This window comes from Onychostruthus taczanowskii, unplaced genomic scaffold (genome assembly GCF_017590055.1).
Source record: "Onychostruthus taczanowskii isolate IOZ18803 unplaced genomic scaffold, ASM1759005v1 scaffold80, whole genome shotgun sequence".
NCBI classification, from domain to species: domain Eukaryota; kingdom Metazoa; phylum Chordata; class Aves; order Passeriformes; family Passeridae; genus Onychostruthus; species Onychostruthus taczanowskii.
This window is the reverse complement of record NW_024505893.1, coordinates 2,938,965-3,081,200: the sequence shown is the minus strand read 5'-3', so window position 1 is coordinate 3,081,200 and position 142,236 is coordinate 2,938,965. Positions and strand designations below refer to the sequence as shown.

General features: G+C 43.1%; 3 protein-coding genes across 16 annotated transcripts; all 3 read left to right on the top strand.

Annotated features, from left to right (window-relative positions):
* Positions 1-35,791: 35,791 nt before the first annotated feature.
* FOXN2 (forkhead box N2) lies at positions 35,792-66,100 on the top strand. Of its 7 annotated transcripts, none has more exons than XM_041424126.1 (6): positions 35,792-35,914; positions 47,369-47,919; positions 54,518-54,642; positions 58,173-58,237; positions 61,239-61,307; positions 62,326-66,100. In XM_041424126.1, the coding sequence occupies exons 2-6, from the start codon at positions 47,383-47,385 to the stop codon at positions 62,850-62,852; spliced, it is 1,323 nt and encodes a 440-aa protein (XP_041280060.1). In that variant the 5' UTR covers positions 35,792-35,914; positions 47,369-47,382; the 3' UTR covers positions 62,853-66,100. The 7 variants fall into 7 exon arrangements, with proteins under 7 accessions (XP_041280060.1, XP_041280062.1, XP_041280067.1 ...); XM_041424128.1 differs by having other exon boundaries at positions 35,889-36,017; XM_041424133.1 differs by lacking the exon at positions 35,792-35,914 and adding an exon at positions 36,717-36,855 and having other exon boundaries at positions 58,176-58,237.
* Positions 66,101-76,212: 10,112 nt separating this feature from the next.
* On the top strand, positions 76,213-108,003 carry PPP1R21 (protein phosphatase 1 regulatory subunit 21). Of its 3 annotated transcripts, none has more exons than XM_041424089.1 (22): positions 76,213-76,364; positions 78,941-79,009; positions 79,401-79,547; positions 81,758-81,859; positions 82,540-82,704; positions 82,805-82,863; positions 85,232-85,326; positions 87,623-87,675; positions 89,660-89,809; positions 92,838-92,939; positions 93,016-93,104; positions 93,985-94,121; positions 94,760-94,852; positions 96,184-96,311; positions 96,678-96,830; positions 97,593-97,685; positions 98,806-99,039; positions 100,399-100,434; positions 101,629-101,745; positions 102,649-102,747; positions 104,745-104,873; positions 106,708-108,003. In XM_041424089.1, the coding sequence occupies exons 1-22, from the start codon at positions 76,308-76,310 to the stop codon at positions 106,735-106,737; spliced, it is 2,337 nt and encodes a 778-aa protein (XP_041280023.1). In that variant the 5' UTR covers positions 76,213-76,307; the 3' UTR covers positions 106,738-108,003. The 3 variants fall into 3 exon arrangements, with proteins under 3 accessions (XP_041280023.1, XP_041280024.1, XP_041280022.1); XM_041424088.1 differs by having other exon boundaries at positions 76,251-78,267; XM_041424090.1 differs by lacking the exon at positions 100,399-100,434.
* Positions 108,004-114,022: 6,019 nt separating this feature from the next.
* STON1 (stonin 1) lies at positions 114,023-138,226 on the top strand. 6 transcript variants are annotated; one of them, XM_041424120.1, is made up of 4 exons: positions 114,023-114,082; positions 124,769-126,747; positions 133,394-133,596; positions 133,974-138,226. In XM_041424120.1, exons 2-4 carry the CDS (start codon positions 124,818-124,820, stop codon positions 134,046-134,048), a joined length of 2,208 nt encoding a protein of 735 aa, XP_041280054.1. In that variant the 5' UTR covers positions 114,023-114,082; positions 124,769-124,817; the 3' UTR covers positions 134,049-138,226. The 6 variants fall into 6 exon arrangements, 4 of the variants coding, with proteins under 4 accessions (XP_041280054.1, XP_041280053.1, XP_041280056.1 ...); XR_005954068.1 differs by lacking the exons at positions 114,023-114,082; positions 133,394-133,596; positions 133,974-138,226 and adding exons at positions 114,094-114,243; positions 130,281-130,589; positions 130,751-131,839; XM_041424119.1 differs by lacking the exon at positions 114,023-114,082 and adding an exon at positions 114,094-114,243.
* The last annotated feature ends 4,010 nt before the right edge of the window (positions 138,227-142,236 follow it).

Here is a 142,236-nt window from a genome sequence, read left to right as displayed (position 1 = left end):
GCAGGGATTTGATTTGGTTTACTGTATTAAGGTCTCATTCCATGCTCTTGCCTGTAGTCAGGATGGACATGAAGGAGTCACCACCTCCCTGCAGTAGCCCAGGACCTGGAGTAAACTGGGACACAATGCCCACACACTGAAACACCAGGGGGAGATTTTATTGGGATGCTGTTAACATTTCTCTGGCATCAAAAAAGCATTCCCTGATCTCACCAACACGAGGGACATGCCCTGTGGCTCTGAACAGCCAGAAATGCCAAAGGGGGAGAAACATTTCAGACTGTCCTCTTACACACACGGAAGGAAAGCAGATCACAAGCCAGTTTTCAAAACAACCTTCCTTTTCAGAGTTAGCTGTGCTCACCTCCTGTGAGAGGAGAAGGCAGCTGGAATGCAGTCTGGCCGTGGGAAAGGGCAGCCTTGAAGGGAGCATCTTGAAGAGAGAAAAAGTGTCCAGGAAGGACTGGACCAGGTCGTGCAAGCAGCTGGATACCTGAGAACTCACTCATGACTGCTGAGAGCTGTCGCTGGTGAGGGACAGGGAGCCTCACGGGGGCTCTGCTGGCTGGAAGAGTTTCCAGTAATTCCAGAGCCTTTGTGCAGGGTGCTGCTTACAAACTGCTTCCCACTGGATAAACACGTGGGAGGCAAAATCTGCCACCAATGGCACCAAGAGGTGTGTGAGCCAAGGGCTCAGTTAGTTAGCAGTGCTCAATTGAATGCTTGCCTTTGTAGCTTGACAGCATTTTTTGAGTTCAAAATTATATTGTTTACTCTTTTTTCTCGAGTTTCTAAATAATAACTGTTTTCTTGTGTGTTATGGTACTGCCTGGTTGCCTGTTGCCCTACATATTATGCAAAGAAATACCTAGGGTAATATAAACCCAGACATATTAAAAATGTATTAATGAGTGCTGGATGGAGAAACGGGGAATAAGTCTTTGAATTTTTCAGATTTTTATTGTCATTACTCAGAATAAAACAATGTTTAAACCCTGCAAATTTTTTTGAAAGGGATTTAGTTTTTCCTTGTGTTTTTCCTGACACCTCTTAGACATGTTTTGATTTTCATTAATTATTTGATAGCAGATTCCTAAGGTAGTGCAGAAAATCAAGAAAACAAAAGAGTAATATTGGTAATTGCTTTTCAAAGGGCTCTGTTAACATTCCAACTGTTCCGTTTATGCAGCAGGGTAGTAAATAAAATGAATGAATGAAGAACTGGCTTTATTTAAAAGCATTAACTGCTGATGCAAAAGGTGCATAGAATTTAGTCTTAGCTGGGAAGGCAATAAACATCCTTTATTGTTAATTTTTAACTTTATATTTCCTCATAATAAGTCTGTAAAAATGCAAAATCCTCATTTTTTTCATGTCCTAAATACAGTGGATTGCATTGAAGAAAATACAAAGGTTTTCTCTTTTGTCAGTAATATTGTCTAATTCTCCCTCTTCCCCCAGGTAATAATTAAAAATAGAGCATGGAACAGGGAAGGTCTTGTTCATAGTCTCAGACTGGTATGAACTGGGAGCTAATCCATGGCTGTGTGACAATGTGAGAAAATGGTTGGGAGATCAGAGTAAAGGCTTCTGTTTCTAGGAAGACTCATTGAAAAGCATATAGCTCTTTTCCTGGAGAGATGCTCCAGAGCCTTTCACATGCTTATTTTAATCATTTTTGAAAAATACACTGAATAGGAAAAAAAAAAAAAGTTGAAAAAAAGGAGATGTTTCTAATTCTAGTAATTCCAAGCGGTGTCTCAAGGTTGAGCACAAAACAAACCATACATAAATAGTAGAAAACAGTCTGCATCTTGTTGCCATGACAATGCCCTACTTATAGCACATTAAGCTGATTCATGTCTTTTCTCACCTCACTGTTAATAAATTATGGTGGCTGATGAGAATTAAGCCAGCTGGAAGAGCCAGTGAATGTAAGCAGCAAATTAATTTGCCACTTAAACGTGGTGTCCTTCAGGGGAATTGCCCTCTACATAGCAAATAATATCTTACTGTATATGTAAAGCAGTAGGAATAAGTTGAAACAGCTGATCTTTGTTTTCTTTGTAAGATTGATGGATCACAGCTCATTGCTGTACCAGCAAGAGCTGCTGCAGCCCCACTCCTGCTGCAGGCATCAACTTCATGTGGTGGCAGACGAGGCTCCTGCACTCCATCAGTGAAGATTACAGGAATAAATCTTTAAACCTTGATTCCCCAAGTCTGAGTCATGTTTTCTCCTGGAAAGTGTGGGACATTTGGCCAGCAGCTGCTGAAGGATGTCACCTGCAGTGCAGCACCTTTATGCTAAACCGGTGCAGGGTGCCTGCACGTGCAGGGTTACAATGGGGACAGTCATTTCCCAGCTGATGTGCCAGTGGGGTTTATATGCAGGTCACAGTGCAAGAATGCAGCTGAGAGCAGGCATTCATCAACTGTGAGCAGAATTTAGGCTTCTTGATTAATGTGTATTCACACTGAAAAAGATTTTCTTCTTCTTCTTTAGGGAAAGGTTCAACAATGGTAATGGTAGAACGGAATAAACTCTGTATAGCTCATAATGGCAGCCTTTAACAGAAACCAGCCACACTTCATTCAAACCTTTGTCTCTACACTCACTTCAAGTCAATAAACTCTAACAGCTGGAGCTAGAGATCTGTGTTGGAGGACTTTCCAAGTAACAAGTATAAATCCCCTTGAAAAATAGCAAATGCTTGCTCTTGGGGCCTAAAATCTGTGAAACGCTAACTGAATTCTAATAAATATTCTGCTAATAAATATTCTGTGATCTTCAAGCATTTGCTCAAGTGCAGGAGCACTTCCCTATATTTTTCCTTCACTGACTTTCTTCTTGAATGGTTTCACTTCTCTCTCAGCTGTAAATCAAATGCAAATTATCTTTGGCATTGTGCTTCAGTTGGAGTTAACCAAAGAAACCTGATCAGAATCACCTGAGGAAGCCAAATTAAACAGTTGTTCTGTATAGCTTGGCTAAGCCAAGCCCTCCTCCTTTTGATTCTTAATTTCATCTGCTCCTTTCAATGAAAAATCCACTGGAGGCTGGCACCTGCTCAGTTATCAAAAATGCCACTATGGTGTATTCCACTTTTGCTGCTCCTTGTCAGCCCCTCCTGGTTCTTCAGCCTCCCTCAGCAAGGCTCAGCCAAGAGCATGCCAAGCTCTCCTACTCCTGCTCCTCCCCCACTGCACTAATCCAGACCGGGAGATCGCAAAGACCCCAACCCCAGATCTTCTCAGCAAAATGATCTTTGGAACCGCCTTGTTTCTTTCCCCCTCAGTGCTCAGAAGCAGGATCTCCCATATGTCCATTTCTCCCCATGCGTCCCCACACACGACTAAAGGCGAACGATTTGTTTTCCGCACATTTCCAAACATAACTCCCCGAGAGGCTTTTGGAGAAGATCCGCTGCGTTGTGCTGGGCACCCGAAGAGGCGATTCCGCCCCGAAGAAGCCGAGCTCTCCTCTCGGTCTGCAAGCCGCGCTTTGCTGGGGCAGCGGCGCTGCCGGCACATCTGGAGGGCGCAGCACAGCTGGATGCATCCCGCGGGCAGCGACAGCACCGGCCTCGCCCTGTCCCCTCACTCCTTCCTGCCCGTCCTCTCACAGCCGAAATGGTGACACGGATTTTGCAATTCAAAAGCGGCTCGGTGCACCTCATCCGATGGCTTTCGGGGCACGCGTTGGGAATTGGTGCTTTATGTTGCCTGCCGCCCTAAACTCTCATCTTCTCCCATTCCTGTAGTGCTCCTCAGCTCCATAGCAGTGTTAAGGTTTCTTTCTTTTTATTTCCACGCCAGAGATTTGGATCTTGGTGAAGAAGATGGACTGTTCTAAAATGCCTTTTTTTTTTTTTTTTTTTTTGTCTTTATAAGACAGGGTGTGAGCACACTGAGGGATTTTCTGAATGGATTCAGAAGTATCAGCAGCTTTAAAGCCACGAAACCAAAATTCCTAGACTTCTTGCAATTTCAAGGCACAACACAAAATTTTATTTTAAATGACATGAATTTATTACCAATTCATTTAGATCCCTACTCTGAATTATGGAAAAATTAGTACATGTTAGCTAAAGTGGAAAAAATAGCTAATATGGAAAAATTAGCTGCAGGAATTGTGCATTGAAACCCGCTTAAGACTTTCTGAAAATTGCAGGAACTGATGTGAAGCTGACATCCAGCCTCTCATACAATGAGCATTTGGGAAACAATGAGTTAATCTGTACCTTACTTTGACTCTTCCCTCTTCTGTTTTACCTTGTAAGAAAAGTATTAATGATCCAAAGTGGCATCACACAGGAAACCAAACCCCAAATCTCAGGGAAGACAAATGAACACCACCACCTCTCCTGAGCTGCCATCACCCACCCTGCCCTGCCAGAGCATCAGCTGCTGCACAGTGGCTGAAAACCTCTCCCCTCCAGTGCAGCTGAGCAGATTTATATCATTCACCCTTTTTTGTAACTTGCTTTGTGTGGGGACCTCTGCATTTCAGGGGCTGGAGCTACAGAAAGGTGACAAGCCATTCCCATGTTTCCTTTTGATTGTTTTCCCTACTTGAAAAAGTGAGATAGAGGAGATTTGGTTACTTCTAAAGCACGTTCTGGGCAGCCACGGAGAAAGAGGATGTGCTTAGAGGATGTGCTTTTAGAGGATGTCCATGCAGCTTCTGCTGGAGCCTTGTCATGGCTGGGTGCAAAAAGCAATGGCAGAGAGGGCTCTGTAATGAGAACAGTTGTGTTTCCTTCTGCACGTACTGAAAATATCAAAATCTCAAATCAACCCATGCATATGAAGGGTCACAGCCTCCAAAATCTGCCATTACCTTCCTGCCCTCACCAAGAATGTTTTTGATTTGAATTAAGATATGTTCCACTTAATGCATCTTGGATGCCTGGGAAGTTTTTCCTATTTTTCCTGCTTGTACCTCTGAAAGAGGGAGGCATGGGGTGGAGAGCCTTTATAGATCAGCTTGCAATCTCCATCTGTTTCAGTAAACAGTAGATAGAAATCATGAAAGGCAAAGCAAAAAATCAATGCATTCCTTTGCATGGCACTTAGCACAAGGATGTCTGACTTATAGAGCCTCATTCTAAAAACCATTTATAGATGAAAGATTTTTTTTTTCTTCTCCCTGGGTTATTCTAGTTCATCTTCCTCATAATGATTCTCTCCTTCAGTTTCCATTGTGAAGCACATGATGTGATTCTTGGGGCTGCCCTGTGCAGGGCCAGGAGCTGGACTGTGATTCTGTGATTTTATGTATTGTTATTTTAAATTTAAGTGAAACAATTTTGTACTGTAAGATCACAGAAACAGACTCACAGCTGCCATATTTCCTCCATCACAGCTATGTACACTGAGAGCTTGGGGTCTGACTTCTTGTGTGGTTTTCTTAGAGCATATTACATTACAAAAAAAATCCATCAAGTGTAAGTCTAAGCACAGCAGTAAATTGTTCATTAGGGGGTTTGGAGATAGGTAGCCTTCAACAACCTATGCTATTAATACAACTTAGAATCAGCTTTGAGTACTTGTGTTGTCAATAAAATGCAGAAGAAAAACCAGTTTCCAATCAATTTTTCATATGCAGAAACACCTGAGCTCAAAACTATGAAACTGTGTGATTTATACATATATATATAATATTATAATTTATAATTATATATATAATTATATAATATGTATATTATATATAAACTGTGTGATTTTATATATAAATGCCAGTGGTTTTATCTGAAAGTGCCAATATTACATGCTAATATCAGGCTATAAATGATACTCTTACTTGCTAACTTTGAAAGTATTAATGCTCCTGGTGACTTTTTGTTTTCTGAGATACAGAATTGAGGGGGTTCAGTAGCTGCTTTCAGACATGAGCACTCTGGTTGAAGTTGATTAGTTCAGCACTTAGAACAACTGGTCTCAACATTGCCCTAATTTTGTGTGCACCTTGTGTTAGAGGAAGATGTTGCAGATCAGCAACTGATAATGCAGGCACCATATCAACGTGTCTGATCTTGCTTCCCCAGAAAATAAGTGGACATTTTTTTCTTCAGTGGTTAGAAGCAGCCCAAATCTCCTGCCTTCCCACACTTCAGTGTCTTGTTCTGTGTGGTGGGGGGAGAGGGTGAGAGAACTCTTACCAGCGTGATTTTTATGCTGTCTTTAGAGTGTGTGAGCCTTTGGTTTCTCTTATTTACAGTCACATCTTGTGTCTGTGGCAATTACAGCCATGACTTATTCTGTAGGAAGCATGCTGGGGAAGTGTGTAATTTCACACACTGTAAGTATGGGGAGAACCATTACCAGATGATGATCAGCTCCTCGAGGGTCATGAGCCACCACAGGGTTTAACAATTTTGGATCCATGTTACTTTGCAATGCTTTTGCCTGGAGACTGTATGAAAGCCTTTTTTCATCTTTAAAGATTTTTTACTTTGAAGATAGTTGCATTAAGATACTGAATGTCAAAAGCTGTGCACGGTGAGCTGTGGCTTCACTTATTCACTTTTTTTATTTTTTTTATTTTTTTTTTTTTGAGGGGGTGGTGTCTTTCCCCCTGCAGAACAGGGGAGACTCAACACGAGGCAGAACCCGGGGAGAAATGCATAGCCAGAACAACTGTAACTAATACCAAGCTTAGCATTTGGCCTCTGCTGAACAGCCCCTCTCTGTCTCAGGCTTCCTAAGCCAGACCTTGCCTGTTGCTGAGCCAGCAGCAGGATTTGGACCCCTTGGACCCAAAGGAGGGTGTGAAGAGGAGTGGTACAGGGGGTGACAGCAGCAGGTGACAGCCCCATGTCCCAGCAGCTTCTTGCCTCTGCTCATTTCTGCTCCTCTGGCCAGCTCCCAAATGGGTCAGCCCCAGCACCGGGGTGGATTTCAATAGCACTGTTACCTAGAAACTGGGGCTGTCTCTTCCTTCCACTGCTCACTGACTGAAGGCTCAAGGGTGAAAGTTTTGCATGTGTTAAAAAACTCAAAAAGAAAAAAAAAAGAAAAAAAAAGAAAGAGAGAGAGAGGAAGGGGTCCAGCTTGCTTAGCATTTCTAGACCTCTGACAGTGCTGTCAACTGGTCTGCAACCTGCAAGGGGCCCCAAAATCTCCACTCGAGCAAACGTGGGCTCTGCAAGGCACTGATAGCTAGTGTTTGAGTCAGCACTTCCCAGTGTGTCCTGCTTGTCCTCGCTTCCAATGAAACACATACTGAAATATGAGACCTAAATGTCTCCTTTCCTGATCTGAAGCAGTGGCAGAATACTGTCATTGACTTGCTTCTGTGACAAAATCTGCACGGTGGCTGACAGCCACGACACCAAATGCTATTTGCCTTTCTGTTGTTGCCAGCAGTGTTAACTCTTAATGAGCAGAAAATAGAAAAAAGTGTGTGTTCTCTTCCAGTACACACATCCCTCTGCCTCACTGCTGCGGGGTGAGCCGTGGTACCTATTGCTATGAGCAATCCTGGCTGTGCTTCAGCTGTTTTTCAGCAGCAAAACCTTCAATAGGATGTTTTCTTTCAGACTTAAGGTGTTTGCTGCACTTCTTTCATCTTGAAGGTAGATTAGGAGCGGGAGTGCCCGTGGTTACTTTAAGCAGTGCCATTTATGGGTCAGGTCTGGGGTAGCTTTGGTCGCAGTCTGTCCTTTGGCAGAAATCTGATTTTGTAAAGTGGGATAGGGTCACACAAATATTTTTAAATGGCTTTTTACTAAATCCTGTGGTCGAAGGGGTGTGTGTGTGTGTGTGTGTAAGAACTTTATTTCTAATAACCATGTCAGTTTTTCTGTGGTTTCTGAGCAGCTTGGTATGCTTGGCGCAGTTTAACATGGCTTAAGTCTGTCTACAGCTGGCCTGTTGTCCAGGTTTTCCTTACACTAGAAAATATAAGGAAATTCTTTTCCTCTTTGTGGCAGTGCATGCCCTTAATTATCCAGAAATCATCTGAGAAATCTGAACTCAGAGAAACACAGTTCGATATCTGTGTGCTTGAAACAACGAGCTTCTGCAGAGACGCTTAGCATTTATGGAAAATCCATTATGGTCAATACATATTCTTCTAATTATATCATCAGGAGCCTGTGCAAAGTGAAAGTTCCCCATCTGGCTCACTCAGAGATGCTTTCTCTATTTTCTGGTATTTTTTTTTAACCTTGCTGCTATTTAATTTTCTGTTGATTTTCTCCCCACTGGACTCCTGTTTCCCTCTGCTGTTCTGTTCCATGTCAGCTTGCTTCCCATCTTTTATTCCTTCCACAGTTACGGGAGGCTCTGTCCTGCAGGTCTTACACTGGGTTCTGCCATGTGCTGACACCAATGTCTCTGCTCCAGGAGCTCTCCCTCTCCTGACCCATTCCTGTGCTCATGCCCTCAGCTGGCCTGCCTTAAAAAATTGCATATTGTTTTCCTGGGTTCATTTTTCCTAATTTTTTTTCCTCTTTGTTGTTGTTGTTGTTGTTGACTCAGTGGTGATAGAGTAATGAACAAAGTTAAAGGATGCAGCTCCAGAAGATGTTTCTTGATGTCTTAATTCTTGTGGGTTTTAAACTGTTTTTTCCCCCCATGCTTTGGATTTTATACCTGACAACAGAACTGAAACAACTGAAGTGTTATAAATTTTGCTAAGCCCTCACAGCATTTTGAGAGTAGCTCAGGAATCATGAGACTGTTTTTAAGAGATTAGAGCTCTTTTTATTTTGTCTGGGTTTTTACAAGTCCTTTGGCTATATTTGGGTCACATTTTCAAGCTTTGTTCTGCAAGCATGCACCACAACACGTGAAGGCTAAAACTTAATATTTTATAATAAAATTGGAATTTAAGGGGGCATCACTTGAAACAACCAAATAGTGCAAGACACATAATTTGAGAGTTGCCAGTTCTTCTGATCCTCTCCCAAAATGTGTTTATACAGTGACCCCCTCACTACATTGGAGGTTTCTGCGTTTCTATTTATTCAAGCCACTGGGTTTTTATTTGTTTTCATCCATTGCTTTTGAACACAGCACATGTGTGCAACCTGGAACTGTAAATTTCGTGATGGATTGGGAATAAATATTTCCATACTTAGCAAGAACTGTTTCTTGCTTTGACACTTCACCTCCCTTCCCTGGGGCTATAGGATCTTTCCCAAATCCTCTCTGTGTACAGCTGATCCAAGTAGTATGTAATCCTTTTGATGCAGTTTGGTTCACTCTGAATCAGCAGAGCATTTTTTGTGCTCTTAACCTCCACACTGCAGCCACACCTGTAGGGGGGCTGCTAATCTAATTTGGATTCACAGTGGTGCCAACAAACAGTCACTTACGGAGTTAATGTCAGCTGCTCCACTAATTACTGCAGGAAAGTGATCCCATCATCCCGGATGAAAATGTCTAACTCCAGCCTACAAAGCACTTTCAGTGCACTAATTCTGTTAATGCTCCATTACTGCTTCATTGGAGCTGTGTAGTCCATCTCCCAAAGTGAGGTAGTAAATCCCCAACCAATTCCAGAGCTGGGAAAATGGACAGACTAAAACATCATTGACGACATTATTGGGCATTGTGTTGTGTTGGGCTTGCTCTGTTTCTTGAAGTTTATCTAGGCAGATCACCTGCTAAACTCTTAACTTTAGTAGTTTTCATCCTCAGCTTCATCTTGAAGGGAGCTGGATGCCAAACAACACCCTGTGGACTTGTATCTGATCTCTCTGTTCCTTAGATACTGAAATAGAAAATGAGAATATAAAGCTGCACAATTGCAATACCTTAAAGGTTATTGGGGTCTCAGAAAACCTGACAGTGGCACATTTATATATATATATATAAACCAGGTTTACATATATACATATACACCAACCCCCTTAAACACAGAAGTCAAGAATGCCTTGAAACATCTGGGAAGGTATCCTTGGGCTTGAGATCTTGCTTCTCTTGGCATGAAAAGCTCCACAGCAGCCTCAGTCCATGAGAAGTAACCTGGGCACTGTACAACAGCAAATATTGTTGGAATAACAGAGACAGGATTCTGTGCTGCCCTTCATCCAAAATCCCCACTAAAGACATAGCTATGTACAAAGGGTCTTCTCTTCCTAAGTTTGGCAGGCTTTAATTTTCTTTTCTTTTAAGTTAGTGGGGATCCTCACACTGGCATCTTTAGAGATTCCTTAGATTTCTTCCAATCATCCTCACTGTAATTTCTCCTGAAGCCCACATGTATGTCTCCTTTGAGATGTAAAAATTGCTTTGGAATTCGTTGTCAGCCAAGTGCTTTTGAAGAGCAGAAGAAAATGTGTTGTGCTGGGAGCTGCTGGCTGGCTTGGTTTTGAAAGAAGCTCTCAATGAGGTGTGTTCACTGTGACAGATCAACAAATATGCCCAGATGCCTGAGCTGCCTCTAGGCATCCCTTGTTCACTTCTCAGCTGAACTGCAAAGACTCTTGAAAACTTTCTTGGAAGTTGTAAGTGGAAGGAAAGTGAAAGCTGCTGAGCTCCTTGTGGCTCCTGGGATAGGAAGGGCTGGGTGATGGTGGCTCCTGCAGGCACTGCTTGTCTGATACTCCCTGCATGCCCCATGCCTGGGATCTCTGTTGGCCAAAATTCCCTTGCACTGTCTTGTGGAGTTCATGCCTCAAAAATAACTGCAAGCTGCCTGCTTTTGTACTTTTGTTCCTCTTGTTTTAAATGTATGAGCTGCAGAAAAGTGTTATAAATTGTGATATCATGACTTAACTGTACTGCACGTCCCGCAGTGAGCAGAACCTAATGCTCAGAGCTCACTAATTCTGTCTATAGAAAGAAATGTTTCTTCAGCCCCTTTCAAGCTTTAAAAAAAACAACCTTATGGTTCTAAATAGAAGTCTAATATAAAAAATTGCTGTCTGAGAGGAACTTTTTTGTCAATGCTTAGGAGCCAATGAAGTGAATGGTTATAGATGAGGTTGGAATGTAGCCTTAATGACAGGATGTGCTGACACTGTACATTATCCTGCTGTGAAGTGGGTTTATTTGTACACAGTTGAAGCCCCTCATGTGAGAAGGCGAGGGAGTGTCAGGGTAAATCCTGTGATTTGCTCTGAAGGTGTGACTACATCTGGTTTGGCAATGCCTGATAATCAGTAACACAAGGTGCTCACTGTCTCCCGGGACTCGGGCTGCCATTAACGCACACTTGGAAAACTGCATCCCTGTTTCCCATGGGGAAGGACCACCCTGACAAGTACATGTGCACCAGCCCAGCAGGTGACACACCTTCGAGGAGCCAAGGCTGACACGGAGAGCATGGCACGAAGCTGTGCCCCCTCCTGCTGGACAAGGGCTTGTGCCTTTATTCCCCAGCGCATCCCAGGGCTCCTTGGCTGTGCTCTGCTGGCCGGGCTGCCAGCTCTGCCTTGGGCACGTGGCTGATTTCCATGAGGAGGGGCTGATTTCCATGAGGAAGGACTGATTTCCATGAGGAGGGGCCGGGCTGTCGTGGCCCCTGTGTGGCCACCCTGTAACCAGGCACAGCGCGGCTGTAGCGGAGCACTTGAGAGCCGCATTCGTCTTCCCACTGACGCCGGGTCTGACCTTTCCTGAGGAAAACTGCTGGTGTCACTTGGAGCAGATGGTGAGCAGGAGCTTGGTGAAACATCTGTGGTGTCATTTTTAAAGAGTCCTGTCAGGCTGTTTGAGGGCTGGGGCTGTGGAACCAGCATATGGCTGCTTCTCCTCATTCCAGAGGTGAGCTGCCGCCAAGGGCCGCGTGCAGCTGATATGGGATGGAAAATGTGACTGTGCCTCCATACAAAAAATTGCCAGCGTTCCTCTGTGATGTCCTGAGCTAGGTGAAATATAGACTCTCATCTTCCACAGCGTTGGACCTGGCCAAATTATCCAGCAAAAAATGTTGAAAGCACAGTGGTCATGAGGGGTCTGCTGGACACACTCAGGCAAGAGGCTGCAAGTGTGGATTACTTACTGGCTGCAGATGGAATTCTGACAAACCCACGCTTGCCAGCACTGCAGCCATTCTCAAAAAATCTTTACAATCCATTCTTTAAAATCCATTGCATTGTATTTGACTTGATATTTAGCAAATTCAGCCTGACTGAAGAATCAGTGTTGGTTCTTGTGTTTCACCTCCCAGAGGTAGGAGGTGAAGATGTCTAAAGAGAAAGTGGGCACCACTCTGTGATGGGCTAGGGAATTTGGGAAGCACAGCTGGTGTGGTATGAGCCATTGCTGTGAAAACTGCTGTCTCAAACCACTGTGTCACCCATACCTGTCCAAGGACATTTCTGTGCACATCTGAGGTGGGTCCTGGCTGTATCAAGGCTCACAAAAGTTAAGTGGTGGCAAGGGCTGACTTTGGCAGGTAATGGGACCTTTCTCTACTCCAAAGGGAAGGGGATGGGAGAGATCATGGAAACAGATTGCCCAGAGGAGCAGATGATGCCCTGTCTCTGGAAGTGTTCAAGGCCAGGTTGGATGGAACTCTGAGAAATCTGGGCTAGTGAAAGGAGTTCCTGCCCATCACAGGGGGTTGAAATGAAATGTTCTTTAAGGTTCCTTCCAATCCAAACCATTCCATGAAACTTGGAGCAACAGGAGTGACTGAGGGGAATGTTTAGAAGGGTTATGGGGAAAGGCTGAAAGCAATGGGAAGTTCTCATCAGTGCAGAGTGTCTCATGTTGCTGGGATAACTGGGCCAGGTGAGAGAAAACAATCTCTGTGCTCAACATCCCTAGACACTGTGAATTACCAGGGCCAACATGGACTTAGATTTAGGGTGTTTGTGCTTCTGCTAGTGCTTTCTGAGCCTGCACTGATTTCCCAGTTGTGATCTGGTTTGTGTGCTGTTTGCATCTGGCATACAGCTCCTGATGTGTCAAGCCTCTTTCAGGCAGTTCAGAGGCTTTGGGTTATCACTTCTACCAATAATCCTACATCCTCCAATAAATATTTCCTGGTATAATAATATAAAGTTTATAAATAATCCTGACAGATTCCTGGAAATCTTGGCTTCCAAAACAAGAGTGCCTCTTCATTTTGTGTGTGGTGGACCTGGCATGCTGAGGGTACAGGAGATGGGCAATGCCTCATAGATATAGGAGGTTTCTGTGCACATGCAGTGGGTGCTGCTTTTTTGTGTGCAGATTTTAAGAGTTGTGCCATAGGTGTGTGCCTGAAAGAGACCCCATTTCAGCTTCAGAGAATAGTTTGGGAAGGAACTATCTCTATCTGAGGGAAGTGGTGACAGAAGGGCTTGTCACCAGCAAGTGTCCTGACAGGGACAGTGTTGGCAAGGGCAGGTATTCCTCCCAGCAAACCATGTGAACCATGTGAGAGGCTGAGGAGGAGCCAACAAAAAGCATGAGGTAGTTGCTATTCCTGTTAGCTGGTTTATTTCTCAGTGCAACCATCCCATGTTTACCCAGGATATCTACATAGCACCTCTGTGTGTTTCATTGTAGCAACGAAAAAATGACACAGGGATGTGCCCCTTTTTCCCTTCCCCTGGGCATAAAGGGAAATCAAAGCTGGAAAACAGGTCCCTAAGAGGTATTCCTTCCCTTCAGTGGCTCCCTGGGACTAGCCCAGGTCGAATATACATATGGCTGTAAAAATATGAATGAAAAGAAGTGAAACATGGTGACAGCAACTCAAACCCTGGATTGTCTCTGTGAAGAGGAGGATAAAGGATGACTGGCTGGTTTGGGTGCAGTAGCAGCTGTCTGCAGCAGCGGGAATGGGACTGCAATGGAGTTAGTTCACTGAGTGAATCACACATCCCCAGAGCCCTGGGTGGATCCCCACAATGGACAGCGTGGGCATCCAGGACACTTTGTTCTCTCTGGAATCTCTGAGCATCGCTCTCATAGCAAAAGCTCCTTTCTCACACATTGGTGGTGCTTCTGCTGCCTTCCTCAGTGGGGACTGGTTTGGGTCCCCCAAAAGACAGCAACACATGTCAAGGACTTTGCCTGTGCCCGAGCTCACACATCGCCAAGGCTGCACCCAAACTGCCGTGTTCCCTTTGCAGTGTCTGTCTGCCCCACATCTGCTTCTCTCTTCTTTGTCTGGCACCTCTTGGCTCCTCCACACTCGGGATATCTGCCCCTTAAAACATGGAGCCCTAAAAACCTGCTGGAACAGTTGAAATACAGTACTGGAACGCCATGCTCAGCAGACTCCCTGCTTTTGCCTGTTTCGTTCTTCATCACTGGTTCTGCCGTGTGCCTTTAGGAGAGAGCTGTTTGTGTCTCCAGCATTAACTGTGGCTGTTAAACACCATCCTTACACTACTTACATGACAAATTCTTGTCCTTAAGATGAGTTGGCCGTAGCAGGGTCTGCCAGAGCACAAACCCAGCAGCAGCAGGCACTGCTGGGAGCTGCTGCTGCTGCTCCAGGTGACGCAGGTACTGGACTCCACGGGCGGCACTTGGAAGCGATCACTTTTGTTATCAAATATGAGGCATCCAGGTGGACTGTTAGGTTTCATCTGATCACAAGGCAGGCTTTTATTAATCCCTTATCAATGTAGTGCTTTTGATTGAAATCTGTCTCTCTCTTTCAGTCTCCTCCCCCCTTTTCCTTGCAGGACATAAAAGACAATGGAAGGGATAGGGCCAAACTGCTCTTCTGCAGACAAGAAGCCAATTGTCTGAAAACAACACTTCATTCAAGACCACGGGAGACTGAGGACAGTGGCAGGAGCATGAATATACAAAAGTGCCTACTGTTAAGGCCACAGCTTTAAGTGTTTAAATTCAAATCACATTTCCATTTGAGGTTTGAATTTATGGCAAGAACATACACACAAGGGTTTCAGTGTTCTAAATAAAACTCATCTGACTTCTCAGGGTATTCCTCATGGCAACACATCAGAGCTGAGCGCAAGGGAGACTCGTTTTCCTTGCTCTATGAAGGAAAAATATTGAAGTAGGTTATTTTGGTTTGGTTTGGGTTTGTGTGCTCTGTGTTAGTAAATAACACAGCCTGTCATATCTAGGCTCTGGTTTTCTGATTGTGAGGTTAGTCCTTTGCTTGAAACTCTGTTGTTCTTGGACCTTTGCCTTGAGCTGGAGGGTTTATATGTGTGGAGGAAGAGGAGGAACCAAGCTAAAAATAAAGTGGAACAAAACTCTGCTTATTGCCATGGAGTAGATAATGTTTTCCTAGATGTCTCAGCAGCCCTGTCCTTGCAGGCAGTGTGGACTGGCACAGCCTGCTTTCATCACATGCGAGGTGTGATTATCTGTGTCCCATATCACCTTCCTCATATTTTGCTCTGTGCTCTATCTAATATTTTGCTCATGCTGGTCACAGCAACAGCAAGAGAAACAGGCTCCACTTTCCATTACACATTGAGCAAGGAGCATTTGCAATGCAGATGTAAGAGGCAGGTCAAGTTCCTTTGCTCCTTTGTGCCCCTCAGTGTGACCCTGTGGTGTCTGCTCCTGCCACAGCCCTGAAATGATGGCAGATGCTGAGAGCTGCAGGGACTGCAGCACAAAAATACCTGTGTGTTCACAGAACCTGGACCAAAAGCACTCTCTGTCTCTCTTTGTGGAGAAGCACTGAAGGCAGGGAAGGAGGGACTTCTGCACAGCATTCTCTGGGACAGGACTTGGTACACACAGGAGCTGAGCAGGTGTTAGATTGCTTATGGGAGCAACGAGAACATCCCCAGTTACATCAGATCAGCTGCAAACTAGATGTGAGACAACTGCCCTTAGTCAGGATTTAGAAGAAAGCTTCTGTCGGACTGGACTTCCCTCCTTGCCCATTTTCATGCTTTGAAAACATGACCCTAAACCCTCACCTGTGAAACCCTGTTGGTGCTGGGTGTTTGGTTAAAAGCATGGGACTGACTCAGTGCACAAGTGGCCCTGTTCAGTATAGATGCCAGAGAGGCAGGTAAAATATTCAGATGTTCAAATATTTTCCATTAAATCTCCCAGCTGAGGTTATCTTTGACCAGTATATCAACATCCATCGCCACACAGATAAACAGTGACCAAGGAAAGATCACGGGGGCCACATCCTCTGCCTGCCCAGCCATGCTCCTCTTGCACTGATAAAACATTCCTGCAGCCTTACAAGTTCAAAGAAAAAGGGCTTCTATCAGCAATGTGGTGTTAGTCAGATTGTTGTGAATAGTTTATGCACAGTATCACAAGGTGTTCAGTTTCCGAAATGTTGGTACAAGCAGAATATGATTTAGAGTTTGGGTTTAGTGTCTCAGTACTGAGGCACAGTGCATTTTTAGATGTTTTAGAAACCAAACCATAATGATATTTCTCTTTGTGAGTAGCACAGAGCACTGGTGATGCCTCTGGCGTCCTTTCCCAGCATGTACTGCCTGTGCTCCCTGGGCCAGTGGCTATCTCCAAGGATCAATCCAGGTCATCCTCACAGAAAATTCCCAGGTCTGGAATTCAAGTTTGGTTATATTATTAGCACACCCTGTTTCTTCTTTTAGGGCAGCTAATTGAGAAGCTGCAGCAGACTTGTCTCTTCCTGAATTCCCAAAACCGTGGAGGTCCCTTTTCCTTCGCAGCAGTAATTGAGAACATGTAGTCAGATTGCCTCTGGGAGTGGTGAGTTATTAAAAATCAGGCACTTGAGTACTGATTTTGTGAGCTGGAATGATGGTAAAGGGCAGACAGGCAAATCGCTTGTGCAGAAACCTCAGGCAGGCCATGACCTCTTGCCAAATGCAGCTGTGTGGTGCTTCAAGTGTCTTATTTTAAAGTGCTCTTCATGCCTAGGAAAGGGCTTTGTGCACCCAAAGGAGTGGATAATTTTCTTCCTGTTTGGGCAGTTACTTTAGTAAAAGATATAATCTCTTCTTACAAACTTTGTGTCATTTAGTGGGTAACAGTAATTTTAGTGTCATGCGGGTAGTGAAGTGCAGGAATTGTCTATCTGCATCCCAGTCCTGTGTCTGTGCCTTACCTCTCTAGGAAATGGGTTGCGAAAAAGAGACCCTGAAGCACCCTCTACCATCAATTTTTTTCACAATTAAGGCATTCTCTTTTTCTCTTCCTAGTACATTTAGTGCCTCACAGATTACTAACCTTTAAATCACTTCCCTCCCCTTGGCTACTGTGCATTTCATCCATGCTAGTTGCCAGGTGGAGTTCCCATGTCAGCTCCATCCCTGCCACCACTGGAAATTCAGGTTGTGTAGACAGTGTCATCACAGAATTATGGAATGTCCTGAGCTGGAAGTGACCCACAAGAACCATTGAGTCCAACTCTGGCCCTGCCCAGAACATCCCCGCAGAGTCACTCCATGTGCCTGAGAGCATTTTCCAAATGCTTCTTGAGCTCTGTCAGGCTTGGTGCTGTGACCACTGCCCTGGGGAATCTGTTCCAGTGCCCAGCCACCCTCTGGGGGAAGAAACTTTTCCTGATATCCAAGCTAAACCTCCCCTGCACAGCTTCAGGACATTCCCCTCAGGTCCTGGTCACCAGAGAGAAGAGATCAGTGCCTGCCCCTCTGCTTCCCCTCATGAGGAAGTTGTGTTGTTTGCACATGTCATGGGACAACTCTCCAAAGACTCCTTTGGATGCAGGACAAGGATGAGGCTTGTGCCCCAGCCCTGCTCCCCACGGCAGTGAGGTTGAAGTGACTCACTCTTCCAACCCACCACTACAACAGAGCTGGGTTTTGGTTAGTCCTTACCTTGTCATTTGAGTGTTTTGGGAAAAAAAAAAAAAGAAAACAGCATCAAGGCAGCCTGGCAGTGCCATCTGTGCTGAACCCTTGCCACCCCTCACCGGCTGGGATCTGCAGCCAGCATCTGCTGGGGAAGCTTGTGAGCTCCAGCTTCAGTATTAAGGGGAGCAAATTACTACTGGAAGGAAAAAATCCTATACCAAAGCAACCTCAAAAGCAAAACAGGAAGCAGGGTGTCACCTGGAAGCACATCCTGAGCCTGAGTGGGCTGGACATGAACCATCCAAGGTGAATGGGTGGAAGCTGGCAACGCTGCCTTTTTTGTGCCAGCTGAAGGTCTTGCCTTGTCTCCTGAAAATGCAAATACAGACCTCTCCAGCTCAAATTCTCCAAGATGTGACTCTTGAAAAATAAAGGCAGTAGGGTTTGTTCCTTCTGTGAAGTAGCTCAATGTCTTTATGGAACCTCTGGAGGTACAGCATGGGTGAAGTTGGCTCTTTTGTTTAAAGTCTTCACCTTGCCATTAAGATTGTTCTGAATCTTAGTGCTAAATTAAGTGTTGTTCTGCTCTTATTTTGATTCAGTCTAGTGCCTGCCCTGTTTATTAAAAAAGAAAAAAGAAAAAAAAAAAAAGAAAAAAAGAAATGTGTTATAATTCTCCTTGCTCACCATTCTCACATTAAATCAAATTCAGCTCTTTCCTCTGGTTTATTACTGAGCACCACTGCAGGAGGTGGTTAAGGGTTTTTTAACTGGCTGCTACAGAAGTATCACTTTAATTGCACAAAATGCGTGGTGGATATTGAGAACACTTTCAACCAGTTGTTTGCCTTGTTTGATTTGTGTGGCACCACTAATGTAATACCATCTTTACAAATTAGTTTAATTATGCCTTCCTCTGTGTTATGGAAACAGAACGGAGAGCTTTTTTCAAAATTTAACAACCACACATTCTCATGTCCCATAATTTGCAATATTCAAACCAATTATCACATCAGTAAAAACATGAAAAACAGTTTCACTGTTACAGTCATTATTGAGAATACATGGCTGTAGTTGTTGAAAATGTGCTATCTACATCTACATACAACTTAGTGAGTGCCAAAAGACTTTACTTAAAAGAATCTTGTATTTTTCAAGCAACCACAGTGTTACAAATAACCACAGTGGTGATAAACAAGTGCACTTGCTTGTGTGGTCGTGGCTCAAATTGTGCTTTCAAGATGAATGTCTAATATTATCAGATTGATACAGATTTTAAATCTCTATTGTTGTAAGTGTGAATAAGGTTTGCTTTAGCAGCTGGGAAAACATATTTAAAGCTGGGAATAAATGAATATGAATAAGAGGATGTGTGGGGAGCTGTTTAATACTGCTGGGAGCAGAAAGACCAGGTTTTTTTCAGTTAATACAAACAGAATATTTGCATCCACATCTTAAGATGTGCACCCAGGAGTGACTGAAGGCTGCTGTATAGATATTTTTGTCTGTAGGATTTTGTCAGCAAAGACTGCAGTAGAGACAGCACTTGTAATGACAAAACTTACCTTCTTCCTAGAGGGAGAAAAATCCCCCAATCAATGTGATTAATACAGTAAAAAGACTCTACTGCTGCTGTTGGTTCTGCATGTGCTGGTGACTTATTCTGCCACTGTTTCTTTGTCAGTAGGAGAGCATTTTTCTTGTCCTTGTGGTTCCACATTTGGTTTCAAAGTGACCATGGATGGAAGCCTTCACCTGAGCAGCCTGGAGGTGTCTGTGTGGAGTGCATGTATGGTCACATAACTGGGAGGAAAACATCCCTTCCTTGAGTCTGCAATATTATTTCAAATGCAATAAGGCATTAAGTCTTGATTTAGTTATAAAACTTAATGAAACACTGCTACAGAGGTGTTTCAGGAGCCCTGCTGGCTTCCCTTGATCTTCATAAAGTTGCTGAACAACATTCTGCTGTGTTTTGGTTTAATTCTCATGGGAAAAGTTTACCCTTTTGTTTCTTTGTAGCTCACTACATGCTGAACAGCCAGCACAACATTGTGCAAGACATAGGAAAAGGGAAAAGAGGGCAGGGAAAACTCAGAAGAAAACCAACAGAGGATGTACCCACCAAGGTAACCAGAAAGCAGCTCTAAGTAGCAAAACTGTGGGGCTTGCATCAGCCTGATGTTGCATGGATAAATAAAATGAAGCTGATTTACACTGATGACTTAATTGCATTTCTGCGCAGTCCAAGTGCAAAATTCCCATTTGCCATCGAGTTCAGCATCTTGGATGTGTGACATCCCCTGAAGAGAGACTCAGGGGTGAGGCACAGCAAGGTCAGCTCTGTGAGCTGCCAGCCTGCTGCTTCCTCCCACTCCCAGTGCTGCTGCTGAGGCTGTGGTGGCTCAGGGAGCTGAACGCTGACCCAACACATGTCGATAGTGTCCATGCTACGCCTGGCTTGTCACTCGCAAGGGACTCTGCCCTGCCCGTCCCTGCACCAAAACTGTCACTGAGAGCGACATTCCAAGGCTCTTTTTCAAACCCCTTCATCCATGGGAGGAGTAGGCAAAGGAAGCCGGGAGACAGATGTGCAGCTGATGCAAACACAAATCCTCCTAATGAGCTCAGTGGAGCTGAACCAGTTCCTTCAGCAGAAGAAATTTCCCTCTTTTCCCAGGTGGGAAATGGTGGCCTGCAGCCTGGCCCACCCACGGCCAGCCTGAGCACTGTCATTTACTCCCGGGAACACGGCTGCCGCATTTTCAGGAAGGGACAGTGAAGGCCCAAGGGAGGAGCTGAGGGCACAGAGCTGGAGCACCAGAGACAGTGCTGTGGTTCACCACCTTGGTGGCTGCTGGGTTTCTTCTCAGGTGGCTCAGTTTGGCAGTGTGAGGCTCTGAGCTGGTGTCCTCCTGTACGGCAAGGATGCATTTTATCAGCCAGCAAAAGTCTAGATGTGTGTAATCCTTTGCAGCTCATCCACCCTCTCCTTAAAAGACACTTTACTTTTTTGTAATAGGGGTAATAAATAAATAAATGTGTATTTTTACTTAATCAGCAACCACAAAGCTCTAGGGACTTTCTGAGAATCTGAAAATCTGATTGCAAAAACAAGCAAAAAAGACATCTCCAGCAGTTAAAACTCAGGATTGTGCTTTGAACATTCACCACATTTTTAAAACAAAGTTATCAGCTGTGATTGCACCCAGTTTGAGATCATTGCCATAATTAATTTTAATTAAAGTACACTGAACCTAAACCTTGTGAAGGTTTCTTTTGTGTCCTTGTGTGGTGCCGATATTCACGTATGATAGGACATCACTCACATGCAATTTTGCAGTTCGATGTTGACTCACACAGCACCTGCCAGCTTAGCCATGCTTTGAAAATTCAAAATATGCTCCTGCAAGCAGGTTGTAGTGAATGCCAATACAATGATTACATAAACAGAGGAATCTACTGTCATGTGCAAATGCAATTTTGTAAATACCACATCGCACGTGTCCTCGCACGTGCTGATAGGTTTTTATGGCATACAGGGGATTGATTTTGCTGTGCCCTCATCAATCTATTCCATGTGATGATCTCAGTTTGAGGTGATGATGCACCGTGGACAGGGATTTGATCCATGCTTCCAAAATCTCTGCAACTCTGGCTGTTTGACTGACAAATTAATCTCCTGCTCCCCTAAACTGGAGCCAGACCCAGCTGCTGTGTCCTTCACTTTTGGGAAGCTGTGAAAAACAACGAGTGCAGCTACAACTGACTTGAGGGTGCGAAACATTTGGTATGAATATAAAAGTATTCCTGGCAGAGCAGGAGAGGCCATCTTAATACCTAATTGGCTTTATTCTCACTATACATTCCTTTGGCAACTGCCTGCAAGGTTGAAGCAAGTGATATTATTCCCTTCAGACATCATATAAAGAGATTCTGATACAGAAATCAGAAAACCAGCAAGTATAGAAAGGTGTGATAGTATTTATTTGCTTACAAGAATATAATTTGGATTTAGTAGAAAATTAAAGAGAAGTATTTCTTTCCTATATTTTAAACAAATGTATGGAGAAAATAAAATTATTTACCATACGAATCTCCGTATAAGCAGGTCCCCGTGTTTAGGTAAGTCTGGAAAGAGTATTAACTGAAAAAATGTTGGTTGAAAAATGCTTGCCTTCCTGAAATTTACTGCCACCTTGAATTAGTATTCCTCATGTTAAGTGCTTGTCAAGTACATGGCCAGTAAATAACGGGGGTGGTGTAAACAGAGCTATGTGATCAGGAAGTTTAAAAAGGTTTGCTAATGCCTTTTGGGGGGTCTTCCTGTTTCCCAGATGAAGAGTTTTCCTGCCCAGAACACTCTCAGATATCTGTATGAGCCCGTGTTGGCTCAGCCAACAGTTCACCTCTGTTCTACAGATTTTAGCCACAGGAATTGTTTCCAGTTCCGCTTCCCTATTGCCTCCCGTTCTCAAAGGGGAGCGGGCGCGAGCAGGAGTACCCAGTGCCGCTATTGTCGTTGCTAAACCAAATGAGAATAAAGTTGAAAAAGCTCTTGAATGGCCTCCTGGAAGCCAGTGTTTAACTCCTGGTGTTGGGATGAAAAACACAGGTTTTTCTCTACCCTGGGAAGCGTCCAACACTAGTCTGCATCAGAACTGCTGAACAGACTGGACTTTGAGATTGAGCCAGGAGATTAATTCCTACTTTCCTGTCACAGCCTCCTTCCTCTTGAAGGTGGAAAACAAGCCAAAAACCCCTAGAGCAGTGTGTCTGGCCTTTGCTGTTGGCTGCCAGGGCCCTGAGTGCACCCGTTGCCTGGCTCCTGGGATCCCCACGCACCCCATTCTCACCCCTGGCTACTCCTCATGTGCCTGCTGGATGCCCCATCTGGTCTTGGACCCAGTCACCTCACCCAGCACCAAGCTGCTACCTGCCATGGCCACCTGCCTTCACCTCTTGGGCAATCCGTCCATCTATCCTAGCTCCCCGTTGTTAAAGGGCAAAAATTTGTTCTGGACCAAAACACTTTATTGTCAGTAAGCTTGAGGGGCTGGCCACACTTTGTCACACAGAGCTGGTCTTTACGAAGAGAGATGTTGGAATTTCCTGCAGGGAACGGGGCGACCTCTCCTTGACTGCTACTGAATTACAGGGAGGCAAACAAGTAAGCCAGGGTCAGGACAAAAGGAGGTGGTGCTCCATGGAAAGAGTGGTGGAGCTTAGGACCTCAGGAAGTCTTTTCCAAAGGGTGGTGTTTGGATGGTGTTTCATGAGTTCAAAGGGAAGATGGCAAAGTGCCAGGAGGAGAGGCCCTTTGATTACTGAATGACAAAGTGCAGCAGGCTTGACAAAACTGGGAGCTCCTGAGCTGAACATAAGGAGAGGTTGGGAGAATATTAGGGACAGAAGGATTTGTCCTGCTGCTCCTGCCCTCCCCTCACCATCCACCTGGGCACAGAATGATGGGCCAGAAGGGTCCTTGTCTGGAGTGACTGTGGCCAGCTTGTCACCTCATCAGTGGCCTTCAGGAACAAAACACAGCCTCTGAATGATGGTTCACAGAAATCACCTCTTGCTGAGGTCCTGCCTCTGCATAATTAATGATCCAGTCTTCAGAACAGGAGGGTTTGGGGCAACACTGCTGCCTTCCTGTGTGGATCCTTGGCAACATGAAGTGCTTTTTTTGGTGATCAGTTTGGATGGATTGCCCTACTGGTGTCTCAAACATAGTCTGTGTGGATCCTTGGCAACATGAAGTGCTTTTTTTTGGTGATCAATTTGGATGGATTGCCCTATTGGTGTCTCAAACATAGGAACAGTGAATAACACCAAGTTTTAACATTATTTCACTGACACTTTTTCTTAAGCATTAAGTAATTTCATCATTTTAATTAAGCAGATGTGATCTTCCAAAGTTAACAGAGCAAAATTGCTTATTGCTGGCGGATTTAGTTATAGATCTGTGACCAAAGTTCTACATGAAAGCCTAGCTCTACATTAATTTTAATAGTACTTGTGCAATGTATCTCTAGATTAGAAGTTATACAATATAAACTTGGTTTGTCTAACTTAATCTTTCATGAGTTCCTGCAATAATCAAATGGACCCTCAAGTAAGGAGTAGCAGTTTCTATGCTTCATTCTGACCCACTGAAGCTCCAAAATCCAGCTGCAGTAAAGAGGAAAAAAACAACAGCATGGTTTCATACCACCTCAGACATGCCAATGGAATAATTAATTTGGTCTTCTTGATGATCTTCCATGTTTCCAAGTCAAAACTGATTTGAGCAAGATAGCAGTTCAGAGAGAATTAAATGCAGTTTTTGTTCGTTGTGATAATTAAAAAAACCTTATTTTTCTTTCTCAGTCCCCTGAGTTTGTCTGATGTTTTTCTCTCAGACAAAGGGGTCAGTACCAGAACGGATGTCAAACAATGTAACACGAAACGTTAACGACGATTTGCATTTTATTTTGTTTCTCATCAGGTTCCCATCTCCCCACTGACTCTCTCAGGATGAGTGTGTGCTTTCCACGTGGGTTGGAGGCTTTCCTCCACCCCCAGGTTTTGGCCAAGGCACCTGCAATTTCTGGAGGCCTTGGGCTCTCTCAAGAAAGGCAAACAATGAAATTTTGTTAACGCAAGATCCTTTGTGTGGATTAAACAGAAATAGATGGATTCTCAGCTATGGCAGAGGCTATCCCCACGCAGATGCCAGAATGTATGAGTCCACTGGACAGCTGTAATCGGGTCCAGGCAGCAATCCCTGCCAGCTGTTGCACAGATGTGCACGTCAGAAGCATTTATATTTCGGGAAGGCTAACAGGCACCAAGTCCTCCTCTCTTTGCCCACAGCACAACCCCTCCAGTGGAATGTAGTACCAAGGTCTGTTAATAAATAGCTAAATAACTCTCCAAATCATTTGAATCTAAAGATTTCTGGTGATAAAGGGTAATGGTCTATGGAAGTGAATAGCTGGTGCATGCCTCGGAGCCAGGTTTTGATCTAAGTTACCCTGTCCAAGTTAGGCTGCTGTAAATCAGGAGTGGCTTTCAGAAGAGAGATACAACAGAGAAATGAGGCAGGAAAAAATGCTCTGAAGAGGCAGAGCTTGCAGGTTTGCCAGCAGGATTGCCAGGAAGTGCAGGTGCTCTGCAGAGTGGGGTCGCAGTGGCAGCTGCTTCTCTGCAGATGAGTTACAGTGGGTTTCACAGCAACTGCTCCAGTCCCAGGGGAGAAACTCCACTAAATGGTTCTCCAGTAACCATCCTGGGACAACAAACTTAGGCTGATCGGGAGAAAAGGTGCTGGAGCCTGAACTCTGGTCTCTTCTGCCTCCTTGGAAGGGGCAGGGAAAGCCCCTGGTTGCATTGTCAGAGGCAGTCCCTATCAAACAGGGGAAATAGATGTGCAGAAGGTGCTTTTGACTTTGTGCACCCAACTGGAGAGGTTCTCACAGACTCCAGAAAGGAAAGAAATTGCTCTGAGGCAGATTCTGTCATCCTAAACCAAGCAAGATGCCCAGGAAAATCCCAGGAAATTTACTCAAATGAGGATTACTGTGCTTGAGCCCAGCCATTTGTCACTACTCTTCTTCACCTTGTTGAAACTCTAGATATTCCAACTTGAACATAGTCCATTCTTTTGCTGAACTCCTATGCACACCTATAACAAAGTGAATTTATATTGAATATTCAGTATAATCTTACAGTTCAAGTATATAAATACAGTTAAATTATGTACATACAAAATACACATCTATTCAGACATATAAAGAAAATACATATACACACACACTCACATATACAATAATCTCAGCTTCAAAAGACAAAGAAAATTTAGAGGTAGAATACAACCTGTAACTCATAGTGTTTCTGAAAGCCTTTTATGAGGGTAACCCTGAATAAGTTAAACAGTCCAGTTCAGGAACACCAGCTTGGATATTTTCAGGGGCACATGGAGAAAATTCCTTGCAATGATTACAGAGCTGTAAACTGCTGCTGAGTGGTAACCAATGCTACAATGCAAATGTGGAAATTGCTTGTTAAGTGTAAAGTGTAATAAGTGTTTTGATTACAGTGGTTTAAGGGAAATCTGATACATGGCAGCAGCGAGATTGAAGGAATATTAATTCCAACTTGGATCATCTCAAGCCTCGGGACTGGCAGAAGACAGAGAAAACTTTTCTCTACTGGACAGCTTTAAGTTATAGACAGTTCTGAATTATCTGTGCTTTTACAGATGAAAGAAAGAGCAGGACATCAAGGCTGTTATAGCCTGTCAAAGTCAGAGTGCAGAACCACTCCACCGGCATCCACAGGTACAGAACACACACCTCCAGCTCCCCAAAACTCAGCAGGCAGCTTCATTGGCCAAAACCTAATCTTGCACTGGAAAAAGAAAAGGAAACCCTGGTGATAAAACCACAACTTTTTCCCAAGGATGTAGGAGCAATATTTTGTCATGAAGCTATTTTTTCCTGAAGACATTGGAAATAAGATGTGGAGAAATTCCTTCTGGTGAGGGGCTCCATAGCTCAGAGACCGAGCTCACTGGGACGTGGTGTTGGGTCTTCCTCCCCAGCACCAACTCGACAAAATGGCTCTTAAAACTGGCTCGGCTTACAGATTATGCCCTGGAGGACAGTATATGTGTCTTCCCACCCTGTTCCCTCTCTCATCTTGGATTTGGGCTTGGGAGCCCCTCATGTGGCTAAGTTATCAGATGCATTTACATCTGAGCTCTAATTTTTTTATTTGCCTCTGATCTCTGATTCAATCCTCTTCTTTTTTCCCCTGATGGATTCATATGAGGGCAAAACACTTCATTTTTGAAAAGTACAACTGAAAAGTAACAGAATGTGGGGAATATACACTGCTAATTCCTGACATTTTAATGAACTCTGTGGTCTCATTTTGGCACTGAGCACGTCTGGTCAAAGCAGCCCCCTTAGGGCAATGACAGGCTCATAAATGAATCTCAGACAGCATTTTTTGGATTTTCTCCATTGCATATTCAACACAGACTTGTGCTTGGTGAATAAAACAAAGGGTTTAAGGACTATCTTTAACTGGACACCAAAATTTTGTTTGTCCCAAAAGAGAGCCAACAACAATAATCCAGCAAAGGAGAAGGAGGATGACTATCCTTTGGTTCCTGACTAAAACCAGGCTCAGATGGGGATCAGGACATTTTCTAGACATACACATGCAGACACATGATTTTGCACAGAATTGCTTTTTGTCCTTCCAGCGTTCAGCCTATTTTATCTGCTCTTTATCAGTTTGTAAATTCCCATTCACAAACAGAAACATCCCTGGGGAGCTTCCATCGTCCGCTTGCAGCTGGATGCCATGGTGATATGAGAGGTGCCGTGCTGCACGTTCCTGTGCTGAGAGGGACCTGCCAGCCCTGCTTGGGCTGTGGCAGCTGCCAAAGCCACCCAGCTGAAGGGCTGGAGATGCCACTTGAGCATCTCAAGGGCCGTTCCCCAGCAGGATGTGTCAGCTTGTGTAGAGGTCTACACCCCCAGTCATTATTGGCACGGCTACCTCAGATACCTGGCAGATCCATGATCCACAGGCTTAACGTTGGCAAGGCAGCTGTCGGCACTTTGATAGTGAAGTGGATTAAAATCTTGATAATCCGTGAGTGATGGGTATTGTGAAGGTGCCTGAAAGGACTGGCTTGCAGAGAAAAGGCTTCCTACACTCAGCCAGGACCATTAGTGGCATACGGTTTGCTGGCTGCAGTAAATACATGAATATGTCAACCAAACAAAATGCTGCATGATCATTATGCTGCCCTTAATCAACTGGAAGGCACCTTCCAGAATGCCACAGAGAAATGCACCAGCTGCTGTTGAATAGGCTTTCTTCCCTCCAAATATGACCATAACCAACAGGACATCTGAGTCCAGATTGTTTTCCAACACCTCATCCATCTCCTGCTCTGACTCATGAGATTACACCCAGCATCAGTGCACTGAAGAGGGCAAATCTGATTCCACAGTCAGTAGTTTCAACACAGTTGATCCTTCTGCCCAGCACATCCTGCCCAGGCAATGAGAGAATGAAATAGTATTTTTTGTCTCCAGAATAAATAAGCTATTTCAATCACCCTTCTCTCCCGTGCCTTTTATACTCTGAGTGATGGCAATGTCACAGGTCAATATCTTTATCTACTTGGTATGCCTTCATTCCATTTCTCCAAGTCAGCCCCGCAGAAACAGCCAGCAGGAGCCATACCAGCCCCCAGCATGTGGGGATAAAGGTTTCAGTGCTCATCCTCTGAAAAAAGAATGTTTAACAAAAGTGTGGTTTTGACTGTCAGAGACCGTGCAGCAGCCAGACTCAAGGTCCTTGACCATTATCTTTCTAACATTTCCAGACAGGGAGCCTGTCTGAAATCATTGATTGGAACAGGCTGTGACTTTTCATTTCATGATGGAATATCATCCCTGTGAGAGTGAATTTCTTAGCTTGCTTGAAAAATTCATTGGGAATTGGTTTGTACCAAAGCAGCCATTGCTATTTGCCTCACACAAGGACCACATTTCTTGAGTTTCTCTTTTATGGAGAAATTATCAAGCAACTTCAGGAATGGGGAGAGATTCAGACAAAGGGTAAATTCCCTGCTGAACCAGGCTGCAAACCCACAATTTTCAATGTACCTGGAGTCTGTTACCATGTTGACCATAGACAGGACGGACCAGAACTCCACACTACTCTTCTTAGGAACTCATATCATATCCTAAAGTCACTGAAACTGGTAGCTTGCACTGCCTGAGTCAACACTTTGATACCAGTGATGGCATAACACTACAGCAATCTCTTGACATAAAAGCTTTGGCTGTGGATTAAGCCCAGCTGGATGTTAAGCCACTCTCACACAGCTGCTCTCTCAACCCCCTTCTCTCCCCACTCCCCACCCTGCTGGAATGGGAAGGAGAATCAAAGTAAATCCCATAGGTTAGAGAGCTAGAGAACAGTTTAATAGAGAGATAGGAACAGTTTAATAGTGGAATATAAAGTAAAATTCAGTAATTATGGCAAATAATAATGATAATTAAAAGGGAAAAAACAAGTCATGCGCAACACAGTTGCTCCCCACCTGCTGACAGCTGCCAGACCCTCCTCTTCCTGAACCGAGATCATCCCCTCTTCCAGGTAACTCCCCTCAGTTTATATACTGGGAATAATGTTCCATGGTGTGGAATATCCCTTTGGTCAGTTCAGGTCACCTGTCCCAGCTATGCTCCCTCTTTTGGGTACCTCCTCATTGACAGAATGTGAGACAAGGAAAAAGTCCTTGCCTTAGAAAGAAGATGATTTAGCAAAACCCAAAATATCAGTGTGCTATCAAAACCATTCTTATTCCAAATCCAAAACACAGCACTGCAACAGCTACTGAGAATAAATTAAATCTGTCCTAGCTGAAACCATTGCACAAAGGGGCCAGGAAGACACAAGGAGCTGGGGCTGATCATTGCCTTGCTTTGTCCCGTGCCAGGTGCTCCTCGGTTTGTAAGTGCCATGTGCAAAGGGGACATTCAGAGAGCATGTCCCAGACCTGTCCTCCCAGCCCTGGAAAACTTGTGCATTCCTCTTGCTGAACATGAGGATGGCATCACCTGTAACATGAGCCCAAAAGCATCAGACAGCACAGTTCTGTGCTGTTCCTAATTCTGCCAAAACACATCCTGATGGCAGGATGAAAGCAAATCTCTCTGGGGATTATTTCAGAGATGCTGAACCCCAGCCCACCACTGTAGAATGATGAGATGCTGCTCCCCTCCCAGGCTCCCCCTGCATGAACTCATCTGTATTAGAGGAGATTATAATAACCAGCTGCCTCAGTTGGTGTTTTGAAGCTAAGCGCTTGTAAATGCTTGAAGATATTTGTATTAAAGATAGGCTAAGCAAAAGCTGGTATGAGAAGTAAAGCTTATAATGTGCAGAAAAATTGGGGATAGCTTTCAGGTTTTTCATTGGGCTTTAAATCATACCTTTTCTTTTGAATAATAATGTAAAACCATAAAACTTTGTCACTGAGTAGCACCATAATGAGTATTTTGCATTGAAATCAAAATAGTTTCTTTTAAAAGTAATCAAACTCTCTTCAAGCTACCAAGTCCTTAGTCAGATATGTAACTTCAAATAAGAATTTGAACTACTGCCATTTGTCTTAAAATTTAAAGCATCAGCATAATAATGAACCACAAGTAAATTCATTTCAAGTACTGCCAAAACAAGTTGAAAGCCAATTGTTAAACAAGCAACTACTCTCCTAATCACAACAAAAAGAGAGTGCCATAACACAAGGTGAAAATAAGCAGAAAGCAAACAGAACACACCATTGATTGAGTCCTTCATTATCTAGGATAGCTTTTAATGGAGGAACCTGCCTGTGTGTCACTGCTCTTATCTCTCCAAAGGCAGTATGCACACACTGTAAAAATCAGTCTCTTCATTTTCTGCTTGAAAAGATCATTGTGAAAAAAAAGGTGTCAGGGACTGTAGGTCATGCTGATTTATTGGCAATTAAACCTGCAGGATTTCTGCACTCTTTTCAAAACAAAGTATCTCTGGGTAATTCAGCCTGGCACATTACATAGTGGGCTAGATACTAAAAGGCATGAATCTTTTTGTTTGTGCACAACAAAAACAATTGACTTGGTCTTATTTAGGAAATTGCTACTATTTTCTGTCAGGTATTTGTGTTACCCATAAAGAGAGGGAGGTAAGTTACCTCTCAACAATGCATGATTCTTTCCAATAATGAAGATGTTGATTTTATTCCTCATATTTTGTTGAGGATAACAAGTCTACAGACAAACTTCTCCTGCTTAAGAGTAAATAGATGACAGTGCTAAATATATGACTTCTTGCTAAGGTAGACCACATTTGCTTTGCTCCATGATTGATTTGTCCATTCTTCAATAAATTCTTCTGCACAAGCTTTCAAACGAGACTGCATCTTGTCTGGTCTCCTTGTGGGTATTTTCCAGCTGCATTATTTAGAAGATTAAAACAAACAAACAAACAAAAACCAACCAAACAAACAAAAAAGCCATTCTCAAGTTACTCCGCTAAACTGGAAAACAAATTCACTATTCTGTTTTTGCAAAACCATCTCATGCAGGTTTAGGCTTACATCATTTGCTGAGCTAGCATAAGCTATACTACACAAACAAGTGCAATTAGGATTGATATTCCCAAAGTGTTTCCCAGAGTAGAAATATTCTCAGATTCTTTCTGATAAAGGTAACTTCTTAGCTCTGCCAACATTTTTGGAGATTTGATATTCAGAAGTCCTCATATTTTGATGGTAATTCAATACACTTAGTTCTTGTACATATGACATACTGCAACCAACACAGCATATTTTTCCAAACAGTGGTTGTATGGTTAAGAAATCATCTAAATATTAGTTTTTACAGGTAACATTACCCCTACAACTTCCTTTATAGTTTATCTGCTTGTCTGAGGTCTGGATTTACACTGCTGAGACGTTCATAGAATGGTGGGTCTTGGCAGATGTTAACAGACCCTCAGTCCTAGGAGGAGCTTCTTAGGGGAAAATGAAAAAGCTGAGGGCATATCCAGTCCCTAAAATGAGTGACTGTGGACCTGTGTGTATACAGGTACAACAAGAACAAGAACTTCAGCACTGACTCCCATTCAGGACATAGAGTTGAGAGAGAGCAAACGTAGCAGGCAGCAGAGTGGTGGAAGAAGAAATGCTGTGAACCACAAACTGCACAACGTCGCTTGTGGCTTTGCCTAGGGCCAGGGAAGAGATCAAATGCTAAACTAGGCTAGTGGTAGGAGACAGCAAAGCAGGAGACATTGCCAAATAGAAACCACAAGCAGAAAGTTACGGTGTGGGAGCTGAATAGGCAGGCACGCCAACCTGGAGTCACAGGAAGTCCCTTTGAAGTGATTTCTTTAGAAACAGGGCAATGCAAATCAGAGATGCCACTTGCAACAAGAATTCCTAGAAGACACAGGTGTCCAGCCAGTGCTGGGCCAGCATTTCTCTCACAGCATCCCTGGGCAGAAAGAAAAGTTAGCCAGAGCTGTGAACAGCAGCCTGGTTTGCTCCCATGGAAGAGACAATGCTGCTCCCAGATGGACTAACCTGTTAACTCTAAAGCCAGTTTTTTACAGGGTGAGACACCAGGTGTAGGTCACCAGGATCAAAGAGCTTGTGGATTCATGAGGAGAAGTGCTGAGACACTATGAAGCCTGGCTGACTGTTTGCAGGTGTGGCAGAAATCCCAGCACAGTAACAGGGGCTCACTGGCTCTTGGAGCACATGTCCATGGCATTGCACTTCCAGCACCCACCCCTCTGCTTTGCAGCAGTTCCATTCTTGCCCTTCCCTGCTCTCCACACTCTTGGGTGCAGCCTGGGAGCACTGAACATGCACTGAGCTTTAGATGACAGCTCAGGCGAGGAGGTGTTTTCATAGTGCTGGGTGGCACAAGTCAGCTAATGCATCCCTTGGAGGATCCCTGCTGTGCCCTCTCCTCTCAGGAGAAGGAAATTGCAGCTGCCAGGAGGCAGGTGTTATCTTCCCAGTGGGTTGTCATGACCATGACAGGTTTGGATGACTGTGCTCCATGAAGGCTCAGAGAACCTTCTCCCAGGATGCCCTTCTCCATCCATCTTGCATTGAAATAAGAGTGGAAATCTGAGGATATTAACCCTGACATGGGAGAGGTGGAAGGCCCAATTTTCTGCCCACAGCAGAAAACAACCCAAGCAACAAAAACACTTCATGTTTTTCTAAGTTTTTTCCTGCATTCAACCACCTGTGGTGATGGCAAATCACCCAGAACCATGGCTGTGCCCTGAAGGGGAGAGGACAGCCAGCCTCTGGTAGGAACCAAGCGGGAGGCAGGAAGGAGGGCTGCAGTGATGACAGCTGCCTTGGCAAAGCAGCCACGGCTGTCCTTCAGTGGGCAGGACATTCAAGGACAGCCTGGAGCTGGGCCAGGAGGCACCAGCAGCCTCTGTGAGTCTGTCTTGGCTCAAATCAGGAGGTGGCAAAGGCAGGGTGGAGGGCACCTCCTCAGCACCCACCTCGGCCTCTGCAGCCCATCTTCCCCACACCTCCTCCTTCGGGGGTGCTGCAGGAGGTGCTGCAGGAGATGCTGGGGAACTGTGCAGAGACCCACACAGAGCACCATGACTCATGTCTGTCCCACCTATTTTAAAGGCCTGTGCTGGAATATAGCACCATGTCCTTGTCATATTTATTGGATGAGTTCTGCTTTGCGTGGTCGCTGTTTTGCTGTGGGTTTCCCTCTGTAGCTCTGAGTGGAAAACGAAGATGGCGCAAGAGGGAGACCAAGGTGGCGTGTGGGCTCAGACTGCCAGCAGCCACAGGCCTCCATCCTGGGACAGGGGATGTTGCAGGAAAAAATGAGTTCATGTCTTCAGGCTGAAATGTGGGAGCAAGCAGCTTTCGGCTTCTTGGAGGCGATATAATGCACGGCAGGACGACACCGATGGCCTTGGCTCTATCCAATGCCCTCCATCCCCTGCTCCCTCCTGCTCTCACTAATCACATGCAGAATTCAGCAGGGAAAATGGATCGTGGTGAGGAAGGGATCAAATGTGGTGCAGACACTGAGCAGAGACACACACAGTTCCCTTGATCATCTGGCTGCTGCCTGGGCATTAACTGAGGCATCCTGATGATGACTGAGGTTGCCAGTCAGGAAATTAGTACAGGCAGGGACAAACATCAGGAGAGGTGTGAGTGTAGCCCTGATGACCCAAAAATTCTCTGCACCCCACTAGGCCAGGCCAGCTACAGTTCCTCTAACCCTGCACAGACAAGCAGCACTGCAACTGTACATGCATGGCTGGGAGGCTGAGCTCTGCCTGCTGAGCCTTACGGGGATGAGTAGGACATGAGGCAGAGAGTTTAAGCTTCTCTAAGAGGCTGGACTTTCTTTTGTTCCCTGTCCCAGATGTACTTCTGCAGCCACCAGTGAGTCCTCAGGCTGCCGAAGAATGAAGGTGACTGTGGTTGGACCTGGAGATGAGGGGGAGATGCAGAAGGTGCTCCAGAAAATCTCAAATCTTAGTTACTGTCTTCATTGATGAAAAATTGGTAGATTTGGAAAAACGTAGCACAGCTTTAAAGCCAAAAATACCTAGCATGGGTATGTTGAGGAATAGAGAGGACTGAGGAAGATAAAGGTGACAATGTTTTTCAGGAGGTGTAGAAACATTTTATTTGAAGTGTTGTGCTTCAAGTTGGTTCAAATAAAATGCTGGTTAAAAGGCCAAGTTTTATTTCTGTTTCTTTGAGGGAGTATAGACTTCAGGGCACTTAAAGATTTTATCTTTTTAATTCTTGTTTGGTTTTGTGGTGTTTTTCCCACTAAACTCTAAGGGGGGAGAGAGCGTGTGCTCCTACTGAACTCAGATTGCACTTTTAAGGGGTAAGTGGAAAGAACCTGTGAGCAGACCTGCTTTAAAGGCCAGGGTGTAAATGCAATCAAAGGTTGAGAACAGACACCACCTTTGGTGGCCCATACTCGACCTTCCACATAACAAACTGAAGCTGGAGGGATCCTGGATTCAAACATCTCTCTTTCAGGTTGCCGCCTAGCAGGGCAAAAGTCAGAGCAACACACCCTGATCCCAACGGGCAAACAGCGCTGCGCCGGGCCCTGCTCCTCCCTCTGCCAAGGCAGCTGAGGTGTGGAGGCACACAGGCCACGCTGATGTGCACTTTCAGAAGGACAGGAATTCAGGCAAAAGAGCCTCTTACGGGCAATGCGTTGCTGGTACCAGCAGTGCTAGGTCTATTTTTAATGATTTGGGAATGGAGGATGCTTTCAGCAATACATAATTAATACAAGTGGGCTTCTGTTGTCTGCCGAGAGGGTAGGAAGGCCCTGGCTAACTTCTGAGGCTGTGAAAGGAAAAAGAAAAGGTTGAATGAATCATAATGCAATCAATCAGTGGAAATTAGGTAGGAGCTAAATGAAAGTTGCTGAGAATAATTTATTCTGATCAGAACTCTGTGGCTGGGCTCTGTTTCTGAAGATGGCCATGCTTTGTGGTGCAGTGGAAGGAGTCCCCCATCACTCTGCCCTTGGGAGAATATTCTGCTTGCTACGACCCTGAGCCTGATATATCCTTACTCTTAGAAAACCCAAGAGGTTGTTGTCTGAAACCGTTTCAAATTAAAAAATGAAACAACCCAACCAGTGGTTCCTCCTAAGGTGGAGTGGAGGAATTTCCTTGAAGCACATTCCCATCTTTCCTTGGAAATAAAATTACCACAAGTCATCATGAGGCAAGCTTCAGCCATATCCTTCAGCAGGTGCGGAAACCTTGGGAAAGTGATTAAACTTTTTTTTTTTTTTTTTCTTTGCAGTGGACGATCAGCTCTGAAACAAGACATGCGGCTTCCCGGGGTCCTTCCCCTTTATGGTGTTGTAAAACTGCAAGTGCGTGCAGGGCTGTCCAAGCCCAGGGAGCAAACAGCAGAGCTCTTACCCTGGAAAGCTGAAAGCACAAGTGGACGGCAATGAGCTACAAGGCAGGGCTTCATTTTTGTCAAGAGGATTAAAAAAAAACCAAACCAAAACAAAACAAAAAAAAAAAAAAAAAAACCCAAAACAAACAAACAAACAAAAAAAAAAAAAAAAAAACCCAAAACAAACAAACAAACAAAAAAAAAAAAAAAAAAACCCAAAACAAACAAACAAACAAAAAAAAAAAAAAAAAAACCCAAAACAAACAAACAAACAAAAAAAAACAAACAAAAAAAAAGTATCTATATGTTTAAGTAAAGAAGGTGAGGAAAGGGAACTAAAAGAGTGGCTTATGCACTTCTATTTTAAAATTTTTAAAATTTAGAAAGTACGATATTTCTGGGGGGAAATGGGAACTTTTCCGAGGCGGCGCGGACGCTCGGGGCGGGACGCGGGGCCCGGCAGCCGCTCCCAGCCCGCATGGCCCCGGCGGGCGCGGGGCGGCGGCGGCGCTCCCCGGGGCGGCGGCGGCGCTGCCAGAGGCGGTGCCGGCGGCGGGGGAGGGCAGGAGCGAGGGAAGGCGGCCGGGAAGGAGGCGGTGGCGGCGGCGGGGGGGCCGTGCTTGCTCGCGGTTGCCATGGGGAGCGGGAGGGCGGTGCCGCCGCCGCTGCGCAGGGAGCAGCTGCTCCCTGACACATCCCCCCGCTGCCATATTGTGTCCGCCGCCGGCCGCGCGGCTTCATGACCGCGGTGAGTGCCGCCCGCGCCCGCCGCCCCCGCGCCCCCACGCCTGCCTGCGCTGCCCCCGCGCCTTTCTTGGGTTTAGCTCTCGGCTTTTCCCTGGGTTTGGGGGGTGAGTTTTTTTTGTTTCCGACGCTCCGCGAGGGTTTCGTGGGGGAAGGGGGGAAAGCGCGGGGAGTGTGGCGGCGGGTCCCGCCGGTGCCGGGGGAGGGGGGGGCGGTGTGACCGGTGTCCCCTCATTCCCCGCGTGGGGACAAGGCGCGGAGGCGGCGCTTCCTCCCCGGCCGCTCTCGGTGGCGGTGCGTGGGAGCGGGGGGGTCCCCGCGCACCCCCGCCCCGCGGGGCCGTGCACCCGCAGCTCCTCCTCCCGGCGCGGCTCCGCGGAGCTTCCGCCCGCGGGGTGTACGCGGGTGAGCCGCCCTCCCTTCACCCGCTCCCCCGGCAGGGCAAGCCCGCGCTCCTTGCGCGCTTCCAGCCGCGCTGATGGAAAACGCGGCCGGCCCGGCGCCGGCACCTGGGAGCGCGGCCCCGACGCGCCCCTCGCCTCCGGGTCACCCCCGTCAGACTCAGGCGCTTCATTTGGTGAAATAAAGGCGCTTTCGGCCTCGTTCGCAGCGCCCCGTTGTCCCCGGAGCGGCGGGAAGCCCCCAGGGATGTGCAGAGCTTCTGTGGCTTGCCGAGGTGGGGGCAGTGTGGGAGAGGCTCTCCGGGGTTCCCGCGTTTTGGGGTAAAATCCAGGAAACTGCTGGCGGAGTGCTCGAGGTTAGGCTGGGATCTGCACGTGGCCCTTCGGAGTTTTCCATCTTTTTCGGGATTTTTTGGTGAAGTTGGGCTATGAGTTGGTGGCGGCAGCAGAGCAGCATCCCACTGCCTTCCTGCCTTACTCCTGCTTGGACACACCGGCGTGCTTGGTGCTCAGGTTCTGTGGGAGCGGAAGCTGGCTTTTGTTGGTAAGGGTTTGGATTATGACAAGGCCCAAACAAAGAGTAAAAGGAACAAAGAAATAAAATAAACCTTGAAGAAGACCCGATAAACTCATGTTCCCGCCGTGGTGCCTGCCTGTGGATGGATGCTGTGTTCTAAATGTGGAGTTAAACATGCTGAATTATAGTAGACTTAAATGCTGAGGAAACAATTTGATTAGCTTTGTGCCTAATCTACCAAATCAAGATAACTTTATATATAATTTACCGTGTATATGTGTGTATATATGCACACAGACACTCTCCAAATCTTGTTATTCCTGGGCTTACATTTAGACAAATTTAGTAATAGGTGGGTTGTAATATATTGACATGTGAATCATTTAACTTCAGTTGTTTTTCTTGGATTGGGGTCTTTTTTCCCCTCCTTAAAGTCTGGTGTGATGCTACATCTATGCAAGAAAAATTCAGCTGGCATTATCTTATGTCAGGAAACTTGAAGTAGTTTGAAGGTTGCTTTTTTTTTATCCTTGGCAGGTGCCTGCTCACATTTCCCAAGCTCTACAGAAGGTAGTTGGACACGAGTCTGAACTGAAAGCTGTATAGCAGCAATTAGTGCAGCACAGGGCTCGGGCTGATGGACTTAGCCGGGTGCCAGGGTGTGTTATCTCTGAGCTCAAGCCACACCGCTGCAGCAGATCAGCTTCTGCTGGGGGCTCACTTGTGTCCAGCTGTGCCATTTAACTTTTGTAGAAGTAGAGAGGAGGTGGTGATTCTCACTTTGTGTGTTTGAGTTGCCTGAAATACGTATAGGAGCTTTTCTGTGCTTTTTAGTGTGTTTTGTTTGTTATCAGATGTGCCCATAAACGGAGCAGTGCTGCCGTGCACGGTGTCCACACTTGCAGACTGTGGTGGAGATGCTGCGTTGGCTGCCCTGCAGTCCTGAAGGGAGCTGGAGGCAGTGGCCCTGTATCAATCCAGGCGTGTGGCCCTGAGCACTCTCAGGGACCTTGCTGGAATAAAACGTGGTTGATGGCTTTGTTGGGAGTGTCTAGACCAGAGGATGAAGTTGTGACCTGCTTTGGGTACTGCTGCTGGGGCTGTGCTGAAGGACCTCCTCAGGGATTTTTTAGCCCAGAAGTAAGATACTTTTTGTCTAAAAGGGACACCAGTTAAGGAGTGTGCTGCCTCAACAGCTCCAGCCCCCACAGAATTTCTGCTTGAGGAGCCTTTCAGTGTCCTCTAGAGAGCTTGGGATTGAAGGCACCAGCATTGCCAGCAACTCCCTGTGTCAGGACATGCCAGTCCAGTAAGTCATGGAGCAGATAGAAGTGTGTGCAGTGGTCCTGCTGAACGAGAAGTACTGCCTGGCAAGTGAGTGGAGTGCCTTGGAAACAAGACAGAGGCTTAGGGACATGGAGGCTGATTTTTGCCATCTTTATTAACCACAGCCTCTGTTCCACTCAGTGCAATAGACTTGAGAACCTGACATGTTGAGCAAAAGCAAACTCCTGGTGAATGAGATAGTTTGGCATGCGAAGATGCTGTACATGGGCATGGTTCAAACTGGTGAGAAAGCCATGTGGTCTTGTGCAGAGTTGTTGGTTCCCATAACTGCAGCAGAAGTTTTCATGTTGGTTTCACTGTGGTTTTAATTCCACCTTCCTGCTCTGCCATCTCTCCTTGCCTACTCATTGTTGGGGTTAAAAGGAGCTGGTATTTACAAGAGGAAGTACCCCAGGCTCTCAGAAGACTTCTTCCATGTGCAGGTTTGTGATACCTTATCAGAAAGAGCTGTACAGAGGGATTATAGCCAGTGAGGTGGCAGAAAGGATGGGCGTTGGGAGGAGTGATAGTGTGCCCACAGCCACCGATGCCATGCATCTCTTGATGCTGTTCCCTGCTTTGGGACAGTCTTGCTGCACTGCTGTGGTGCAAAACAAGCTGTGTGAAACACAGCTTTCCTTGCCTGGATGGATGGAAATGGATGGAAAGCAGCCTCTAGTCCCATAAGTAAATGGCTGTCAGCAGTCTTGATGAATGCTCACGACCTTTTAGCAACTTCTGGGTTATTCCCTTTGGCTCCTTGAGCATTTACCATTCCTCCCTTCCTGGTAAACGAGTGCATTTTGTGTTAGCTTATCTGCAGGATGTCACTGCACTGGTGGTAACTTTTCCTGAGGGAAGTGGATGGAGGCAGCGGGTGCCTCATCCCGGTGTGCGTGTGTTGCCGCTCCACCACTGAAATGGTGTTGGGCAACTTCCTGCAGCTCGGGGTGACTCACGGCGGAGCCCGCTCTGCTCTCGACAAGTGCTCGCTTGCAAACCCTGTTCACATGGGGAGCCTCCCTGTGGCTGCATCTGGGGTGTCTCCAGATCCAGTGGCTGCCAGAGAGGACACAAGAGACCCCTGGGATGCTGCTTCACTTTTTTCCTGGCTCGATCTTTATGTGTGATAGGTGTGTGTTTGTTCCCTGTCACGTTGCACCTGATGATTTGGTGATCCTGTGGGGTGATGGTGAGCTCTCCATCTCATCCTCACCATGCTGGGTAAAGGCACCAGTTCCATGAGCTCTGCATCTCATCCTCTCCATGCTGGGTAAAAGCACCAGTTCCATGAGCTCTCCATCTCATCCTCACCATGCTGGGTAAAGGCACCAGTTCCATGAGCTCCCCATCTCATCCTCATCATGCTGGGTAAAGGCGCACAGTGATGTTCCGTGGTGCTTGCAAAATACAATTTAGGTCAGCAAGAAGAGACAGCTCACAGTGCTTGGGTAATAAATTACATGGAATGGAAGAAGCCTGATGCCAGCCAGCATCTTTATGAGCCCTGGTACTCTGCCTGCTCCCTGTAAAACATTATGGCTATGGGAGCACGAGGGTTGGGTCACTCCAGGCTGCGAGGAGGCTGTTGAGTGCTCAGTGCTGGCCTGTATGGTCAGCAGCTGGGAAACATGGCAGCTGTGTTTGGGGCAGGAATACCCATTTTATTGAGTGGTTGCACCGGGACCATTTTAAGAGAAGCCTGTAATTTGCGCAAATGGGAATACTTGTACTGCAAGTCAGTGATGTGGATTTTGACTGGTTTTTTTCTGAGTGCATTCAAAATGTTTTCCTGTTATGTTCAGACTAGACTTAGTGCTCCCTACTTTTTCTTCAAGGATTGGAGAATGTTAGGGACTCCATGAAATTGTCTGCTGCAGGCATCATCACCCACCCCTACTCTTCTGCACACTCAGTCTTTGTGTCTTCTCTCAGGTTATTTTCAGTGCATTCCTACCTTGCAGTTTGTCACTACTTTTAGTTTCCCAGTTTAAGTGTGGTCCTGTGCTTTCTTTCTTTCAGCAGTGTCACTGGGTTTTGTTGTGCTTAGATTTGGGGCAAGTACGTGGCTGCCTAAAAGCTGAGTACTGGATATGAAGAGAGCTCAGCATCTGGAGAAGTTTCATGAAGTAGAGCTGAAGGAGTGGGAGCTGGGAAGATGCCTGGAAAAGTTTCATGAAGTAGAGCTGAAGGAGTGGGAGCTGGGAAGCTTCCTGCTAAGCTTCCCACTCATCCCTCTTCCTCTGGTGTGTGAGGATCATCCCCAGACCAGTTATCAGCCAGTTTGGTTTGGTTTAGGGATGTCGAGTAGTCAAAAGTAGGAGGGTTTTTTGTTTGCTTTCTTTTTTGTTTAAACAGAAAGCCAAATTCCACACTGGTGGAATAAAATTAAAAGCAAGTTGGCCAGGGAGGTCAGCACAGTGAAGAGCATTGCTTTGCCTTCCCTGGGCTCTGGAGGAAATCTTGCAATTTAGGAGCAGGAGCTGGGAAGCAGCAAGTGGGGACAGCTTTGCAGTCACCGAGTTGGGTTGGTGATGTGGTTTTGTGATACAGCTCCAGTGGTGCTTTCCAGTTAAATCTTGCAGAACGGTCACTAGGGGTGAAGCTTCAAGTTGTTGTTTTCCACTGGAAATCAGGAGTTTTGGTACTTTAAAGGCAGAAAAGCTGTATGGAAAAGATAGCTTGATATTTTCTAGCATTGGTAAATTGGTACTGACACCAGCTGAAATGTAGCTACGTTCACTTGTGTTTCAAGAGGATGGTAGGGAAACACACTGAAAGGTTACCCTGGAAAGTGAATTAGCATCAGAATTATTTTACAAGTCATTTGCTCAAATGGCTCACTTGTGAACATATCCAACACATAAGTGGTTTACATTTTTTTTTTTGCATTTTGGTCCACTTAGCAAGCTCAGTATTGAATTTGAGGAAAATGACCCATAAGCATCTCTTGAAAAGCTATTGGCTGTAAAGCATTTTACTTGAAAGCACTTATTTCCCTCCCCTCCCCTTTTTGTGTCTCATCAAAGGTTTTTCTTAATAGTTAAATTTCACTGCTTGTTTGGGTTTCTTTTTTTTTTTTAATATTATTTGCATCTCCCAATTTCTCTGTTAGACTGTTATTATGTGCATGTTTTAAATCTGAGGCACGGGGAACCAGGTCCAACAGTGACTGCAGCCTTTGGAAAAGATTCACATTTGCAAAGTCTCTGAAGGCAGCAGTGGAATAAATGTCCCAGAGGCTCTGGGTCGTGTACAGGGTCTGGACTGGGGTCAGGGCATGTCTGAATTCACATATCATTTTTCCTTCAGATATTTGTTTCAAACACAAACCACTTATGTGTGTATTTAATAAAAAAAAAAATGCAAACTTCTGTGTAAAAAAGTTAGATGAACTCTTCCTCTTGCTCCCTGCCCTTTCCTGGGCTATGATAAGGGTTTGTTTAATCTCTTCCCTATTGCAGGATTTCTTAACTTTTCTTAATATTGGACCTTTGAATTGTTTTTTTTTACTTTTTTCTCCCACCCTGCCTTTAATTATATCACAGGGTGTGGGAGAACATTGACATGAGAGGCTTGGAAGTATTTCTGCGAATCCCTGGAAAACCTCTCTTCCCCTTTGAGCTCGCCAATGCCAAGGTTCAAATGAAGCCCCTGCTTATGGCTTGTCCAATCCTTTGGTTTTGGTTTCAGGCTGGATTTGAGAAGGTGATAAGTGCCTTTTTAATGTTCTTGAAACCCATTATTTTTCTTTTTTCTCTGGTTTGCAAGCCAGGAGGAGCAGGAAGGACCCTGCCTGCTGTAGGTGCTGCCCCTGGGAGCATCTCTGCGTGTCCTTTGTCACCCAGCAGTTCATCTCTTCCAAAGACACTGGGTCCCAGCTTGCTGAAATCTGTGCCTGAGAGGTGGTTTTATCCTCAGAAGACTGTAATGCCTTTAGTTGTCTTGGATACGTGACATCATATAGTGTTATAATCAAATCTGGGCCTTTCTCAGGGCTGGGGGAGGATCTCAGCTGACCTCCAGCAGGGGTGGGAGGTGTGCAGGGCATGGGCAGCCTGAGCCAAGGGAGATGAGTTGGGGGGAAAGGTTGAATTAGTAGGGGGCAAAATGGTTTGGTGTCATCCTTTTAATGCTCCTGGTCAGGCAGATGGGTGCTTTTTATTGATGGGTTTGCATTAGTCGTGCCAGGGGTGGTTTTTTTTTGTTTATTTTTGTTGGGTTTTTTGTTGCTCTTCCCTCCAGCATGCAAAGACTTGTAGCTGGTCCTGTGCTATGTGCCCAGTGACTTGGAAGTTTATCCTCAGCTTGGATAGGTGAGCAGTGCCAGTCATTTATTTGTCTAGTACTTGGGCTGTTTTGACAACACATATTGATGTATTTGAGTCAGGACAAGCCCTTACGCTTCTTGTAGAGGCAAGGGAATATGAAGAAATCAATAAGGAGTTTGCTGTTGGTGTAGTTGTTTGCATGCAAAAGCAGGTATCTATTGTCTTAAATACTCTCACAGAGCCTTTTTGTGTCAGGACAGAAGTGTAAAGCACAACTGCCTGGCTCTGTAACTAAGGGTGCACACCCTGAGCTTGGTGTGCAAAGAGTGGGTGAAGAGCTGCTGTTATTAAGTGTGATACGGCTGAAAATATTTTTTCCTGGATTAAAATTATGTTCAACTCCTGAGACTTAGGCAGTGCATGGTAAGTTTTTATTTTTATTTTTAAACGTGGAGGGAAATCACTGCGCTGTTGGCAGGCTCCAGGTCTTCCCACTATTAGCAGAGGTGACCTAGTTGCTTGGCTGGTCCTGCAGAAGTAAAAAGATGCATTTAGTTGTGGAGAAGGTTGTCCTAACCTGGGGCACTGGTGCTGTGCAGGTGCCAAAAGGGCACCTTTCATCTGATGCCACTGTAAAGAAGGATCAAGCAGCAAGAGCAGCTCTGTTCTCATGCTAACTTGGTGTGGACAAGGCTGTGGCACCTTCTGACAAAAAGGCTGAATTCTTTCTTGCCGGTTCAGTGAGTCCAAGCGTGGTGGCCACTGAAGTGATACCTGTACACTTACACCTGCAATGCTGCTGAGTTTGGAGGAAGTCACCTTTGGTGGGATGGTGGCATCTGCCACAGCTTTGTCCTTTTGGCCTGGATTCTGCTGGAGCTGAGACTTCTTCCAAGAAGGGCTGCTACAAAGTAAACGTGCTTCCCTGCTTTCCTGAGGATGTGCTCAAGTGGACTTCCAGTTTCGTGAAATGGTTGGCCTCTTAATAAAACAACTTTGTCTTCATTGAGTGCTCACACACCAAAGCATTTGCTCCTGTGGCAGAATGTAGCAGTGCTGAAGGTCTTCCATCAAAATTCAGTCATGGCTGGGGTTCTTCGTGGGAGCATGGAAACCTGGTTTAACCCAGATGTGCTCTGCTAGGATGAGGACCTTTCAGTGCTCATAACCTTTTCCAAACAGCTCTCCAGTGAGTTTGAGAGAAGGCTGCAAAAAGTATTACCTTGTCTTGAGGTGTGGACTGTGCTCAGATCTGTTTGTGCTTCTCTGGACTGCTGCCTTGGTACACCTGTAGCCGTGATCAGCCCCTTCAGACCTGGGCTCTGCTGCTTGGATCGTGAGCGCTCTGGAAGAGCAGGTCTTCACTGGGCTGTGGCTGCTGGACTGGCATGGATTAGCAGGGAGGTCTGCTCCTGGCTTTTATGTGATGTCAAAAATCTGACTGCTGGAAGAAGGTTGTGTCTCTCACCTCTTTTCTGATGCATCCTAACTTTTATTTGAGCAGCCTCAGTTCACTTGGCAGCCTTTTAATCTTCTTACCCTGGAATCATAGTCCTCTGTCTGTAATTACCATGAGAGATGATGTGCACCTCCGTTGTGATACTTTGAGGGGTAAAGGCTTTGTTTGGCCTTTCTTTTGAAGGTACCAACAGGAGATAGATCCTTGAGTTCCTTAGGACTTGGATGCATGAGGCTCTGCTTCCAGCTGGAAGTGTTAGTACCAGTGAACAGCAGCGGGTTGTGTCACTCTGTACTCAGTGGCACATGGGCAGAGCACAAACTCTTCCATGTTTTTCAGAGGTGTGCTTAAATCATATTAATTTTGCATTTGCCTAGCTTAAGGTTGCCTTCTTGGCTCTGCTTACAGGGTTGGGGCTGTCCCCATGGGAATTATCAAAACATCTGCAATGGAGAGCTGCTGCTGTGCTCTTTCCTTCTCACACTTTGCTCTCCTTGCTCTTCCTGTGGTTTTTGTGCTGGGTCATCCCTGAGCACAAAACCCCACCAGCTTACAGCAGAGATGGTTTTGATTCCATGACCTTTACATAGAACATTAAACCCCAAATATTGGAAGTGGTAATCTTGAAAATGGCATCTTGGAAGCTGTGTTCTCACAGTTGTGTCTGCTTATAGGCAATCAGAACACACATGGAGAAAAAAAATTGTGGATTTTGGATGTCATTAAGGGTCTGTGTGAATGAAGAGGGGTTCTGGAGAGCATACAAGCTGACCACTTGTGTGCCTTCAGATATGCTCCAGTGGTGTTGCTCCTGTGATTTTATTTTTTCTTATTTATTAGTTGATAATAGTCTAATATGGCCTTGATACCTTTCTAGAAAAAATAAATTAATTTCTGATATGTTCATGTAGAAGGTGTGTGAGGTGGTGAACTAGGATAAGAAGGTAATGAGGTGTGGATTTCATAACGCATCTACTAAGAGAAACATGACATGAACGTATATTATTTACTGTTAGTACGTTACCTGCAAACAATTTGTATTTTCATGTAGGGCATTAGATATGCTAATGGTTCTCTTCTATAATATAGTAGCATGAAAACAAATAGTGCATTGACACCACAAAGTCTATCTCACTACAAGTTCCAGCTTAATAAGTTGTTCTATTTTTTCCCTTATATTTTTGAGAAGATTGAGTGTGCCCAGGCCATTTTTGTGTTGAAAACAGACTTTATTGCACCCTTTCCCCTAAGAAAAGAATACAGTGACCTCAGACTTGCATGTGTGTGTCAGCATGTGCATGTTCTTGATCTGCCTTGCTGACGAATGATTTGTAAAGGGAGATTTCGTGCAACATGAACCAGGAGCTAAAATTACCAAAACACGGCTGTGAGGTGTAAGCTCCTGTGTAGCTGCCTAAAGAGCTGCTCAACAAGGGGGCAAAGTTAATCATTAGAAAGGGAACAGAGCAGCTCATGTTGCAGCAGAGTTGGGGTTTGTCTCACTGTGTGAATTTTATCACTGGCTCTTTGTTTGGTTATTTTTTTTTCTTAATTTAAGAAAGGATTGAAGAAGTGACATGAGCATATGTATATATGGCTGTGTTTAAAGCCAGCCATCGCTGACTGCCAGTATGAATCTGCTCTGGTGCCTTGGGGGAGAAGTAAATCATAGGGAGAGCAAAGCTATTTTTGACCAGCTATTTGAGCAGCTCACTTTGCTTTAATTTTTTTTTCTTTTTTTTAATACTGACTGAGCTGGTAGCTAATCATACCCATCTCTGCACTTAATAGAAATAAGAAACAGAAGGTAAAAAATTTATGGATGTTTTCCAGCACTGCCACTGGTGAGCATAAATTCAGGTGCTATTGTCAACACAGCTTTGCAATAGCTGGTGCAAGAGCGTGTGAGCAGATGAAGAGAGGAACAAAAATTGCTGGTGGGAAACACGGTGTGTTTCCTGGGGGAGGCACAAATTCTGCACCTCATGACTGCCTGGCACCAGGCAGGGGCTGGCAGGGCTGGGGAGCATAACATGGATTATCCTGTTGCCTTTGTGTGTCACCACGTCATTCCTCCATTGCACCTATCGCTCCCCTTCTCCAAAATGAGGAGGGTGGGCAGTGTTTTTCCAGGGACACGTGAGGCTGCCAGGCTCTAGAGCTGGCTGGCTCTGGGGGTGGCACAGCCAGGCAGTGGACCCTGGGTAGGAGGAGATGCAGGAGCAAGGAGACAAGTGTTTACTGCAAACTGGTGTAAGAAAACATGCAGTAACTGTGTAGAGCTGTCTGGTGAGATGTGATATGGAAACTGTCCTCATCTTGAGCTCTAGCACTGGGAGCTGGAGCATGAAACGAGAGTGATAGTGCTTACAGGGACAGGGAATTGGAATGGGGTTTGGGTTTTTCTTTGGTTGTTTTGTTGGATCTTTTTACAGTTAATACGAACCTCAGCTTTGCTCTGTGCTATTTACAGCTGTGAGCTGCATCCATGGTTGCAGTGTCTTATGTCTGTAGGGTGCATGTGTGTGTACAAGTACACCCCCTACAACTGTACAGTGCTCACATCAGCAGGAAGAAAACAGCTGTTCCCATAACACAGTTTGCTAGAAGACCCCTTTTGAAATTCTACAAGCAGGGTGGTGTCTGTTGGTGTACTGCCTCTGAAGCATGGGTAGCCTGTTAGACCTTGCAATGGCAGTGTTTTATAGATAATAATGTTATGATTAGCGTTTTAGTGTTTTGTTGTTTTGGGATTTTTTTGTCTAAGTGGTGAGCCATTGCTCCTGCTGGTCTGAGCTGCCACCCCAGTGGCTGGTCCTTTCCTGTTGAGAATTGGTCCCAGCACCCTCTGCTCTGCAGGGAAGCCCAGGTTAGGGCAACAAGCTCTTGCAGGAAGGGAAAAAGATCTTGTGGACCCAGGCAGCTCTGTGGGACACACTTGATGAACAGATGGGCTGGCCAGATCTTCTGGTAGAAACAGGCAGCAGCACTTGGGAATGACTGTGACTTGTAGGGGGTTATAAAGATTTCATTTGCACTGAGTGCACAAATAGACTTTATGCTGATTTAAGTTTTGCAATTCCTTTTTCACTCTTTGGACAGCAAAGGCAAACACTTCTAAACAGGGTCAGTTTACAATATAATGAGTAACTTAAGAGTTAATGTGAGATCTGAATGGATTAGATCCTACCTGTTAAGGTTTTTTCCAGGTTTCAGGTGTTCACATGAAAATAGCTATTATTTCTGTGTCTGAATTGGTGTTTCTAGATGGATACAGCAGTTTTGAAGTGCTACCCATAAGCTCTGCTTATAAACCAAGGGGAGTTTATGCTCATGAGTTTACTGGGAGGCTCCTGTTGGACCCTGGCTTCAGTGTTCATGCTCAGCACAGGGATGGTGCAGCCCCGTGCTTGGGTTTGGTGGGCTCCTGCTGAACGTGGCTGTGGTAGTTTGCAATGATTTCTGACCATCTCCTTTGTTGCAGACCAGTCAAGCTAAATGGGTCCAGTCACTGGAATGACTCCGGATAAGAAAGCTGAAACGCCGGGAGCAGAAAAAGCCGCGGGACTACGGCAGTGCCATGGGATGGGCAGCCTGCCCGACACGGGCGACGCCGGCAAGCCAAAGGCCACCGTGGTGGACAGAGATTCAGCAGATGATGAGCTCACAAATTTGAACTGGCTGCACGAAAGTACTAACCTGCTAACAAACTTCAGCCTCGGCAGTGAGGGCCTTCCAATTGTTAGCCCCTTGTACGACATCGAGGGTGACAGCGTGCCATCCTTCTCACCATCCTGCTACCAGAACCCTGAGAAAAAATCCTCCACTTCCAAACCCCCTTACTCTTTCAGCCTTCTCATTTACATGGCGATTGAGCAGTCCCCCAACAAGAGCTTGCCAGTCAAAGAAATCTACAGCTGGATCCTGGAGCGCTTCCCCTACTTCGCCACAGCCCCCACCGGCTGGAAGAACTCGGTCAGACACAACCTCTCCTTGAACAAGTGTTTCCGAAAGGTGGAGAAAAGCCATGGCAAGGTGAGACCTGGCAGGAGGGAGGTGGAGCAAGTTGGAAATTCAGGGAGAAATGGAGACAGTTCTGTTGTTCTTAAGCATGTTTTGTTTGGGTTGTTTTCACCCCACCGTGTCCTCTTAACACTTTATTTGCAGATGGAGGTGGTTTCGAAATGCTGCTTCTGTGAAATCACAGGATGACAAAAGTCACTGGGTTTTGTTATTTATTGTTCACCTAGGTACACCCAGCTGTAGTGCATCCTTTTAAAATCTGGCACACATGGCATTGCAAAGGACTCTTGTTTCCATTTACTTACAGTTTTGTTAGCCTGCAATAACCAGCCTGAAATTGCAGATAACTGTCCTAGGATTTCTTCATGATGAAGCCTCTTAAATTAGTGCTTTCTCTATTTTCCAGTGCTGAAATTCTGGGGTATCTTCCGCCTCCCCTGCTTTTCAAGCATGGCCATGGCTCCAGTTTGCACTGGCAAGCGGAGGAGATTATGGGATGCCAACCAGCTTCCCTGCTTGGCTGGCAGGAATGTTGCCCCTCTGGGTGCAGATCTCTGACACCCCTGCAAGATGCCCTTGCTTGTGGGCATGCTGGATGTACATGGTTGAGCGTTCCTCAGTCCAACAGCTTTCTCAAATATTAAATTGACTCTTCCACTTGTGATCTTCTGTTACACTTAGCACAGCTCTAGTTTTCCAGTAACCATATTAATTCCTGCATTTAATGGACTGTAATGCTTTAACATCTGTCATAAGATAAGATGTGCGTCTCTGCGTGGTGCAGACTCACTTCTTAAAGTCAAGGATACTCTTTTCTGTACAAGTTCTTTCTTCTGATTGATATGATTTTACTAGTGACTTTCTTCCTCCCTCTCTCATTCCCCATCTTGTTCCTCAAAGAGCTGGCTGTGACTTAAATAAACTAACAAACCACATACTGAAAGTCAACAAACAAGTCCTGTGCTTGGAGGTCAGACTCGGTGGTAGCAGGCTTGTTATCAGAAATGCCTGCAATGCTTGGAGTGCTTGACAGCTTCTCACTGTAGAGAGGGGTCCTGTAGCTGAGTGGGCATTGGGGAGGACTGCCTTGTGCTGACAGGGCTGAACACCACTGCTTCTCAAAATTCCTGCTTTTGCATTAAATTGTTAGGGTGTTGTTTTCACAAGCAGCAGCTTTGCCCTGAAAAAAAAAGTGACTTTTTATTGCAGTGTGGCAAGTCCATTAGCTACCCCATTGCTGAATCCTGCTGAGTGTTAGGATGGGCTCTTAACATGGCTCTAGGTGCTGTAATGGGGTAACTGAGATGCTCAAGCTGTCCCTATGTGGAGGACTGGATCTGAGCAGGGACCACACACTGCTTTAGGTGCCAGAAGTGTTGTTAAAGGCCTGTCCAAGGAGGGTGGCATGAGTTTCAGAAAAATTAGGGCAGGAAAGGGAAATTTAAACTGGTATGAGTTCCTTCTGTCTGTGGATCTGCTCTTAAATGCTCTGATGTTTTCCAGCCTCCTGGGTTAGGAGATACCAGTCAAACTTGTTGTCTTGGCATTTGTGTGGCAGGAGCTTGACACTGCCTGGTCCCCTGCTTGCCATGGGTAAAATCCCCTTATCTCCATGAGTATTGCTGGGCTCAGAGGATGGCTTGCTGCTCGATGTGACATTTCTAGCAGGAAGAGCAAAATGCAGAATATCTCCCACTGCTACCAGCAAGGTGATGCTGATGTGCCCTGTCAGTGGTTTCCCAGAGCTCCAGAAACTGCACAGCTCTGTAATTCTAAAGAACAGAAACTGTGCTTACCAAAAAACACTACCCCAAAAAAGCCCCTCCTGGAACTTTGCTGAAGCTTCCTCATTTCCAGCAAACAGCAGTTCAGTTTTAACCCTCTGCCCCCTTAGAAAAGGACCAGATGAGGGTACTGCTCCAAATTCTTCCTGCAAAATAAGCCTGTGGCACACAGCAGCATGCCTGGACCCCATGGGAGTTGATCTGGCAGGTGATGGAAATATGCAGACCCCTTTGGATGAGCTCCTCAGGTGTCACTTCTTGGAGCAAGCAGCAGCTGCTCACAAGCTCATTTTGCTGATCCTGTTGCATGTAACCATGTGCTAGCCATGCCTCTGGGTGCTTCCCTGAAAGGGCAAGATAATTTTGTATTTTTTTCCTTTTTTTTCTTTGTTGATGGTATTTCCTACTTCAAAGGGAGCACGCAATCAGCTTTCTTCTATGCCAAGTGCCTGTGGAAGCAGAAAGGTCCATGGCATCTTGTATCAGAGGAGCCTGGTTTATTTGCTAACATCAGGGTATGAAGAGTTTTACAGCCTTTCAAATTAATCTGAACTCTTGTGTTGGAAGAGTCTAAGATGTCTGACAGTAGGGGATGGATGGTCTGTGCCCCTGCATCCCAGGGCAGGCTCTACTCTCTGACACCTCCCTGGCTATTGCTGCTGGCTGTCAGCTGTGAAATCATCTCTTCGAGGTCAGGCAGCGAAAGAAGGAAGTGTCCATCCTCATCTTTGCCATAACACTGATACTTTGTTTTGGATTGGAAGTGCATGTTGAAGGAAAACTGATTTTTCCCCACTTACCCCCCTGAGCTGGCACTGCAGGGCAGTTTCAGGACTCTTGCACGGGAGTCATTTTGGCTGGTGCTGACCTGGGAGAGTTGCTGCAGGAGCATGCTTAGTGTGCCCTGGTGGCTCTGGGCATTGTCCACAAGGCTCTGCTGGAGCAGATCTGAGCAGAACATCTAAGGCACAAAGAGGTGACCCCTCAGCACCAACTCCCTTATTTGCAGAGCTCTTTCCACCAGACTGTGCCCCATCATGTTGCAGCTGTAGCTCTGGACCACTGGAAAAAATTACATGCCGTGGTTTTCTTTTAGTGAGTGGTGCTGAAGGGAAGGTAAGTGCCTTGAGATGCCTCATGAGCCAGCATTGCAATCAAGAGGAGGAACTTCTCATGCTATGGGATCAGGATGTATGGACATCATCACCCTGCTAAAATACCATTGCCTGCTCTGTGTGCACATAGCACACTGCTGCTGTATCTGAGTGGTGTGTCAAGGTTTACCCCAGGTGACAGACCCCTGAACTGAAATACCTTTTCTTTTAGAGCTGCAGTTGAGAACATGTGTGCAGTCAGCCAGGCAGGTGAGATTCCCAGTGGGTCTCTGGTAATGGTGGTGATGAACATCAAGGGAGTGATGCTGGAGCATCATCCCAGGGACACCTGCTTGCTTTCCAGTGTTCCTGCTGTGGCCCTGGTGCCCCTGAAGATGTGGAGGTGTGATTGTGAGTCAGTGATCCTCAGAAGATACAGATAAAGCTCTTTGCATCTTAAGCACTGTCATGCTGCCTTGGGCTTGGGGAGAGAGACGCCTACGCTGTGACGTTGCTTTTTTTGAGGGAGCAGCATCTGATTTACAGCACAGGAGAACCTCAAGTGAAAAGGGGTTTGGGGCTGAAAGCCATGGAGAGTCTCCCTGCTCTTTGCTTAGACTTGTTTTTATGATTATGGCATTGGGAGTTATTAATTAATTGATGCTGAGGAGAAAAGGTGTGAGGAGGCAGGATCAGCATCCACATCAAACATCAATTTGGCAGGCTCCTGCTTGCATGGATGTGGCCATGCCACTGTTTTCTCTAGAGGCTGGGGCTTACAGGGCTTGAATATCTTCAACAGCCGTCCCTTTCTTGGTAAATGTCTGGTTTAGGTGTTTGTGGTAGAGTTGTTTTTTTTTTTGGTTTTTTTTTTTTTTTTTTTTTTTGTCAAGAGATGGTGATAAAAAACCTGTAGCTTTTCAAGTATTTGGGCAAAGAGCAGGGCAGGTGCCATCCATAAGCCTGGGGAGATCGAGAGATGCCTCTTCTGTGGTAAACCTTTTGATGGATGTATTTTACACCTCCTTGCACACAGACAGTATTTTCCAGTGGTTCACCTTGCTCAGGTGGATGAAGACTGTCCATCCCTGATGGAGCCAGGACTGCTCCCAGGTGTGAAGCTGATGGACAGCTCTCTGCAGCACGGGGACATGTCCCTGCGGGGAGCCACCAGCACCAGCTGAGCTGCTCTGCTTTGGTTGCTCCTCAGACTGGGGGGAACTGTGATGGGGAGGTGGTAAAGGATCATGGAAGGCATTTCATTTCCAGCCCACATTTCTGTAATCCAGCCCTGAAATGCTGGGGGCTGGAAACTTACTGTCTTTACAAAATAGCTCCTATGCTTCAAAGTGCAGGAATTCTTTTCCTTCCTTTATTTTTGCCTAGATGAAATCCTGCAAGTCAAATTAGAAACATTAGAAAGATGCAGAAAAGGTGATAGACCAAAAACTAATCTCAGAACTCTATGATTGCCCCTGTTTTGAGTTGCACAGTAAGAAGAGCCTGGTGGCCTCTTTTCACTGACTCTAGAGGGTTTCTTCTCTAGATCTTTAGTACAAGTTGCACCTACATTTCATTCCAGCACTTGCCTCACCTTTGAAGTGAAATACTAACCTCCAAAGGCAGTTTAGCATTTTAGAGTGTCCTGAATTAGTCCTTGCTAGGAGAAATGGCACAGTCTGTTCTGGCTTGTTTTAAAGCTGGATTTTGGTTCTGTGGCATTTCCAGCTCCAGCTGTGGCAGGCTGTCCCCTGACACGTGACACTTTATTTCAGACCTGGGCTGGACTTCTGCCCCTGTCTTTGCTGAGCAGAGGGTGCAAGCAAAGCACAGGAGCAGCTCCATCATCTCTGCAGCTCAGTGTCTACTTTTAGCATCTCCAAAGGTGGGTGGAAGTGTGGTTTCACATTACACATGACCCAAAGAAGTCACCCTGTTTACTGCCTGTTGCATTGGATCTGTCAGTATCTGCATGGCTTCAGGGTGTGCCCGGGCTCAGCTTGCTGCTGCAATACCCACCCAAAATCCTTGTGTTATGTTGTCAGGGCAGCAAACTGGAGGAGTATCTCACTAGGAAGATCAGAGAGGGAAAATAACCCCCAGAAGCTGAACTGAATGAGACATGAAGCAAAAGTGCTCACCTAAAGTAGCAGATAAGGTAGCAGATAAACAGTGTAGAGAAGTGGTTTGCTGCTCAGGGGACTTCCTGCTGCTCCCTGGGGGCAACAGCCTCCAAACTGTGAAAAGGTTTGGGGGGAAAAAAAGCCAGTTGGGCATGGTTGGGTACTGGGGAAAAGGGGTCTGGGAGAAGTAAAGGATCAGGGTGTAAGTCTGTCAGAGATTATGGATAGAGCCAGCTGGGAGGATGCCTCCTGTTAGTATCTAGGTGGTTAAATCTTCCTGCCAGCCACCATAGCTGTTTATTAATTAAAAGTTAGCTTATTGATAAGTATCTTATAGGCTGTGCTCAGTTTTAGCATGCAAAGGTAAGTTATAAGGAAGATTCAGGTTTAAAAAATAACTTGGAGAGATGAAGCAGCTCAGAGATCTGCGTTAAAGGCTTTAGCTGCAATTGCAGCTGCATCTCTTTCATCTGGAGCTCTCCCTGGCTTGATTTTTCTCTCTTGATAGCAAGGTATTTCCTCTTCTCAGAAAACCCCTGTGACTTAAATAGAACCATAGACTTACATGCTTTGTACATCCTTTTTAGTCTGGGGTAAATCATGGAGCATCCATCCATAATTTAGAATTATTGCCCTCCACGGTTCTGGCAGGAGGAGGCCAGCTGGCCACTGTGGGCTCACGGGAGCTTCTCCATGAAGTTTGGGTTTCTGTTCTGATTTTCAGTCCCCAAAAATCCTTTAGAAGGATCTTACTGTTAAGGTGTACAGTTGCACCATCCTTCAGCCATGTACATTTCCATTTCTGTAGCATCTGTTTTCCCCAAAAAATCTGGTGCTGATACGTGCAGAGCTTTTAGCCTATCTGCCAGGTCAGTGATCATAGAATGTCTGTTACAGAATAGAACTATTTAATTAAGTTGCAAGAAGTAGCAGGCTCAAAAAAAAAAAAAAAAGGGTTCTTTATTTAGTAAATTTGTGAAGAAGGCTTTGAGACAAGCAAGAGATGCTTTGTCTTCCTTAAGTGTCAATATACTAAATGTAATATCAAGAATGACTAGCACAGGGGTGATTACATTCATTAGGTTTACAGATTCTGAGAAAGTGGGAATAATCCATTTTGTAGCTAGACATTGAGCAAGATCCTTTTCCAGGGTGGTGTAAAGTTTAATGAGTATGTGTCTATATGTAAACCAAGGGGAAGGTGCTTTGGTTTCTTACCTAGAAACCTGCTAATGAAAAGATTGCTGATCAGTTTACTGATGTCTGGACAGGTCCCTAAACTCACAGCTGTGTTTATTGAGTGTTAAAATAAAGTTTACAGCATTTAGGGGACAAATGGGTATGGGGCTTTAGAGAAGGGGTTTTGGAGATGCTATCATGACCTGCAAGATGGGTGCTTCCATAGTGTATAATGAGGGTCTTGGGGCCATTTTCTCAATTTTGGGACCATCCAGGATGGAACTGCCTGTGGATGTTGTGTGTCAGCTGTGCAGCGGTGTGTGCCTACATGCAGTCATTGCACTGTGCTGCAGCTTGGGGATATTCAGTCAGAAAGGACTGTAGCAGCCTGGTCCTGGATTTTCTAATTCGCTATGTTTCTTCATTGCAGGTGAATGGAAAAGGGTCCTTGTGGTGCGTTGACCCAAAATATAAACCTAATCTTGTCCAAGCACTGAAAAAACAGCCTTTTTCCTCAGCACTTGCATTTTATACTCCGCCAGCATCGCCACCCAGGTAGGTGGAGTTCTCATCCAAGCAGGACACGTTGCTCCAGGTGGCAGAGGGTGTTGAAGTGCTGTATCTGCTGCCACCCGAGAGCAGAATTTGAGTGGGGCTTAGGTGGGACCAGCTGGGTGAGGTGGGGAGATGCAGTGAGCCCAGGCTTCCCAGACAGCACATCTGGGTGTGTTCAAGTCTCTTATTAACTGTGGGAGAGTTTAAATGAAGAAGGTCAGGGGTGTGCTGGCTGCTTTCTGCAGAGCCCAGTTTCTGCAAGAGGGCAGGCAGTCCTGGGAAATGGAGCAAAATCCTCTTTCAAACGCAGTCCATCAGGACTCCTGCTGTGGAGGAGGTGGGTGTCTTCTCCTGTAAGTCACTTGTCTGGATATAAAATGTATCTATGCTGTGCTGTTGTCTAAAACAGTCGACTTTTCCAGAAGTGCTGAGATGCTGCCCTGAGAGGGTTGTTTTTCTCTGAGGCTGTTTAAAAGCATTTTGCAGCAGGGACGGAAAAGACAGCCTTTGCCATAAGCTTAGTGGGAGGTGGGGCATGCAAGAATTCTGAAACCAGGACTTCTTACCAACACAGTTTAAGATAAGGCACTAGATTTTGGAGAATTTGAAGTCAAACTCGTGTAGAGTTTGACTCAGAGTTCCTGAGCAGAGGAAGAGGAGCAGCAGCTGGGTCAGCCTGTGGAGGCAGGGGGGCGGAACGCAGCGCAGCACGTTGGGTGAGCTCGGTTCTGAGGAAGGCATGTGGCTGGTTTGTCAAGTCCAGGAAAGAATTTGGGTGAGATAAGAGGTCATTAAGGTGTTTGTACATTGCCCTATGCCTTAACATTACTGCAAGGAGCTCCCTTAACAAGCAGGAGGAGCTGGGATTCCTGGAGCAGGATGTAAGACTGACACTGAGCAGACATTTCTCAGGGTCCAACAGGACACTGACCCTGGGAGCTGGCACCCCTGTGCAAGCCTTAGAGGCTCAGGATTTTTGTGTGGCATGGGCTTGTCCAGTGGGGTTTGTAACCCACAGCATATAACCAATTGTGCCTGGTGTCTCTCCAACCCAGGGCCATCCTGGGCTGGAACAAGCCAGGTGGAAGTATCCTGTTTTCCAGCTTTCTCTTGGAATTAGGAGCACTACTAAAATAACCCTGAAACATTTAAGTATTAAGAAATAGTCAGATTAGGAACTATGAGATGACTGCTGGTGTTGCTTGGGGTTTGTGGGAATAAAGATTGTTGAAATGTCTGTAATTGGGCTCTAGAGGATAATGCTTTTACAGGCTGTAATGTCTCTGTGTAAGGGTATGGACCCCTGGTTCAAGTGAAGGTTTGGTCCTCGAAAGCTTTAATGCTCTGTGTTAGTACAGCCAGACTTTGAAATGTAGAGAATAATACAGATGGGAAGTTGTTTGTCCTGCCAGAGGTGCAGAGGATTGACAGACTCAGCCTAGGGCTGGGTGTTTAGAGCCTTGACCAGTTAAGCTTTTAAAATCTCCAGGGTCTCAAAGATCAGTGCAGCTTAAGTTGTGTTAAGTGTGGTTTACTTAGCTTGGATAAATGCAACATACCAAACTTAGGTGTGAGGAAGGAGACATTTCATCAGCATGCTTAAGTACTTGGAAGAGCAGGACTTTAATTTGAAGTGTTGTTTTTGGTAACTTTTTTTTTCCCCTTTACTGAAGGACTAGTCACACTTGCCAACAATTACAAGGAAATCCTGGATCTAATGAAGCCACATGGCAAAATTCCCACTGACTTCAACACGGGAAGGGTTTTGCAGTGCTTGTATTTATGAGTACAAGAAAATAAGAAGCAACATATTAAGATACCAAACTGCTCCCTAATGAAAGCTGGTTTATTTTCCTTCAATAATAAAAAACATTTATGTGACTTTTCATCACACCCAGAAAAACAGATTTTTTCCCCTTCCATGCTTAGACTTGATTTAAATTTTGGCCTAATTTTGGGGAAGGGCCCCCAAGGATCTGCTTTGTTGTAGAGAGGGAGGAAGCCCAGAGGTTCAGCTGGAGAGAGGCTGAAATACTGTCCAAATTTATCTTCAGAGTGATCCTCAAATTCAGCTGTGGCAGTCTCTGAATTTTCCAGTGGGAAGATTGGTGTTCATGATTATTTTACAGTGTGTTTGTGGGGAGTCTGCCTATCATTCAGCACAATTTTAAAATAAAATTTAGGCTGTTGCTTTGAACAGAAGCTTTCCAAAACTGTAATCTGTGTCTAGTGACACTGAAATTTGTATTATCATAGATGATTGGCATGCCTGGTGCATTTTATTTCTGCACAGCTTGTTCAACAAGTCTTTGTGAAGCCCCTGGCTGCATTCTGGTTCTAGTGCTACATGAATGACAGCCCTGGGGACAGCCACAGTCCTCATCCTCTTCATACCTTATGCATGGCTTGTCTTAATCAATACCAGGCATTAATTCACTTTGGGGGAACTCTGTGTGGACATGATTTTTGAAGGATCTGAGCTTAGACAAAAGGATGATGATGTTTAGCATCTCTTTGTGCAATGGGTCTGAGGGCTGCAAAGCCAGCCATTTTGGGTTAGACCATTGCTTCCCTTTATTTTTATTTTTTCCCCCCACCCATTTTTGGATCTGTTCCCTTTACACTCCATGGTTGCTACAAGAAAAGATACCAGACAGTGAACCCTATTTTTGCACATTTTTCCTATTCAGCTGAGGTTTCTCTTGCACATTGGGCTTAAAAATTCTGTCATCACCCTTCAGATTGTTCTAGCAGCATATAAAAGATACACATTGCTACATTTCATGCAATTTTAATAGTGTGTACTATTTTTGTTGTAGTTACTTCTAAATGCTCACTAATATATTTATAATAAACTGAATAATTAGGGCTGGGTGTGTAGCAGAAAAAAAAACCACACATGTGAAAGCTTTAACTTGCCCTTTATTTTGTGAGGGATTTAAGGGTACTTTGGTGCAAAGCTGGTCTGATTATGAAAAACCACCCTGGATAGCATCAACTTTAAAATCAGCAGTTGTCTTGACTTGTTTTTGTTGTTTGTTTTGTTGGGGTTTTTTTTTGCTCTTCCACAGGTCTTTGCCTACTACTTTTTGTTTTTGTTAATTGCCCACCACTGCTTGGAAAAGCAAATGATCACAACTGGTCCTTACTTGTCCTCTGAGCATCCCTATATGAGCTAATGTTCTGTTCATGTGTAGGTTTTATGTACTAAAAAATACATATCTTTGTTTAAAATCCAGCCTTTAGCAGGTATAGAAAATCTGTAGAAGTCAGTGTTGCCAACAGTGTTTTTGCTTAGTGTGTGTATTTGGAGGTGTTTTCCAAATGCTGGTGATGGCTTAAATAGTGCTACACAAACAAACCAGTGCTGAGCCATTACTGAGGGCAGCAGAAATCACTTGCCTTCCTGTGGTGAATAGGGTTGGTATTGTTTTTAGCCTTCTATGATCATAATATTGTGTCTGCTGTACTTTGTACAAATCATTTGCCTGATCATGGCTTGGCTTTGAGCTGTTGAATTTCTTTTTCAGTAGGTCGTCGTCCCCTCACTACCTGACTTCAGTCCTTCAGCAGAATCACGGCCGAGCTCTCAAAGGTAAACTTGGAATTTTCTTTCACTCTCCTCCCCTGGTTTTGGTCACAAGCATGGACTGCAGCCCATGCAGTTGTCTCAGTCCCTGCTCTGAAGGGTTTGCTAGATGACAGAAGAACCCAGATGTAGTACAATCCATGTGTGTTATATTAGCTACTCGTGTGTTAATTTTAAATCCACGAGGTGAAGTTCAAGGTGTAATTGGGGCCATCTTGTTCTGACAGCAAAATATTCAGCACATGCATCACTCCCAAGTATGACCTACTTAATGAATAGTTCAGTAGAAAATGAATCTGAAAAGTGCATCATCTCTTTATCAGTTTTATTGGCCAAGAACTGAGAACCAAAGGTAGCAAATATTAGTGTATAAAACTTGTGGTACCAAGAGGGAGCTAGAAAGTGTGCTGGGGCTTGCAGCATTTCTTTTGAAGAAGTCTGTTGAACACAGCTCGTGCACCTCACTAATAAAGCTTAATTAGCTTGTCCTAGACAACAACAAAACAAAACAAATTGATTTTTAAGTGCTGAAAAGTGAACAGTACTCATGTTTTAAAGGGTTGAGTAACAAAATGTGTTGCAGAGGAGTGTTGTTACAGCTCTTTCAGCACGATAAAAGGCACTGCCCAGGTGGGACCTGAGCAGACACCCAGCTCCCTGATTTACTGGCTCAGTATGCTTAGAGGTGAGAAGGTTGCTTTTAGTTTTTGTTCTAAACCAGGAGCTTTGGTGAGGCAGTAAAGCCAAGGCTTTTTGGAGACCAGACAGCTGCCTGGCCCACAGGTGATGATGGCCATGCACCCCAGAGGTGGCATCTGCCAAGGAAACATCCCTTGGCTGGCTGGCTGCTGCAGGGCTGCTGCATCTGGGGTTCTCAGGGCTTGGTGGAGAACACAGGAAATCCCTCTCCTCCTAAGGATTTTACTGGTGTGTCCTGTGACAGGTTTGGAGGTTGCCAGTCTGATGTTGCCTCATCCATTTAGCTACAGCAGAGGTGCCAAAATAATGACAGGTATCTGGTATCACTTAGTTTCTGCTTGTGGGGGAGCCTGTTCAGCATTTCTCTGGCATTAGAGGCAAGCCATTCATGTTCCTGGGGTCCCACACGGCAGCTCCTGTGCAGATGAACAGAATTCCTTGTAATGAGGTGCTTCCTCAGCCATTCTGCTGGAGAAGTGTAAATTTGGGAAATACTGCACTGTTGAGGAGAGCAATCGCAAATGAAGCCAAAGCACATTATCAGTGACACAGAGCACTGCTAAGAAGCCACTGCAAAAGTGCCTCTCCTCATTCTTTGGAGTGTTAAGGTGCAGAAATACTCTTTGTAGGTAGTAATCCTGCACTGCATTAATGCCTCTGATTCCTTGTCATTTTAACAAGGTGGTGCTTATATACTGACATCAGATGATCAAATAAAATGTCTGGGATAGCAAGTAAGGAATGGGAATATTTCACTTCCTGATTACACTAGTGGAGCAAAGTAATTGTTCATGCTTTATTTTTCTACTTCTTTTTGTCAGTTGAGTGCATATAACCTATGAATTCAGGGGCTCTGTTTCTGCCAAAGAAAGCCAAAGCAGAAAGAAAAAAAAAAAATTGTATGAATACAATGGGGTAGAGCCTAGAGTGTGCTGGATTTAAAATGAAAGTCAAGGAAAACAAGGGGGGAAATGTGTATGTTTCATAAGCTGTGTTGGAAGCAGCAGCTCAGTCCCCTTCCCATGTTGGTACAACATTCCCAAGGTGTCATGTTCTTCAAATTTCTCCTTGACCAGGGTGAAGTTAGGGAGAAATACCAAGATAAGGAAGCCACGCTGACAAACTCTGCAGTCCCCCTCCCAAAACTACCCTTCCCTTAAATTCAGTAATACAGTTAATGCCTGCAATATGGGGAAGAAAGCAAATGCTATCAAAAATGACACTGCTGATGTTTTGCTTTAACAGTTCCCCCCACAGTTCCAGTTCAGCAGAAGTGAGAGCCTGTTCTCCTTGGTGCTGGTCCTTTCCAGCCCTGTTCTCCACTCGCTGCTCATGCATATGTACATACCTACCCACACCTCAGATGTGATCTTCTGCTCTCAGACACCCAGGCTCTTGTGAGAGCTCACTGTCTCTGTGCTCCTGTTCTGCCTGGTTAGTCCACCATACCCATTTCTGTTCTGTGTAAGGAGCATTCATCCTCCATTGCAGAAGTGAGCCAAAGAATGAATTGGATTTCCTCTTCTTTAAAGGGCGCAAGCGTGTCCTGAAATGAGTGGGAAAGGCGTGCTTGTTTCTTTTCCCTTTCACCTTGTTCTGGTTAGAAATGTCACTCTCTGCCCTGTTGTCCTCGAGGTGCCTTTCAGAAATGTAAGCAATCTACTCTGCAAAGGATGGCATTTTGCAGCAGTGCTTCTCACTGCAGCTGACAGTGCCACAATTCACCTCAACCTTTTCTACGTGCCTATTTATTATTTAGATCCCCCTGTTTTCTAGATTGAGCAGTTCAGTGCCCTTTCCCCCTGTGTAGTCTCAATTTCTTCCATTTGACTTACTAGTGTGGAAAATTCTGCTGGAGGAGGGAGGTGTGCTGAATTAGTGCTGCATTAATGGGCCCTGCACATTGACACAGCCAGGCTATGGAGCTGCTGAGGTGCTTTGCTGTGCCATGGGTCTAATCTTTCTCTCCCAACTGGTACAAACAAAAGGCACTTGTTAAGTATAGCAACAGCATTGTCACATGAAAGTCTAATTGTGTCACTGATTCTTGGCTTCAGTGAGTGCAACGTGAGAGCTCGGCCTTTGAATGTCATAGTTAAGGTATGAGACTGATCTGGAACAGTATTGAGCTGTACAAGGGTCATGCTTTGTCTGGGTTTGTATATTCCCCCCACCCTTGCTCTTTGGTGTAGGCCAGTACAGGCAAATATATTTACATATATGTGTGTGTGTATTTTTTGTATATTTTAGAGGCCTCATCTTGTCAGGATTACCTGAGTTCTAACATTTTGCTGCTTGTGCTTCACAGAATCTGATATTGATGCTGCTACTGCAATGATGCTGTTAAATACTTCCATTCAGCAAGGGATGCTGGACTGTAAGCATAAGCCATTTTACTCTTGTTTTTCTTCTCTACTCACTGACTAAATACTTTCTGTATAAAATTTCAGGAAACACGTATGGTCTAGTTTCCAAACAGTAAGAGTAGTCAAGAAGTAATTCTGGTTTAATTATTCTTTCAGCTAGCATTGCAAGAGAAATATTAGAAGCAGCCTTATTTTTTTTTCCCCGTTAATTTGGATTTTTTTCTGCAAAGTTCTATCCCTGCCCTGTCTGTGCTAGATAGTAAGAAGAGTTTCTTGGCTAGCAGCCTTATTTTTTTTTCCCCGTTAATTTGGATTTTTTTCTGCAAAGTTCTATCCCTGCCCTGTCTGTGCTAGATAGTAAGAAGAGTTTCTCGGCTACTTTGCTGCCTTGTGAAGGCTGACCTAGAAGAGAGACTAGATGGAGTTAAAGAATAAAGTAGATATTTATTAGAAGGCCTCAATGGGTACACCTTGGGCAGCACAAGAGTCCAGCCAGGGCTACACGCCTGGTGAAACCAGAATGGTCACAAAATGGATGACCAGTCATGGGGTCTCTCATGTTCTGGTCCATTTGCATATTGGAGTTAATTGTGCAATTATAGCTTTAGCTTATGAAGTCCCAGCCTTCTTGTTTTTCCTCTCTTCAGTCTACAGTTGTTTATGGTCTTGGACCTGAAATTTGGATCATTTCTCCTTGGTCCCCAGCTAGAGAAGGAATTGTTTTGTCTAAATACTTTGTGAAGAGAGCATACCATCCCCTAATATGAGGCTCAGAACTATACACTAAAGCAGCACAGAATATGAAAAAGGTAAAAGCCAAAACCAGAGGCATCATTTCCCCCTCTGCTCCTCTAGCTCTTAGCTGAGATTAGGTGGTGACTGTTGTCCTCTCTGGGTGACAGTAAACGGGCACGTTGTGGCTTCAAGTGCTGGAATTCAGTTTCCCTTGCAGCCAGCCAGGCACAGGTGCTCGTGGTGCAGGTGATCTCACTGGGGCATTTGCCTGCTGACACATCTCATTTCTCACAGGTGAGAAACCTCAGCCTCTGAAGACACCCAAGAAGAGGAGCTACGGCAGCGCCTTCGATGCCCCCAGCTCCATCAACCTGCCCGAGAACGATTCCGCGGCCGCCAACATCGACCCGAGCGAGGATCACAACTACAGCGCCAGCTCCATGGGCTCCATGGGCTCCCAGCGCTGCGCCTCCCGCTCCAGCGTGTCCTCCCTGTCCTCCCTGGATGAGGTGTACGAGTTCATCTCCAAGGCCAGCCACGAGGGCAGCGACGGCAGCGAGGGCTTTCACAGCGAGGTGGACACGGACGGCGACTACGAGGACGATCCTCTCGGAGACAGTGGCTATGCATCCCAGCCTTGTGGAGATACCTCTAAGGAGAGTCAGCCCAGCCAGAAAGTACTCGAGGAGCTGTGTCAGGAGATCGATGAGGAGCTGAAGGAAGCAGCAGGGTCTCTGCTCCACCTTGCTGGCATCCAAACGTGCTTGAGCTCCTTAATAAGTACTGCAAAGACCCACTGTCACAAGCAGAGGAAAAAATAATATGTTTGTCAGTGTTGAATATATACATATATTTTTTTTAATTGTGGCAATACTCTTCTACTTTTGCCCTTCACAAGGGAGATCAAAGCCATAAGAGGACTCACTGCTTTTTTTTTATTTTTGGCGCAAACTATAATTTAGCCATTTATTTTTAAATCACCACCTAAAAAGAAAATATTTAATCTTCTCAAATTAGAAGATATGCATGACTTGTGAAAACCCAAAAGCATACTTCTTAATGATAGCTTCTTAATTTTTTTTCTTTTCAATAGTTGACTTTTTTTTTCAGAGATGGGTTTGTTCAGATGCACACTGTGGATCATATTTACATCTCTGCTGGCCCCATCTGCAGAGGTGAATTTTGTTCTGTCGAAGGGCTCTGACTTCCATGTAAAGGATTCAGATTCATTTTGCAATAAGAGAATCTCTTTATAGTTCCTAGACATCCTTCAGCCAAAAAATGGTTTTTTTGTGGTATGTTGAACTTTATCCCTATTTTTCTTTTAAAATCAGTGGTGATTACTTACATCTTCCTGTAGATTATGCCTTTTTTTTTATTTTTAATTTTCTGTTCAAAAATGGGTAAGCAGTTCTGTTGGAGTGGGTTTTAACAGTACTGTACATACAAGGATGCCTTAAGTATGTTGCAGAATTGTATACAGCTATCCAAGGTCATCTTTCCTGTTGCTGAAAGGTAGCATGATGTGCCATAAATGTTCTCACCAACGTGAAGCTACTGCTTCCACCAGGTGTTGGGCAAGCTGGGTGAAAATTAGGAGCAGAGCCACTTAGGAAACCAATGTCCACTGTTGAAAACAGTGCTGGATTCAGCCAAAAGTTAACCTTTCCCTAAGGGAGTATTTTCCTGGCTATTTGAATGCCTTTCTTAGACTAGTGTGGGTTTTTTTGCCCCTCTTTTCTTTCTGTTTTTTTTTTTTTTTCTTATTTGTCAGTCTTTGCATGAATCCTGTCCTAAGCTGTCTACTTCCAATGCAAACACAGCCATGCTGCTGAAGGTCTGTTGCTCTGAGGGCCCATTCCAGTGCCTCTTGAAGACAACAGTGGTGCTCCTGCTGATTCAATGGCTGTTGGATCAAGCCTGAAATATTTGAGGTTTTTGGTGTTTTGGAATTTAAAGCACAAACACTAGGAGAGAAAAAAAAAAGTTGTTTTTTGCGCTTTTTTTTTTTGTTTGTTTGTTTGTTTTTTTCTTTTTCCAATTCAGTTTTAAGAATGATTAGTTTTATTTCTTGAAAGGGAAGGAAAATACTCTGCTTCATTCCTGTTAGCCTACACCTGTAACAGGGCAATGTGAGTGCAGACGTGTGTGTGTTCTGGCTATCACAAGTGCTGCATTAGCCAATTAGATCTGATATTGGATGTAATGCTGATGGGTAGTAGGGGTAAAACTCGCCATTTAAAGGAAAATTAAGTACTTACAGCAGTGGTTCTTAGGATTTCAGGAGCTGAAGATGTGAATGCTTGGTGGAACTGCTTCTTCTTGCTCATGGGTTGCTTTTGAACTCTCATGGAAAACTGTGAAGGGCAGAGCTTGTGTCAATGTGAAAAGGAGGATTCTGATACACAGAAATACTGTGAGCAGCCGGAGGTTTTGCTCGGTGCCAAGATTTCAGTGTCACACTGTTGAACAGGGGTGCTGCTGCCTGGCTCCTGCTGAAGTGGTTGCAGCTTTCTGTAGCTTCCAATGAAAGCTGGACCGAGGTCCAGGTATTCTGGAAGCTGTGTTCGTAGTCAGCTCCATGGTTTAATTTGGTTCTGAATTATTTTTTGCCTCAGATAAACTTGGAAGATGTTACTGAGAGTGTGGCTGTGCTGCTGTTAACTCTGAAGTTGGTGACAATGACTTCAGCCTATCTGAAGGATTGGGATGCTAACAGTGCATTTAATCACCATATGCAATGACCAGTGAGAACCAGTTCCTGCTCAGCAGTTAGCAGCAGAAGCTGCATCCCATCCATCCTTACAGCTGGGGGAACTGGAATAGTGGAAGGGGGGAGCAGTGGCAGCCTTTCCCTGGGACACAGAGCCGTGCAGCGGGGCCGTGCTCTTCCTGCCCTTCCTGCTTTGCTGTCTTCCCTCTCTGCTTCCAAAGGGGAAGGCAGATGAGCTGTGCCCCTGCCCTGTCCCACCACCTAGTCCCAGGCCTCTGCCCGCTTGTTTGGCAGCAAAGGCCGACAGCTCAGTTGTGGAACACCTCTCTTGGCAGTGGGAGAAGAGCTGCCCTTCCTTTCTCTTACATATCTGTTGGGTTCGGGTTTGTTTGCCACCTCAGTTAAAGACCCTGGTGTATATAGTATAAATGGAGTATAATTAAAAGTTATTTTGATTGTTGGGCTTTGGGTTTTTTTAGTGATATATGTAAAATGTTGATGCCAATGGTTGACTTGGATACATTTTGGCAAGAAAAGTATTAATGAACCACATTCAGTTCTTTAAATGCAGTGAAGAAGTGTATGAGACCTGTGTTCATGGGAGGTTGCTCTGTTCAGGGTAAATCTGATGTGATTACTGTACAGACCTATACTGGCTTTTCAGATTCCAATCCTAAATTACTGATCTGCAGAAGTCACATCAAACATTTTTAAATACAACTGCAAAATGGAAGTTGTGTGGTTTGCAACTTTTCAACAACCTGAAAAGTACAAGCTTTAATTAAAGCAAAGTATACTCATACACGTTAATAATGGTGTGGTCAAAATATTTATTGAAAAGAAAAAGTAAAATATTTCAAATGTTGCACCTGCTATTTTATCTTAAAGCACATTCTTCACACCTAACTGCCAGTGCCATTATCAAGTCAGTTTTATAAATGTACATTTCTTCAAACTAAAAAGTGCATAATTAAAAGTATTATGTTACTGCCATATAGTGATATAAAACATTTTATAATTGCCAATTCATTGTAACTATTATTTATTTAAAAGTGAATTGTAAGAATGCTTTCTGATCAAATGAACCAGAGTTGTTTTAAAACCATTCCCGTTAGCTTGTTTCTAATGTAGCATAAGCAGTGTCCTTGGGTTTGTTTAGAATAATTTTGCCAGTAGGTGACCAATTCTAACCCTTTTTCCTCTGGTTTAGTCCCTTACCCGTTTTAAAGACGATTTACAAAAGTTTAGTTTTTGTATGCTAATCTCTGTTAATTAAAATGTTTATAAATTTTATTTTTACCAAAGAGATGCAATTCATTATGACAAAATATTGCAGAATAAACTTTGTTTTATAACATTTGTGACTTTTCTGCCCACATTTTTCATTCAGATGATCAAAGGGGCTTTTCTAAAATAAACAGCATTGCAAACAGAAAGCGCTGTGTTCTCTCTTTGTCTGCAGGCCCTGCCTCTGGTCTCAGATGGTGCTGAACATTCCACCTTCCCATTTAAACTTCTTCCACGAGACTGGACCAGTGTCAAAAGCCCAATGTGTGATTCATTGTGGGTTGGTTAAGATGTTTGCGTGTGTCTGGAAGTCATCTGTGAAATACCTATCAGTCCATAGCAGGATTTGCTTACAGTCCCATTCATCCATAGCTGGCCCCTTATGTTTGAAGAGCATAATCTAATTAAGGTTTCACCCTTTAACCTGGAACCTAAGGAATGTTTTGACATCTTGGAAATTGCTGAAAACTCTACTGCCTAACTTCTGCCCTCCTGTGCAAAGCACTTGTTTAAGCAGAAATAGCTTGAATCTTTTGCTGATGAAACATCTGTGATTATTTGCTGTTCTGTGCCTGTATTGCTGTGGCCAAGTTGCTTGGATGAGACTCAAAGATTAACAGCCTAGTACAAGACAGGTAATATAAAAAATGAGTCCCTGGATAAAGCAGCATAGGTCTTGCTTGGGTTTGGGTTTTTTTCAGTGTTTACTTTCTCTAGATAATGATTTATTATGTCTGTTGGTTCTTTATACAGAAGGCCTTATGGAAAGCACACAGGTGGGAAAAACCCCTCTTACTAGCAGAAATAATATTCCCCATCCGATTTTATACCTCAGCTTGCTGCTCCTGGGCCAGCTTTTCTCTCAAATGCACACACATGGTGTATGTCCTTCCAGTGCCCGAGAGGAAGGTTTCCACCAGAGGAGGAAAATGTGACATGGTGTTTATCTCTATTAAAAGCAGACATTGGTCCATCTCTTGCATTTTTATTTGTTTAACCCACTGGTATCACTGAGTTAAGCTTGCTCTCTAGGATCTGATGACAATACAACCTTCTCAGTACTTCAGGTGATAACAGTAGATGATAACAGAGACTTGTTTTATTGCTGTATCTAACAAAATTTAAATCACACATTACAGAATATATGTGCACTATTAATATATTTGATTTAGTGTTCATTTTAATAGACTAATAAGAGAACAACTGCTCTAATTAGTTTGGACAAAATCACAGCCATGTATCACATGTTAATGATACCTTTCTAATTGTTATTTCACTATATTATTCTGAGAACCTTGAGCTTGTTGTTAAATTTCCCAGGAGTGCTTTCCTCTGTTATGACTTTGCTAGAAATGATCCTCTGTATGGAGCCACAACTCTCAAAATAAAGCATTAACTGCAGCAATTATGTACTTACACCAGCTGTATTTTAAGGACAGTTGTTGAAGAAATACCTAATAGATTAGATATATTTGGAAAAAATTGGTTGTCTAAATTTGACACTGACTATGGTTATTCTTTCACATGTTTTGAGGTTACAGGTAGCTGTAAATGTTCTTATTTTGAGTAGTCTGAGTGAATACATGTAGCTTAGAGGCAATTACATAGTAGTCCAGCAGTGCTGTTACTGTGAACTTTCCCAGCATATTTTACCATAAAAATCTTCCCCCATGAGGGGTAAAAACATCTGGAAAGGTGAAGCAATATCACCCCTGCTTGAATTCTCAGTCTTCAGATCAGTTGGGGATTTTTTTTCTCCCCTTTCCTCCAGAAGGCTCCCCTGAAAGCTGTCTGCTCTCACTGTTGTGAACTCCTTAGAGCTGACATAAAATTACCACTACCCTCTGCCAGGGTTCGTTTAAACAGCTCTTCGTTAAACAGCGGCCTGTTTATTTTCCTATTGCATCAGCACAAAAGCAATCATTTCCCTCCTTAGACTCTTGACTTGTTAAACAAACCAGAACTATTTGTTTTCTGTTTGGAAGACATGATCTTCATTCCTCTTAACCACTTTTCTGTACCTCAGTTCCAGACTGAAGGCAGCCTGCTGGCACGTGCATGAGAAGAGTGAAAACCACTCTTCTGGAGTGCTTTTTTTGGAAACCTGGCCTCAATATTTCCCTGCTTTTGCAGCACTCTTGCCTGCATGGCCTTCACCTGCTCACATGCAGTTGACTAATCCTATTATCAGCTAGTACGTCCCTATCTGTGTTCTCCTCCATCACTGCCAAACGGCGAGGCCCCAATCAGCAGGAAATTTGGTAGTTCATGACCTGCAAGTTGATTTAATGAGATCTGTCGTGATCTTTGTGATCCCTCCTGGTGACATTCCTGCTCACCAGGAGCAACTTTTTAGCACAGCCTGCCCAAAATGAAGGAAGGGCCTGTCTGTGCTCTTTTAATGTTCAGAGAAGGACATCCTAAATGTGTCCTAAATCTAGGTATGTCTGCCTGAGTTTGCTTTCATGCTGGTTTCCATAATCTCCATTTCCTTGATACCTTGACTCTCCAGGCCCTAATGGGCAGTGTACTAGGCTGGACAGAATACCCAATTTCTGTGTCCATTCCAGAGTGCTGATAGCAGTCCAGAATCTGGGTATTTTCATACTTAGAAATGCAAGATGGGTCCTATCAGACTAACCTCAGATGCTCTGATGTGCTTATGTGCTTTAGAGTTGCCAGGCAGGTGTTCGGAAAAATCTCTGTAGGTGCCTCTATCGACCTTAAGACAGTATTGTTTTGAAAAACAGACTTTGTGACTCAAGGGCTTTTTTTAAAATTTAATTAACTTGGTATCTTGATTCCTCACTAAAATCCAGTAGGTTCCCAGTTGTTACAAGTGCTAAAATTAGCTCAGCAAACTGAATTTTTGGTTATTTTCAGTAAGGGTACATTTTATTCTCTCTCACTGGCTTTGGAGGTTTCCATGCTCTGAACACAGTCAGGCCTCCACAAATAGCAGGCATTTTGCTTTTCTTTTGGCTCTGAATAATTTAAAAGATGAAAACTCCACCTGTTGAGTTTGGCTGTGATGTGCTGGCCGACACGTCCCGCTGTTCCGCGCAGGCTCTTCCCTGGGGTCAGGTGAGGTGTGGGCAGAGCTGAGCCATTCCAAAAGAGAAGATATTACCTTAAATCTCTGGGTATTAACTCTAGTGCAATCGTGTTGGCTGCTGCCTTAAAATATGATGTCACCTTGCCCCAATCACAGCCCATTTTCTGTGAGCGTGATATGAACTCCCCAGAGAAGCATCCTCTGAGTGACAGCAGCATCCCGTGCAGCCGTTGCTAAGCGACAAGATTCGGCTTTCAGCAGGATCTAATTTTAAAGTATTTAACCCTAGATCTGTCAAGGTTCATTATTTCCAGTGTGCTGGTTAATCCCTACTTGTTGGTGCCCAACTTCACAAATGCCCTGCTCCTCGCAGTGGTGCTGTTTTATTTGTCACAGATAATGTCTCAGAATGAGGAGAAGCAAAAACGCCCCAGGTAGAGCTCGATACCAAATTTCATTTTAGCTCTGATCTATAAACAGAAATATGGGACACAATTAGAGGTGAAAATCCTGTACTGTTGTTCTGGGAATCTTCCCTTTGCTGGCTTGTGCAAGTGGCTCTCCCCTGCTTTCCTTCTAAGGAATGCTGAATTTCAAGTAAATGAGTGCTGATGGCAACAACAATTAAGCTTCAATTTTTAGTAATATTATGTGTCCTCTTGTGTCTTGCTGTATTTCATCTAGGTTAAGAAGCTTGTCATCTTACTTAAAGGCACTTGAAAAAAAGGATGTAATTTTGAAATTTGAGGGGGTTTTAATACAGGAAAACTTAAGTTCTTTTAAATCATTACAGATAATGATGAAGCTCTACAGAGAGTTTTTGTTGGTGTTTTTTGTGGGGGTTGTTTGGTGTGGCTTTTTTATAGTTATCTGCATTTAATTTCTTTCTAAAATGTAGAGGCCTGGAATGCTACTCAGGTATTTTACAAAAAAAAAAAAAAATTCTAACCAGATGTATCACTCTTAGATTAATTACTACACATCCCTGTAGGTGCACTCAAGTTCACTGCTACCTTCTTAACGTGATATCTCATTCAGCTCAGATAATGCTGCTGTAACTGGTCAGTATCATAACAACAATAATGAAAGAAAAAACACTGAGAACTGCACAAGACATTCTTCCCCCAAATGCAGTAAAATTAAAAAAAAATTAGATTTTATGCTAATATAATTCATCTCAGCCTCATAATCCCACCTAGGATTCTTCCTTCTCCTGTTGTTAGGGTTTGAAACTGACACCACCTTGCTCCTTACGCTGTATCTCCTTCCCAATTCATACTAATCCACAAAGACAAACCTGTCCCTGCCAAGGCACATTTTTCAGCAGTTGATTTGATCAGGATACTCTCCTGCTGCCTTTTAATCCCCCCTTCCACTGCTCCAAGTTCCCATTCCCATCTTTGGGCTCATGCTGCCCAAAAAACTGTTTATGCCTTTCTCCTCCTGTGTTGTGCCTTCTCCCTGTGCTGCCAGGGAGGAGCCCTGCCCCACATCTCCTCCATCCCCCTCTTCTTTTGCATCCCAATATTTACACACCAAAGAGCTGGCTTTAGATCATTCCAAAAGTCCAAATTCTTCCCAGAGGCACTACAGTCCTTTTAAAAATAATAATAAAAAACAGATCATGAACAGGAATAGTTCTGATCAAAATGTTCCCTAAACTCCTGGTAGACCTCCCAGCTCTCTCTTCTCTCTGCTCATGTGTCTGTCTCTGGAGAGAAGACAAATGCACCACATCTTTGCTGTGGTAACAGCTCCAGGTTTGTGGATGGTCCTCGCATGGGTAAGTCAGGACTTCTTCCCAAGGCTTGCAGATCTGTGTCACAACTGGGATACACAAGAGAGCATCCACTTCTTACTCCATAATCTTCACAATGCTCCTCCTCCATTATTTCTTTCTCTATTAAATCAGGTAATCTCTCTTCTGGGATTTAATGTATATTGCTTTTATTTTTCTTTCTCCAGCAAACATGCAAGACTCTGGAATTTCAGTGTGGGCAGTTCTAGCCAGGCTGAGGTTTCTCAGCTACGGCCCCTGCAAGTGTGAAGAAAAGCAAGAAACGAGGCTGTAGAAGATGTACAGACCTTCAACAAAAGATGGCAGAGCTAGGGAAGAGGTTTCATTTCCCTGGAGAGGGAGAATTTCACATTCAAAAATTGAGCTGTTACTAAGTTCTGCTAGTTTCTGGAGCGAGTATCAGTAAGGATTTGCTGTGGAGGGCCAGCAGTTCCTGCTGTTGCATGCAGGGCTGGTATGTGTTGTACCCACGTGGAATGTGAGCTGCAAAGTTCAACTCTGACTTATCACAGGCAGCTGCCTGCTCAGTTTTTCCATCTTCACGTCCTCAGCAATTTCTTTCGGTACAAAGGCACCGCTCCCCTGGCCATGCACACACCCTATAGATGACTCAAGCTATTTAACCTATGGGCTGGGAAGGCACATGAGAGGGAGAGAGAGAGAGAGAGACTTGTTCTCATTTCTATTTTTAAATGCTATGGAAACACTGAAATGACGATAACAAATAATAATCAAGCTGGTCTGTGATGTGCATTATCTGTACATACGTATACCTTTTTTTTTAATTTTTTTTTTTATCAGAGCAATCAGGTTTTGCCGAGGTGAGAGGTTACTGGTAAGGAGCAGTGTGTTACAGTCACCATGAGAAATATTTTTTTTTTTTTTTTTTCAGAGCAATCAGGTTTTGCCAAGGTGAGAGGTTACTGGTAAGGAGCAGTGTGTTACAGTCACCATGAGAAATAACGAGCGTGCACTGTGAGCACACATCCTGCTGTTCAGACTTGCCGTTGCTACGATAACAGAAACAAAACACCAGTTTCGGGTGTTCGCAGCTTCCGAGGATGTGGTTTATTTGCTGCTTGTGATAGTCTGATGACTGAAGATGGCCCTCTTCCAATCATTTTTGAATTTTTTCTGTCTCTTAGAAACCCTTTTGTTGTGAGTACTTTTGAGGACATAAGTGATGACAATGAAGTTTATTTTCCCAAAGCACAGAAAACATCCTGGATAACCTGAAATATCTTATTGGTTTATTTCTTTACCTGCACCTATTTGCAGGGTCTGTGAGTAAAAGTTCTGACTAATAAGACAGAGAGGAAGACACGGTTTGAGCAGGAAGGGAGGAGAAATGAGCTTGAAAATAGGATGATTTTGAAACAATCACAGTCATTCTTGAATAAATTAGTTGTCTTGAGACAGCACGTAGAATTCAACACCCATTGTAGCAGCTGCTGAGCACAGACACAAGGGAAGGACAGCCTCTGTCTATCCTTTGCTATCTGTTTTCCTCATGGAAACAAAAATGCCATGAGTGTTGGGAGGGACTCCACACGTCACCTTTGAGCTTGCATTAAGCCCTGCTGCCATAACCTGTACTTATTCCTGTGGGTGTGGTACAGAAGGCTGTATTTTGGGGGTCCTGTGCCAACCACCCCACAGCGCTTGGCATTCCACTCCCATGAGCTCTCTCACTCCAAACCTGTGCCAAGAGGAGCAGTCCCTTACAATTACTGAGGCAGTGCTGTGGTGACACGTCCCCGAGCTGCAGTGCTGGGACAGCCTTGCTCTCCAGGGAGAGGTGAGAATTAAGGATGCGCTTGCGAGGAAACAGAACAATGAAGACATTTTTTGCACAGCTGACGTTTGGGGAAGTAGTACTTGCAGCTGCCACGGCAAATCAAAAGGATGAATCTGAGAATTCCCTGCAAGAGAGTGAAAAAAACCTCAACCAACCAACAAACTTTTGTCACCTGTGTTTTTGGGGAAATTTGCTGAAGCTGTTTGCCAAGAACCACCATGGGATAATTGATAAATTACAACATCCTGACATTATAGGGACTCTGGGATCTGTGAGAAACTGGGCAAGAGACAGTACCACTTTAAAACACAAGAGGCTGGCCTGATTCTTAAGTACACTGCAGTAGGGCTGCTCTGATGAGCCTAAAAGTCCTGCAGCCAGCTCTCAGCCTTAAAGCAGTAAAAGCACCCAGCTTTCATTTGCTCCTTTCACTTGTCCCAAGCAACTGGCATCACCTCCTATGGTAAATGCCCTATATGATGTACACTTGTGTCTTGTCACTCTGGGCGGATGCAGGCGAATAAATTCTGGGCTCTTCCACTCCGAGTGCTTGCTGCCCAGTCAGGAACACCGCTGTTGTCAGTGGGAAGCAATTCATTCTGCCACACCTAGGCGCTGTAATTGCCTGAGCTCAGTCTCCCAGCTTTCAGCTGTGACACCTCTCTGCCAGCGTTCACTGCACCAGAGACGGGAGAACTGCATCATAAAAGCATCTTTGGAGGCAGCACAAACTCGGGAGTACTTGCAAAGTGTGTTCAAAGTATTTCAGTGTAACATTTCAATGAAAGACACATCCTAGTAAATGCAAACTTAAAAGTTGCAGGTTGGAGTCAAATGTAAAGGCTTTAAATAATTTTCCTATACAAAATGTACTGCACTGACATATAAGGATATACCATGGAAGGCATGCTGCTCTTCACCCTGATCTGCAGCAGTTGCAAACCCCATTTGCTTTGCTAGAAAACTTCTTTAGGGGATGCAAAATGGAGTGGAAAGAGAAGAGTATCTGCTCTAATAGTTAAAAACTAAAGCTTCCTTATTTCTTATTCCAGGATTGCTGTTTAAGCTTTTCTAGTCAAAGCAGAACAGCAGCAAGATCATTTGGATGAATGATGACAGTGTGTGTTTTGCCTATCTCCCCTTTTACACTTCCCAAAAATGCACAGTGCTGTTGCTGGCAATAGGGATCAGCAACATGTCCTCCAACACTAAGACTTCCTGTGGAGACACAAACATGTTTACTAATCTGGCCCCCGTGTCATATTTGGGGCTTGCCAACTTCACTACTGTGATAAGCAAAAGAACAGCACACACACACCATCAAAGCCTCAAAACTAAGGAAAAAAATTAGCTTCCATTATGGGCACCTTCTTTCCACTCCTACTTAAGGGGAACAAAGACAAAAGGAGGTAACAAAATGATGATTTATCACCTCTAGCACTACCCACTACTGAGGAACAGCTATGAAGACACTGTGCTGAAATCAAGTGGAAAAAAAATGATACCATGGAAACGGAACAAAAATAATAATTTGCTGCTACATCTCTGTCCTAGACCAGGAAGCCCTTAACCTGCAAATCGCCAGATGCTCAGCATATACTGGTGAAATCTCACCACGTTTTTGCCTCATTACTCTTTTCCTTACACACCTGTTTCCAGTCATGTTCAGAAACAAAATTCTGCATTGGCTGAGTACCTGGCAGTACCAAATACACCTTTTATGATGTTTTCAGTTTCTGCTTGAAGTGTGCTGATGGTATATACATGTTTAAATGTTTGGTCAGTCTGAGGATAAAGAAGGATAAATATGAGGTAAGTAGCAGCAATCTCGAAAGGATGGCTGAATGCTGGAGAAGCTCAGAGGTGGTCCTGAAACAGAAACCTACCTGCTGGAGAGAGGAGAGAGAGAAAGGCCCCTCCAGGACAACACTGGGTGCAGAAACCCAGAATCACAGAATCACAGAGTTGTTAGTGTTGGAAGAGACCTCAGGAGAGCATCCATTCCAACCCCCTGCCAGGGCAGGGTCACCTGGAGCAGGTGACACAGGAGCGTGTCCAGGTGGGGTCTGAATGTCTCCAGGGAGGGAGACTCCACAGCATCCCTGGGCAGCTGTGCCAGTGCTCTGCCACCCTCAGTGTAAAGAAATTCTTCCTTATGCTGAGGTGGAACTTGTGTTTCAGTTTTCAGACACTGCTCCTCAACCTGTCACTGGGCACCACTGAAAAGAGCCTGGCACCATCCCCTTGGCACCTTGAGATACTTACATGCATTGGTGGGATCCCCTCTCAGTGATGCCCCAGAGTGTGGAATTTCAGTTTCTGCACTGAGAGGGCATTGCACAGCCTGGGATCTACCTGTGTTCTCCGTCTTTGGGATAGAATGGTGTGAAAAATGCATATTTTATTATTGGCTTTTCGCAAATATTAAAATGAATATTATATGTTATGTTACAAGGTTATTAATTTAACATTAATAAATATAAATTAAATACAGGTTTTGGTTATAACAATGTTAAAATAGAAACTATGTATGTGGGATATTTTTTTTAACGAAAGGTATGAGGTACTCCTACCAGATAGCAGCCACAGGACACCTAAATCTTTCAGAGAATTTATTGCTCCATTATCAGAATAAACTAACTTCTTCCCACCTTGCTCAGCCCTGAAGATGCCGTAACGATTCAGAGGAGGAAGCTGACACTGACCAGACAGAATCCTGTGTTTGAATGGAATTTATGCATCACGTATGAGGTGTATGAATATGCAACAGGCTATTTCTTTTAAGGGTTAATCCTCTGTTAACGGTGTCCTTTTTTGGGCTTATTTTGCCCAGAAAGAGGTACCCGGACTGTCTGTAACTCTTTGTTTTTATTGTCTCATATTGTCCTAATCCTAATTTCCCAAATTTTTATTACTCTAATTACACTGCTATTTTTATACCCATTTTACTGCTATTAAACTTTTAACATTTTAAAAACAAGCGAGTGGCGTTTTCCAGAGCGGGCCCCTCAGTATCTCCAGCGGGCGGGCCTGGGGCCCTGCCACCGCTGCGGGCCGCGGCCGCTCTCGGAGCCGCTTTTGTTCCCCGGCTCCGCCACGGGCCCGCAAACACCGCGCCTGCCTCGGGGGCTGAGCGTGCCGCGGCTCCCGCGGCTCCCCCTGGCGACAGCGCTGCCGGCCGGGGAGCCGCGGGACCGGCGGGGGCACGGTGCCAGGCAGGGATGGCGCCGGAGCATCGCTGGCCGCCCCCCCCCATCGCGACTGTCGCGACATGAACCTCCCAGCCCCGTTCGCGGGCGAAGCTTTTTGGGCGGGGCGGCCCCCCGTAGCCGTTGCCGTGGCAACGGGCGGCGACGGCGAGCGCCTCGCTGGTGTCACGTGACACGGCCCGCCCCGCCGCCGCCACGCCCCCCTCTCGCCGCCATCTTGGAAGTTGCGTCAAGATGGTGGCGCCGGCGGCTTAAAGCTCCGCCCCCGCCGCCTCGCGCACGGCGCGGTTACGTCACCGCGTTCCCGCCTCCCTGAACCCGGAAGTGCGTCTTGCCATTCGCGGGCGTGCGGGGCCGGCGGGAGCGCCCGAGTCCGGCCGAGCCGAGCCGAGCCGAGCCGAGCCGGCGGGGCGGAGATGGCGGCGGCGGAGCTGCAGGGGAAGTACCAGAAGCTGGCCCAGGAGTACTCCAAGGTACCGGGGCCTGCGGTCCCGGCGCCGCTCGGGGCTGCAGCGCCGCTTTCCGCGGGAGCGCGGAGTGCCGGGGTGCCTCCCCCGGGGGTGAGGCGGGTGCGCGCTTGCAGCAGCCGAGGGGGCGCGGCAGAGGCAGAAGGGCCCCGTCACATGCTGGCGGGCTCACACGGGGCTCGGCTGTGCCGGGCAGGCGACACTGGCAGTGTTTTCCCGTGCTCTCCCCGGGCCCGGCGGGCGCGGGCCTTGGTTGATCCGCTCGGCGGTGAGCATTTGCCCAGCTGTCGGTCGGTCGTGCTCTCACCCGGTGAGCTCGGCGCTGGCAGTGCCTTGGAAGCGAGCAGGACGCTTTCTTCTCCTTTGCCTGCTGTCTGTCCCCCTTCTTCTGCCCTCGGTGACTTTGCGTCCTGTTTCTGGTGCTGCTTGGCACAGGGTTTGCGAAGATGTGCAGCCCATGGTGGAGAGTGCCTTTCCTTTCCAAGGTGCCTGAGATGAGTTCTGAAATAGCGGAGCCTTGCTCAGTACCGAGCCCTTCATTCTTTCCTCTAAACTGGAAGGAAGAGGAGACTCTTGGTCTTGAGTGGCAGAGTCCTCCAGCAGCCTTGGGGAAGAAAGGCAGCGCTTTGGTTTCGTGCAGCCCCACACCAGCACCTGGCACAAGGCACTTGTCTGCATTTGACACTTCTCCCAGCTTACAGAACCATGTCTCTAAATACTCTTCTCCTTGGAACTGTTACAAAAACACCATGTGAAGCATCTAAATAGTTTACAGATAGATATCCTTTTAATGCTGCCACGAAATAGTTTTCAGAAAATTTCATTTACTTTGCAGCTTTGTAGGTCACAGAATTCACATGTCTTCTTTTATACAGAAGCTCTTTTGCTCCTTGGAGATCAGTAGTGGCTGAGGATGAGATAATGAAGGGATTTTGGTGCTTGATTCCTGAATGAGCCTTGGAAATGTGGCCTTCTGAGTATAGCTTCCAAAAGTTCCCGCTGCTGGATTCTTTCTTTTAGTATCATGGTGCTCAGAATCTTTCTTTGAGCTTCATCATGCACTTCTCAGCATGTGCCATTTCTGCTTTGCTGGAGCTATTTTTTCATCCCATTTCTCGTGCAGTGCAGCTCATTGTGGGACTCCCCTTTGCAGAGCCCTCTTCTCTTTGTTGTTGGCTGCTTGTTGCGTGCAGGTGGGAATGGAGAGTAGCCCTGGAGTAGCCTGCTCACTTCAAAGTGCTCTGAAAGCCACGCAGAGAGGTGGACAAGAGTTTGACAGTGCTGGGGGAAGTCCCTGCCAAAGGATTGCTTTTCCTCTTGGTTCACAGACCAGTCTGGAAGAAGAGACTCTGAAAACACACAAGTTGGAGCTGCTGGCTCTCTCCTGAAGGAATATTCAAAGCAGCTTTGTGGCAGCCTGTGTGGGTCCCACTTCAGCGGGGTCTGTGGGTGCAGCAGGACTGAGCTGCTTCATTCTCTGCACCTGCAGTAGTAGCTGTGGCACAAAGACAGCCGTGGAAAACTCCTGCACTGCTCCTTCTTGCTGGGGAAACCCTGTGCTTGGAAGTTTTTCTGTGGTGCACTGGGAGGTTTTTGTCTTGCCTTTGTGATGCCTGAGCAGCACAGTGGGAATACTGCAGGGGAAACAGCTGTGCTTAGCAGCGACTTCTGACCTTTCAGATGCACTCAGTCATCACACTGAAACAATGAGCCACTGCTGTTTTACACTGAATCTTGCCTTTTATGCACCTGCCAGATACCTGTACAACCCCTTTTAATTTATATCTGCAACAGCTGGACTCACACATGTCAAATGAATACAAGCTGCCTTTGAAGAAACCAGGATTCAAGCAATTTTCAAGGAGTGGGAAGATGGAACTGTCAGTATCTTCATTGCTGCAGGGTAGAGGTACTCTGTGGAGTGACTGGGAAATAGGTTTCTTGAGTATCACTTTTCACTGCAGTGATTTTAGCTCAGATTTTGGGTACTGTATAAGTAAGACTTAGAGGGCTTTTCCTTGTATGCTTTTTATGCCTTTTTTTGTGTCAGTCTGTTCTCTCTGGATCATCTGCTGCCACTGGTAATAAGTAATTTTGCATTGAGTTAAACTCCTCTTGAATTGATAGATATTTTGATTTTGTGAGTCCTGCTCATGTTCCAGAACTGCTCACAGTTTTGGGAAGAAGAGGGGAGAGACAGAAATATCCCTGAATATGACCAAGAACTTCATTCCTCAAGGAAGAGGTTGCAGCTTTTCCATATTTGTTCCTAGTTCTTCAAGTCTTAACTATGCTTAAGTAACTGTTCTTCAAGGGTATTTATTGAGTAAGAATTCTGTTCTATTTGACCAAAATGTTCAGGTGGTAAAGTTACTTCTTGTTCTTTGGCAAGTCAGGATATGAATTGGATGCCTTTTCAACCTCATACCACTGCTATCTACCTGAAGAAAATACTTGAAAAAGCATTCCACATTGCCACACCTGGCACTCTCCTGAGAATGTGATGCTTTCTGCACTTTCTCATGGATGGCTTTTATTCATTCTGTTGTCTTGCATAGTTACTGGCATCTTTTGTTTTTCAGCTTCGTGCTCAGAACCAAGTCCTGAAAAAGGGAGTTGTAGATGAGCAAGCAAACTCTGCCTCACTGAAGGTAATCTCTAAAAACTGCTCATGTTAGGTGGACTAAGCTGTGACAAAATAAGTATATAGGGGTACGTTTTACTGAAAAGTAATGTCAATAAAAGAATGAAGAGGGAACTTGATTTTAGTAAAAGAATTTCTGTTTTGCAGCTAGCCCATTGTTCTCTGTAAGTGCTGAGTTTGTAAAAGGGGAAGGTTGGTTCTTGATGATAGTAGAATTAAGTAGCTACTTGGGTATGATCTGTGACCAGCTCAAGGAAGTGAAACACATTTTTTTGGTTTAGAAATGATACTTTGTCTCTTCAGTATTTTAGAAGTGAAGCAATTTTCTAATTTGTTCCTGTTTTTAGTGTGTAAAAATAAATGTGAAGATTTTAAATTTTTTTTTTTTTATCATTCAGGAACAACTGAAGATGAAGGATCAGTCACTGAGGAAACTGCAACAAGAAATGGACAGCTTGACCTTTCGAAATCAGCAGCTTGCCAAGCGGGTGGAGCTACTTCAAGATGAACTTGCATTAAGTGAAGCTCGGGGCAAAAAGAACAAGGTATGTGCTGAAGGCAAAAAAACTTGCTTAGCAGATGTCTGCTCCTCATCTGTCAAAGCCTTGTCCTGATCTTTAGCAGCAGGTATTTTGTGTCAAGGGTTGAGCTGAATGTTCTTGTCAGAACTTGTGTTATTTTATCTGATGTTAGTGAAAATACCCATAAAACAGGTATTTATTTATATATATATATATATATATATATATATATATATGAAATACATGCAGTGTAGTTCTCTACTCTTCTAGTCTGTCAGCTGACTGATGCTGAATTGCTGTCTTCTTTCATGGATATTTATTAAATGTTCAAAAAAGTGGGAAATACTTTGAAGCTCTGTGATTAGTCAGCTGCTATGCAGAAAGCTGATCACTCCTCATTTCCCATCCCCACCTCTTTGCTTTGTAATTTTGATGTTGGTAGTTAACTCTTCAGCCTGTGATCATGGCTTTTCTGTGTGAATCTTGTCAAATGCTTTGAAATCTAAATTTTTAGCTTGTATTCTTTGTTATTTCAAAATGACATATTATTCTGTTATTTCAGAATTATTTCAACATTGTGATCTTTTTCTGCCAGAATGCTTGCTGATTAAACCTAGTGATGTCATGTTCTAAGACCAGCTGTGCCTTATGTAGGTAGCATCACAATTCCAGGGGTGGTGTGCTTGGACTTCAGTAATTCTCAAGCATCTCTTGCCTCATGAAGAAACCCCTCTTAATTACTGCTGTGTTTTCTTTTTGGTGCTGTCTTTTCTCAAAGTGCTGTAGTTATCATGACTGGCTTTAAAGAAATCATTCAATTGATAAGTAATATGATCATCTTCCTTACTTTCCCCTAAAGTCTTGCCCATTTTTCTGCTGTCCAATTCCTTGACAAGCACAGTGCTTCTGACTACATTATTCATGCACCACAATAGATTGTTCTTTCAAATGCAGTTTGACCCTTCTGTTCTTTTGTTTCAAACTGTGTAAGTTACTGTTTTGCTATCTGTGTTTCCAAATTTTGAAGGACATCAGCCTGTCTTTAGTAGCTTTGCAAACAATTGCCACTGAGTTTCTTTCCTGTTCATCTGTCAAAATGCACAGCTTTAGTTCCCTGATCTGTGTTAGAGTGCAATCCTTTTAGAAGGAGCAGAACATGTGCCTATATCTCAGGTGGAGTTCACAGGCTGGCATCAAATGCAGAAGTGACTTACCTGCCCTACATATCCCTAGTTCTTGAAGTTTGGTGTTGAGTTTAAATGCATAGAGTCTCCCCTGTGTTTGGTGATGATACCTTTCTTCAGCAGTGTGGTGTGTGGGATTCAGTGGTGGTCTGAGTCTTTTGGATTAAATGAGTGGAAAGTGAGGAAACAGGCAGAGGGATATGTGTGGCTGATGGGCAGGGAAGACCCTGTGGTTCCGTGGCACCTTGTGCTGCAGCGTGGCCTACACCTGGAGCCTTGCTGGGCACAGATGAGCCTTACACACAGCTAGCAAAGCACTGAGCCTGGGCATGGAGGGTTTTGCATGACTGACTGCATGAGATTGTGCAGAATTCCAGTGAATTCAGATGGGCTGCTGCCCATCCAAGTGATTGATTCCCTGTGAGTGTGAATGGGACCCCTGAGTGGAGGCTTTCCCAAGGCAGTGTTGTACCACTGTAGGGTCACAGAGGTGTGGAGGAAAGGAAAGTGTGCTGCCTCGAGGCTGGTGCTGAGTGCAATGTTCACATTTTTGATGTATCAGTGTCAGCAGGATATCTGGTGGTGTGCCCCTTCTGGGAATTACCTGTGGGAGCTGTTATCACAAACCTGGGACTTGGAGGTAACGAGTGTATCACCATGATATTTTATGAAAAATCCTTTGCTAGGATTTTCCCCTCCTGAGGAGCTGAGGGCCTCAGGAAAGAAATATAAACAATGACTGTCTACTGCTGTGGAATGCAACACGTGCATCTTCCATTGGTCCATGTGGATTGTTTTCCATTGATGACCAATCACAGCCACCTGTGCCAAGGCTGTGAGCAGTCACAGGATTTTGTTAGGCATTCTATTCTATTCTTGTTCTTTGTAGCTTTCTGATCATTTATTTTCTCTCTGTTCTTTTAGTATAGTTTGTGTAGTATTTTAATGTATATAATAAGATAATAAATCAGCCTTCTGAGAAAATGGAGTCAAGACTTGTGTCTCCACGCATGGGGAGTCCTCAACATGAGTGCATTTTGTCTCTTTTAGAAAAGTGTGGAATCCTCATCTCAGCTGAGTCAAGAACAGAAAAGTGTCTTCAATGAAGATCTTCAGAAGAAAATAGAAGAAAATGAACGACTGCATATACTTGTGAGTGAAATTTTGTTTTGCCTTTATTTTTGGTGCAGAGAACTGGTGTTACAACCAAAGATATGGAAAGTAAAGTGCTGTTTGAAAACTGGTGGGTTTAGAAGCTTAGTTGTATGCAAAGCAGTAGATTAGATCAGATTTTTTATAAAGATGTTCCCTAGGCAAATCAAGTATTTTGACTTTAGATTCTTAAGACAGTGTGTGGAATCACATAATATGTGTTTTTTCATTTAGATTTTTAACTTCTGGTGACAGCTGCCCTACTGAAAATAGCCTGGTACTGAAGGGAAACTTCTTATTAGTTCATTAACTGTTTCAGAATTGCTTTAAAGTTTAAAATATTTTCTGTAAATTGCCTTAATTAGGAGCTATTTCACCAAAGTAGAATGCATTTTACTTTAGAAAACTTGAGAAAAACCTTTTGGCTCAAGTTCAGTTTTTCATGTGTCTGCTATTAATCAGCAATATATTTAAAGAATGCTTAGTACTGCAAAGCTTAGTTTTCATTTAAGTACTTTGTTCCTCAATCTTTCCTCTGTAAATAAAATAAAATTTCTATTTGTCTGAGAACTGGTAATTGCTGTTAACCTGATCTGCCTAATTAAATTGGAGTAACTTAAAGGGCTGAGTTCAGTAGTAAAATGAGGCTTTTTAAAAGAGCTTTTCTTTTCTTCCTGTAGTTCTTTGAAGCAGATGAGCAGCACAAACGTTTGGAAGCAGAGCTGAGGAGCAGACTGGAGGTTTTGGAAACAGATGCTGCCCAGCACCAAGCTGTGGTGGACAGCTTAACAAAGAAATACACGGAGACCATAGAAAAGCTGCAGAACGATAAAGCCAAACTAGAAGTAAGGAGTTTTTCCTCTTGCTTGCAAGTTTGAAAAGTTTTGAAATGCAATGTCTTGCTGTGTCAGCACTTACATTGTGAGATTATCTTCTTGCATAAAGATCAAGTCTCAGACTCTAGAAAGAGAAGCTAAGGACTGTAGGCTTCGAACTGAAGAATGGTAAGTGTCTTTATTTCATTGATATAAAGAAATAATTGTTGTGAAACATTAACTGGACTATTTTTTAAGAATAATACAATTTTAAAAAGGGGTTTAATTGAAAGACTTTGATAAAATTCAAATTGTATTATCATGAGGACAAATGTGAGCAGGCAGGTCAAGCCCCCTTTTCCTTTTCTGTGTATGGAACTAGACAATTCCACAGTTTCTGCTTTCAGTAAGAGCAGTTTTGTCTCCAAGCTATTTCAATAGCAGTAACATTGATTAAAGTTTGAAGAATTTATTTGTAATTGAAAACCATAGAAAGTAAAAACTTGTATGAAACAAAGGTATGTGAGTTTGTAAAAACTGCTTCTAAGAACAAAGTTTGAGTAACATATGCTGAGAGAACTGACTGAAAAGAGTTTCAAAAATCCCCTTACACTGCAAAAGCTTCTTGAACAATTGTTTTTGCTTCAGGTATAGTGTTCTCAGCTAGAATATTTGAAAGTTTTTATCAGAGAATTATATTGTTAGTTTTGGAATATTTTCATTGTCTTTAAGACAAGTTGTAGAAGTTGAGAACTGTGATCCAAATCAAATTAGGGGGCATTTCTCTGAAGTTCATTAAGCTGCATTTTTTTAGAAGATACATGTACAGTATAGATCATTAGTGTAATGAATGCAGATCAGATGCAGAGTTCCTTCTTTCACATGGTAACCCTCAAGTGTGTATTTTTATTATGCTGATGGATGTGAAGATACTTGAATCCAATAACTCCACTAATACAAGTCAGGGTTTCACTAAAAATGACTTGAAAAAGAGGAGGAAAGCTGTGTTTGGCTGCTGTTTGCTTTTTTTGAGGTGTTTGAAAAGCTGTAGTTTTAATCTGCTACTAGTCAGTTCAGACTTTGTCTATCATGTTCTATGGTGACTGGGTAATTGATGTCATTGTAAGAACTTATCCCTACTATTTTAAGTTACACTGTATTAAGTTTTTTAAAGTAATAAAGCCTGACACTCCATTTTAAATTCCATGTTCAAATCACTGTTGAACACACAGCAGGATGTGTCCCTGAGAATACTGCCCTTCTGTTTCCCCTGCTTTGTCAGGGGAAGGGATCCATTTGCCTCTGCCACCCACACTTTACTCAGAAAAGCCAGAGGATATGGGACTTGGCAGCCTGCATGCTTTGAAAATTAAAGGGCAGAATGTAAGGCAAAACATGTCAAACTACTTGTTTGTCATTCCTGTAAGTCTGAAAAGGAACTATCAGTACATTTGCAGTTTGTCTTGGAGTTCATTTTTTATCATGCTCATTGCTACTGCAGTACCTGCTATACAGTTTCTATGCAATTATGGAGCTGCTCTCCAAGAAAAATACTTGTTAATGTGCATGAGCTACTTATTGGGCAGTTACTTCGTATCTTCCTTGTGTATTTTGGATTATTTTGCTTTGTTAATTAGCCATGCTGACTTTTGCTAAGTTTCTGTGTATCAAATATTGTAAGAAAGGAAAAAAAAACCTGTCACTTTGACACCTTCCCCCCACCCTCCACTATATGTGCAGGAGTTCTAGATGTCAAACGGGAAGCAAAACAGTGAAGAATTTGGGGGCCTAAGTTGGGTAAGGTGTGGAATTTAGTCTGAATCAATAATGGAGTGTTCTTTGTAGCTATATGTATATAATGCTGGAATATGTTACTGTTCATCTCAGCATTTTATTCTCATTATATTAGTAATCTTAATTACTTAAGTTCACATGTACATGACAGTCAAATGCAAGTGAAGAAAATATTGAGAAAAATCACTTGAGAATGCATGAGAAACATAATTGTCAAATCTTGTCAGAATAGGCAGTATCATAGCAGTGTTTAAATATGGGTTTTGAAAAGCCTTTGAGGTATCTCAAATAGTGATGTGGCATAGTTAATTGAATTATTGACAACTCATTACCTGCTTATTGGAGTACTGCATTGGATGCATAGTAACTAGTTTGGAGGCCTTTTTACCTTCCCATCCAAATTCTAGTAGAAGAAAATGCCTTCACATAGCTTATATAATAGTTGTACTATAAGAAAATAAGGTGCATTTTAACTCTGAAGTAAATGGAGCCTCTCAAGAATAGAATTTAGGATTTACAAGTTTATGGTAACTTTCACCGCTTTTGTTAGGGATTAGGATTCAATGTTGTGTTAAATATGAGATAAAGGAGGACAAATTACTCCCACTGTATTATTTCTATCTAACTTCTAGAAGGAGATAGATACCTATACACTCAAGGGATGCCTATAGTGAGATATGGTGTTGGTGGTACAGACGAAATTTTAAAGGTTTACAATGTGTGTGTGTGTGTGTGGTTTTTCGTTTGTCTCTTTGTTGTTTAGCCAGCAACAGCTAAAGAATCTTCAAGCAGCTTTGGGCAGTAGACTGGAAGAATCTCTATGCATAATTAATGAAAAAGTACCTTTTAATGACACAAGTACGTATTGCCTTGGTCTGGGTATCTTGTTTGATTTTTTTTTTTTTGGGTATCCATCTGGAGGGAGTAGTCCTTATGAATTAAAATGTATTAGCTGTAAGAAATGTTGGACATCTGAACAGACATTTGGAGGTAACTGTAGTAAGTATTCCTGATACTTGTCATGGTCTTCTTCAGTAATTCTAAAATACCAAGTTTTTATATGTATAATGAAAATTGAAACTTTTGAAGGCTTTTGACTGATTTGCCACTTGTCTTATTTAGTGTTGACAGAATATTGTAAACGATGAAGGAATGCTGTCAATTTAATGGCTGCTCCATAAAGATTGGTTACTCATCTCAAAGAGTATTATTTTTGGCAGGGTATATTCAAGAGGTGCAGTAAGTTAAGGTGGGGGAAAACTGGTGGCTGCAGAGATATTGCATCAATAATGGTCTGTACTTCTTACTCATGGGGAATTTGTCAGGGCGTCTCATTGATCAGAAAACAAACAGAGTAGTTCTTACCTGAAGGCTGTCTGAGACTCATTTGTCCCTTTATGGGGAAAAAAGCCCTTTGGACCTGGGGACTTCTACCTGAAGCAATGTTTTTCTGCTTCCTTTCCAACTGCTGCTAGATCAGCTGAAGTGCAGAGGATCCCCTGGAGTTAGGAGTGCTCAGCCTATGCATGGCTTTGGTACAAGCATGGGTTAGTATGTGCTGGTGGGTCAGTGCTGTGCACTGTGTGCTTTCCTAAACAGCTGAACACAAGGGTGGGCAGGCACTGCCTGGACTCTTCTTGGACCTTTCAAAACCAGGATGATCTGGAGTAGTGAAAAAGCTGAAAGTACTGAAGAAGGAGCAGAGAAGTGAAAACAGGCTTTGGAATTTCTTGTATATTTCATTGGTGGCTTTTTGCATTTTTCATTCAGTTTAAAACCTGCTGACAGTGTTTTAAGTGGCCTTAGGTTCTCTGAAAGCTGATCTGGCAGGTGCTGCAGGGATGAGTGTGCCAAGCTCTCCACTGGTTTGGCAATCCAGTGAGTGTTGGCTTAGGAACACCAGATCATCATCTCTTTAGGAAATGTTGACTCCCATACAGCATGTCATACTGAGGTGTTGGTGCCTGGAATTGGTATCCTTTTCACTTCTCTCACTTTGCCTGGCATCTGCTGCCTATTTCTACTTCTCTGGCTTCTTCAGCTTGCATTTTTAGGCGTTTATCATTGTAGCAAGAACTTTGCTAAAATAATTTATCTGCTCACTCAGCTGCCATAGCATAATGCCTTTGCTTGTGTAGTAGAAAACACTGCAAATAGAGAAGAACATTACTTTAGTGATAGATCAGGAGGAAGTCAGGAGGTGTTTGTTTGTTGTGGATTCCAGCTGTCTTCCTATAGACCCTGTAGCTGGCTTCAAGTGTAACTAGCAGCTAATTTCAGTAACAATCAAATGACTGCTATGCATGATTTACGGAGCAGAAAAAGTTTCCTGAAGCATTTACTTAGAAGTAGGATTCAATAATTTTGGACAGGGCTATTTTCCTCTAAATGTAACTACCTCTTCCCATGTCTTAATAGCCAAATGTGGATGACACAAAAGGAGTAAGAAACTGTAAATTTCCTTTGTGAGTAAATTTTAAACTAATCTGGTTGTTGTTCAACTGAATTGAGAATGGATGTGACCCCTTTTAAATCTCTAAGACTTTGTAAGCTCTTCTCTAGGTTCAAATAGCCCTCTGCCCCTCTAATTGTGGCTGCTTGTAACTGAATAATCATTCTAGTTACTTCATGACTAGAGAAGAATGCTGAAATACATGGAGAGTACATCTTCATCTAAATTGTCAACATATAAAGTGTATGCAAGAGCTTCAAAAAACATGGAAACCATTCAAAAATATATTAGTCTTACTTGGCCTTTCCTTGGCATGTAATTGAAATTTAAATATAATCTTGAATTCTTTAAGTGTGTTTTCTTTTGAAAGAGTTTTTCACTCTTGTTTGTGATGAATAGTGTTCCTTGGGCAAGAGGAGTCTGCTCTTATTTTTAAAATTCAGAGTCTTCAGGTGATTAAATTTGACTTACAATCTGAGGCAGGTATTGAACTGCTTCCACTTAATCACAGAAACCCTTATTGAGGTGAGGATATTTAGGCCTACTTTATTGGAGTCAATTGCTTGTATCTCTTTAGTTAATATTGCTTACATAACCTGTAATATCCCTGCAATTAATTTTCTTTTTTAAATCAGTACTTATCAAAAAATGTCTCTCCCCCACAATTTAACAAGTGCATATAACTCAATTTTTGTCCTGTAGGATCTGCTCGATACAATGCTCTGAATGTACCATTGCACAACAGAAGGAATCAGGTGAGTGCTTCTTGTGGTTTCATGTGACTGTACAATTTTCTACACAGATGCTGAAATAAAATCAGTCATTTTAGTACCTCAAATGGCAGAAGATAGCCTGTCTTACTACTGTCCTGCTATTCTGAGAGCATTTCTGCCCAAGAGCCTCTGTGCTTTCCAAGAGGTTGTGTATATCTTTATGTCAAGGAGTCTCATTAAAGTTATATGAGATATTATTTTATCGGGTCAACCTTCAGTAAGCTAGAAGTTGAAACATTTCATTTTTAAAGTTGATTAAAACTACAGTAGTTTCTTTTGTTGGAAAAAAATGTAGGTTTGGTATCCTAAATTCCTTTTCCCTCAAACTGAGCTTCTTCAGTCACATCACTTGAGCTTTAGAGAATGTGTGCATTTGTATACTGCACATTGGTGTGTGCACTAAAATGCTGTATTAGGTAACATTACTTGTCACCAGTCACAACCCTTTCTAGGAATAAGTCATGTCACTTCGAGATCTCTGCAAGGTTCATTTACATTTTGTGGGATACTTCTTGCCAAAGCACCTCTTGCTTGCAGCAGAATAATTCTTATATATTGAAACATTTTTAGGAAACCGTTTCTGTTCACTGCCATAATTTAGTGAGATTCCTCGTGAATGTTGTTTATTCAGTATTCAAAAATGAGCATTGGTTTTCTGTGAATGGCTGAATATTTTAAGGGTTTTTACAATAGCAAATCAGAAACCTGTATGCAGTCAAAATTTTCCTGTGTTGCTACTACTGAGGATGGACTCTACAGCACTGTAGGGTTTTTCTGTTTCCTTGTGTGTCTCAAGTCTTCAAGTAGCATTCAGATGCTACTGCAGGAAGATTTAAAATAGTTGCTTTCTCCATTTTTCAGAAGCGCCTATAGAGAGGCCTTTTTTCCCAATAATGTCTGCTGTGAGAACTGGTGATTTGCTGTTCAGTTTTGTGATGGAAACAACCTTAAATTTCAGGGTGTTGCTGCTGAGTTCCAAGAAACATCTGAATTAACTGCATGGAAACTCTCTCCTTTTACTATTTTCTGCCAGCACTATGTCAGGCAGCCTCATGCTTCAAGATCTGCAGTCTTGAAAATATTCCAGGACAGATTTTTATGACTGGCTTTGCCAGTGGAGGCAAAATGTTGGTGTATTAGCACAGGCTGTGGTGTAAAGGACAGCAAAACAGCAATAGTGTCTGTTTCCCTTCCTTGCATGGCTAATTAACATACACAAGCTGAGTATAATGGCTGCTTTAATTACTTGCCACCATCCCAGATCCATAATCAAGACTGACCTGATTTAACAGTCCACTGAAGCATTAAGAGTACATCTCTGAAGGATAAGTTATTCTTGGCTGAAATGTCACTATAACATTATTCTCTTCCCATAAATCCCAACAGAGAATAGTTTTCTTCTCTCTTGAATTTATGTTCCATTCTGGATTAATTTATTTGATACCTTCCTGCTGTACTAAAGCCACAGAACAGCCTTACTCATGATCAGCAGCTCTGTCCAGAAGAATAAAAATTGAGTGTTCTTGGTTAGAGGAGCAGACACCTTTAATTCTGGGAGAAAACATCATTGCTTTTTACTAATTAAACTGAGGTTTCCTTGCAACCTGGTGTTGAGCTGTTGTCAGCAATTAGTCTGTTTTTTGGAAATTTCAGACATGGTTTCTGTGATTGTGCTGACCTCTCAGTGTTTTTGTGGCTTGCAAGTTTGAAAAATGCAGCAGAGGCAAACCATCACCAATTGTGTGAAATAAAAAGATACTTTGTTGTCAGAGAACAATGTGCCCTTCTGAGTGGCATTGAAATTTATGAATCAAAATTAAGTAAAAAATAATTGCTGTTATGTATTTTAGGCTGAAATAACAACAAAGAAATTGCTGATAATTATTTTTTGTATCCAAAGAGGGTTTTTTTTTCATATTTAAATAGATCCATGTCAAACACAATCATTTTATAACTGTCTTTACAGCTGAAGCTGCGAGACCTTGCTGGCCAGGCCATGGCTTTTATCCAAGAACTTGTAACAGCTCTCCTGAACTTCCACACATACACTGAGCAGAAGGTACAGATCTTCCCCATTGATTCTGCAACAGACACAATATCACCCTTGAATCAGAAGGTAAAGTTTACACACTTCATCTACAAATATATTCAATTAGTTAGACTTTAGTGAGTGATTGATCTTAGAGAAAATTGCACCACCTTTACTGGAATGCTGTGAGTGTGTTCCTGAGAGCCAGCCCCTCCTGCATGAGGCATCTTTTTGCTCCATGAAATCTCTGAATGTGGATGAGGTGTAGCTGCAGAGAATCCTTTTCCCCTGTGCCTCTGCTAGAAGAGAAATATGATAATCAAATCAAAGCTTTGCTTTTTTAATTGCTAAATTGAAGTGCATCTGTTGAAAGTTCAGCTGACTTGTTTTAAAATAATAGTGCACAAATATTGCACTGCTGAATAGAGCTTATTGTAGTCAATGCACTGGGGCATAGAAGATGATGAGACAGAATCTGGTCTTGTGTTTGGAGTGCTCAGCTGTAATATTAAATAAAGGATAAAAGGTAGACTTCTATGAGGGAGAGAACCTGGACTCTGTTCCCTTGTCAAAAACAACTTTATAATCTGATTTTGGGCTGCTTGTGTGAAGGTGTTTCCTGTAAGTATTCTGAAGCTTCAAGTTTGTAAAGCTTGTTGAAATCAGTATGAGAAATCTGACTCGTCTCTTTTGACACAATTCCACGGAAAGATTTTCTGAGAGTATCATCCAGAGCTGTTAAGCTGCATGTTTTGATGCTGTGAACTAGAGAAAATAACTGTGCACAAGGATTTGTGTGGGGATGCATACATGTATACTTTTGAACAAATTGCATTAAGATCAGAGTTGACTTCATAGTTTAAGGGAATCTGTGAGTATTTAAGTTGCAGGGAGTATTTTGTGATTCAGTCCCTTAATTTCAGTTTAGTAGTTGCTAGGGCTCAGACTTAAGGTACTGAGGTGAATTGTGGTTTGCGTTGATCAAGTGGCTGCAGTGCATGTGGTGTCAATGTTAATTATGACAAAACTTTCCTGTTCTTTGGAAAACCTCCTATAATCTCTTTTCAGGTAACAAATAATGTTTGTGAAGGTGGTTATCCACTAGAGAAATCCCTTTCTGTTTGCCTTCTCAGTTGGTTCAACTGTTCTAGTCAATAACACCCTTCTGCAGAGATTCAGCAGAGTTTGAGAACATTTTCTTGCTCCTGCCACCAAATGCTCTCAGAATGGCATGTCCTTCTTGTGAAAATTATGTGGTTTAGTCAGCTTTAAGATTTTTTTTAGGCAGGAGTGGTGTCTTTTTTTTTTAATGTAGCCCAGTGTGGTGACTGCATTCTCAGATACTACTGCAGTTTACACTAAAGCCATAAATTCAGATTTCCTAGACATCTCTTCTCACAGGTTTTTTTTTTTTTCCCCCTTGCCTCCTAGTTAACACTTCTTTATTGTTTTTCAGCACAGCTGAAACAGGCAACTTAATCAGAACCATAATTTCATTTTCCTTTTCTTATAATTGAGTCTGATTCAGTAGTTCAGGCTTTGTTTTCATAATTATGTCTCTTGTAGTCTGCCCCACTGTGTATTCATGACCTAATTCCCTCAATGCATGCTACTTCTCAGGGCTTTTGCTGTGACTTTCCAGTACTGAAGCATCTTTTATTGCTCTCTGAAGCTGTAGTTGCTCCTGTATTTTTGATTAGTTTATCTATTTGCTTGGCAAATGTTCTCAGTGATTTTTTTTTAAATTTTATTTTTAGCTACTCTACCAAGTTGGTCAAAAAGTCCCCTTAATATGGTAGAGAAGATGAAACAAGTGTCAGGTAGTGGCTTAGCAGACTTGCACTGATTTATTTTTCCCCAACTCCAGGTCTTGTCTGGTGCTTTCAAGCTATTTTCCCCACCAAACACTCAAAGTAGATGTGGACAATTCCCTGCCAGGTTCAAGTATTCCTTTTCTCTTTAAGGGTTGGATTGCTGGGTTCTGCTGGGTCTACAGCATCATGCTGGATAATTCAAGTCTTCTCTCTTGCAACACAAGCCAGGAGCATTCTGCATGTTTTATTTCTTCCTCCTTAGATTTAGGAATTTTCCCTAATTCCACCCAGGTTTGTGCATGCATGGATCAGAGCTTAGCATCTCACTCTTCTTATTAACATTGTGTTACCACACTGTAATAATACAAGGAACAATTAAAATCTCTTGTACTCTGTTTGCCTGGGATCTTTAGCTGCTCTTGTGGTGTAAATAATCAAAGGTGAAGGTATCTTTCTGTGGGGTGTAATAAAAGCCAGGATTGCTTTTGACTACCTGTATTAATTTGTGGAAGAAGCTTTTTGTGGTACTGAGGTACCAAAATGGAAAGCTGATGGTGTCGTTACATTTGATTGTGTGTAAGAATACATCTTACGTTCTCAGGTCTGCTTTTTTGAAGGCATAATTAACTGTAGGATTGAATTAAGCAATTTTTAGCAAAGTCAGGCAGGTCCATGAGGCCAAAGTCAGAGTTTTAGAAATAAGAATTCTCCTGTGATCAGTTGGAGCTCCATGCTTTGCTTTAGCATAAGCATGCTTTGACTTGTGTTGAAAACTGGACTGGACACAGATGAAAAGACAAAAAAGATACATCTCTTGCTCTCAGTTCGACTTGGGTTTAGTTCTTTAGTACTTTGTACAGCACAGCTTTGCAAATGTTTGTGCTGGTGGACAAGGCTGGGAGGAAAACTACTTTTGGGAGGAAGGTGGGATAGTTTATTCTGTGCCTAAATGGTGCATGGATCTAACCTGAATTGGATGGAGTTGAGGAAGGAATGCAGGAATTACTAAAAAGCAAGGGTTTGGTGTGCTGTGCATGGCAGTTGAAATGAGACTGGATGCCCTGGCAAAGCCCTAGGTGTGGTTTTGCCTGGACTTCCAGTGCTTCTCCCTTTCCCTCAAGGTGTGTTTTGACTGTAGAAGAGGTTGCTGTACATCACTGGACTGTTGTATCTCGTTAGTGACATCTTAGGCATCGTTAATGGGGACAGGGGCTTTGCCAAAATGTCCCGTTCAGTTGTTACCTTGGCAGAGTTCACAGGAGCTGTCAGCAAGCACCATTTTAAAACCTCTGTGTCCTCAGTTCTCACAGTATCTCCATGAAAACGCTTCCTATGTTCGCCCTCTGGAGGAAGGAATGCTGCACTTGTTTGAGAGCATCACGGAGGATACTGTGACAGTCCTGGTAAGATATCCTCCTTTTAGTACCCAGAAAGATTTTTACAGAGCAAAACCACTTAGCTGTTGTTTTTTCCTTACAGGAAACAACGGTGAAATTGAAGGCCTTCTCAGAACATTTAGGTTCCTACTTAGGCTTTTTAAGAAAGATTCTCCCTTATCAGTTAAAAAGGTACCTTTCATTTGATAGATGAAATTTAAAGGCACTGTGTCAGGCATGCAGCACTGTCAGCTCCTACAACTCAAATATTAGGTCAAACCTTAAAATACTGTGGCCTCTACTGTCTTAAAAGGCTGAACTATTTTTTTTTTTCTTAGTTTTTTTGCTTGTTGTTTTCTAAACCTTGAGGTTAGGTACAGCGTTCTTGAGGCATTAGGACTAAAACTATGTATTTTAAAGCCCCTCCACACACACCCTCCCTCACAGATGAGACTTTAAAAATAATGAAGCTTTCATTAATGTTTCTTAGTGTTATTCAATAGCATGGATACTATTCAGGTGTGATACACTGAAACTCTAAATGCCTTGAGCTTCTCTGAGAGTTATTCATCAATCAGTAAATGTGGCAATGTAGTAAAACTTGGCTAGGTGTACATCCCTTCTGCTGGGAAAATCTTTGTTCCTGAGGTTATTGAAGGGAGGTGAATTACAGGTGCAAAGAACTGCTTTAGGAGAGGATTTGGAGTAAGGAAGAAGAAATCCCTTGATTTATGCCTCCTTTATACCTGTTCTCGTGCTCCTTAGGAAGAAAAATAGAATTTATGTACTAGAGGGAAAAGTCTTCAAATTTAAATTGCTGCAATCAGTTCCTTGCTGTGAGAGTAAGTCATTCCTGGATTGTGACAGAAACACCTGGGAGTGGCCATGCACACAGTAATTTTCATGTATTGCTAAGTTCCTCTGCTGTGTTAGCCTTTCTAAAATCAATTCCTGGTCTGCTGTTACGTTGGACTGGGGAGGTAGAGATCACCTATGTGCTCTAAAACTCGTGAGCTTGTTATTTTTAAGGCAATTGCTTGCTTTTTAAAAAAAATAATTCATATATTCCTAGTTTGGAAGAAGAGTGTGAGTCTTCTCTTTGCACAGCTGCTTTAAGAGCTAGAAATATGGAGCTGCACAGAGACATGAAAAGGTTGACTGCAGTCTTTGAGAAGCTCCACACGTACGTCAGTCTTCTGGCCTTACCAAGTAAGTGTCAGTTCTGCCTGGGCTGGCTACCCTGTGACTGGTTTTCTGTGGGTTTTTATAGCATGATTGACAGTGTGCCTTGTGTCACCTCTTAATTATGAAATGGTTAATAAACTATGTTGTCTTACTAATCATCTCTTCCAGCCCCTCGTTTCTGTAAGGTTATTACAACTGTTATGCTGATAAATAATAAAATTAATAAAATGAGATAAAGCCTTTGTGTGTCTGTGTGTGGGGAAGCCATCTCCAAATGCATCCTGTACATAGCAGTAGGAAATGGTTATTGTGTAGCTTCAGGTTATTTCAGTCTTCACTCTTTAGAAAGGCCCAGATTGTCTTTCCTACAGCTGTGAGCATGTCTTTCTGTGTGTGTGGTTTTTGAGACCAACACAATTGCTATTTATGAAATCTGAATAAAATCTGGGGGACTTGAAAGTCTTTCACCTGCCTGCTCTGCCAGAATTGGATGTATGTATATTTGATATTGAAAGGGAAATTTAAGTAAATTAATCTGTTGTGACTCATACTCCATGCAAATGGTTCTAGTAGGTGGAAACTGAATTCTTTTCAAAGCTAGCTTTCTTCATTCATGCTCAAATCTTAGTTTTGTGGTTTTCCTTCTTATGTGTTACTCTTAGGTACAAGACCAGAAGGACTCCTTAGGACAAATTACAACTTTGTGTTTACAAACATTGCTGCAAGTCTTCATGGATTCCATGACATTTTAAAAGGTGAGAGTTGGGAATGTGGTCTTGTTTCAGCTTTGCTGCTTTCTTGTTTAGCATAGCACACATGCACTCTATAACACTGCTGAATGTATTGTATGTGATAAGTCTACTTTGTTTTACCTTTACATGCTAAGAAACTAAACCTACTAACCAATTGTTGCAGACATTCATGAATGGTTTTCATTTCTCCATTCTCTTGGCTTTGTTCCTCAGAGTTGCTGGATTATTTAACTGTGGCTCTCCAGATTTTTCTGAGCAGTATCACTTTACTTTCTGAGCTTCATTGCTCTCCTGAAACTAGCACACAGAATGGAATGCTGAAATGTATATATTTTCCCCAGCATATGTAGCATTGACTTAGTATCTGCCTTCAAAGTGGAGTTTTTCCTTCCTATTTTTAGGGTGATGACTGTTTTTAACATGAATATATAAGCAAAGGTTACAAAGAAGTGAGTTCTTTTTGAGACTTGGCTTCTTCTGGGAAATGGTTTACCTTGCTTTTATCAGAACAACATGGATATGTTATGTTTTCATAACATATGAAAGGGGTATTTGGTTAAAACTCAACATTTTAAAACTGATGTTCCTGCATGTCTTAGAATTTCAGTACCAAGGACCTGTTTCTGGGGAGGAAATAATCCATAGAGATGAGCTGGATTTTTACTAGTCAACTGTATAAACATTAAGCTTTCATAATTTTAAGCAAAATTGGGTTTTTTTTCCTAATAGCATGAGTAGTATGGCCCCATTTTGCAGAGTCCTTCTTTTAAAGAAAAAAAGGAGATTGTACCTCCCACAAAATGAGACCCTACACCTAGAATTTTGTAGCATAGATAAGTTTAAAATACTTTCTACCTCTTAATATGGTCGCTATACTGTAAAGTCAATCCAACTTATACTTTAAAGGAAATGCAGGAAATAGAAGTAGTGAAGAAAACTGTCAATAGAATTCATTATCTGTCAACAGAAATGTTCTTCTTAATATCTCATACTCCCATACTCCAGAATGTTTAATTTCTCTCCTCTTCCTCAATCCCAATTGATTTTGAACTTCTTAAGATTACTTTAGATTACAATTTGTGGTGGTGATGAGCTGGGATTTCTCTATTCTGTAGCAATAGTACTCAGTTTTAAAATAGGTGCACATTGTTCACTTGTCAATTATTTGTTTTTAATTAGGCCACATTGAGAATGTTATTACATGATAAATACTTGATTCTTTTTAAATTTTGGTGTTGTTGAAATTAATATATTTAGGTTAAGATGCGTTTGTGAATGACTTTCAAAAAGTTTTTTATTCTTAATTTGGCATAAATGTGCTTTTCATTTTCCAGATATTTCCAAGCACTATAGTCAGAAAGCTGCTTTAGAACAGGAAGTTCCAACTGCCACACAGAAACTCATAACTACAAATGACTGTATTTTATCCTCTGTTGCTGCTTTAACAAATGGAGCAGGCAAGGTAATGGATATTTTTGTTTCAAACAGTGCTTTAACTTGTGCAGACTTTTTAAGAAACAAAAATAAACTTAGCTGAGTGATGTAGAAAATCTGTGAGCCTCTGATATTAATCATCTGTAGTGTCATGTTGATTCTTGAGTTATTCTCAGGCTATGAGTTAAAAACAGCTGAGTGATAAAAGTAGATCCTGTGAAGAGGATGCTTTATGTTAGGAAGGTCGAAGTTTCATGGAAGAGCCTGCAGCTTGTTTCAAAGTCTTGTTAAGAAGTCCAGCTTCACTAAATAGTTGTCTTTTCAAAAACTAATTGCTCCAATGACTCCTTCTGGTCAACTTAATTCAAAGAGCCACTTCTCTTGATGTGTCCAGATGGCCTCGTTCTTCAGCAACAACTTGGATCACTTCAGCACCTCGTTGAGCTATGGCCCCAAGGGAGGAGCAGAGTTCATCAGCCCTCTCTCAGCTGAGTGCATGCTGCAGTACAAGAAGAAGGCAGCTGCTTATGTGAAGTCCTTGAAGAAGGTTTGTTCAGCCAGTGTGCTTGCACAGAGGGAGCACAGTTCTGTTGATGGTTATGCCAAGCAGAACACAAACTAAGGGTTTGCAGGGTTTGGAATGGAAGAGATTGTGTGAATGACAGGTTTTGGCTGAGGAAGTGGAACCCTCAAGGCAATAATACTACTGGAAACTTCAGAGAGTGTAGTTGCTCTCACAACTGAGGGTATTCCACTTCTGCCTTACCCATTTCCACTAATTATTTCTGTGCCAAGTGTCTAAGGAGAAGAGGGTGTCTGCTTATGTAAATTTCCTCCTGTATTCACCAGGAATATGGAGTGAATGAAAACATATTCAACATTCAGTTGAAGACATAGGGGGGGAAAAAAAAGGAGGTACCCTGGAGAAAATGTGCTAAACCAAAAGATTGAATGCAGTCAGATCTCCCTGTTGCCTCCATTAAAATTAATAATTAAGTCATGTGCTTAGCAGATGTTACTAGATGTTACTACACTTTACTGCAATGTTTGTAAAGAGGACCTTAAGATGCCTTTGATCATTAATTAAACACTCAGGGTTTTCTGAGCACTTTTTAATCAACTGTACCTTTTGGGGCAGTATTTCTTGAAAGCTCAAACCATGTTTTCCTACTGCCTGGTAAGCACTTGGAACATGTTTTTTTTTCCCTTTACTCTAAAGTAAGGAAACTAGTAAGAAAACAAAAGCAGAATACATGTTCTGATCTAGTGTGTAACATATTTTGAGAGGGGTTTTTTGATTCCTCTGCAGCCTTGTGCAGATTCAGTGCCTTATGAAGAGGCTTTAGCCAATCGCAGAGTTCTGCTGAGTTCTACAGAAAGCAGGGAAGGTCTTGCACAACAGGTACTGTACTAACATGTATGGCAGTGTATTTTGTAAAGGTAAACTTGTTTCAAAGTCTCCACATTTATGTCTGTGGTCATTTGTAGGTATATATGAATATGCTGAACCTTAAAATGAGACTGTAGATGTCTTGTAGAGTTTTGAAAGTAAAACCCTTGTCAGGCTAGCTTATCTGCAGAATGTACATATAGGTAGATAGAGGAGCCAGGATTATGCCATCGATACCTTCATTTGGAAATACAAGAAGTCAGGTAATCTTTAATAATTAAAATAAATGCAAAATAAAGGAATAAGGCATACTAAAGGATTAATCTTTAATGTTGTGTACTGATTTGAGTCCTCTTTTGGAGTATGCAGGAAATATTTGCACTGGTTAAGAGCACTGATTTTTCTTTTCCATTAGGATAATAGATCGGGGTTTCTATCTTCCAGTATGCATATACATATTATTTTTTTTCCTGGAAGGTGAAGCAGGATGGGTAACATTATATTTAAAAGGCCTACGTGGTTTGTCCATTGCTTCATGTGAATGAGAATAACTAATTAATACAGCCACTTCTTTATTAGCTTGTATACTCAGCCTATGTTTGACTCATTGTTATTGAATTGTTACAGAAACAAATATTTTGGTGATTTTTTTTTTTTAGTTACCAATATTTTAAGTGTATTAGTAGGAGTGAAATGAATTTCAGCAGAAATGTGCAGTGTTCTGTTCCATAGTTTTTTTCTTACCTGGACAAAGTGGCTGGTTCTGGCTGTGTGAGGTGGGACAGCTGGGAGGGGACAGTTTGTCTTTCTAGCATAGAAAAAGGTAGTGATGTTGCCAGGTACACATCTTTCAAGTTTTTATAAAATTCTTCCCTGCTTTGGTTTTTCACCTAGTACAATGTTGCCAGTTTTACGAGCGGTGCATGTTTCAAACTAAATTTAATTATGTGGCTATTTTTGACGAAGAACCACAGCTAAGCACGCAGCTCAAAACAGTGGTTGTTTACCTGCTGCGCTTTGTTAGCTCACTTATGTAATGGTTTAAAATAATACTGTCCTCAAACATTTCCTGTGTGTGGGTTTTTTCCTCCCTGGGTTCAATAACCTGGACTGTAAACTTTCCCTCCTAAAGGTCCAGCAGAGTTTGGAGAAAATTGCAAAACTTGAACAAGAAAAAGAACACTGGATGTTGGAGGCTCAGCTGGCTAAAATTAAGCTAGAGAAAGAAAACCAAAAACTGAAAAACTCTCTTAGTGGACATTTAACTGAAACTATCCAGGAGCATTCAGTTCTGCCAAATATAGCAGAACAAAAGAAGGAAACCACAGAAAAGAGTCTGAGGGAACCTATTAAGAGCACCAGTCTGGTAAGTGACCTTTCCCTTCAATAGAGAAAAATCCACTTTCTTTAGTAGCAGTGCTGTTTGATCAGTGGAACACTAAAAATGAAAGCCTTTTGACTGTGTTGAAAAGCATTCACTCTTGGGGTCCTTGTAATTGCAAAGCTGCTTGCAAATTCTTTCTGCAGAGTTGGGCACTTCTTGGATGTTGAGACTTTGTTTGCTGTCTTTAGTATTGTGAAGCTATTTTTGTAGTATTGTCCTTTTGTAACTGAGGGGGAAATAATAGGTGCTTAACCTCCTGATTTGTCTGTAGTTAGGAGACTTTGCAAGTGTTGTGTATCTCAGGTTGGGCCCGTGTTTCCAATACTTTTATTCATCTCTAGGTATGTTAAAGCAAATGGAAGTAGGTAGGTAGTGTTTGTAAATGGGTTTGAAGACTTATTGGGGTCAATTTGGATTCAGCAATTGCTTTTGGATGTAGCATGCATTCTTTCCTTACTCTTCTGTGCTGGTAAACGGCTTTTTCCTGTTTACTAACATATTTAAAATGAATTGGCCTTTCCCCTGAATTCCACTTCTGAAGTGGCATAGTGGTATTAACAGGAATGTCATCTGTAAGAAATAATAAATCTTCTCAGCATTCAATAGAGTTCTTTTTTTTTTTTTTTTGTCCTCCCCACTTTCCTTCTCCAAGATAAAAGTAACCAATGGACTGTTTTGAAATCTCCAGTTTTGAAGTACACTGGCATCTTAAGTTTTTGATCCTCTATTTGATTCCTTAGGAGTTTGATGAGAATGTTCCTCACGGGTCAACATATTGTATGAATGTTTCCCATAAACATGACTCTCTAGTCCTGTTGAGATCAAGGGGAAAAAGCCCCTTGGATTCTCTGGGAAGATATCTTTCCTGAAACCAGGTATTGCCTCGCACTGCTCCTGTAGAGTTTTGTCAGTGCTTACTAGTCAGAGGGGGAAGGAAGGAATTTGGAAGGTATTCAACAAATCCTTGACTTTTCCTTCCTCTTAAACATGACAAGTAATGTTTCAGTGTGCTAACGTGGCTCCGAATTAGTTTCATATGATCAGGCAGTTGCATAACCATAGGAGCCCAGCTGCATCTTGTTGCTTTTATTGCCTTTTCCCTGTGTGGCTCCTAAGACAAGAGATGTATTTTTGAGAGTTGGTGTCAGGTTTAATTCTGTTCAAGGCACTCATGTAACCACTCTTGTTTATGTTACAGGTGGAAGTACTTAAATTTGATTTCAGTTTGAATGGTTGCAAGCTTGTTTAAATTCAAAGTCCTTCTATGACTGAAACCGAATTGAAGCTATGGTATCTATTTTTTTGCAGTTCTCATTAAGTGTATTTTCTTCCTTGTTCTAGATTGGAATGTTGACTGTAACTACTGATAATGAAAAGGTAATCTGTTTTAAACATTATTAAAGTCCATCTGTTAAATACTTCAATTTTGATTCTGCCAAACTTATCCCACAGGTCTAATTACCAAGAATACTCCTCTATAATGGCACAAGTTTACCATGTAGTCTTTATATATTAAATGATCAAATTTCTGAAATGCATGTGTTCTTTAATTTTCTTCTTCTGTTAGTGAACTGTATTTGGCCCATGTAAGCCTTTTGGAGCAATGTGAACTGGAGTCAGAGTCTGCTCTCTGTAATTTGAGGAAGACACTGGTCTGTCTGTGCCTCAGCAGTCCAAACTGTATCCCAAGCCTCCATTCTTAACCCTGGAGGAAGGGCTCAAGCTGCCTGAAAAACCCTGGCTGCAATGCCTGGGGTACAAAGCACGGGTCACACTGAAACAAACCTTGAACCTTCCCTCAGAATAAATGTTAACTCTTCATTTAGCCCTGCTATAATGTAACACTCGATCCAGCAGGAGCTTCCGAGTGTAAGGTTCACTGCTTTCTCTTTTCTGATACTGCAGGGAACTGTGTGGATGTGAAGTTTAGTTCACTCCTCTTTGTCTTCTGAAAGTGTGATTAAAAAGGGGTAGGGGGCTAGATAATAACTCATACAAGTCCTTAAAGGCTTCTGCAGTGCTGAACTTGAAGGTAATGACAAATCACATGAAAGCTGAGTCCAGTGGGTTAGTCTGGAAACTATTGAGTTGTTGGGCTTTTTTATTTTCTATTTTCTTTTTTCATTTCAAATGTATAAAGAAACTTCTGGAACGTGCAACATTAGTAATGGTTATGACTTTTGTACGCTTCTGAAATACAGTTATGTGATGGAATTCCTCCTTGTTGGGAAGAGACAGTAAGTTTTCATGTAGGTGAAAGCTGTTCACTTCTGCAGTGGGTTTTCATCTTCATCAGACACTTGATATATTAAAGCAAGTTAAATTCTTACCTCTTCAGTCAGCTCTTTGTCCTGTAAGCAAATCTGACATTAAGAGTCCTCATCAGAGTGACAAATTGCAGTGTGGCTTGCTGTAATTCATCTGCTCTGTTTGGAGAATTTGATACTTTTTGATAGAGCAGCCAGGGCTCAGAAGGTAAGAAGAAAAAAAGTCAGTATATAGGCAATGTTGTTATTCAGGTATTCAGTCTACTAAACATAAATGTTGTCTGCTTAAACTTTTCTTTGCCAGGCTCCAGATGCTGAGTCTCGTGAAGACCTGATAAAAACTCACTACATGGCCAGAATAGCAGAGCTGACTTCTCACCTGCAGCTTGCTGACAGCAAATCAGTGCACTTCCATGCTGAGGTGAGCATGCAGGCAAGGACTGTAAGTCCTCTTTGTGAACTTCCCACAGGCAAGTGCTATGGTAGTGAATTTCAATGTATGGAGCATAATGTTTTATAAAAATCTGTTCCTGGAATACTTTTGATTGCGGTCTAGCATGCATAAAAACAGATACTGTAAAAGGGCTTTTTATGTTTAATAAATCCTTTGGTAGCCTTGTCTTGGCTGTATTAAGAAGTATAATGTGTGTCATGTATGGGCTTGTTCACATAAGCTGAAGCAGCTGGCTTTAGTTACCAAGGAAGTTTTGACTTAATTTTATAGTGATGCTGATGTCATTCAAAAATATTTGAGTGTATTATGAAGTGATGGAAACAGCTCTCCTGAGAAAATTGGCTCTTAGGCGTAAGTTATACTACAAGAATGAATAAGATGATTCATTGTATCTATGGTTTCCTTTTCATTTCAAGTCATGAGGGAACTTTTTTTGAAAGTAGTGGCTGTTTTGATTTGTGTAATAAATGATGTGGAATACACTAAAGCTCCAGGTTAACAGAGCAAATCCTCTTAAATATTTTTTTTAATGGAAAATGACATAGTATGGAGGAACCATCTTTTCTGTGGTATTTGAGCCTTGTATGAAGTGAGTTCTTCATATTGCTTTTTACTTATGAGAAGTTTTGTGGCAGTTACATGAAAAATATGATATTTAGAGGATTGGCAGTATAGTAGCTCTATAAAATGAAACATTTAATGTTAACTATTCCATTATCTCTGCATTTAAAAATGTGCACAAGCCCTGAGTTTCTTGAAATCCAAGTATCACAGATGGAAAAGTCCAAAGCAAGCACTTAAGGATGCCACAAGGCAATACTGTGGAAGTGACTTTTGTTCCTTGTGCCCTCCCTGTCCTGTTCCTGGTAGTGCCGAGCACTTGCCAAAAGACTTTCTCTGGCAGAGAAGTCCAAGGAATCGCTCACGGAAGAGTTGAAGCTCGCCAGTCAAAACATCACCAGATTGCAGGCAAGTAAATTGTTCTGTAATGTAAGAGATGCATTTTGTAATCATGTGTAAGGGGAAGTTGGAACAGAAAAATGACAACCATCTAGCCTTGCCATGCCAGATTTTATATTCCACAACACAGGTCCTTAAATAATACCCTTTAAATCCCAGGTATAAAGTTGAAGTGGAAAATGCTTCCAAGACAAGGTTATATTGGCCAAATCTGTGTGTTTTAGCCCATTTGATGTCAAGGATTTTCATGAAAATGAGAGAGTTGTAATGCTTCAAGGGGTGCTAGTTTGACTGATTTCAGATGAAACAAGGAGTTCTTAATCCTTTCTTGCACCTGGGTCTGAAAGCTTTAAAAAATGCCAGGTTGATTTGAATTTTTTTCATATAGATACCTTAATATTAAGCAAAGATAGTTTTGGGGTAATCTTTAAGAAACTGTTGCTAAAAAAAATCAACTATTATGCCATCCTGTGAGTGTCCTGTCCCTTTGTCCTTCTCCTCCACACAGCTGAGAAAGATGCCAGTAGTACAATAAAGTATAAATAAATACACAATTCATCAATTCCTTCGTGTTTTCTTTGCACTTAGTTCATATCATTATTGCTCATCTGTCTGTGATGATCAGTACCAAAATTGCTCCATACAGGCTGTGAATATAATGTTAGAAGCTTTGAGCTGTTGTGCCCATGAACAATCTGCTTTAAACACTTTCTTGATTTGTTCCTTTAAGAAATTCCACAATAGATGTTGAATGCAGCATGAGATGTTAATTTCCAACTGCATATTTAACTTCCTAGGAAAAGATAGCAGGCACACACCATTTGTATGTTTAGTAGTCTGCATAGTACTGAATAATAGACTTGTTTAGGTTGGAAGGGTCCCCTGAAGGTGATTTGTCCCTCTCCTTTGGTCAGAGCAGAGAGCTCAGATCAAGCTGTGGAACTGGATATTTCCTATACAGCCATGCTGGTCTTCTGCCACAGTCACTCCGTGACTTAGGCACTGGATTGTTCCTTGTTCTGTCCTTGGTCATTCAGCTTTCCTGGGCCTCTGCAACTTCCAGGGCAGTTTTACCTGGGACCTTTCCAAGCAGACCTTGAAAGAAGCCAGAATCTACTCCCTTTGAGTCTAAGGTTGCTGTAATTCTGCCATTCATCTTGCTTCCCTCAGGATCCTGAATGCCACTAACTCATGGTAGCTGCAGCCAAGGCTGCCTTTGGCTTTCATATCCCTGACCAGCTTTTCCTTATTTGTGAGTAACAGGTCCAGCAGAGGGCATCTCTTGGTCCCACTGATCACTAGTATCAAGAAGTTCTATGCCACACTCAAGACAGCTCCTTTAGTTGCTTGTGTTCCACCTTGCTGCCCTTCCCAGGACATGTCAGAGTAGTTAAAATCCCTAATGAGGAACAGGGTCTGTGGGTGGGAGATTTTTATCTGCTTGCAGCAGATGCCTGTCATATCACCCTATTGTTCACATACTGATGAGATTTATTAGTCTTCAAGCCACTTCTTCACACAGAGCATGATTTCTGTCCTTCCTAAAGTGTGTTTATCCCTTCATTGTTGTGTCCTAGTCATGCACACTATCCCCTCATGTCTCTGTAATCCCAGAGAGATCATAGCTCTCTCTAGCTGCACATGGAGTGGTGGTTCCTTCAGCTTTGGATGCCTTATGTGCTCTTGTGCAGGCCATGCTTTAACCCCATAAACTTTATTTGTTTCCTGGCTGGAAGCAGTGGCTGTTCCTCTTTTATGTAAGCCATAAAAAGTGGGGGGAAAATCTAAAGGAAACAACACAAAAATAAAGGAAACAAGCCATGCATGGGACTTCAGGTAAAAGAAAAGTAGCTGCTGACTTTCTTTCATAAAACAGGATTTTTTTAGCTGAATTGCACCCACTCAGCATCAAACGTGAGCTTACTAATTGGAGGTGGAAGTGTGCTGCTTTGCCAGCTATCACCAATACTGAGCCACGGCCTCTGGTTGTTTAATTTTTCCCTTAGGACGAATTGATGACGACAAAGAGGAGCTACGAGGACCAGTTAAGCATGATGAGTGACCACCTGTGCAGCATGAATGAAACCTTGACAAAGCAAAGGGAAGAGATTGATACACTAAAGATGACCAGTAAGGTGAGCTGGCAGTGCTGGCACGGGGCCCTGGCTGCAGCTGGGGGTGGCAGGGTTACATTTGGTGTTCCTGCAGCACTGCCCTTGGACAAACCAGCTCACAAGCTGTCATTCTTGCTCTAAGCCAGTTGAAAAGAAAACTCCAAACTTGCTCCTACAAGTTTCAGTGAAGAAAAAAATTCTAGCTAAACATACATGTGGGAAAGGACAAGCTCTTCATGTCACTGCTTCACATCAGGTTCTCGAAGTGTACCCTCTGATGGCAGATCAGACCATTTTTTTGTGTAATTGTGGTGAAAATGGAGCTATTTGTAAATCCAGCTGTTGAGACTGTGTGGTTATGATGTAATTCTGGGTAGAAGTGTCCCTTCTGCACTCCTTTTGGTTGCAGCATACTCTGTCCTTGGCAGCTGGTCTCTTTCTCTTTTATTTCCATATTGTGGCTCATCTGTCCCTTGTGTAGGAATGAAAAAGTTGTCACTTTTCTTCTGTGAGCTTGAAATGCACACTTAAATTCTTTACCAGGCAAGGAGTCTTCCCACTTGTCAGAAACAGATTTTCTTACTTACCTAATGATGAAAAATACTGAAGTCTGCTTTTTTGAGCAGCCAGTGATTAAACCATGGTGTATCCTTTTCTGATGGTTCTAGGGAGGAACAGATGTTGTGAAGGCCTTTGTCCTTTGTTTGACCGACTGTGAAACAAGTTATCATTATTCTCCTTATTTCTGGGATGCATGAAAGCAAGTGTCACTGAAGGATTAAAAAAGTAAAAATAATTTTAAAACCATGTTCTCATTAAAAATCACATGATGATGATTTTTATTTTTTAGAGTAAACTCTTCCTCCTGCTTTTCTTCAGATTTCTGAGTGTTTTAACTTGGCATTGTATTCTTTAAAATTACTTTGTGGTGTAAAAACCATTGTGTTTCCAGAAGGAAGCTCTTGGCTGCATACTGACCATAGCACTTAATGTTTCTATAAAATGTTTTCTGGAATGTCTCACTTGCCATACTTCTAAGACTTGAATTGGTACTCTCTGTGTGAGGACTTCAGAATCTCACAACAGAAGGCACACAGGTTTTCACATGTTATCAAATGTAGAAGGGGATTCAGCTGGAATCCAAATGAAGCAGTTAAAGGCCTTAACACTTGGAGAGAGTTGTTGGTTAGATTCAAAACAAATGTTATCTTCAGGAAATAGGAAGACTGAGAATTGCTAGCAAGTAACTATTGCACAAAACATTATTTTAAGCTCCACATTTCCTTTTGGAATTACTGAAGGTCAAAGGTGAGTTGGCTAGCTGTGGAACAAACTCTGTTCTGAACTAGGAATAATCTGTACAACCTGAATTAAAATAAAATTCATTTTGGAAAAAAAAATCTAATATGGTGGGGAATTGGTTTTTATTTTGATACAATTATTCTATAAGAAGTTATTTGGAGTAGCACATAAAGGTGTATTATGATTTCACTTGCCTTCACTGCACTTACAATATTAGTGGTATTAATACAATTGAATTATTGGAGATGTCCCTCAAATGTCTTTCACAGGTTTCAGTTGTAGTAAGGTATTATTGTGCTTATTTGAGGTATCTGGTACTGTGCTTATTTGAGATATCTGGTACTTGCCTCTGTTGTGCTTATAGAAATAGAAGCATTTTCAGAGCAAATGGTTACAATCTGTCAAACGTAGAAGCCCGTGGAGTGTTTATTTTTAGTCTGACTGTACCTTGTTTGCGGTAGGCATAAATTATTAGACATCAGATTTTGCATGTTACCTGTCTGGATTTCCTTACCTGAATGATAAATTTCTCTTTGCTTGTTTCTTGTTGCAGGGGAATTCTAAAAAGAACAAAAATCGATAGTTTACAGCTGAGTCTTGGGAAGCTGCTGCTGCACAGGATGCAGATAGTGACCATTCATTATCCAGTTCCTGTTTGTTCCAGGAAGCTGAGGCTGGTTTTGGGTCTAGTAAAAACTGAATTGGTACTGTAAATGGCTTAAAAATATTTAGAACTTGTAACAGATAAAACAACTTAATGTTGGCTCTAAACCAGGAAATACACACTCTGTGGATAATTTATATAGTAATTACCTTCAGTTTTTACTGTGCACTTTTTAAAACAGGTTTTGATTTCATGTAACAACTTCAGATTTTGTATATTTTCAAATATGTTTCTGCATTAACAAATTTGGATCAGTGCAGTAGGTGTCTATTTTTGAGTTCTACGTTTAATGGTCAGCACATGTACATTCCATTACTTGTTAATAACAGTTTAAAAATGAGTTTGGAGACTTTTTTTGGCCATGCAAGCTGTGCAGTTACTGTAAATGTACTACTCCTGTTCTCAACCCTCTAGAATTAATTGGAACTGTGGCTTGAAATGATTTTTACAAATTCACCAAATACATGGGATCATTGTTAGACTGCAACAGTGGAAACCTTTCCTGCTTGTATTTGGCACTTTAGATTTTGAGGTAAGGAGCACAAATGGCTGAATTGGGCTACTTCAGTGAAATTGCTTTAAGCCATTTCTGTAACCTTTTGTTTACACATGTATGTAAATATATATTGTTTGAAATAGCTGTTTAAGGCTAGAGGAAACTGTGATTGTCATTTGCCCTAAAAGAGTGAAACAGTGTGTGTAGAATAGATCAGCTTACTGTGCTCTCTTACAGTAAAGAAGAATATGAAATATATAGAAGATTTAAGCACTGAATTTGCAAAAGGTCTTCATGGAATTGAGTTGTGATGAATTCACTGGGGGGATGCACATGGCTTTTCCTGTGTTTTCAGAAGTTTGTGAACTTTAGGCCGCTCCTAAATTTTGTTTTTTTAATTTTTTTTCAAGTGAAGTTTAATATCACAGGTTTTCACAGCACTGATTTGTTCTTGGGGGTGGGGTTCATTGTTTTGGGTTGGATTTTGATTGGTTGTTTATTTGGGGTTTTTTTTGTTGGGCTTTTTTTTTTTTTAATCAGGTGCTGTGCTGCTCCACACTTTTTACACCAGTCTTCTGTTCCATAATTTCCATTATGGCACTTATTTGTCCCACGGGGGTTTACTCTGATATCAGATGTGCTGAAATATATTATCAGTATGTAATAATAAAATCAACCACATGAAACCAGCTTGACTTTTCCCTTCCTTCTGGCAGTGCCCAGGCTGCAGAGTGTGACATTGTGGTGGGGTGTTCCAGCTGTTGCTGTGGGATGGTTCCACCAGCTAGGTGCTCTCAGTGCTTCTCTTTGTTCTGATAGTTTTTCTTTTCAGAAATGCAAAATAGAAGTGGTTGTGAAGGGGAGGGCAGATGGGGAGAGCCTGCAGGGTTTCTTACTGATGTTGAATAAAGAGCTATGTGCTGGTGCTAATGAGGGTTGGGAAATGTTGGCTTTCTCTCCAGCCAGTTTATGGAAGCAGATACAGCTTCAACTGTTTCATTTAGGTTTGGGAAGCTAATTGCTTTCTTCCAATTCTTTTGAAGCTGCCTTTTCTGAGAACTTTCATCTTGCACTTAAGGTACTAATCCAGTTATTTTAATTCTCTGAATCAAATGACTGAACTGACACTACTTTTGTGGATAGTATTTTTCATAGGTTGCTGCCTTTAGAGAAAGATTTGCTTAGGCCATTTTTTCCATGGCTGAATAAAAATAGTGTTTAGAATTTGCATTAAAAAATCAAATGCTTGTTCAGAGTATACCCCAATATCCAAGATGGAATTCATGTAGAATGTACAGGCACTTAGGTACAATTCCAGTGTACATAAGTTTATCAGCATTTTTTCTTTGCAGTGTTGTTTGGGAATGTATTTGGGTGTCCCCCTCACCAAGCAATAACCATGCTCAAGAAGAGACAGTTCTGATCACTTAAACTGCCTTCAGTTTTTCAAGGGAATGTTTTGAGTAAGTTCTAGACAGCTGTAAACTATCAATACCCAAAAGTAAAATCTGACAAAAGAAACTTTAAATCAGTGTTTTGGGTACTGCTGTAGTAGTGTTGTAAAGGGCCACAGGATATTACACTGAACTCAGTGGCATTAGAAACTGGATCAAGTGGAAATACCAACTCCTTGTGCTTATTATCTGCTAACCATGTGATGCTGAATCTTCCTCAGTATCTCAAATGCTGTTAAATGCCAAAATAGCTACTGCACAAGGCTTTGCTATTAAAAAGCTGAAGACTTGTTTCAACATTGCAGCCAAAAACTGATCTTTGAGGCAAAGTTTTCCAGAAAAATTATTTTCAACTACTTTATTTGCAATGGCAAATGCAGAATATCATGGAATGTGCAAAATCTGGGCAAGGAAGTTTTACTAATAGAATTAATCTTCAGAAATGTGCAGTGTGAATGCCTTCAAGGTGGTTAATTGGGGAAACCAGTGAGAAAGTTTTGTAAAGTGTAAAACCCTTCAGCACAATACAGTGTAAAACCAGGGTTAAAGAAAAGCCTGAATGCCAGTTATCTTTTTCAAGGACGGTTCACTATGACACACAAGTTTTAAAGCATTTTTTGAGTACTTAATTAATTTCTCCATAATGTTGAGTGCCTCATGAATAATCTCGCATTCTCAGGCTTAAGTGGCTAATTCAGAAAAACCATATTTTAATGGTTTTAATTGGATTTTCAAAAAATCTTTGAGCTTTGTTTAAAGCTATACTAACATGTTCAAGGCTTTCAAAATGTTCAGCTGTCCTAGATTTCTGAAAGCACATCCCAGTAACTATTCTGGGTGTTGAAAATAAATACTTGCTGTAATCAGGCATTAATTTAACCTCAAGATTGCCCTCTCTTAAGAACCACTGCTTCATCAGTTTGAAGTGCCCGAGAAGCACCGAAGCCATTGTCTATTTTACCAGGCCTTAAGCTCCTGGAGGTCAGAGGTTTCCCTGCCTGAAGGCTTAACATCTAAAACAGAATCTTAGGCTGGAGTCATAAGCTGTGCAAGGGTGCATCTCATTGCTGTTTGAGCAATGATTATTTTGAGTTGCTACATCTCTGATTTAAGCAGCAATCAGCTGAAGTGTTGGTTGTAAGTTGGTGGTGTTTGTCCTGTCTCTTGTTAATCCCTTCAGCTTCACTCTGAACCAGTTCAACATTTCATGGCATATGAAATGTGCCAGATCTTCTCGATGCATGTGAAATATCCAGGCTGGGACAGTTTGTTTTCCTACTTTTGGCCGTTTATAAAAGTTATTTTCCTTTTTTTCCCAAGCCAGCTTAATTTCTAATTTGTATTTGTAATCCTGCTGCTCTACCTGTCCTCCCTTCCCTTGCTGGCAGATGAAGTTTTGGTGTGAAGGTTTTTGGCCCAGTGTGTTTCCTGGGTGCTGACTTCACTGTTCAACAGTGCTTCCTACGCTCCAAAAACCAGATTTACTCCGACTTGCAAGGCGTCAGCTGCAAACAGGAAAGGAAATAAACTTTGTATCCACATAGTGCCTATCAGGAGAAGGGAGAAGTTATTTACTGGCTTGGCTGAGCAGTGTCAAGGCTGTGGGGTTTTTTTAATAGTGTAAATCCAATGATATATTAAACTTTGGAGAACCATCTGGCCCTGTAAATTGGGCAGACCTGTTGTTTAATACAGTCTGTATGTAAGGTAATTTGAGAGCACTATCTTAGCAACAGTAGGGTCATAACAAAAACAAAGCTTAGTGCAGTAAAAAATTGTAATTGCTGCCAGAGGTCTGATTACTTCCTCCCACGAAGGCTGGATGTTGCTCTAAGAATGCTTGTTGTGTCTTACTCTGCCTTTTCTGCCTCTGTCACTACCTGCAGGATTGCTCGGCTGTGAATTCAATCCACGTTTGTTTAGAGAGGGCATTTTTGCCCAGATTCCTGAATATTTGTTTTAATCACAGAGTTTAAAGCTTTCTTTAAGTGCAGTTGTGCCTGCAGCGCTGCCAGCGTGGTTGTGGAGGGGTCAGAGAAGAGCTTTGGGGGACCTTAGTGGGGCAGGGCCGGGCTGTGAGCTGCAGCGCATGGAAACTGGCCTGGGGCAGCTCTCATTGTCTGCCTCTGCTGGCTGTGCAGGCAGCTTGAGACATCAGTGCTCATTCGGAGTCACCCAGCTCCTTACAGAGGCAAGTACTCGAATTGCTGCAATGCTGAGCTGCAAAAAAAACCACCAAGTCTGTGATTCTCCTTGGGCTTAATTTGCAGGGCAAGACACCCCGCTAACAGCCCTAAAAGAACTCTGGTTGTAAACCTCTTACATGGAAATTGCAGAGATAGCAGTAGAAAGCACAATTCATCTGTTTTGGCACTGATTCATCCTGTGAGTCCAAAACTTTCTAAGCTTGATGATGTCTTAAGTAATGCAGAAGCCTTTGAACCCCAGGCCTGGCGTCAAAGCTGTAGTTACAGTCTCCCCTAAGCAACACAGCTTTGTCCTGAGAAGAGTTAAACCCACAAAGCTTAGGAGTCCAGGTCGTTTTCTAGTTATTTTAGGCACTAGGGATTCTTTCATTAATTTTCTTGGCATCTAGTCAATGGTGGCATGTAGCTCGCTGCAGACTCTGTCTGTATCAAGTTCTTTGCTTCTGAAATGAGCGTGAGAACACCTTACACTGCCACACACTCCCCTTTCTGCCCCCTCATCCCTGCCTGCTCTCCCTTAAAGCTTCAACTTTCTTTTCTCTTGGATTTAAAAGTCTTCAGTTTGGGCTTGAATAGTGAACGCAGAACGCTGTATCCAAGAAAGATAATTTTAATGAAATTACGAGGTTGAAAAGGTCTGAACTGAGAATTTCAGTGCAGTTGCATTAACTGCAGCCCGTGGCACAGGGAACAGCTGTAATCCTGGAGCTGGTGCTCCTCTTCTGTGCTTTGTACTTGCTGACTTTCAAATTGTCATGTGCAGGGCTGGACAGAAAGTATGAACCTGGAGAGGGGACAATCAACTTGACCAAAAGTTGCTTCTGAAGTCTGGAAAGACTGGTTTATTTTTAGTCCAAACAGGCAAGAACAAGTTTCTCTTAGATAATTGAGCCTAGCCCGTGAGGTCAGGAACATTTGAAACCAATTTCTCACAAAAATGACATCAATATGCTAAATTTCTATAACAATTTATATGTGATAAATATACATAATTTAAATAGTGAATATACTAAACTTGTAAGTTTTTAATAGCAGTTGTATTCAGTGAAAGATGGATTCATTTAACCTGAGGAGAATTTGACTTTTCAAAACAAAATACATCTTAGTTAAGATTTTGCAGAAATTTCTTGCTAAAATAAAAGCAAAGCAGTAGAGGAAAGAGTTAAAATAAGTCTAGAAACAAATGGTTTTCTGTCTTTATTTACAAATATTTGGTTCTAGCCAGATATGAACTCACAGGTTTCACTTTTGATAAAATAGTCATAGACAGTAAACATTTTGTAAACAGGCAATACACTGCAAATCATGTTAAAATCAATTTAAATATAATCAGCAATGTAAATGGAATTTGTTAGCATTGTAAAATGTTGAATGAATTTTATAACTGCCTCTAGCAACATATAGTACTGTATCTTTATGTGAAATGCTCTTCAAATTGTATTTACAGTAGAAATAACTTTTAATAGTTGTAATTTGTTCTGCATATACTATTCGTCACAGTCAAATTATTTTAAGGAACTTTAAATCTCAGTATCAGGGTTTTTTCCTTTGATGCTTGAGTTTATATTGCACTGAATTATTTTGGAAGAGAAAATGATAGCAGAATTTACTGGAGAAGAACAGATTTGTCTTGAAAATATATACACTTGCCTCATTTAGATATGCATGCTTTGATAAGGAGATATGAGAAATTAATGCTCTTCCCACCTGAAAACCATTAGGAAGAGCTAATGTGGAAGCTAAACAGGAAAAAAAGGTTTAATTGAATGTTGTGCAGCAGTACATGAGAGTTTGAAGGACTCATTTTGGAGTATGTAGAAAATGTTAGAAATTATTTCCAGTTTCCTGGAATTTTGGCAGAACAGGAGGTATTGATCCACTAGCTGCCTCTGCTAAGAGGCTGTGTCCTGGGAGAAGGCAGAAGACTGAATTGTTTATGGAAAATACAGTTTTTATGGAAATACAATTTTGACACCAGGCCTGGATTTCAAGGGCAGAAGACTTACAGGGACGGAATTCCCGAGGGAAGAGGCTGGGATGAGGTTCTGGCACTTCCAGGGCTGCCGTGCTGGGATGAGGGAGGCAGGTGGAGCTGCCTAGCCCTGTCCTCAGCCTGGAGACCTCAGTCTGGCAGTGCTCAGAAAAGGCCTTCAAGGAGAGAAGAATGTAACAATTCACTGGCTTGAAAGTTAATGCAATGCTAAGTTAATGGTGAAAAAATTCTGTGCTAAATTTGGCACTGGATTTTTAAAGAATTTAAGAAAACAAGTGCAGAACTTTTAAAACCACGTATGGCCAACATTCATCCTCATGCAATTTGTGTCGTGGTTTTAAGCTTACAGGAGAATTTATTTGTAGGGAAAATTGTATGGAACACTTCTATTGCAAATGCAGACAGAGCCTGAATAGTGCTTCCCATGCATAAAACAAAGAGGTAGGATTGCTTCATTTTCACAGAAAATAAGAAAACTTTACAGAATGGATAAATGGGACAAAAGAAACCAGTCTGCAGAAAGAGGTCCCTTCCTTATTAAAATACAAGGGAAATTTCAACCACTGGAAAGCAGTGGAGCTGAAATGGATGTATAATGCTTCACGAAGAATTTTGGGATGATGACACAAGAAACTGGAGCTCGCTGCTCTAAGTGAGCTGTCCCCACTGCTTGAAAGCCTTTCAGATGGGCAATCTGGGTGGCTACAGTCCCTGGCAGCTCTGCTCCATGTCCCTGGGAATGCTCTGGAGGGTTTTGTAGGTGGTTTTTCCCTCTTCATCCTCCTCATTCTATCCGCCCTTCGGGAGCAGCCTTTGTGCGCCTCTGCTGTGTGCGCACAGAGAGGAACGGCTCAGAGGGACTTTCACGGCAACAACACAACTGCACAGCCCTATTTGCTTATTCAGACATTTCCCGAGCCTCGGAGGATCTCCTGTCCCCGGAGCAGCTTTGCCGGCGCTGGCTGGCCGGGGGATGCCCTGCCTTTCCCGGGGGATGCTCCGGCGGGATGCGCCGGGCGGGGCCTGTCCTGGCCGCCGCCCCCGGCCCGGCGCGGCCGCTGCTGCGCTCCCGGCGGCGGGCGGGCCTGGCGGGACCGGAGCGGGCACGCAGCGGGTAAGGAGCGGGCAAGGAGCGGCTCTGCCCCGGGGCAGCCGGGCCGGAGGAGCGGGACACGGGGGGGACTGCGTCCGAAGTGGAATTTTCCCGGTGGTTGAGGCGCAGCCACGAAGTTCTGCCTTGGAACGGGCCGGCGGATGGGGCTCTTTTGTTTTGGTGTAAGAACATGATGCATTTAACAAAAATATTTCCCTCATTTTTCTTTTTAAATTTCTTTTTTTTCCCCATTTTCCTTTCCTTTCCTTTCCTTTCCTTTCCTTTCCTTTCCTTTCCTTTCCTTTCCTTTCCTTTCCTTTCCCTTCCCTTCCCTTCCCTTTCTTTCCCTTCCCCCTCTTCCTTTCCTCTTCTTTTCAAGTAGAAGTGGCGAAAAGGGGATGATTTTGCCCCAGGTCTTTGAATCACGGCGGAAATCGGGAGGCTTCGGGTGCCGGGCATCCTAAGGGATCGCATTCCCATGACTTCTGCCCTGTTAGGGAGGAGACTGGGGCAAGCGAGGAGTGTTTTTCTTTAATACTCGAAGTGAATTGAATTCCTGGAGCCTTTCTCATGTTTTCTTAGTGGTTCGGCTGATGATGTTAAAGTATGCACGTAGGGTCACGGTGTTTGAAAGCGTGGCTGCAGAAATCTCTCCTATAAATCCAGCTTTGGGAAAAGCCCCGGAGCGGATGCAGAGGATGTGCTGCTCGGGGCTGGGATGTTTGAATTGCACTGACCATACATCCCCCTAGTGCAGACCCCGGGGATGGAGTTTCCAAGATAGTGTTAATGAGGGAAAAAAAAAAAAAGTAGAAAATATCCCCTTTCTGGCTTTAGATAAGTGCTCACCGAAGGGGAGCTTTGCAGAAAGGTTTTGGGGTTTTTTTTTAAGGTGTAGCTGTTCTGATATTTGTGGGAAACAAGTGTGCTGAGAAAACTGCTGACTAAGCTGTTCTCCGGACCCAAGTGAAAGTTACACAATTCCCAGTGTTTTTTCTGTGAGGTGGAGAAACCCTGACTGATTCCTCTGCAAACAGGACTTAGCTTTTTTTTTTGGAAGAGTGGTAATGACTGACTGGGGAGGAGGGAACAAAAGTTTTGGAGCCTGAGGCTTTTAAACACGAACTGTTCATGTTGGTGTTAACTCGCTTTGCCCTGTCTGGGGACTGAGGCTCTTCTGTAGCTGTGAAAGAAGAAAAAGCAGTAGCTGAAGAGAACACTTTAAGTTGTCTGATTTGTGCAGTGGGAGAAAATGCAGCAAGGAAAGACTAGCTGCCTGCTTGCCTCTGTGTGTGAGTGGAGGAGAACTGAGCACTGTGCTCTGTAACCAGCTGTGGCTGAGCTTAAGAGCAATTTGTACAACAGGGAGTGTGGCCAGAGACTGTATTTACCTGATGCTGGAGTTGTAAATTACACCTCTGGGAAAACCTGCCCCAAGGCAGGTCTCAAGTGCTTGCTTCATGCTCGGCTTTGAATGTTTTCCTTCTCCCTCATGAATATGCAGTAAGTGTTATTTTCCATCACTTCAAAAGTTATTGGGGTTTGTAAACTTCATGGCCCAGCTTGTTGATGATCTGTGAATAGCAAGTTAATGTAGGTTTATAAGTTATCTGTGTGTGGACATTAAGTCCAGCATGGAAACAGAGATGTACTACCCTGGGCAGTGTTTGACTTTGTGTTTGGGTAAACAAGATCCCTCTAGTCCACCACTCCTTTTCTTCTGGTTTTGATTGGTATAAATATAAGCTGACGTCTTCTGCTTCAGAAAAGCAGGCTGTCCACGTGTCTGTCTTAAAAGGCTTTTGGAGAGGAACCCAAATGAGGCTTTTTTTGGTGTCTGTGTTATGGTTTACACTTTCTGACACGACTGTCACCAGTTGCTATTAACAGTACTTGTATCCAAATAAACAAGGATTTAATCAGTACATCTTCTCCTTAGTGCTAGCATTCCTGTAAGGCCTTAAAGCAGGGAGAAGGGGAGTATCCCACAGATCAGGTGAGAGCTGTTCTGTCAGAAAATGTTCCTGACAGCTGTCAGACAGTACCTTTCCTCTTTAGAAGACCCCTGCAAATCTTATGTCATGGGTTATACCCCAGGAAGGTATTGCCATATGTTTGTTGGGCACTAAAGCATGAGGCAGTTTTAAGGGCAGATATAAAAACTGACTCAGAACTAAAACTAAAGTAAAAAAAAATAAAAGGGGGCTATTATGCTGTTCAGTGATTTTCCTAAATAAAGTACTTCTGTCAGCTTGCCTACCTTTTATTACTCACTCTGAGATTAGTGGCAAGAGTTTTGAAGTGTTCTTCTGTGCTGTGCATTCTTTGTGGCATTTCATCCCTCCTTTCCCTTGGACACTGCAAACACTAGCAGAGGACCAGACTTAAACTTCTTTCTGTCCACAGCCAGCTTAATATTTTGATATGTGATCTGTGTGCCAAAGTTTAATTCAGAGAGCTGTTTAATCCTAAACAAAAACAAAAACAAAAGAGGTTGTTGCTGTTACAGAAGTGGGACAGCCACCCATAACTACATTTCTGCTGCTTCTTAGTCCATTATAACTCTCTTCTGCCCAGGGGGAGAAGAGAGGGAGAGGTTTGGGATGTTAAAGTACTTGCCCGAGCCCTGTGCAGAGCTGCTGTGACCAGAGCACTTCTGTGGGATGTGCGTGCTTTCCTAATAATAACATGTTTCCTAAACAAAGTTAAAAAAATTGCTTCAGTAGATGCAGTAACATTCCATTAACTTAGTGACCTGCAAAAGTACTGCAAATAAAAATAGATTTATTTTCCTGTCTCTTCCATGCCAGAGCATTTTTTTTTATTATTATTAAAAGAACCCAACAAACCTTCTGTACAGTAAAATGACATCTGCTGTCAATAAACAGTTTACATGAATCCCTGCTCTCCCTTGGCTCGCCAAAATGTGCCTATGGAGTGTAAGCTGTGCCATCACTGTGGTGATGCTGAAGAGGAGTGTGATTAGAGGATGAAGCAGGACTATCCCAGGGAGCTAAATGTGAGTGGGCCCTGTGGGAGGTGAGTTGTACACGTGACAGGAACACAGTGAATTAAATATCATTTACTTATCTTGTCTGTGCAGACAATGGGAAGAAATTAGGTGCAACAGCACAGATCAAAAGCCAACCTCCAGCTAAAAAACTTTTTAAGGGTCACAGGTTTGCAGTGAGCACTTTCTAACATAAAAAAAAAAAGCAAAGGAGTTTTCACAATACGCTGCTATGTGTAACTGCTTTGCTTTGAGAAGATGCAATCATGCCTTGCATCACATCTTGCAGTCACCTCTTGCACACAAGTGATGTGTCTTAGAAGGCACTGTGGTATCCAGAAAGGAAGAGAATAAAAACTCTGAGTAGTTAATACTGATTTCATCAGGCTTTTGTTATTTCTTCTATGAAAAACAAGATTTTTCTGTTAAAGACGTTCACTGAAAGACAGAGAACCATTTTGTGGTTCTCAGGATTTAATCCAGTTCTAATTTGAGCTAGTAAAACTGTTCCCACTGTCTTTGATAGCAGATTGTGTCTTCCTGAGGGTTTTCCTGGCCATCCCATTTGCCAGCAAACGGGGCATGAGCAGAGGCTCACCCTGTCCTGCCTTCTCTGTTCCCAGCTTGGAGCCCAAAGATGCACAGAACCACGGGCCACTAGACCTGTGTTAGTGACACCTGGGACAGTCTGTCACCTCCTGAGCTGGGGAACCTGCCCAGAAAACAGGAAAATGCTGGGATGGAACTCTGCTGGGTGTCATCTGCACGAGCTGACTGAGAAGTTAGAACTGATGTAATGAAGAAAGATGCTCAGACTCGTGTGGAGTACTGCTGTTTGCTATTCTTACAGATATGCCAGACACAAATGTGGTTTTTATCACTTTGGTTACATTAAAAGGAAAAACAAACAGGTTCTAAGTGTACCCGTGGCTCTTTATGTACGAGAATTATGCAGTTTGTGGTGTGATGCAAGATGTTATTTCATCTGCCTGAAACAAAATAGTTACATGTAGCTGTGGCTTGGGAAAATTGTTTTTTATGTTAGAAAGTGCTTGTTGCAAGCCTGTGAGCCTTGGATGTTTCGTAGCTGGAGGCTGATTTTTGCCTGACTTCTTTCTCCACGTTGTTATATTCACTGGCTGGTGTGTTCTGTGAGGTGTCTGCATGGGCTGAGCCACAGCAGGTAGGGCAGGACCTGCTGAAAGAAACCTCGCAGCTCCCCTCAGGTGAGAGAGGCAGCCTGTGGGGTACGAGGAGCTCTGCTGCTCTTGGCAGCTTCAGGTCTGCATTCCAGTATCTCTCCCGATGGCTCTTACATTGGGTCTCTATTTTAGTTTCCTTTTTTAAAAATGCTTTTTAATTGTTGTTTTTAGTTTATTCTATTTCGCTTATGTTATCTCATTCTGAAAGTTATGTTCCTGATAACAAGCTCTGCAAAAAACTCCTTGAGAGGAATGAGGATGCAGATCCCAGGCGGCTGTGCGGCCGTGATTTGTAAAAATCTCTCGATCTCTTTAGGAAATACCTTTGGTTTGTCACCATAAAGTCATACAGACACTTCCAGTAAAATGTCTCTAGGCTTTTCTTCCTTGATTCCTGTTCCCCACTAAGAAAACAGGGAAGGACAAAGCTGATGTGACTCACCCGTGGTGATGTGACTGCTGGAGGGGGCGAGGGAGGGTGTGGGAATCACAGCTCCTGTATGGGAAGGGTGGTTGGAGCTGATGGTGTTACACACAAGACCAGTCATGCATGAGGTTTTGTTGTCTTTTCGAGGCAGTTTTGGAATGACTTCACATCTGAGTGTTAGGGAAGGACTCCCAGAATGGATCTGCACATGAAAAGGAGTTTTTTGACAGTGCCTAACAGCTGAGGTTTGAGCGATTATCCGCTGCAAAGGTGGGAATTGTTGTGGGTAGCTGTGCTAAATTTTCATATCCAGTGGAAGATCCTCTCCATCCAACCTCCTCCTCTTGTCAGCAAGGAGAGCTGCTTTGGGGAGGATCCACTTCAGGCACAGCTGAGCAGGCTTGAACAGTTACCAGAGATGTGACTGGCTGCTTTTCTTTCATTCTCCATTTGGGAGCATCCCATAGGTTTTCCCTCTGCTGTGAATATCGTATCAGCTCACAGCCTTTTAAAGCTTGAAGAGGCAGAGAAGTTGAAATTTCCTCAGGCCTCCATCGTGCAGTGCCTGTGAGATCCCTCCCTGGCTGCATCCCGGATGCTCTCCGGGTGTGCAGGGACCGGCAGTGCTGTCACCATCGTCCCTGGCCTCGTGGTGGGGAGTCCCCTGCACCCCAAACCCTGTGACATCATCCTCACTAGAGAGCCTCTGCCCAACCCTTTTCTCTCTCAAAGAAAGTGAGTGTTGTCTCTGCTTGGGAATTGGGATGGGTTGTGTTGATACCCTTAAAAATGTCGATTTTCCCAAGCTTGTGCCTTCAGGCAGGAATCAGCAACAGCTAGAGGTGAGTGCAAGAGCTGGGCCTGCCTTTGCTCTGGGGACGTGCACACTGTCAAAAGCTGAAAGCTTTAATTCCTCCAGCTCTCGGGGCCAAGAGTAAGGAATTCCAAATTAAACAGATTAGCTGCAAGCTCTGAACTTCTCCCAGCTGTGCCTATGCCCCAGAGAGTGAGCAATGTAAATAAAAGGTCACATTGCACTTTGAAGTTGGTGTAATTTTGACTATTACACCAGTTCCTTATTTTCTAAAATGAGTAATGCAGTGGGAGGCTTAATCCATATCCCAAATATAAGAAAATGCCAAGAAATTCCTATTTCCCATCAGTTGTGGCTTTTGTTTATGTTTATTTCAGACCTATAGACTGGATACATTTTTTTTTATGTGTATCTAGGATAGAAAAAACAGAGTTAAATAGAAGTGCAGCCACATGTAGTATCAAAGTAAAATTTGAGGCAAATCATCATAAATCAAGCAGTATTTTATGCAGAAGTTGTGCTTCAAGGTTTTTTTTTTTTTTTTTTTTTTTTTTTTTTTTTTTTTTAGAGTTAAGTAATAACCAAAACAGTGACACAAAGAATATGGCTGCAAAACACAGAGATAAATCTGCCATGTTTTACTTGGATATCACAAGGGCTTAGAAACATTTAGGACTTTTTATATACCATATGTGCTTTATTGCTTAAACTGCAGAGAATTTGTACTTCCCTGCGAGACTATTGCAGTCTGTGGCAAAATGCTTGAAGAATTGTCTGGGTGTTTGTAGAAAGAACAGCAACAACTCATGGTGTGGTTGTGGGACAGCTTCACCACAGCGTGCACAGGATGCAGAGCTTTGCATTAAATTTCTATATGGCCTGTGTGCAACAGACAACCTTGCTCCTGGAAATAAAATTGGCTTGTAGTAGTGTATGGGATCCAGAGTTTTTCTGGAAGGGTGGAAATAAAAATGGCCAGGCACTGTCTACAAACAGAGCAGCTCATGTGAAGAGCCCAGCTTATTTAGAAGGGATTGTTTAACTCTTTTGTCACACTGTGTGTAGATGAATCTGGGGGGTTTTTTTGAGCTTGGAGCAAGTAATGAGGCTGGTGTTTACCCAGCTGAACAAGTGGCACACATAAGGTACGTGCTTGGGTGTTACAAAGGGAATTTGTTTACAGGATGTGTTGCTTAACATTTCTGGAGCTGCAATGGCCTCTGGAGCTAGAGAGGCAATAAGGAATGTATTTATAAAATTATATTTTTCTGTGTGTTGGGAGTGTGAGTGCTGTCTGTTAAACACTGCCTTTACTTGCTTTATGCTTTGCAGAAGGGAGGTGTTTCCTTGACCTTCCTCTTTAGCTGACCCCATGCTCCTCCAATATTTTAAAAGAGGACCTTTATGTTTGAACATAAGGGGACGTGCTTGAGGGTTTTAATTGGTGCCAAATTTTAGGGAAGACCCCTGAGAGGGAGATGTGCGGGGGTCCAGTCGTGCCCTGTGCAGGTTCGGTGCTGCTGCTGTGAAGGGGTGACAGAAGGCCGTGCTGTCACAGCGTGGTGGGGACATTGCTGGTGGCACGTCAGCAGCCTCAGCTCGCTGAGGACCCAGGTGCCTCTGGATTAAAAGTGCCAAAGCCTTGGGATGCACCTTAGAGTGAGTAGGGAGTTTTTATCAGTGCTCAGTGTAGGAAGAGGTAACGATATCCCCCAGCAAGGCATGGAAGTTGAGCCATGTTTTTGCTGCAGATTTGATCTGGGATTTCTGAAGCAACAAAGGACCCAGTGATAGCTACAGCCTATGAAATCTCTCAATAATAGGATAGGGTTTCTCTTCTTTCCGTCCTCAAGGTATTAAAATGAAGAAATAAAGCTGCAATGACTGCTCATTAAATGCTGAGGGAGTGTGTTAATCTGATAAATTGGAAGATTGTTTTCAGGCAGAAGAGGATGAATTGAAATGAATTGCAAATTTTGGGTTCACTGCAATTAATGCACCTAGGATCAACTGTTACTTCAGCCAGATTTTTTTTTACTGGCAGTTTCAATATTCTAAAAATGGTATTTCCTGCCTCCTATCTGAAAAAGATACCACATGTGCTTGTAATTTAAATGTCACAGGCCACATAACATGTGTGATCAATGGTATCTTGTATCATTTTCCTTTAACCCAAAGCATTTGGGTTACATTTATGTGGGTCCCATGGGGGGGGGGGGGGGTGGAGGGGTGGACCTTTGCTTTTTGGAGGCAAAATACATTTATCTTGAAGCCTGGGTTTTATTTTGATTTACAGGAAAAATGTCCTAGTTCATAGGAAGGAATTTGGAGCATGGTTTAGGACAAAATAGAAATTGAAAGCATTACTTTATTGCTTTGTGCAGATGTAAAAGAATCAGAGAACAAGTGATGTAAAGCAGCATAAGACTGATTTTTTTTTTTAATACTAGATGAGTGGTGCTATCCTTAACAGACAAGAGTTGCATTTCCTTTTATTAGCATGACATTATCCAATCAGCTTGCAAAAATCCATTTGGGCTTTTTTCCTCCATTCCTAGTAGTCATTTCTGGGGATCAGTGAGCAACAGTAGGGGAACCACTATCTATTTCAACACTTGTTGCATTTGTGTTTTTTATTATCATCAGCATCTTTTTTCTTTTAAAAAACTCACATGTAACTGCAACAGCAACAAGATGTGAAAGCTGCAGCCTCTGACAGGTACACTGAGGGCATTGTGACTGCAGAGGAAAGTGGTTTTTTTCCACTTTTTTCCATCTGGGAAAGTGGTTTTCTTCATTGACACTTACTGACTGAAGTTAAATGTTTGGCAGGTGGAGTTCAAACATCTTTTTGTTTTGCAATGGGAAAAAAAAAACCCTGCCAAATAATCTGAAACGTCACATTTTAAAATGGGAGTAGTAACAGACCCTGGAGGAAACCCCCCCGAACATCTGGGAATAATAAAGGACACTGAAAAATTCCATTTCTAACAAGAAAGGGAAATACTCTGCAAATGTGTTCTTTATTGTGAACACCTGATTTTGTGATTTCTTTTCCATTGGTGCATCTCAGTGTTGTGTGATTTGCCCCTTGAGTGTGGCTGTGGTCACACTGGAGGGTTGTGGCAGCATCCCCAGAGCCCCTCTGCACAGAAAGGCTTCTCTCCCATCCACATTGTGGTTTTTTTCCTCTCGCTGGCCATCCCTTATCTCTTGTAAATGCCAGATGAGTTTTTAATGGCAGCCTTTGAGGCTGTTTCCTTATGTTCTCTTGTGCGCCAGGCTGCCCAGTGTCCCAGCTGTTCCAGGAAAAAGCCACATCCCGAGTCAGCATCACGTTAGCTGCTCTTAACAAATGAGGCTTTGAGAAAGGGGCTGAAAACTTTGAAACTTCAGCTCCAGAAATAATTAATGCTGAAAGAGCCATGGTGGCAACCAGAGGGAGAGGAGGAGAAGGGTGTGATATGGGAGGAAAAAAATGATGACCAAGTCAGAGAGCAAATAGCTGTGATTTTTCTTTCCATTGCTGCGCTTTATGATGAAGTGATTGTGTGGGCAAAGGATACACTGGTAGTTGTGTGTGTCTGAGCTATGACAGTAATTTGTACTTGTTTGCTCCTTTTCTTTCTCTCTTTCTGTAAGTGGTGATTAAAGTGCTTATAAAATAACTAGCATAGTGCAAATATTTTTCTGAACAAAAAGGTCGAGAGTTCAAAAACTAATGAAGGAGCAGAGTTCCCCTCTGTTGAGAGCTCCCTGTTGGTCAGCCTCAGAGTAAGCAGATTTATGGCACTTTCTTACTGGCTACAAACTACCCCAGAAATAATGGAGTAATGATAAAAATAAAGACTTGTAGCACAAGTTTCACTTGGCTGAACTGTAGCATGTCTAGAAGTGGACTGTTCTCTATGTGTTACAGATAAAGAATGGCTTTTATGGTTATGTGATTCTGTAGTGCCATGCAATTAAACAGCCGGACTGTGGCTCTCTGTGCATGAAGGGCAATAGCCCTAAGTGATCATTAGCTGACCTTAATTAACAGAGCAATGTACATGCAGGTGGTTTTTGTCTGTGCCAGCTCCGCCTTCCTTGTGCTTTCAGGCAAACGCAGATGTGTTCTGACAGAACAAGAGTAACTTTCTATCAAATGAGCCATGTTTATATGTGCCCCCCTGATGTTTCATTGTACTCCATTCCTCCTCAGGCATTGGCAATTTTTTTCTTGCTCCCTCATCAGGCAGGAGCAGTGGGAAGGAAAAACTTTGGGGACAACATGCCCTGCATGAGGATGCAACGAGCATTTAAATTTCAGCGCACAATTTAGAACCATGAAGGCAAGATTAATGATTTACTGGTTGCAGTCCTGCTCAGAGGACACCCAGCTGAGCCCTTTACCAAAGACACTTTGTTTGATGAAGTGTAGTTTATTAATTGGTTTAAAGACCTGTCCTTTTTCCAGGCCACCAGCCAATTCAGTGCTTGGCAGATGTGAGTGTTGTTACTTGGCCTTGACTTGTGTTTCATCAGCGTTTTGTCTGCGGTGGAGGCTTGCAGTCTGCTCCTCAGCAGGAATGTACTGCTCATCCTTAGGGCTAAGTTCTTGTTTAAAAGTTTAATGCCTTTCCAATGCTTCCTTATAACATGTCCAGTTTCCAAGAGTGTAAGCCTGGGTTGAAGGAGCTGATGTAAAGGGATTCCTGCCCAGGTCTGGCAGGCATCCAGGTTTTTTCCCTGATGACAGCAGCATGTGTACCTTTGCCATCAGCACTGAGTTGCTACAGCTTTTCATCAAAAAAATAATCCCTTCTCTCCCTCCTGACTCTATTTTTGGAAACAGCTACACCATTCTTAGTAAAATGCTGGGAAGGAGGGGAAACCTTACCCGGAGCAGATGCCCGGTATGGAAAAATCTCTGTCCATATTTGAAATTATGAATAAGCTGCACAGTATTATGTTGTATATAATGAAGCTGAAAGTGTTATTCAAGCAGTCCTGTACTGCCGTGGGGCATTCTGCTCTCTCTGATTGAGAGGCTCTGTACATCAGATGCTCTGAACAGCTCGTAGAGCTTAGAATTCCCTTCAATTCCCAGCCTGGGAGAGCAGTGGGGATTCATGAGCAGTTTATCAGTTTCTACACAGCTTTCTCAGATTATACATGTAAAACAAAATAGACTGGATTTGTGAACTGCCTGCAAATTTGAGCTTTGTGTGATTTGAGTTTGATTTGAATCATGTTTATTGTTTCTTCGTAGATGGCTTGCGGGTGATGCATTGTGCAAGTGCCTCAAGTTTTCCTACAAGATGTGTTCCCCAAATCCAGCAAACTGGGTCACCTTTGATGATGAGCCTCTCTTCCAGTCACCTCAGAAACTGGTTGACAATCAGAGTAGAACCAAACCGAATGGCCTTAAGCTCAACCTCTGCAGTGTTCATGAGTCTTCAAGTAGGTCGTCCTCTACAGGCAGCACTCCGCTCTCATCTCCTGTAGTTGATTTCTACCTAAGTCCTGGACCCCCCAGCAACTCTCCACTTACTACACCTACCAGAGACTACCCAGGAAACCCCTGCATTCCAAAGTCTGGGATTCACATGCTTTACCCCATCCCTGAATGGCCATCAAATGTTAACCCTTGTCCATCCCCTGGGATTTGCTCATCCCTAGCCTCGCAGAAACCAAGCAGCCTTCCTTTGAGCCCCATACCTAATGACCATCCAGGTAAGACTTTGGTCTCCAAATCAGCAGATGAAGGAAGTCCTAACCCACCAGAAAGCTGCGAGGAGCTGGCTCCAGGACAATTCCCATACTTCCACAGTGACTGTGCTTTTTCCAGTCCTTTTTGGAAGGAAGGGTGCTCCCTCAGCATGTCAGCAGCTAATGCTAGCATGCACAGGAAGGACAAAGTGCTTGACAGGAGTGGGTGTCATCCTAGAGACAAAGAAACATGTCATGATCAGAAAAGCCTTAACCAGGGCTCCTTCAGTTACATCTGTGAGAGGCTTGAACACCTACAAGCTGACAGCTGTGAGGCTGTGGAAAACCCACCCATCTCCAGCACCCAGGCGTGGCACAAGCTCTCCCCCACCATCCCACGCAGCCTTTTCAGGAGCCAGAAATCAGATGGGTGGCCATTCATGCTGAGGATTCCTGAGAAGAAGAACATGATGTCGTCTCGGCAGTGGGGCCCCATTTACCTGAGCGTCCTGGCTGGAGGGGTGTTGCAGATGTATTACGAAAAGGGCCTGGAGAAACCTTTCAAGGAATTCCAGCTGCAGCCGCAGTGCAAGCTGTCCGAACCCAAACTGGAGAGCTACAATGTCTCAGGAAAAATCCACACTGTGAAGATCGAGTGCGTGTCTTACACGGAGAAGAGGAGGTACCACCCCAAAGTAGAGGTGATCCATGAGCCAGAGGTGGAGCAGATGTTGAAGCTGGGCACCACCGATTATAACGACTTCACCGATTTCCTTGTGACGGTCGAGGAGGAGCTCATGAAACTTCCTACTGTTTCCAGACAAAAGAGGAATTACGAAGAGCAAGAAATGACTCTGGAAATAGTGGATAACTTTTGGGGGAAAGTCACTAAGGCAGAAGGAAAACTCGTAGAAAGTACGGTCATCACACACATTTACTGCCTGTGTTTTGTGAACGGCGGTGCTGAGTGTTTTCTCACCCTGAACGACCTGGAGCTCCAGAAGAGGGACGAGCGTTACTTTGAGAAGGAGCAGGAGAAGAAGTGGATCGATATTCTCGACTGCCATTTCCATAACTGTGTCAAAGCACAGGAATTTGAGCAGTCACGGATTATTAAGTTTACACCCCCGGACGCCTGCAGGCTGGAACTGATGCGTTTCAGGACACGCTACAATGGGCAAGACCTTCCCTTTTCTGTGAAGGCTGCAGTGGTGGTTCAGGGGGCATACATTGAACTTCAGGCTTTCATAAACATGTCCTCAACTGCTCAGATCCCGACACGTTTACCCTCTGTGAAATACTGTGAAAATGTTATGATACGCTTTCCTGTTCCCACACAGTGGATCAAAGCACTTTGGACTATGAACCTCCAAAGGCAGAAGTCCCTAAAAGCGAAAATGAATAGGAGAGCATGCCTTGGGGCTCTGCATGAGGTTGAATCTGATCCCGTCATCCAAGTCTCGGTTGGAACAGCAAAATACGAGAGTGCCTACAGGGCCGTGGTGTGGAAGATTGACAGGCTTCCAGATAAAAATTCAAGTAAATAATTTGTGCTGTGGGCTTGGGTGTGTGTCTTCACTGGGTTTGTGCTTGTGTACCTCCATCAGCTGTCGTGGTTTGGGTTTTTATCTGTGGGATGCTGTTGGTAGAAGTGAGAATAATCTTTCAGGAAAAGGAGAATACAGACTTATAAATTTCTTTAAACATGTTTTCATAATTAATTTGATGGAGGCAGGTGTACTGTCAGTCACTTCAAGTGTGTGGTATCATGGAAGCAGAACTGATCATTCTGAGTAATCCTGAAGTCCATAGTAGTAAGGCTGAGGGAAGGGTTTATGCTTCCTGTGTACCAGCTGGGCAGTTGGTGGGATGGGAAGCAGAAATTGGTAAAATAATTTATTAACCAAATATCACAGAGCTAATCGAAAATGTGGTATTGTCACTGCTGGGTCTTGGCTTTCGAGCATCATTTAAGAAATGGTAGGTATGATACAGAACTAGAAGGTGCTGTGGTTGAATTTGCTGTAGGAAGTGCTGTGCTTTTGCAAAGGCTGGTTTCTATTACCTCTTTCATGGGTTTGTGCATTGAGATTGTACATTCATGGCAATAACTGCACTGACAAAAAATGCCTCCCACTTTATTCCCATTTCTTTCTGGTGGTGGTACCTCACTGAAAACTTGTAGCAGTACAAACAGCTGCGTTTTTAATTGCACACGTGGAAGTAGTTAATTTACTTTACTTTAAAGCCGAAAATATGACTTTTTGAAGAAGAAAAATATAAAGACTTGGGTTTAAAATTCCAATTTTTAGTCATATGACCAGTATCTTTCTAAAGACATATAGTACTTTTTTAAAGGCATAAAAATTCTTGAGGAATACAGTATCCTGCTTCAAGTTCTGTAGAGTGAAGGCATTTGATCCTTTGCTTGATCCTTTGCATTATGTGTACCTGAAGCTTTGGGGATCTGTGTAAGACAAGGGCACCTGTTAAAGCATTTAATGTAAAATATCTGTAAAATCTGTACTTTTGAAAATGGGGGTAAGTGTATGTTACTAACATATGGATTGTCTTGTATTATCCTGTCTGGGCTAACTGCCTCTTTAAAATGTCCAGAAAAGATTTTACCTTCTTAAGTCCCGGGTTCAGGCATTCTACTACTAAGCCAGGACTAATGGTGGGGGAAGAGCAATGACAGAGAGAGGGAAGTGAAGGGCATGGGCTGGGGAGACTGAAAAGTGGACAGGGAGGGCAGAGGAGTGGTGGAGAGATGTAGGAGAATGAGAAGGCAGAAGATTCTTCAGGTCTTCAAAACCCCTGTCCTGCACTCCAGGTTTCAGAGATTTGCACCATGTTGCTATGACCCCTGGGTTTTCCCAAGGCTTGCAGGACTGTTTGGGTAGCTTTTAGTATTCTTTGCTATTTAATGTAGGGTTGCTTCTGCAAAATCAAGTCAGCAGTTTAGGCAGTTTTAAAGAAGATTCTAACTCTTATGAATTTCCTGCAGTTCTTTCACCTGAAGAGTTAATGTGCACAATTAACTTCAGATTTAAGTTATTGGAAAGGAAGAACTGGGGTTTTTTTTGAGGCATTCTACAGCTCTACATTATTTTCTACCAGTAGCTTAAACTTCTGACATTTGAATAATTCCTCTAGCTGAGATCTGCAGAATCATTTGTCTCTGTTAAATGTTCGTGCGTTTGAAAAAAACATTTTGGTAGTAATACTGCCCAGTCAAATTTTAAACCTCTACATCAAGTGCTCTGTACACAGTTAAGAGTTTAAAAATAGAGTTGTCCCAAGGCGTGCCAAAAGTCTGGAGACAGTCAAACTAATAGAAATATGTAAACTTTCATAATGTGTTTACCGCAGGCGGAAAAATATGCTGAGGATTTTGCTTTCAAAAAGCCTTTGTCCAAGGCTTCTTAAAATTAAAAAAAAAAAAGGAAGGGAAAATGAAAGGTTGCTTACAGTTATATTGTGGCTCCATTTATAGACATAGAAATATGTTAATATCCACTGGATTCTGCTGAAGTGTTTTCTTGGAAAAGTGCTGGCAAAGTGAAGTCAGTAGGAGCTGCAAGAAACACCAGACTTTTAAAAGCTGTCTGTGCCTATTCATATATATAGATACTGTATTTGGAGTCAGAATTTTAGCATTATTTTTAAAAAAATAAAAGAAAGGCAAAAAGCTCTGAAGGGCTGATCCAGTGAAATTTCTGCAAATTGAGTCTCTGTTTGTGAAACTGGGGCTTAGTGTAAGGAACTGCGGAACATGTTATGATTTTAGCACAGTACTGGGGCCAGACTTTGCAGTGGAGAAGCTGTGTCAGCTGCTTCCCAGGGAGTTCCCAGGGAGCAAGGGAGAGACTAAACTGCAAAGCACTGTGCTTTAATCACTCACTGTGTAAATTTGAGCCCTGTGATTTTTCCTGCTAGAACACCTCCAGTCTTGAGCTGTTGTGTAAAGCAACAGTTCTTCAGCTGATTATTTTTTATTTCATTCTGCATCATGGAGCCACTGAGGAAGCAGTGACTAAACAAGACAGCAAACTGGAGCTTGAGGAGATTGTGGCTGCTGGCAGCCTTGTTACAGCATCTGTGCACAGACTCTGCTGTGGGAGGTGATGTGGTTCCCAGGAACCACCAGGTGCTGCTTTTCTTATTCTCCAAACTGCCCAGGTGGAAACTCAAAGCCATGGCTTTGTCAGGTGGGCTCCATCCCTGCCCAGCCACCTCCTTCTGGCACTGGCACCACAGTGAGCTGGTGCTTGGTGGTGCTACTGTCCCACTCCTCTATTCCCTATGCACTTTTCCCAGCAGGCTGGAGAAATGTACCCATTTAGACATAGCTGCAGGAGTTACTAACTTCTGACAACCCTAATGTATGTAAATCTGTTCTTAGTAATTGTTTATGTTTTCATGTTCAAAGTAAGAGAACTGGACCTATTTTGGCAAAACTAGAATTATTACATGACTAAGATAACCAGTACATTATTTTGGCTTAAATTGCTTTGTTTCATGAGCCTTTCTCAGATCAAGCTTGCTTGAATGCTACTTATACAGGTAAAAAAAGGCCAAACTGTGTTAATAAATGCAAAGTTAGATTATTAATTGCTTTTGAAATGCTTTTTGAATTCTAAATGATATTTGGAATTTGGTTTCATAGTTTTACTGATCTTTTGTTTGTTTGTTTTGGCTTTTTCATTGGTATTCCTTGGAGACAGAGCAAGAGTTTGGAATACTTTTAGGAAACAAGAGCCAGATTTTCAGAGTAGGGCAGACTAAAATTTCTCAATTCACAGAAGTCTTAACAAGTTGCATAAACATCTAAATTGCAGGGTTTCTGTCTCATAAGTTAGATAGTAAAAGCTCAGTAATCTCCCCAGATTTTTCTGGTTGCCTCTCAGGAGTGGTTTGATTTCATCAGTCCAGGTGGTCATGTGTTGACAGTGCCTGATGGGCCACATTTTGGATAGCTGGGCTTGAATATGTCATCTTGAATATCTCAGGGCTCTGAATATGTCACCTTAGCACACTGTGCCTGCTCCAACCTACCTGTCTTTCTACAGCACCATGTGTTCTCTCCTTCTGGCCAACACCTGGCTTTTTCAGCATTACAGCTTATTTTGCAAAAGGATCTTCAACACACAGCCTCTCTTTCTTCTTCTAACTCCAGTGTAACACAAGGCCTGGTAAGCAGTGGTTTCATGGAGCAGAGATGAAAAGAACTTCTCAGTTTTAGGTGAAAACTGGGGGGATGTTCAGAGTCTTCCAAAATGCTTTGTCAGTCACTTTGTTGTCTGACAGCCGATGGGAAGAAGTTGCTCTACGCTCCTAGCACAGCCCAGCGGTGGCAGAACTTCTCCACAAGTGAAGAGGTGAGTACTTCCCTTTGACATTGGTGTTGGTACAAGAGACAGATGGGCTGGGGGAACCCTGTGTTTTAGGAATAGGCAAAAAGGTCCAATGGAATCTGCTCCAGAGGACCCAAGGCATTATCCTTATACAAATCCCAAACCTGTCGTCTCTGGCTTTTCAGGTTACCATCTAAGGAAAAGGAAGCACCCCAGAATTCACTGCATCCCAACACCAAGACCACCTCATGGCTGTCAGTCAGCTGGAATATAAACCCAGATGTTTCTTTGGATGGCCCTCAATCACAACTATGCCATGTCTAACAGGAAAACCTGCAGCAACAGCCCAAGAGGTATGGCTCATCTGTGCCTGGACTCAAGTGGACATCTGATATCCAACATTTACCATCCGATATCTGCCCAGGAAAATTCCAAGCAGTGATTTTTATCTGGATTAAATTTTTCAGAAGACAATTTGTTAGACAATTCCTATTGCTATTTGTTCCTTCATAGGCGTCTCCCCCAAAAAACTCAAGAAGATTCTGAATTTTATCTCCAAAAGCCCTTGGATGTATGCTGGTTGCCTTCTACCACAAATTAAGTACAAGCAGCAAACCCTTTTTCCTCAGATCCTTGATTAACCACAGCCCTAGAGGGATTGGCCTTTTCCCTGGCCAAGACATGCCATGCCGTCTTGGTGCTGCAATTCCTGCTGTCCTCCCCACGTTGCTTCACTTGTGGCTGGCACTGTGCAGCCCAACCCAGGAAACAGCACAAAGAGCAGGTCAAGTAAGTGTGTTGCCAAGCTGCATCCTGGCGCCACCATGGGAAAGGGGAGCAGGTCCTGGGAGCCAAAAGGAGCACAGTTCAGATGGGATGACATCTTGCAGTGTGGCTCTGGAACAGGATGTTCCTCGTGGTGTCCTGTTGCTGGGATGGTGGAGGACTCAAGGATGGAGAGGTCCATGTTAACAGAGGCTCATTCCACCATATCCAGACAGTCTGGAAGAGGGACTGACGACCAAGAGAGTGTTCGTGCAGCAGAAATGACCTTGGACACAGCAAGAGGTGACCAGCAGCAGATCATGGACAAGGCTCACATCACAGAGGTGCAGAGATCTGCCTGTCCCTGGGTACATGAGTGATGAAACACCATCTCCTCCTCACACTTGTTCTGTGCTCCAGTTTCATTCTGAAGACATTGGCACGTGGCTGTAATCCTTATTTCTGACTTTGTTCCCTCTTCTATTTCCATAATAAAGTCCCTGATGTTACAGTTTTACTTGTCTCTGTGTTTTGTGTTATTGTCCTCAGACTTCAGCCATATGCTGCATGCCCCTGGCATGGCACTGCTTGCAAACTGGGAATATTTGTGCTCCAGTGCCTTGCAGGACCCTGTCCTGAGGTGTGCCCAGAGGTCTGTGTAATGTTACAGGGCAAACCTGCAGCACAGACAGGCACCCAGCCCAAGGCTCATAGCCCAATGGAGATGCAGCTTTTTTATTTATTTTTGCCTTACCAAATGCCTGTGAGCCTGTGGATGTGGAATATTAGCATGATTTTCCCCAGGGGATGGATAAAGCTCAGTTAATGTTAACTCCATCTTCAGTGTTTCCTTCATTCTGATACGGAATTGATTCCTGTCACTGGAGGAAGTCAGTGCATAAAGAATGGGACATTTTTTCCTGAACTTCGAGATTCCATTCAGTGTAATGGATGAAAACCAAATATACACTGCCAGGCTTGCCTTTGACAAAATACAGGCAATCCTTTCTCTTCTTCTTTTTATTTTTTTTTCCCTGCCTGCAGCCAAAGCACAGTTAGTTGTCTATGCTGATGATTAAAATCCTGGAGAGAAGGAGAAATGCAGAATTGCTACGTTTTGCCCTAAAGAATTTGGAGAGGATTCTTTTCATTGTATTAAATTGTATGATTCTGCTTTCACACACACAGTCAGTCTGCTGACTCCAGTTGCTTTGGGAAGCAAGCTTTCACCCTGTGTTCCTGTGTGCCAGGAGAAGGGCTTGCCCTTATCATTGCCACATGTAAGAAATGCTGAAGCAAGTGATCCTTAGGGTCATCCCTAGGATGATTAAAGTAATTCAGAATATGCTGCACAAATCCCGAATGACTCTGCTTTATAACGTCACAGTTATTTTAGCAGTATTTTTTTTGGTTTTTTTTTTTTTTTGAAGAAATGGGGTATGTTCTTTTCCAGACTAGACAGGGACTCCAGGTAGCCTTTATCCTGGCAGGTGGGATGTATCTTTTTTGAGCAGCACTCTGAGCTGCACCTTTATCTTCCTGCTGTGGACACAGTGTAATAAATGATGGTACACTAGATGGCTGTAGTACTTGAAATAAGCACTGCAGTAAAATTTCTACAGCACAGAGCTCTGGAAAGGGGGTTATTGGACACAGGGCAGCATCTCTGCCTTGACTACACTGGGACCTTCCAGTTTTCCTTTTTCTGTCAGAGTAAGAAATGCATTTTTAAGGGAAAACCGATATTCCATCAAATAGTTTGAATTTAGCAACAAAGCTCTACATTTGTAATATCCTCTCAATGAGAAGCTGCAAGGATCTGGTAAATCTTGTGCAAATTAATTTGTAAAATTGTAGTGACTGTGACTAGTGTGCAGAAGCAGACAGAAAATGGACAAGGGACCACCTTATGCCCAAATAGCAAAAGATTATAGATAGAATAACCTTGTATCAAACAACAGCTCTGTGTTTATAAAAGGTAAAACTCTGCTCTCTTGCTAGGAGACGAACCTAAACAAAGATAATTCGCTAATGGTGTGGTGGTTTTCTTTTTCTTTCCCAAGGTTTGGATCATCCACACAGCCTGTCTTACAAACTGGAACTGGGATCAGACCAGGAGATACCCTCTGACTGGTACCCATTTGCTACTGTCCAGTTTGTTGTTCATGACACCTGTGCCTCAGGAGCAGAAGTGAAGTCCCTGGGCATAGAGAGCGACCTGCAGCCCCAGAAACACGTGGTTCAGAAAGCTTTTTACAATTGCCAGGTATTCTCAGAGCTATGCTTTCCATGTTTTCTTCCTCTTCTCCCTCCCTGCTCCCCCATACAGTATTTGAAAAGCAAATATGTTTTGTATTCGAAACATATCTTGCATGTACTTTTGATAATGACTTTGAGCAAAAGAATCATTTAATAATAACTCCTTGTCTGATCAAAGATGAGACTGAAAACTTGAACTGTGAATGCAGCTTTTTTTTCCCCTCATTTGAGCTATTTTTGGGAGTACTGTTTTTGAAATCTGTTGGGTCTGGAAATATTTTGATTTTGTGTCAAAGCTCTTTTTCATGCTGTTGCTGCAGTTCACACTTTCCGTGTCCAATTATTTGCTAATTCTGCCTGCTGTTTTTTATTTTCTACCTGCAGGTTGAAATTGAAAAGAAGTGGATTAGGCTTGATGGAGAAGACCCAGATAAGGCTGGCAACTGCCTAATGCAATGAAAGAGGACAGGAGGCACCGTCATAGGATATTAGTAGGGATCAATTTACATAGGAAATTCTATTGTTAGAAGAAGCGCAGTGACCTAGATTAGGGTAAACACTGTCATTGAATTTTTTTTTAGTGCTTATGGGTTTGAGTCTGCAAATCAGTGCTGATTGGACTGGCCTGCATTCAAGTAAACTTCCTGTCATGGGAGTCCTGGTGTGAGTAAGGTCTCCTTGTCAGAGCAGCAGGATGTGAGCACTTCACTGACTGATTCTAATGTATTGTTTTCCTGTTGTGTATCTGTGACTGGGGAATGATCTCATACTCCCTACTGAAACCTAATGGCACTACTCAAAAGGTTCCTGTCACTTGGACATGTACTATTTAGTAATAAAAACTTCCAGAGTGCTTATGATCTATCAGCACCTGTGTAAGGTCCAGAAGGACCAATTACATTTTTTAGTGCTGTTTGAAAACTCAAGTCCCTCATGTTTTGCCTCCCCTTGATGTATGTGAGTAGAACAAGTCCAAATAATATTCTCAACAAGAGCCTTAATTAATGAGTTGGAAATTGGGTGATTTCATTGGGAAAAAGGGTTCTCTGCAATAACACTCTTTATTCTTCTGTGGCTGCAGCTGTTCCCTCCTCAGCACTTTTTAGGTTCACTCAAAGTAATCTCTTGGGCAAAAAAACCCATATGGCAGATGTGATTGAAGTCTCTGTGCCAGCATTAGACAGTTCCTTTTCACTGCTGCAGCAAGTGAGAGAAGGGGTGGATTCTCAGTGAGTGTAAATCAGTCCAGGGCCATTTCATCTGATGAAACTTGGAGAATTTACACCAGAGGAAGCTTCCTCCCACGAGCTGGAGAAAAGACTGGTTGCTGCTGTTTGCTCTGTGACTCCTTTAGGATGCAGGTTCCAGATGTTGGTATGGAAACTGCAGGAGCTGTGGCTTTGAGTAACTTTCAAGACATGCATGGAAAGGGAGACGTTTTCATGCTCCAGGCTCTAAAGGCATTTTCCATGGGGAAGTAATGCAGGAATGGACTGTCACAAGAGACATGAAGCTGTGATGCTTCATCAGGCAGCCTGAGCTGCTAATCACTAATGTCAATGTGTTAATTGTGTTTTCAACAAACAATTGGCCTTTAGGGAAAGGTTCTAATACTTCCCTTCAACCATTATCCCCTTTGCCATTTTTTGCAAGCTGTAATTCCAGTTCTGAAACAATTTTTTTTTTTTTTGGCTGCAGTTTTCTTAAAATTAGCCTTACTTCAAACTAAAATTAGTGGAGAACAAAAATATAGGAATGCACTGTCTCACTTTATATTTTGTACAGTTTGTAACTGTTTATATGAACACTGTGTGAAAAATACAGATAAATGGTATTCCCCAAAAGTAGAAATATGTGGGATATACACAGAGAAAATTACCAGTCTGAAGAAATAGAAGACCATAATATGAACCTAGTTCATCACAATAAACTTTTCCCCCCATCCAGAAGCTGAGAATGAAATGGTAATAGATTCTATAGTAAGTCCTGAGGGCAGGTTTTTTATGGGTATTGCATTGCCAAAGCCCCAAATAGACTATTATGGTATTTGGGCTTCTCTATATATCCCTTTTTATTAGCAGATTATATTGTTATAAATCTAAGCAAGCGTTGGGACTGTAGTAGTGATCCAAATATGTCTCAGCTGTTGCCTCCTCTGTCTGTGTTTTGACTTGAGAAGCCATTAGCACCTTCAAGTCATGTTTGGTGTTTTATTAATATTTAATTTTCGTTTATATTCTTCTCAGCTGAACTAAGGGGCACAGCGTTGCCACCAGGGCAAAGTGTTTATACTTGGCGACATGGCAAGCTCTGCAGTTTGCTGAAGTCCATGGCTGTACTACGACTACAATATTTATTAACCTCTTTGCTCAGTGAGGTAGAGGAAGGAAAATATGCATTGCAATAACCTGCAGTTACCTTTGCCTGGGGTGGACTTGTTTTGATTGGCATTAAACAGCTAACTCAGTAAACCTATTAACAGTGGTTGCTCTCCAAAGCCTGTCTCGCCCAGCTGCTCCCTATTTTTCTGTTTTTACAAAGGAGGAACCTGAATATCTCCATTCCATCTCTCTTTCATCTTAGGATCTCCATTCACAGCACTCACCTCCTGGGCACTGGGTACCTGGTGGTGTTACAGGTCCTGCAGAAGCTGTGGCTGCTGTTTTGCTCTCAGGTGTCTGCTGTGTCTCAGGATGTGTTTAAGGAGCCTGTGCAGTGTTGACCCTTAAAGATACAAGCTACTGTTTGCAGTGAGTGGCTTAAATAATGAATGACCACCTTACAAGTCACCATTCCTGCTAGAGAGTTGTATTAACTCCAGTTGTATTAAGGTGTTATGGTGCAAATGGTCATTCAGACTTACCAAACTCAATAACATAAAAAGGTCAAGCTACAGCTTTATCTGTGTTGCAAACCTCTGGATTTTCATTTGAGGCTTGCAAGACTCATGATTAACTTCAATCAGAATTGGATCAGGATAACAGGGAATTAACTCCACAGAAATACTGCTACACTGAAAGAAAGTTACTCTGTTTAATACATGGCTTTCAGTTTAAACTTGACAATTGGTGAAGCCTAAGATTGAATAATTGCCCTGTTCAGTCTCACACTGATGTTCATATGCCTCGATGTCAGAATATTTAAAAATAGGCTGCAATTTAATGAAAGAAAATTTGGGTTGTCTGATTTTTTTCCCCGCCATCAAATTCTAACTTCCCATTATATTGCAACATGCCAAACCAGAAATAACCAGGCTTCTCCTTTCTTCTGTGTTGTGTTTACCATAACTTACTGACCAAATATTAACTTTAAAACTCGTTGCTAACATTTTCCATGAATGTTAGCTGCATTTTTCTTAAAATTAGCCTTACTACTGTTAGTATCAGCAGCTGATACTGAATAAACATATGGGCTCTGAATTCTTTAGAAATCTCGGCTACAAGTAGTCTAATTGTAATTTTGGGAAGGGGGATGGAGATGAGGAACAGTTGTTATAAGCTGTTGTGATGCATAAGCAGTGTCCAGCTAGCAGAAGGACTGGAGCTTTAAATAACCCATGAGGTATTGGCATCATGTGAGGAACGAGGTTTCACACGTGTCTGATCTCTGCTTCCCGCAGCGAGCGCCCGCAGTCACTGAAATGCTTCCAACTGCCTGGGTCACTTAAGATGCTGACATTTCACTAACATTTACTTCAGGGCAGTGTTTAGATGTTATCTGTGTTTCCTTCACAAAAGGACCAGCAGGGTTTGGGAGATTTTATATTTAAAACAGAAATCAATGAAAACAACTATTTTTATAGTTGCCTTACAAAGTGTCATATTTGCTGAAAATGACAAACTTTATCTTTGCACTCATCTTTCTCATACTAATTGTATTACTCCAGGTAAATGGTACTTGATGTAATTTTGGATTCAAACACCCATTGAAGTCTTTTAACTGATAAAATGGGATCTGCATCAAAGTCTCTAAGAATAAAAGAGAGGCAAAAAAAAAAAAAAAGGCAAAAAAAAGAAGAAAAAAGGAATGGAGGTAATGGTCTGTAGATGAATTTTTATGTCAGTAAGTAAGAAACCTACAATGCTCACTTATTCCAACCAGAAGAAAGCACAAAGTATAAGAAAAGAGGTGTTACTGGATGCCACAGCTGCAGCTTTGCAGAGACTGGGGACAATGGTTCTGTTGCCCCTGGGTAGAAACTCTCAAGAAATTAGGATGATGATGCACTCCATTGAGCTTGATACCAAGCCACTGTCATCCTTATGCTCCTTGCTTTGTTTTCCTCCAGATTCTGTATTAATTGTCCAAAAGTATTTTACATCTGAACACATGTTTTCACATGTTACTTTTGGTTGTGTTTATTTTACCTGGCAGACTTTTTTGCTGCAGTGTTGGTATACACACTTATATTTTCCATTTATTTGTCTTTTTGTTACTTAACACAGTAACTAACTGCTGCAGTTAGTAGTTCTTAGCAATAATTTTGATAACTCTGAAGCAGTGCTGTTACTCCTAATGGAAACTATAATTTTATTTGGGTCTTTTGTCAGTATAAGTGCAAAGAGATCATGCTGATAATCTTGTAATAACCTTTTGTAGATTGCATATTGATTAAAAAAATAAAGTTGTATTTCAAACCAGCAGTTTCTTGTGCCCTTAGTAGAAATGTATCAAGCTAGTTTTGAATTTACTGTAATTAACTGGTTGATCTTGATCATCAGGTATAGCAGCTCATAAGAAAGAACAGTTCTCGTCTGTGAGTGGGGAATATCACTCAGATAAAGCTGGTAGCAGAAAGCTCAGTGATGCACTACATTACATTTATCATAGAACTTTTGGGGTGGAAGGGACCTTGAAGATCATCCAGTTCCAATCCCCCTGCCATTTACAGAGACAGTTTTCCCTACACCAGGTTGTGCAATGTCCCAGCGAGCCATGAACACTTCCAGGGGTGGGGCATCCACAGCTTCTCTGGGCAACCTGTGCCAGTGCCTCACCACCCTCCCAGTAAAGAATTTCTTCCTTACATCTAATCCAAACCTGCCCTCTTTCAATTTAAAGCCATTCTTCCTTGTCCTAGCACTAATTGCTCTTGTCACAGCTTTTTGTAGCCCCCTTTAGGTGCTGTAAGGTCTCCCTGGAGCCTTTTTCCTCTCCAGGGGGAACAGCCCCGGCTCTCTCAGCCTGTCCTGACAGGAGAGCTGCTCCAGCCCTCTGAGCATCTCCATGGCCACACTCTGAACTCGCTCCAGCAGGTCCGTGTCTCTCTTGTGTTGGGGGTCCCAGAGCTGGATGCAGCACTCTGGGGGCTTCTCACAATGATTTATGGCAGACCCTTTTCTGCCTTATTTCCTAGCAGTACTAACCCAAAGAATGCCGTGGTTTTTCCTGTTGAGTACTCCTTCTGATCTCTGTGGCGTATTTGAATATAATGTAGCGACAACTGTTTAAGACTTTCACAAATTTCAAAGTCTGTTCTGTTACTAGGGAAACAGTGAGACCTCTGTGGGGAAATATGGGAATGAGGCAAGAGGTTTATGAAGCAGCATTCAAAGAATGGGCTTAAAGAATAAAATAACCATGCCACTTGTCCTATGCTGCGGTGTCTGTAGCAAAGCAATCAGCTATTCTGGGAAGCACTGGGAAACAGAGTTAACATCCATTTTCACTTCAGTGGTGTGCTATCCTTCAGTGAGCACCTGCAAATGGAAAGCAGCTATCTAGCAAAAGTATGGTTCCCTTAAAGAGCTTAAACATTGTGCGATGTTTAAAAGTATCAGCGAAAAACATGATTCAGGGACATGAAAGAATGAGATGGGAAATGGCTAGAATATAAGTAAAAACATGAAAACATTTATTTTGGGACAGCTTCCTAGTATTTGCAATGCCTTGTATGTGCTATTTTATAGGACTATTCTTTCCTTAGCAAAAACAACCAGTAATTTTTGCAATAACAAGCATAACGTTGTAAGCGGTGCTCATGCTCCCTGCTGAAACCTCACTAATAAAAATAAAAGCATTGGCTCAACATTCTGCTTTGCCATCCCAAATCCCAGTGTGATTCGGTATTTTTGGTTGTGAGTGGGTACAATCTAGTATTACTTTGCACTGTGATGGCCTTTTTGGTTTAATTGAGAATAACTTGCACTTCCTTTTCCAGCACCAAAAGTCCAAGGGGAAAAGGTCAGAAGTAGGGATGTGCTGGGAATAGAAGAGCTGTGTGAGGAGTGGCCAGCAGTGGGGGTAAGAGAGAGGAAGCAGGGAGCCGGGAGCTGGCAGGAGAGGGCAGCAAGCAGAGCGTGTTTGCACTGAGCTGTCTCTAAGGAGAACTGATGCCTCTCCAAGTCAAGCTGAAAAGTTTACCAAGGAAAGGGACTGAAACAAGAAAGTGCGGGGCAACCCATGCAGAGAAGTGCCTTCAAGGGAAGGTATTGAGAACAAACTTGGGAATGGCTGCCGGTGGAAGTGAATGATCTCCTGGGCTGGGGAGGAGGAGCTGAAGCAGCTGGAGAACGAGCAGGGGAGCATGGCAGAGCCACTGCAGGCACAGGAGGTGGCTGTGAGACTGATGGGGGGCAAGGGAAGGTTCCCCACCTGAGCACAGCAGTGCCAGGCCAGGCAGGGGGCCTGCTGGTTTTTGGTTTCTTTTTTCTACCTCTGTCGAGGTCGGGACTGAAGACACTTGAGATGATAGTTCGTGTTCAGACTCAGGTGTTTATTATTTCTTATCAATGTTACAGACACAGAGGAGTGTCTTCTGCAGTCTTTCATTAGCAAGGCACAGAATGGCTAACTAGCTCTTGTTACAAGGTCTTTTAAGGCTAAATGATCCAATTAAGAAATGACACCTAAATTATTTTCACGTTTAACCCAATAACTTCCCTCAAAGTCCGCACTGCGGACTTTTCTGTCCAATTACAAAATACCACCCAAATCCATGAAGAAGAAGGAAGAAGAAGGTAAAGAAGAACAACCTGCCTTCACCCTAAAACCTCCATCTTGCTTCATATTTATTACTATATTCTGAAACACCAAACTCTAAGTTTTCCACCCTGTGGAAATTATGCACTTCTAACCAACTACACGCCTGTAATCCCAGTGCTATCAATCAATTTTGGAAGCTTGTTCCACGGCCTCAGGTCAAGTGCAAGTGCTCTCCTGGGAGTTGGAGTCTGTCTTTACAGAAAATCTAAAATTCTCAGTATCCAGAATTCCAAGAGGGGCCCTGCTTTCATACAGTGCATCCTGCCATTGTTCACCAGGCAGAACTCGCAGGGCCTGGAGCATCCCTATTTGACACTGCACCACTCTCGGTGGTGGTGACCTGTTCTCAGGACAATCTTGCTCGTGCCATGGAAATGACAAGGTCAATGCTGTAAGGAATGCAATGAATATATCAAACAAAACCCAGCAGTAAAGAAGGAAGGATTTAAAGAAAGAATTTAGGCATTAGCCTGGTGATATCCAGAGGTGAGCTACCACTGTAACTTTCTTGGACTGCCATCTGGGAAGGGACCTTCATGTGTCATCTGTAGTATGGAGCAAATGTCACTGTCTAAATGGAAGTGATGACACTGGGACTTAGATGAGACTTCATCCAAAGTGGAGGGAGCGAACCACTGCCTGAACAGAAACAGGAAAAGGCTGTTTTAGCCCCCTCCATCTAAATCCATTACTGAATATCTTGGATGCTAATTATGTGATTATGATGTCAAAATGAGAGTGCAGAAAATCTGCTCCTGGTAGGTCTACTCAAAAGTGGAGCTGAAGGTGAAAAGAAAAAAAACAAAAATGGAAAGGTGTGTACAGTTGTGTATTTGGACAACAGGAGCCCCTCCTTGTTTTCTCAGAAAAGGAAGCTCAGGAATATGACCTTTAGCAAATACTGGGGTCCTCATATAGATGCTTCCCACAGCCAGTATGACAATGAAGGTTACTCTCCATACAACTGAGTTATTCCTTAGCAGAGTTAAATTGGTGTTAATGAGGCAGTAAGAAGGACAGCCTGACTGCTTAGATATGCTTCAGCCTGTCTCTCAAAGTCAGTTGATAGGTGATTTTAGTGGTTGCTTGGTGCTGCAAATTCCACTGCTGGTGCAAAGGTCCGATGTAGTCACTCAGCTTTATTCCTCTTGAAATTACCAAATGCAAAGTTAGGCAGAGCAAACTGGCCTTGACCAAAACAGGCTATTCTGCTTTTATTTAACTTCACACTAAAACTGCTGGACTTCTGCAATCATCTGCTCAACAATGAACTTCCAGCAGCTAATTCAAATAAGGAAAAATGATGTTTCTGGCATTTATTCTCCCATTGCACTCTGCCTCTGTGTGGTTCTGCACCCCCTGGTAGCTGATCTCTCTCCACTGGAGCCAGGAGCAGATGAGTGGCAATTACACAGAGGTGAGGAAGGGGTGAGATTTCATCCACTGATGAAGAAGGGTAAAACCACATGGCAGGGAAAGGACTTAAAGAGCCACAAAGGCAAAGACAATGGACAAAGAGGAGGGAGCTGAACTGTGGCTTTTCTTAGGATGCAGGTCAGGAGGCTGAGGTCTCTCTGGGAAAAAATACACATCTGTACATCATAGCCAGGGCAAGCAAGCAGATAGCAAAGGAGGTGAGGGAACAGGGGCTGAACACTGAGCC

Bases quoted from the DNA above. Each gene is read 5' to 3' on its own strand.
- FOXN2 (XM_041424126.1), top strand. From the start codon at position 47,383: ATGGGTCCAGTCACTGGAATGACTCCGGATAAGAAAGCTGAAACGCCG. The intron at 58,238-61,238 runs GTAAACTTGGAA...TGTGCTTCACAG, and splicing joins TCACGGCCGAGCTCTCAAAG to AATCTGATATTGATGCTGCT. The intron at 61,308-62,325 runs GTAAGCATAAGC...CATTTCTCACAG, and splicing joins TCAGCAAGGGATGCTGGACT to GTGAGAAACCTCAGCCTCTG.
- PPP1R21 (XM_041424089.1), top strand. From the start codon at position 76,308: ATGGCGGCGGCGGAGCTGCAGGGGAAGTACCAGAAGCTGGCCCAGGAG. The intron at 94,122-94,759 runs GTAAGTGTCAGT...TGTTACTCTTAG, and splicing joins CAGTCTTCTGGCCTTACCAA to GTACAAGACCAGAAGGACTC. The intron at 97,686-98,805 runs GTACTGTACTAA...TCCCTCCTAAAG, and splicing joins GGGAAGGTCTTGCACAACAG to GTCCAGCAGAGTTTGGAGAA.
- STON1 (XM_041424120.1), top strand. From the start codon at position 124,818: ATGTGTTCCCCAAATCCAGCAAACTGGGTCACCTTTGATGATGAGCCT. The intron at 126,748-133,393 runs GTAAATAATTTG...TTCTTTCCCAAG, and splicing joins GCTTCCAGATAAAAATTCAA to GTTTGGATCATCCACACAGC. The intron at 133,597-133,973 runs GTATTCTCAGAG...TTCTACCTGCAG, and splicing joins AAGCTTTTTACAATTGCCAG to GTTGAAATTGAAAAGAAGTG.